We start from the raw sequence: 108,355 nt of genomic DNA on the forward strand, positions 1-108,355 counted from the left end.
TCCGCACAACCTGCCCAGAGATGAGCTGGACCTCTGACACAGTGTATTTTAGTCGGAAAAAATTTTTAGTCAACTGAAGACCAATATGTGAAATTGCGGATATACATTTCATTAATAATAACTGCAGTTCTCTCTTAGAATAAGTATGTGCACCGTTTGCTCTCGGGTTTTTACTGCTCCCCGTCTCTCCAAAACCTGAGCCCTGAACACTTACGGCCACCATGCGAAGGTCACCCTGCATGCCAGTGCGTTGATGGAGCGAACGGTCAGCAGGGAGACCCCACATGCCCTCCCTCCAGCAGGAGGCAAATGAAACAGCATGACTGCCAGTGGTACAGCAGAGAACGCGGTGACTAAAGCGATACATGGTTAGCACAACACTGGAACCAGTGCTGTCAGCCAGCCGCCGCTTTACAGCCATTCCGTACGTGCAGCCGAAGTTCAGCCAAGACAGTGGACGGGATGGAGAATCGGGCCCTGAACATGAAGCCAGAACGCTTTAGGATCAAGTCCTCTGATGGGCACTGCTGCTGAGCATGTAAGGAACATTTTTTAAATGAAAATAGCTGTGCATTTCTTTCTTGGGAAAAGTCTGAACACTGCTTACTTCTTCCAGGCTTGGTGTGGAGCTTTGTTGGAATCACTTTACAGCCTCCAGGAAATTTAAGCAGTGGGTGGATCAAAGGACTACCGAAAATATCATTTCAGATCATTATTGTGATAATTACATTATAGTTGAAATTTTAGATTAAAAAAATGTATATGTCATTGGTACAGTGCGTTCAACCAAGTTACTGTGCTACTGCATTTGTAGTCAAATTGCACCAAGCTGCTTTTCCCTGTGAGGAAAACAACAGAAATTAAACTGTCGTCTGAGTGCACGTCTTGCATAATCACCCGAATGGGCTTCCTTAAGATGCTAAAAATGGAGAAAAGGTTTTGGGTGCACCACCGTGGAGATCACATCATTCACGTGTTCGCGTTTGATCATAATGTCGGCGGTGCAAACTGTCAGCCGACGGAGGTTTACGGGTAGCTGCCCGAAGCGCAGTGAGTGGTGCGCCTCCCTTCGACAGCATGGACTCCGCTCATAGTCCCCACAGCGCACACTGAAAAGATAAGGATTCCCTTCTTTTTCCGCTCCTCCTGATGACTACAAAGCAGTCAAACAATCCTCTTGACATCCTGCTATTCTTCACCCTTCCCACCTCAGCCCCCAGCTCCAGCAGGCTTACTGTACATTTAATTGTATTAGCACTGTTAGATGACCTTGCACAACAACGCTAGAGGTCAGTTTCCCCTTTTGCAACACAAGACAAATATTGCAGAGAAAGTATTCAAGGAACCTGGAAGAATTTGAGGAAATTCAACGCTTTTTTAATATAAACTTTTTATTTGCAGTAAGTCTGTCATATGATTTGTTTCTCTTTAACGCATTTTTGGAAACTCATTTCTGCTGACGGAGTTAAAACAGCAGCTGAGAATGAGAGTCCAGGTGAATGAAGGGCTCATAAAGCTATCCTCTGTGAGTGATAACGGATGCAGCGCTAAACTATGTCAGAAGAGGTACCTCCCTTGGCAATGCCTAGAGCAGCATAACACTGGAGTCGGATAAATTTACAGAAAGGTTTCGAGTTAAATGACTTTTCTGGAAAAAAGAAGTGTCTTAAAACACATCTCTTTCAGACTCACTTCTCTCCACATGTCCTATCTATTTCGCAAATTTGCATCACATTTTCTGCAACCATTACCTTTGTATTTTCTATCAATTCCATATGCTGCTACTCATGTAATGCTGTTTTTAACATCATCTGTTTAACGTAAGGTAACGTATGCTGCTTTAAATGGTATAAACAGACATAAACAGACTGCACTTCAAGAATCGTGCATCTGCATCTATATCTCTCCATCTGTTGGTGAAATGCACTTTTGTGTTCTTTGATTTATATGTGACTGAAAAAAAGCATCTGCTAAACGGATAAATGTTAATATAAGTGTCCGTAAGAACAGATCCAGTACCGGGATTTAGAACTGCAGCTTTTTAATCCCTCTTCTAGTTCTTGCCTTTTCACTTCATTATGGGGGGGGTAGGGGAACCATAGACAAATTGTAACAAAAAAGTTGTATATGGGGCCCGAACAGCAACAGCTTATATTTCAAAACCAGATAAAAGAAAATCCAATTCAGCACACGAGTGAAAATAAACAGGAATCACACCATCCTTTTTAGCATTACAACCACTTGATGGCAAGCCTCTACCGGCGACCCAGCACAGCTGGCCCATTTATAGTGCCTCGGTCCTTTATTCCCTTGTTCAGGAGATGAGAGCCATCTGCACTTAATTGGGAGGAGGCTCTCATTCATCTGTGACGGGCCACGGGGGATCTGTGTGACCCTTCAGGCTGCCGCACCACCTCAGTGTGACAAAAAGACCCAAATCAAGTCAAAGGCTCAAAACCAGATTACAGCATTCAGGCAGCTGTACCTTTCCACTCATGCCATCATTGCATCTGCATGGTCTGACTGAGCGACACCACTTGCCCTTTCATCCCTTCGCATTTCCTAATTAAGATTTTTATCAGACTCAGCTCAAACCTCTTATGTGTCGGCGCACATCCAGTTCTGGAAGATGCAGCGGCTATGATCTGTACTGACTCCTCACTTCCAAATACGTGATTTCGGTTATGGAGAAATTTTACTCATATGAACTTGACTGTAGTTTTTGATCAGTTTTTAGCCATAATTTTGTGAGCAGTTTTGTTCTGGTGCCCCCGTGTATAATTCCACACCTCTGTCCCTTTGATTGGTCCAGGAGTGTGTTCAGCTGAGGAAGGACACAGGTTCTTTCTCCCTTTAATTGCTTGTGAGAGGAACGTGTGAAGTCTACCATATGGGCAGTTATTTACATTTTATTCTTACAGCTGTTTGCTGTCTATTAAAGTACACACACACACACATTTTCTGAACCGCTTGTCCCATATGGGGTCACGGGGAACCGGAGCCTACCCGGTAACACAGGGCGTAAGGCCGGAGGGGGAGGGGACACACCCAGGACGGGACGCCAGGCCGTCGCAAGGCACCCCAAGCGGGACTCGAACCCCAGACCCACCAGAGAGGAGGACTGTGGTCCAACCCACTGCACCACCGCACCCCCACTCTATTAAAGTATCCATGTACTTTTTGTACCATCACTACAGGTTTTCTGCTGTTTTATGCTCCTTATTTTGTTACTGAGAAGTCTTCTCTGAAGTAAGTGAACAATTATCACTGCAGTGTGGGGCATCATAGAATAAAAGCAATATCAGAAACAAACTGCAATGACTGTCTTGCTGCAGCAGTCAGTCCTGAAATACATAGCCAGGCAAATGTACTTGTATTTTTGTCAACAACAGGCCGAACCATTATTTGTAAATTCATACCAGAACACGAGGAAAACAGTTATTGCCGGCTTTTATGAAACCTTGGAAACCGGACTGATGTGCTTTTTCAAAGCCAATGCTGTGTTGTGATTAAGCTTCAAAAATCAAAGGATAAAGTACTATAATGCAACTTTTGAACTTTCATTGCTGCAATTCCAGATACTTCAGTCACATGCTGTTTACCAAATCAAAATAAACACACACACACACACACACACACACACACACACACACACACACACACACACACACACACACACACACATTTTCAGAACCGCTCGTCCCTTACGGGGTCACGGGGAACCGGAGCCTACCCGGCAACACAGGGCGTAAGGCCGGAGGGGGAAGGGGACACACCCAGGACGGGACGCCAGTCCGCCGCAAGGCACCCCAAGCGGGACTCGAACCCCAGACCCACCGGAGAGCAGGACTGCGGTCCAACCCACTGCGCCACCGCACCCCCGCTCAAAATAAACATCTCAAACAAATTGCAATATATGTGCCTTAATGTATAAAGATAAAATGAAAAGCTTTTTTCTTCCTATAAAATCCAGCAGAATCACAGTTCAAGGGGTATTAGAAGGATCTGGTATAATATATTAAATGCTTATTAAATGGGAATTTTTGTTGATTTGTTGAGCAATACTTACAGCAAGCCTACCTCTAAGGGATAGAAAACCATGTAAATTGCTGGGTATAGCAAGTCCGAAATTGCACCAATGGAAGAGTATAGACAATATTTGAATATCCCCTAAAATAATGGTGAAAACAATAAGTTCCCAAAACCATGAAATTTGTTTCACTATTTTCAGCCAAAAAGCTGTTTTCCTTATACCAAAAATGCACTTAATATAGCCACGATTACATAAAAAGAGGATGATTTTGTTCACATCTGATAATAGAGTGAAATGGTTTGCTATGTTTCTGCACATACTCACTGATTCCTTGAATAAAACTCTCTCATGAAGCATTTTGAAGAAATAGAAAATGCCTTTGGTTTTTTATCAATGATGGCACAAGAAAGCACTCATTGCCACAGATTTATTTGTAGAAATGATATTCATGTAAAGGGGCCAGTGTTATAGAGAAAATAAACTGCAGTGGTAGCGCATTGTATGAAGCAGAGAGAATGCTCACATTAACTGCAGCAGCGTAATGACAAGGCAGGGCTGGAGCTCATATTGATCCTGGGGAAAAGGGAACTGCCTCAGGGCCACGGGCAACAGCATGCACCCCCTCCCCCCCACACACACTCCCCAGCCTAACACGGAAAGTTCACGCTCCATCCCACGGAGCTCGGCTCAGCGGAAAAGCCTCCCTCCCAGTGGAGCTTGGCTGCCGATAGCACATCTGATACCGTTTACACTGTGCTTAAAAAAGCAACTATGAATGAACGGGATCCCAGCCACCCTGAGCTCAGGCTTCGTGGTTTGAGCCATGCAAGAGTCACAATTGCTGTACTCTTCAACAAACCCCCTGTCTTCACCAGGTCTGCCGTTCTAAGGAGGGCTCTTCTCTGGAAGCACAATTTGATGTGAAATTGTATATCGTGATAGTCGTCATCCTGCATGTCATCGATCAGTTGGCTAAATGATGGGCCACTTGCATCGACTGTCATGTGACAGAGACCGTGTCAGAGAGAAGAATATCCAACAGTTACACAACCTCAAGCAAAAAGTTCCCTGGCATAAGAAATTAACATAGGCATCTCACTGTAGTATCATATCCATCCATCATCAACAACCGCTTGTCCCAAACAGGGTCGTGGCAAACCGGAGCCTCACCCAGCAGCGCAAGGCACAAGGGCACACCCAGGGCACCCAAGCAGGGCTCGAGCCCCAGACCCGCCACACAGCAGATACTGGCTGAACCCACCGTGCCACCATGCCCACTGTAGTATCCTATGTAAACATTAATTGTCTGCAAAATGCAAGTGAAACCTAATATTTGGCAAGGTTCCCATTTTGCATGCAATTGCAACTACAAAATACCTCCATTGCAGCTATTTAACTATAAGAAGTGATTCAGGATTTGATCTCAAGATCTCCCCCTAACCCTAAATTCCTGCAATGCTATGAATTTGTCCTTAAAGCCTCATAAATAGCAGTGCCTTCAAGCCCAGCGTCCAATGTTGTGAATGATATCTGTGAGACTGATCTTTATTTATCAACTTGGTGGGGAACTGAAAAGTTCTATTTCGTATTTATTTTTCTGGAAAAGATCGAACTGCTACGCGCTATTAGTAGTGTTCTTGCTAAGGCTGCTACCCTGCAGTCTTGGAGGTTCTTAGATTGAATCCCTATTGTACCATTGTGCCCTTGATCAAGGTACTCCTACACTGATACAGTAAGAACACCCAGCTGTATAAATGATTAATTGTGACTCAGATAGATAGATAGATAGATAGATAGATAGATAGATAATCTCATTATAACTGATTTCACTCGTTTATCACAGGTTATTTGTCACTGGTTAACAATACAACAGTATTTATTTGACAAAAAAAGGTTACTCATAACGGATTAGTAACGGTGCTCTGTCTGACAGCAGCAGCGCCTCGCTCTGCTTGTTGTCAAGCCTCAAGAATACGTGGAGGACTTTAGGACCCCGCGGACGCCGCTGCCGAGGTTCAGGGAGTGGCGATCGTCTCGCTCAGCCCGCTACACTGACAGCTCGCCGGGGACTCGACCGCACACCCTCACCTTTTCCCCTTCGCTAGCGCTGCATGTGAAGCGGGACAGGTGCAATTCGCGTCCTTTTCGCCAGGAGCCCAGAACCCTGAGTTGCCTTGGATGGAGGTGCCGAACAGCACACCTGCCATTGCACGAGTTTAAATGTTGGGACCGTTGCTTTCGTGGATGAAGGAAACTATTTTTTTAAGTAGTTGCGTGCGAGCAGTTGCTCTCTTCGTTTCTTTCTGCCAGCGGTGCTTTTTGGCCTCTCTGTCTGTGCGTTAATCGTGCAGGAGCCGTCATTAATCACTGATTTATTTATTTATCTTTTTTTTCTTATTATTATCACTATATTATTTATTGGTTGTGGGCAGCCGCGGGACTCATGAATTCGGATGTTAATGCGTACCTGGGCAGGGAGAAGGCGGGCATCATGAGGAAGAGAGCGCTGCTGCTCAGGAAGGGATGCAGCTTCGAGATCACCAGGTGGGTCCTCGCCGCACCGTCGGCCGCACCTGAGCTCGGAGGCTGTGCGTGTGTTGCGCTGTGTGTGTGTGTGTGTGTGTGTGTGTGTGTGTGTGTGTGTGTGTGTGTGTGTGTGTGAGAGAGAGAAACACCTGGCTGCACCCAGCGCCGCTGCTGGGATCCCGGGTGCGCGGGCTTCTCTGCGGGAAAAGGGGCTTCGACCGCTCCGGGGGGCCTGGCTGGTGGGGGGATGCTGTCTGTCTGTCCTTCTCGACGCACTTCACACAAGCGATCGCTTATTATTATCCCCCTGCCACACCAACAACAGGCGCGTCCCCGCGACCCCTGCTTTTTATTATTATGTTTATGTTCCACGTCTTCTGGAGCGCTGCTGCTGCCGGACCCCCTACTAGTTCAGCCCGTTCTGCGCCGCGCGCTCTTTTATGTAAGTGCTGGAGACGCACCGGGCGGAGGAGCGCAACTTCCACAAGAGTCGCGTTTCGCCGGAGCTGCTGCTGCTGCTGCTGCTGCTGCTGGTGGATGCGGCAGTAATGATTCTACTAGATCCTGCCCGCCTGCCCGCCAGGCTGGTGCGCCTGAGCGAAGTGAGAAATGGTTTGCGAGGTGCCGGTGGCCCTCGGCCACGCGAAACGCCCCGCGCGAGGCAAGCGCGAGGCGTTCGTGGGTGTGGAGCCGCAGAAACGGCTGCCCGGGACTGTTTGAAGTGGGTGTGTGTGTGTTCTTGGTTTTTGTTTTTTTTTTTTCTTTTCTCCTGGACACCGAGGGCTCGGGTTCGGTTCGGTTCGGGGTGGGCTGCCGGAGAACGGCTGCAGTACCGCCGCAGAAACACTGACGCGTTACACACCCGTGTTCCTCAACAGCAGCAGCAGCCCCGCACGTCCCCAGCGAAATTATCCCCCTGCATTTACACAAACACACTTCAGGCTGGACAAATCACTGTGTATAGGCTGCTGTAAAAGAGCCTAAGGGCGGCTTGTGCGGTTTATTTATTATCTCTCTCCTCTGAGTCTGTATGTGTACTTGTGCTTTCCAATAATATATGAATAAATACTTAAACCATCTGTCTGGGTATTTAGTCACATGAATGCAGAGTCAACTTTCTTACCGCTCGGTCGTTGATATAAGTGTCATTAAATGTCGTTTTCATTTATTAATTTTATTGTTTCTCCATTATAAGTTGCACATCGCCAGATTGTTTTTTTTTTTAATGCACCGTATTCAGCCGCTAGATGGCAGCACAGCAGTGCGGTAATAGACTGGTACGTTTCTTACTGTTCGCATATCGCTGCTTTACTGCTAATATGGATGATAACTACAGTTCGCGTAACAGCAAATGTGATTGGTTTACCATCATTTTGTGACGGTTTCATTAAAAAAAAACACACACATTTCTGAAGTGGTGCTGCTTTCCTGTTTTAAAAGTATAATTTAGAAATGAATCATTGCATCCGTATTTGTGAACCCGTTGCTATAAACAAATAAACCAGAGTAAACCATGTGAGTGACAGTGATGTTACAATAAGAAGACTTCAGTACCGATGTCATGGGCTGCATTGTAGCACAGCAAGTAGCGCTGCTGGGTAGGGTGAGAGAACATGGGTTCGATCCCTGCTTAGTCTGTGTGGAGTTTGCATGTTCTCTCTCTCTGTCTGTGTGGGTTTCCCCTTGGTGCTCTGGTTTCCTCCCACAGTCTAAAGACATGCTGTTTTGATTCACCTTTAGTGTGTGAGTAATAGAGAGTGTGTTCCACTGCTGTATGGATGAGTGACCCATTGTAAGTAGTGTATTAGCAGTGTAAGTCACCTTGCTGAATAAGGTGTGTGGGCTGCTAACACTACATAAAGTTCATTGGAAGTCACTTTGGAGAAAAGCATCTGCTAAACGAATAAATGTAATATATTCTGTGTGACTGCTGCCTAAGAATAGCCCAAGGTTCTACATTCATCTGTCACTTTTCTTGGAAAGATTGTAATAATGTTAGATTTAGGGGGATGGTGCTAACAAGGCTTGCCGGATCACAAAAGTTAACGTTACAGTGCAGAAACAGTACATCTATTTTATAGCCGAGGAAAATAGGCTGTAGACATTATTTGGACCCATGTTGGTGTTTTGCATCTACTGTAAATGTCAGAGGCGATGCAAAATGTCACCTTCCATATATTTGCAGAATTATTAATGTCTCACAGAACTGTGTAAATTACTGATCTGTCCAACACTCTTATAAAGTCATTTATAAGAAGGTGGTTGTGTGTGTGACGCGTACTTGTACTCGCAGAGGGGTCTGCATGCTGACGTGTGCTCGCAAAAGGGCCGGCAATCTTTGTGTGTTTGATTGTACAGCGTAGGGGTCAGGGCTGTGATCGTATCACTAGGAGTTTTCAGCCCTGCTGGGGAAATCCGCTGCAACCTCTGGGCTTTAAAAATAGATGAGCAAAAGGCTTTGCATTCTGTTGGGATGGTGGGTGCAGTCGTGTTTGCACTTCTGTGATTACAGGTACAGTAATGCGCAGTGGGTTGGACCAGGTCCTGCTCTCCGGTGGGTCTGGGGTTCAAGTCCAGCTTGGGGTACCTTGCGGCGGACTGGCGTCCCGTCCTGGGTGTGTCACCTCCCCCTCCGGCCTTTCGCCCTGTGTTGCCAGGTTGGGCTCCGGCTTCCCGCGACCCTGTATGGGACAAGCGGTTCAAACAGTGTGTGTGTTTGTGTGTGTGTTGTCTATTCAATCTATTAGCTGTACAGTTGCGGGATGTTAATCTATTAGCTGTAAACATGCTGCTAAATCTAATTTTGTTACATATCCAGGTTTATAAATAAAAGTACTGCTGTACCTATGAAATAATGAAATGTGATTGTCTCCCCTAGAAAAAGTGGTCCAGTGGTCACATCATCCTGCCACTTTAAGTCATACTTTTATATGTGTGATGATGGCTTCACAGTGACTCCATCTGTCCCAGGATATAGGTTTTGCAGAGGCTGCAGAGGCTTATGACATGGGCTAGGATACGTCTTAAGCCAGCAAAGTCCAGATCACAGCCATTGAAGATAAGAAAACCTACTGATAAGTTCTGCTTTAGCATAGAGAGTGTACTGATTCCATCCTTTATGGAGAAGCCACCAAAGAGCTTTGGCATGTGGTTTTATAGCAGCTTGAGGGATTCAAGAAGAATGGTTGTGTAGGATGGTGTGGATATGCAGCAGGGAGCGTGGACAAAGTGGGAACAAGCTCTTGAATGCAAGCTCTCATGGGCAGAGCGATGGAGAGCAGAGCCCCACTGTATTAAGTTCTTTATCCAGAGAATTTAGAACGTGCTGCCTTGTCCGTTGGGGGCGTGTTCAGTGAACTCATGGTGAGTTCAGCCGCTGCCCGCTGTGTGGCGCGTCTGGGGTTTGAGCCCTGCTTGGGGTGCGTTGCAATGGACGGTGTCCCGTCTTGAGTGTGTCCTCTCCCCCTTCAGCCTTACGCCAGGCTTGTTGACGATGGATGGATGGATTGATGGATGCCTTGTCCATCCGACTTGTATAGTTTGGGAAAGTTTTTTCTCCGTTATTCCCATTATGTTCAAAGCATTGCTGGAGCATGTCTTCAGCAGCTCCCTAGAAGCACTAAGGCAGTGCTGCCATTGTTGGTGCCACAACCAGCTGCTCAAGGTGGTGGCAGAGTCCATCAGTGTGGGGAGAGTACACCATAGGGCCTGCCAACTAGCAAGGCAGGCCATAGAGATTGTCAAGGAAGGTAAAAGAGCAGAATCGGTACCCAGTGCCAGTTCAGGGCTCCTTGTGATGGCAGGAAATTGGCAGCTGATGTACTCAGGTAGGCCACAATCTTTTCCGGTAAGGACAAAGTGCCCTCAGTGTAACTTTCCATTATCCAGCCACTGTCACAGAGACATCTCTGATGCCAGACATTGCATTGCTCTCAGAAGCATCTATGCAAGTCATCTCATGACTTACAGTTCCTTGAGAAGAACAGATGGAAGAGGCTAATGAAAGAGACATGGCAAAGTGCATGGGACTGGGGGGACAGTGGTGCCCAGAAGGCTGCAGGACAAATCTTCAGGGACTTGGCAGGTAACTCTTTGTATTGGGCCTTTAGTATGTAGTGTAGCCAGAGGAGGAAGGCTGTAAGAGTTGTTACTGAGGCTGTGGAGAGGGCATCTCGTAGGTAGGTAAAGAAATAAGCTATGGGTTCAAAGTAGCGCTACTTAGATGTAGGCTGGGTCCTGACAAACCCTGGTTGGGTCAACTGAGCAACGGGGTCTGATGTTGAAAGACCTGAAACACCCCATGACCCCAGATTTCCTCGCTGATGATGTGTTCATGTGCACTGTAAGATGTGTAATATAAAAAAGTCATACTGTGAAATGTTTTGATTTCATTCTAGTGCATGTTTGGTGAATTTACTGTTTGGAAACTATTTCTAATGCGCATGAGGGCATGTGAAGAGAAGCCAGCTGAAGTCATATTTTGGAATCAGACGATGATGTCATCACCGGAGTTCAGGGTTCCGTTCAATATTTCACTCCTCCGTGCTTCGTACCCTGGCAAACATGCCCGCGGTGACTCAGTGTGGAGCTAGTCTCGCTCAAAAATTATTGTGGGCCCAGAAATCGAGCCACCTGCGCTTTGTACATTTGAGTGAGATCATCTAGGAAATTTTGGGTGAGGACACACCCAACCCTCTGCTGCTTTGTTGATGAGTTGCTTAGCTGATGGTTTCTATCCCAAGAGAGTTAAAATATCTGTGCCTTTTATGTAAGCTGGTGTTTCCCTGGTGCAGTTCAGAATGAGTATGTTGCTGCAGCTGTGGTGGTGAGCGGAGATCGAACGGACCTGCTGTGCAACCCTGAAGGTGGACCGCAGGACCAGTGATGAAATGTTCAGTGTGCACCCACTGCCGTGATAGTCAATGCTAATCTGATGTTAGATGACTAAAATTTCGACTGTATTTGGAGGCGCTGCCGTGGTAAACAAAAAGTGCTGTTACTGTAGCAAGTTTATGGTTGGGGGGGGGGTGGATATGAGTAAGAGGATGATGTGCTTTTATGAGCCCAGCAAAGTGTCTTAGCACAGCAGTTGGTTAAACATGTTTCTCTTTTTGTGAATTCAGTTTAAACTGTAATCCCGCATTCTGGGAGTGCATCCTAAAAGCTCCGTCTTTCCCGTTCCTTTGTGTGTCGTGCATTTCAAGGGCAACGCATGCGCAGCAGATCTCAGAGAAAACGTCCTTTAATTGGCAAGCACTGCCAATTAATTGAGGCGTGCGGCCAGGGCCTTCTCTCCGGCGGGTCAGAGGCTCGAGTCCCGCTTTGGGTGCCTTGTGATGGACTGGCGTCCCGTCCTGGGTGTGTCCCCTCCGGCCTCGCGCCCTGTGTTGCCGGGTAAGGCTCCGGCTCGCCGCGACCCTCCTTGGGGCAAGCGGCTTCGGACAACGCGCGTGTGCCAATTAATTATTCTTAAACTTAGTTTTCGAGGTACGTTCCAGCTCGAACTGCGTAACGGAAATGAAACCATCTTAATCTGTCCAAAAATGTCCCGCGCCTTTGTGCTCCATCTCATATCTTACCATTTTCACATGCAGATTATAGAACAAATTCGTCTTTTTTTTTTTTTTTTTGTTCTCCGCTTTAAAAGAGGGAGTTCCCAGGCCCCCGCCTGCATTCCACGTGAGTAACTATGGGCAGATAGTATTCTTCCGGGAGAGCTGGGGATTATCAGCCTTTGCAGACGCTGTTTGAAGTCCTGATCTCCTCCGGAGGCAGATTCAGCTGCGCTGTTAGCGCTCGTGTATTTGCAACTGTGAAGGAGAGAGAAATGAGAACGTTTATTTGTTTGAGTGCAAATCTCTATGTCGGTGTCTCTGCGCAGGCTGGTATTTCTCAGGACCGGGCTGTGTCCTTCTGATGTGTGTCATTCTGTTAGCGGCTGGCAGGTGCGTGTGTGTGTGTGTGTGTGTGTGTGTGTGTGTGTGTGTGTGTGTGTGTGTGTGTGTGTGGCTGTGTGTGCGCACATGGCTCCCCTCCGGTTCCATCTCCCACCCCAGTCTGACTGTGGACATCAAGGAGACGGTAATGTATGAAAACCTCACGTGTGACTAACAGAAAATCCCGGTGGTGAATAAGCGCACAACTTAGTAAAGGCTTAACGCAGGGGGGCGGCTGGCAGCGTAAAGATTACAGCGGTTGCCCTGGAATCAAAGAACCGGGGTCTGAGACGACGCTCCTGCTGCTTTGCCCTTGAGAAAGGTACTTAGGCTGATTTAGTAGTAAGAAACACACTGCCGTATAAATATTTAGAAGTAACCTAATATTGTAAGTTACCCTGGAGAAAAGCATCGGGTAAATGAATAATTAATACCTGTGCGGACACACGCTTCTGGATCTTTCAACACCTGCCATCTTTAACCTTTGTCTGCTATTGTCCAATCACGTGAAATCACACTTCTTGCTTTTTCCTGTGGTTTTGTTAATTATGAGTTTTTTTTGTTTTTGGTTGATCGCAATTATTACTAGTGTTGATGCTAGGCCAGCAATGTTTATTTCATGCGAAACTCACACATCGTCTAAACCGCCTGTCCCATATGGGGTCGCGGGGAGCCGGTGCCTAACCCAGCAACACAGGGCGAAGGGCTGGAGAGGGAGGGGACACACCCAGGATGGGACGCCAGTTAGGCACCCCAAGCGGGACTTGAACCCCAGACCCACCGGAGAGCAGGACCCGGTTCATCCCACTGTGCCCCCCTGCCCCCTGTTTATGCGAAACTGAAATTCACAATTTAGGCTAAAATCACAGCAGCCTCAGTGCTGTCTGAGACACGTATTCCTGAACATCGGAGAGACTTTCCAGCAATGTGTTGTCGTCTCCACGTGGGCCCCCAACGTTTCCCTGCTGCCAGTGGTCCTTGAGCCAGGAACTCAGATCAGACAAGCTGCTGGGAAAGTCAAGGCACAACAAGGACTCCCTCTGTCCATTCCTGCCAACAGCTGTGTGTTTAAACCACGGCAGCTTTCCCATTGCGTTGTGTGTCTAACCCAGAGCACTGCTTGTCTATATTTAAACAAGGCCAGCATGCCAGGTCACTCGTAGCCACGTACTTTGCTTAACCTTCATCTGTCTTGTCTTATTCAGTTCACATAAGGAACTAACACACACACACACACACACACACACACACACACACACACACACACACACACACACACACACACACACTGAAGCCGCTTGTCCCAAGTGGGGTCACAGTGAGCTGGAGCCTAATCCGGCAACACGGGGCACAAGGCTGGAGGGAGAGGGGACACACCCAGGATGGGACGCCAATCCATCACAAGGCACCCCAAGCGGGATTCAAACCCCAGCCTCGCCAGAGAGCAGAACCCAGCCAAACCTGCTGCACCACAGTGCCACCCACCAACTGAAGAAACAGTGTCAGAATAAGCAAGACCTGTAAGATCGCTGTCTTCTGCAAATAAGCAGGTCCTGCTGAAAATGGAATCTTTTCAGAAGGACCTTGCAGCCTTCTTTGGTCTTGAGTGATCACACTTCCCCTGAACAGTCTTGAGCACACAAAGGGTTAATGTCAAGTCAGAACCACAATACTCCTACGTTGTATTATTAAATCCATCCATTGCAAATAACCACATGGCTTTCGCAGGGTTAAGGTTGTCTGGAGCCCATCCTGGAAGTGAAGGGTGTGAGGCAGTGTACATGGGGACAGAGAGGGATGCCAGTACATCACTGGATAATCAACACACACACACACACGGCAATTTAGAGGCACCAGTTCACCTGAACTGCAGATCTCTGGGCTGTGGGAAGAAACCAGAGCTCCTGAAGGAAATCCACATGAATGCGCAAACTCCGCACAAACAATGCTCGATCCAAACCCACAGCCCAGGAGCTGTGAGGTGCCTGTGCTACCCTCTGTGCCACCGTACCACCCCACATTTTAATCAGTCCACAAAATGTAGAGATCTCATACGAAACCAGAGAGACTGCAGATTTAAAAAAAAAAAAAAAAAAAAAGAAATTATTTCACATCTAGTTATGTTTTCTTCTTATGTTTGTTTGGTATAAAATCAGTGTTTAAATGCATGTGTGCATGTTTTGGAGGAAAGAAAATTTGTGGAAAGCGAATATTTCTAATGATGCATTTAGTTAGGCTCTCCAGGAACAGGGCTGCTATTGTAAAGTGCAGAGAGCCTTTCATTGCTAGTATTGTTATTTTTGTATTACTGAATAGGACTGATGGAGGTTTTTATTTGCCTACTTTTTTTTTTTTTCTTTTTTTGCATAATCATTCACAGCTGTATGTTCTGCACAATGAAGTGCGCACGGCTAATTTGCTGCAGAAGAAAAAAAAAAAAGACGACATAAATACAAATAACAGAAAACCCTGCTTGATTACAGGCATACATAAACTTTATTCCGCTCTAACATCTGTTTCAATTTAAATGTTAAAGGCACACACTTATGTATTATAGTGAGCTAGAAATGGTGCCAGGAAAATAGGCCTGGGTACTTTTCTTGCTTAAGTGACCTGGACACTTCCCAGGGAGGAATGAGCATGTATTTATCTGACCAGCAATTAAAATGCCAGCGGTTAAAGATGTACCGCGAGCCAATTCCCCCGCCGGTGCCTTTCTTTTCAACTTCTGTGCAAACATCCAGCATTGCTTGTTTAAAGTCACCGCGGGGCCCTGGCGGAGGGGAGCCGGGTACAAAAATAAGATGAACTTTCCAAAGCGGACGGGGGAAGAACAGCATGAGGCCTCTGAATGTGTGAGTAGATGCCACAGAAAGTTGTGGTGTTACCATGAGCCATATGGCCTTTGACTGGCCTTCGCCATCAGGTGGGCCCCTGTCATAGCCACAATTCTCTGGTGACGGTTACATTTTTTATTCATTTAGCAGAGCTCTATGTAGTGTTTGTTATGAACCCACACACCGTATTCACCACGGTGACTTACACTGCTAGATACACTACTTACACTGGGTCACTCATCCATACATCAGTGGAACGCACACTCTTTGTCACTCACACACTATGGGTGAATCGCAACAGCGTGTCTTTGGAGTGTGGGAGGAAACCAGAGCACCCAGCGGAAACCCCCGCAGACGTAGGGAGAACACGCAAACTCCACACAGACCGAGTGGGGATCGAGCCCATGTCCTTTCGCACCACCCAGGTGCTCTGAGACAGCAGCGCTACTCGCTGTGCCATCGTGCCACCCCTAGATTACTTATTTCTAACACAGGAAAAAAAATGTACAGCAAGAGTGCATGAATTGAACATCACAGCATTTAGTGCTTAGTTTGAAACACGGCAGCATGCATGTGGTACATTGTTGTTCAGGTGCTGTCATCCTTTGATGTCGCGGCTCTCTGAATAATTAATTGCCCAAATCAAGAAAAATGCCATGCTTCCTGTTTTCTTGTCATTCCAACACTGCGGTGCCCTGCAGACTGAAAGCGCAAACTGAGGATGAAGGTAAAGAAATAGCTCTTTGACGAAACTTAGAGGCTTCATTTGAAATAGTGATGCTGTATCTCTGTACTGAAATGTTATTACAAACTCCACTGTCTGGGTATAAATTATGGGGCTGCTGATAACTTAAAAGGTGGAATTAATTCCACCTGCAGTAATCTGTGACGCAGAGCAGCACATTGCATTCACACAGCTCTTCACGTGTCCTGAGACAATATTCGGCACACTTTATATAATATATATAAAACTTTAGGAATAATTCTGGCCCACTGTTTGAGCTCAAGGATGGTGCAGTGGGTTGGACCGGGTCCTGCTCTCTGGTGGGTCTGGGGTTCAAGTCCCACTTGCGGTGCCTTGCGATGGACTGGCGTCCCCTCCTGGGTGTGTCCCCTCCCCCTCCAGCCTTACGCCCAGAGTTGCCGGGTTAGGCTCCGTGACCCCATATGGAACAAGCGGTTCAGAAAGTCTGTGTTTGAGCTCAAAACTATAGAATCAGAACTGGGCAGCATTTTGTTGAAGGCAGTGCCTTCCCAGTTCACAGGTTAAAAAGGTTTCATTATAATCCACCTCTAACAAACCAAGCAGCCCATAAGTATCGGCCTGTTATTTCCTTCTGTCCCTGTAAGAAAGGAAGCACACACAATAAGGGAATCATTTTTGTGATTTCCACCCCAAAATGACTTCTACTTTTGTCTATTTATACAGTTGGGTTAGGGTTCTGAAGCAAATTTGGGTTAAGTACCTTGCTGAAGGGTATTGCAGGCAAGACATGAGGCCTGAACTGGCAATCATTAGGTGTCCTTAACCACTGCTCTGCCCATGCCAGGACCTTCTACAGAAAGTCAGCTAACAGGACAAAAATGTGTCATAGTCAGAGCAGGAATATGCTATTCGAGTAGAGTGGTAATAAATAATGATAACAGAAGTGCTCTTTTATTACTTTCCCATGTAATGAATGCTGTACTGGTACAAGTGATGTCCGTATATGAGACTAGCCATCCATACAATTTCATTCTTCCAAATAATTAATTATCTAATAGCAATTCATAAGGAAATATTTACATTTCAGTTCTGCATGTCACATGCAATCTTAGTGCTGAATTTTCCCCACTGACGTTAAAGGTCAATCAGTGCTCATAGCGTTAGGCTTTTATCTGTTGTATATAATTCATTCCAACGCATTCAGCGCACGAAACAATCTATTTCAATTATCTTTGCGAAAATACTGAATTCAGTTTAAAACAGTGGGGGTGCTGGGGGTTTGGCTGGGTCCTGCTGTGTGGCAGGTCTGGGGTTTGAGTCCTGCTTGGGGTGCCTTGTGACAGACTGGTGTCCTGTCCTGGGTGTGTCCCCTCCCCCTCCAGCCTTGCGCCCTGTGTTGGTGTGTGTGTGTGTAGAAAGTCTGATATGGCACCATTTGTCATATCAGGTTATATGGAGACAGCTGACAGTGTAGTGGTTTGAACTTCTGCCTTTGGACCCAAAGGTTGTAGGTTTACTCCCCCTCTTTGCCTGTAGTACCCTTGAGCGAGGTACTTACTCTAAATTGCTCCAGTAAAATTACCCAGCTGTGCACATGGGTAAATAAGTGTAACCTCAACACTGTAAGTTGCTTTGGAGAAAAGCATCAGCTGAATGTAAATTTGCAGAGATTGATTTTAGTTCATACTGATAGAAAATGTACTATATAATCTATTTCTTTTGTAAAACAATGGTGGTTTAATAATTTGCACTTCTGTGTGACGGAGGAAGTGAATAAGAACTGAAGATGTGAAAGGCCCAAGCCGCTGTGAGGGTGAATTGCTCCATCTTTTGGACACGCACAGAGTGACACTCTGTACACGCTATGGCTGCAGAGGTCCAGGTCTTCGAGGGCATCTTTCCAGCGCTATATGTTCCTTATAAAACCTCCTAATTAATATTTATTGTGAGGACCGATGGGGAGCGTCGATGACAGGGAGTTTAAAGGCTAGAAAAGCAACCAGCAGGAGAAAACAATGAGGGACCTTGAAGGAACTGATCTGAAGCTGATCCTTGACCGGTGGAGAACTTCTCCATTATGGGTGCACCTCCTTTCTCACTACCATGGCAATCTGTGCGAAAGAGCCTCCTGGGGCCTCCTCCTGCAGCGCTTTACGTGTTCCGCGGTTGCGCGTGCGTGGCGGTCCACGTGTTACCTAATAATCTGATGCGTGTGCATGATGTTTTCTGCATAAGGCATGCCTGATCTCAGGACTTAAATTTCCAAAAGTCCTGTTGCGGCAGTAGCCCTGACTACCTGTTGCTCGGGACTGCTGCGTTCGCGTTGCGATTGCTCGCTCTGAAATTCAATAACCGCTTTCGTAGTACTTCATGCAAACCGATAGACCCAGTTGCAGGTTAGTATGCACAGATTTCATCTCCAGGAATGAAACAGACCTCAGTCAACAGTTAATTTCACACATGGCGGGTCTTCGGCGCACTTACTGGAGCCAGCTTTCAGCTCGCGAGTTTCCCAGAATTAGCCGTGAGAAATTGTTTCCTGTCTGATGATTATAATTGTTGAAAATTAGGTGCGTCGTGATTGCGAAACCATCCGTACTTAAAAGGAGCGAAAGTAATTTCCATCGATCCGTTCATTGATTATTGGGAGCTGTTATCTGCTTATCTTACTCAAGGCTGGGTTGATCCCGAGGTCGATCCTGGGAAGGGCAATTTAGAGCCACTAGTGTAATGAATTTGCCTGCACATCATGTCCATCAGCTGTGTAGAGACACCAAAGTGCTGGGAGAAAGAAAACCGTGCAAATAACTTGATTAATTTCCTTCGCCAGTGTGCAGCTGTGCATATTTATTTTATTTGCATAGAAAACGGCCATATTGTAAGTGATGGATTTCACAAGAGTGCCGCCTATTTGTCTCGCTGCCTCCTAGCGGTTTCCTACGGATTTACGGTACGGCATCTGCCGTTCGGCTCGGTGATTTTGTCCGCTTCAGTATCGCGCGTTCGTCATTTCACAGAAAAAGTAAAACCGAAGAGTGTTATCGCACAAATTTTGCGCGGAGCTTTTTCTGGCTGCGTTTTGCACTGGGCTCCCCCGTCGCCGTGGCTCCCGACGCCCCGCGAAGCTCGCTGATGTCCAGCAGGGGGCAGGACTGAGACGGACGCCGCGGCAAAAGCTCCTCCGTGTTGCAAGTGCGGTTCGAGAGCGGGGGACCACAAATCTAAGTAAATTGAGGTACTACAGGCTAGAGTGTGCTGTGTTCAAATCCCAGGTAAGTCGTTACGCTCCTAGACGGCGTGCTAGATTTGGAACGGCTGCGGTAAATACCCAGCCGCATCAATGTGTCCCCCAACGTCTAATATAAGGACTGTAATTCACTCTTTTGCGGTGAAGTACCGAAGCTCCCACGACCCCAGCCAGCCCCCCCAAGCCACCCCAGCCAGGGGTTGTGGGCCTCATTAAGATTCCGCCCTGAGCTCCACGTCTGGCGCGGCCAAATGCCAGCGTGCTATCAAGTGGGTCGCCGAAAATGTCATTACGTCAATGGACGCGACCGACGATGGCTTTTCATTAAACGTGGTCAGCTGGGCTAACCTTTGCCTCTAGCAAAAGGCATGCCGTGTTTCCATTTAAAATGTAACATAATTGCATTAGATTTTGAATAATTGAATAATTAAATTTTAAAGGTAACGTTCGGCTGCGGGCGAATCCCAGGGACCGTGCCTGGAAGGGTGAGTTCTGGCAGCCGAGGAAGAGAAGGGCCGCTCGCTGGACGAAGGCACTTCAGTTACTTATGAGGCAGCAGGTTTCTTGTTACATCCCTGCAGAGGATGCTGAGATCTCTCTAAGTACATTTACATGTATTTATTTAGCAGACGCTTTTCTCCAAAGCAGCATTCAACGAACTCTGTGTAGTGTTATCAGCCCACACACCTTATTCACCGTGGTGACTTACACTGCTAGATACACTACTTACAATGGGTCACTCATCCATACATCAGTGGAACACACACTGTCACTCACACACTACAGGGGAACCTGAATGGCTTCTCTTTGGACTGTGGGAGGAAACCAGAGCACCCAGGGGGAACCCACACAGACATGGGGAGAACATGCAAGCTCCACACAGACTGAGCAGGGGTCGAATCCACATCTTCTCACACCACTATTCTTACTCTGTGCATTTGCAGCATTATTTGTGTGTTATGATGTGTGCTGGTATTAGCTGGGTAGTTGGTGGCATAGTGAATCCCACCTCCTCCTGTGGTACCCTTTAACAAGGTACATACACACTGTTCAGGGTCACTTATAGTGTGTGAGTGGTACAGAGTGTGTTCCACTGATGGCAGCTCGCATTGAACCCGAAGGCTTGCGAGTACTGGTATAGACGTGGTTTTGCTGTATTTTGCACAGATTTTCTCACATGGAGTTATTTATTATGTCTTTCTAGTGTGAAATGCTTTTATTTGAATAGAACTGCTTACCTGTTGCCAGCCACCTGGGCTGGTCACAATACAGCGGAACGTAAACGAAAGTAGATCAGTGATCACGAAGACTGCGAAGAAAAAAAAAAGTGTCACCCTCCCGAGTCAATACTTGGCAGCAGTTACAGATGTGAGTGCCGACCAGCTTTGCTCCCTGGGGAAGTGCGATTTTTCACCCGTTCTTCTTGGCAAATTTTGCTAAAACTCTGTGAAGTTGGTTGTAGAGCACTGATGAGCAGTGATTTGCAAGATTTTGTAGCAGTAAGTGAAGGGGCATTCGCTTTCTTTGTATGAAGGCACTCGAGGGCAGCATTGACCCTGCGTACTGCCCTGGGGTAAGGTTCATTTTCATCTTTCTTTCAAGTATTCATCAAACCTGAGCACGTTCTCCTGCTTATTTTGCACAGACCTTGCTTCACCCGTGCTCTCCACACCCCTGACATGATTTTCGTTGAAGTTCTGCGAGTCGTGCTGCCACGGACATGCCTGATCGTACAGGTGCCTGGCTTTGGATGCTGCGGGTGGCGTTGCTGTTTGCTCTGTCTTACCAGAAAGGTCAGCTCATAATCTCCTCTTGGCTAATTGTTTGGCGTATTAATCCGATCCTTTGTTGCAAACCCAATGAATTGATTGATTTTTTTTTTTTTTTTTTTTTTTTTTTTTTTTTTTCTTCTTCTTCTTCCTCCTCCTCTCTTACCCCCACCCCCGATCATCCTTGTATAATACTGAGACATTACTGACTCATTCAACTGTTAAGTGTATGCCAAGTCACAAACCTTTTTTCCTGCCTGGGGTGTTTAAAAGCTTTTTATACCTATGTTCCTATCTATGCCATTACTGTATACAATTATGTTCTTTAGGCTTTGCTTTAAGTTCCTATGTGACTTTCAGTATTTGAAATCTGTTTTTAATAAATGTCTAGGGGGGACAGGTGCATGGTGGTGCAGCGGGTTTGGCCTGTGCCTGCTTTCTGGCAGGTCTGGGGTTCGAGTCCTGCTTGGGGTGCCTTGTGACAGACTGGCATCCCATCCTGGGGTGTATCCCCCTCCAGCCTTACGCCCTGTGTTGCTGGGTTAGGCTCTGGCTCGCTGCAACCCTGCTTGGGACAAGTGGCTTGTGTGCGTGTGTGCGTGTGTGCGTGTGTGTGTGTGTGTGTTTAATGAATGATTAATTTACTATTCATTTTTTTCTCTCTCTATCTGACATTGTGGAGCTGGCTGAGAAAATAATTTTTTTTTTTTTTTCCTCCCCAAGTTGGAATATTCAGAATTAGATTTCAAAGCAGCCAGGTATGAGAACTGTATGCTGAACACTTTTGCAAGGCATTGTATTGACAAAATTGTAAGAATTTTGTAATTATCATTAATTTACCATGTTATACTTACTAATTGCTTAATTACTGTTAACATAAATTTGAGTGCACTTGGGCAATGCTTGGGATTCCTTTCAATTCTTCTGCTATATATGCTCTTCCACATGGTCCTTGTTCGTGGTTATTATATTTCAGCAAATACATGATGGACTCAGTGTACATCAGTTTTAAGTAAGTCCAACATAATGCTCAGTGTTCTTCTGTACAGCTCTGACCAGAGTCTTCTCTCTGAAACACCACACTGAGTCCCTTGTGGGAATCTAGTAGTGATCGCTATTCTACTGTATATGCAAATCGATACCAACCTGCTCCTATGAGTCAGTTTTACAATCATTCGTTTGCCAATGTATTTGCAAAGAGTCGGAAATCGAGAACGAAGTGCATTTTTTATTTGTATGTTTTCATTCCGCACGCTTGATATTCGATATGGCTTTGCACAGTGTATACTGTATTTTCGCACCTGGCCAAATCGCTTTGGATCACAATCCTTCTGTGCCAAGCATCTCTGTCAGAGATCCTCTTCGGAATGCAAGGCTATAACTTGTTTACCTTGTCCAGGAGCGATGGGCGTAAGCATTGCCGTACGTCGGGGACAGCATTCGGACCATCTTACAGAACGAGGTCATTTTTACCGTGAGCTGCTGAAACAGAACCTGCATTCAGATCTGCACCTTTTCGGTGTCTGACAGCACACTCATAAAGTCGTGCGCTCGTCGTGTGCGTGTGGTATCACCCCAGAATGTTCAATCGACAAGCAGATTTAAAACTTACCTCTTGACATCTGGCAAATGCTAACACCTGGGATGAATCCGGTTCAACTTCTAGGGGATAGTATTGTTCACTGTAAGATTTACATACAATATTTTGGACTTTTTAGTGCGTAACACCTGTCCTGCTGACTGGCTTCCTACAGCCCATAGGAGTGAAGCGTTTTGAGTAGCAGGAGAACGACGGCAAAAATTTATGGGCTGCTATATCACAAACCATGTCTTGAAGCCCCAGAACAGAATGAAACTGTCAGTGGTGGAAAATTTTCCCAAATTTAAATGTAAGCGATCAAAACTGACACAGTAATAAACTATTTCTCTTGTTTATTTACTACCGCAAAGAATGGACGCATAAATGCGTGCGTAAGAAGGGGCCGCTTACGGCTTAAAATTATGAGCTGCTTATTATTAAATTCGTCAGAATTATTAGGTTTAAGAGGCTTTTGGTTAGGGTTTGAATCTGGCAGTCCGTGGAGTTTGCAAGCTCTCTCTGCGCTCATTTTGCGTTTCTTCCGGCTCCTCTGGTTTCCTTCCACAGTCCAAAAACATTTGTTTTACGTGATAGGGTGACACTAATATACTGTGTGTGCTTGATATCCCTATAAATGACTAGCTTCCTGTCCAGGCTATATACTGCCTTGCACGCTATACTTCTGGAATAGGCTCCAGACCACCCTTTGCATGTGATTAGCAGTTATTGACAGCAGATGGATCAATTTTCAATTATATCCATTTATATCCACTCATACTGCTGGATATTCCATACAGTGAGTGTCTTGCTCAAGTGTACAAGAGCAGGGGTGTGTTCTTAACCATTGTAATACTGATGTGATTACACCACCCCCCTCCACTCAACGGGGCCGTATTACTACATCTACATGGAAGCAAAAAGATTATGTCATAAGAAGCGATAGAGCCGCCACCAAGAAGCAACAAAAACCTTATTGACATGTTAGCAAGAGTTATGATGGTAGCATTTGGTTCTCCCTCAAATAAACTGCTCAGAACCTGTAGCCTAATGAAGCACAGCTGGATGGGTCTAATATAGCCACCTTGGCAGACGAAGGTTCCCTCATTTGCATTAAGAGTAACCTTTAAAAGAACAAACCGGCCTGCAGCGTGAAGGACGAATGGATAAATGAGGACTTATTTCATTAAGTGATGCAGCAAATGGTCTCAACGCAGGTTCTTCCACTCTGCGTCCCGCTCTAGAACAAGCCGAATGAAGGTCGCCTGACGTGAAACGATGCTTTGACAGCCACGGAGTGTACGTCCAATCCCCTAAATCCCAAATTGGTCCAGTTGTACTTCAGCAAAACCCACAACTCGTGCTACATTTCTAGACAAGGAGTGTAAACTTGAGGCTTTGTGGTTGCGTTTGGTCATTACAGTTCGATCCATATTGTGGTCTTCGTGGGAAGGGCAATAAAATAAGTTTTATTCATCGTAAAATGTGTACTTCATGTTGCTTTACTTCTTACATTACTTTTTAATGTTGTTCTGCAAATAAATGACATTTGTGCAGTATACTGCCTTATGGCAATCTGTGCAATACTTCTTATGCAGGAGGTTCATTATTGGGGGAAAAAAAACAAAGTAGAAAAAGTTCATATAAGTGGAAAATATTGACACCAACTTAAAATACTGAAAATCACAAATACCTATGTTTTGTATACATGTCACCAATAAACAGTTTCACAATATGGCAATTTATTCAAAAACAACCTAAATATTGTCTAAATATGATAGTGCACCTCCACTCTGCCAGTTCTGGTCCTTGAGCAGATTCCAGATATTAGACCTAATGCACATTGCTAGGTGAGATGATTCTCGCTCTTCAGATCATGCTTTATTCAGTATCGTTCGCTACCTGACATACCGCAGCTTACCCTGTTTTAATTCAGTTTGTTCAAACCACACACAAAGCCTTTGGCCGCTTCCCAGCCTGGCTACTCCATACAACAGCATAGGAAACAACCTCTTTTCCCCTGTCAATCATGAAGTGGCATCTTGCATAGAGCACATATCCCTTCAAATTGTTTCTGACTGTGCTAAGTACCGTCTACTTTGCCAAAGAGCTTCATGTGGAGGATGGAATATATAGGAAGGAGAACCTTGCATGGTGTAAATCCAGCCTTCTATGCACCAAATACATTCTGAATGCAATTACATGTTGCTGTTCATTTACTCTTTAAACAATATGTTTTCTCTTTCACTTTTGGTCAGCTTGGGATCTCTTCTGCAGTTGATTATATTGAAAGACTCAGTGATGACAGAACAAGAAACTTTTGTATCAGAAACACTGTTCAAAATGAGCATCGCCCTAGAGGGCTAAATACGACGTAGACGTTCGCACAGTGGAAGATGAGTGACGTGCACTCCAACGGTACTCTGAGGAATGGCACTTTGGGTTTTGTAAGCCCACATTATAGTTTTTGTAAGTTTCAAAGTGTCTTGTGTCCCATAAAATAGTAATTGATATCTCAAAGGCTCACATGTGTTTGTGTTTGAAATGAACACTTCAGGTCCTACAGAAACTTCTTGCTTTTCTGTCTCATACAACTGACCACAGTAAAAGATTTGGCACTGTTGATGTTTTGAGGCTTGATGAAAATCAGCTAAATTTACTCATTCACTATCTTTAATCACATGTCCAAGACTGGTTTGTGGCAGTTCAGAGCCCATTCCAGAAGCACAGGGCATAAGGCTCTGTATGGTACACCATGGATATGATGCCAGTCCATTGGAGGGTAGCCACATGCGCACAGTCACTCACTGCAGCCAGAATAGAATCACCAAACTATCGGAAATGGATCATTTTGGAGTGTGGGAAGAAACCAGAGCACATGGAGGAAACCCATACAAACAAAGGGAGAGCACGCAACTCCTTGGTGTTGTGAGGCAGCAGCAGTATCTGTTGCACCACTATCACCCAAGTTAGGTAGATTGTTTTCTAAAACTGATCTATTTTTCTTCAACAAAAGTTTTTTTTTTTTTTTTAATACTCATATCCCCAAATTTCCATTCATCTAAGTCGGGTATAAATGTAGCTAGACTGGTAAACTGTATGGAAAATATTACGAAATGTTAACCATCTACATTGTCTATCGTTATCTTTGGCCGTGTCTCTGATTTCATATTTTCATTATTATTGCCCATTACATTAAGGTAATATGGAAGTAGTAGACACTAAAGACTTTTTTTTTAATTACTTATTACTTGAAATCAACTAAAGGACAAAGATAGTGAGATTAATGAATTCAGAAGTACCATCTTTGCATCATCAGCAGGGAACAGAAAGCAACAGTAAAAACTGAATCCACCTAAGGTAGGTGGGTTTTACTGCTCTCATGTGGTAACAGTTAGTGGGTTTATGCTTTGTATTGTATACAATGCAATGCAATTGCAGTAGCCCAGCGAAAAAGACACATTTATTACAAAATACAAAAATCTTCAGTTTAGGAAGGAAAACTATTATGATCAGATCACTTGTAACACTAAGGATCAGTTTACAGAGGAGTGTTTTTTTGTCATGAAAAATAGATGACGTAAGTGATTGCCTTGGGAAAATATTGCTGAGCCTTATATGGCCCGGCGATGCTCCGACAAGTCGGCCTGAGCGAATTTCACGAGTTATCTCACACTGAGGGGGGCACAGTGACAGAGTGGGTTTGGCCCGTGCCTGCTCTCTGGTGGGTCTGGGGTTCGAGTCCTGGTTGGGATGCCTTACGACAGACTGACGTCCCGTCCTAGGTGTGTCCCCTCCCCCTCCAGCCCTACGCCCTCTGTTGCCGGGTTAGGCCCCGGCTTGCCGCCACCCTGCTTGGGACAAGCAGTTTCAGTCGATGTGTGTGATCTCGCATTAAGCGAGCGAGGAAGAGGTGTGCACAGGATGGGTGTTGCATGTGGTGTCAGTTTGAACAAAAAACGGAAACTAATTAATATCTGGCTGCCAATCTCACACTGGAAGATAACGATGGCCCCTGCACTCTAACCACAACCCTCCCCACCCCCATGTACACACACATATATATATATATATATATATATATTTATATATATACTCACCTAGGCACGCAGAGCACTGAAATACAGGCCTTTCTACTGCTCTTTAGCATCTCTGTTTATGCATAATTCAGTAGCCGGGACCTCAGCAACAGGAGTAGCTTTCAGTAGTGCGTTTTCCATAAGACGGAAGACAAACACCGAAGAAATGTACAGAATTCCTTCACAGGCATCAGTCCCTGTGTAGGAGATGACATAAAGTAGCTGTGCTAAGATAATAAAGAATTTAAAATACTTTTAAAAAAGGCAGCAACAGAGAAGTTTGCTGATGCCTTAACTATGGTACCTACAGTAAATAATGTATCGGGCATCTCTACCAGGTGTACAGCGGAAATTAAATGTGGTTTGAGCAGATTCAGGTGTAACATAAATTGGCCTAGTGTCCCTCCACATATCATTACAGAAATATTTTAGAAATATACAGTACAAATACAGGCATGATGGTAAATACAAATAAGACAAGGGAACACCAGCCACCGACCTCTGAGGCCGCGCTAACTGACACCGACGTTCGTCGGGTCGTAATATACAGCTCGAGATCCGTAGGATAAGGCGCAGATATATTCATTAATAGGCATGTAGATTCAGTGTAAAGATCCCTGGTACGGTTACTGCCGCTAGGACCACAGAGAACCTTCATTTATTATTTAAAAGAACTTAATAGGGCTCAGGCAGTGCAAAACTATACAGGTGTTGTGTAAGCTGCGTTGCCCTTCCTCTTGTAAATAAGAAACCCACTGTGAAGATGATTGCATTTGCCCCGTGGTGGTCTGCAGCTCACAGGCTGCTGTAGCTCAATCCCCTCGCGGAGACCCGCCGACCTTATCCCGTTTAGGAAGGTCCCAAACTTTGCGTCTTACGGGCAGCGGGCAGCATCTTGATCGGGTGTATCGAGCCGCAATGTGCCCGTCCGCTGTGTGAACCCCGAAGCAAAAGAGCTTTTTTGGTTTTTGTGGATTCGACTATAAGAATTTTTTTTGGGTGATATTTACAAGTGATGCAGACCGCTTAAGAGTCATATACATTGTGTGATATTCCCCAGAAACTGAATCCACCTTACTTTGGGCACCCAAACAGCATAATCCACCAAATAATTCAACAGGACTTCCCAGCAGTGCATGTGCATAAATTCCAACGGGCTGCAAGTACTTTTTTTCCTTTCTCCCCCCCCCCCCCCAGCTAGGGCTGTACCTGTTCCACACTGCGACTCTAGGCTGTGGGTGTCAGTATTATGTCGCGGACAATGTCAGTTGTTGCCATTCACCCAACAATGGGAAGCGCATGAGACGAAGAGAAAGGAGAGCGAACCTCCTCCTACAAGTGGCACGGGCTTTTTCTCGCGTGCTGTCCAACAACGGGTGCCTTCAGCTGGATAAATCGCTGCGCACCGTGTCCGTGATCCAGCGGTCTGCGAAGGGGCTGAGGACGGCCGCTCAGGAGCCGGAGACCGCGGTGCGGTGCGGTGCGTCGACGGGGGCTTTTTCCATGTGCCTCTGTCTGCTGGGGGGAGGGGGTGGAGGGGGGGGCTGGGCTGTCCCTGGGAGCGGCGGAGGAAACGCGAGTACCTGAGTACCTGACTGACAGGAGCAGCTGTAGCAGCAGCAGCATCAGCATCAGCAGCAGGAGGAGAGGGAGGAGGACCAGAAGCTAGCTGAGGATCAGCAGGAGGAGCGAGAGAGCGAACGGGCTCCCGGACGCAGCGCATCCGTGCCGCTGCCCACCCATCGCTTGCCCATTTGCGCCGCTCAGAGTCACAGTGCAAGAAGGGAAGCCGTCGGCAGTGACACCGTGCAGTAGAGGCAGCGATGCTCACGGTGCCTCGCTGAAAAATACACAAGCGCTGCTACAACTGCTACTACTACTGGGAGCGGTGGGGATAAAACGCATGGGGATATGTGCAGTGCGGATCCGGCTGCTACCAAACTGCTGAGTTTCACCCAACGGTAAATCAACATGTTACAGTATGTCGTCAGTGCGCGCGTTCGCGCTGCATAGCCGATGGAATGGAAATTGACACCATGTGATGTGTTAGGAAGAGGGAGGCATCCGCTATCTCGGGTTTCTTTTTTCTTTACGTTAACGTGGTCTTTCATTCATTTCTGGTCATTCGTGGCGTTGCACTTGTTTCGTGCCAGGGATGTGTGAAGCTTGCTTGGCTGTGTTACGGCGAACTTGTCTATGTGCGGTAAGACAGTGGATGACAGGTGTGTTTCCCGACCCCGGTGCAGTCATCATCAGTGCAGCACAGCTACGATGCTTTTTCTCTCTCTCTCTCTCTCTCTCTCTCTTACGGGTCCCAGTGATCATTGTCTCAGTGCGGATGCAGATTCGTGCGGTTTTACTCCAGATCCTCTGAAACATGGAATCATCAGTGTGCCCGGGCATGTAATGTTTTTTAAACCAGAAAATTCGAGCTGCAGTCTTGGGGGGGGAGTCTTCCGCAAAGTGGGATCACAATGATGTGCGGGAACTCCCGCAGGCTGCAGCCACAGTTTGCTGGGCAGAGATGCATCGGGCACGTAATTGCCTTCATTTGAAGGATACTGTCAGGAAACAGGCTGCTTGTTAAGGACCTGCTAGACTTTCTTTCAGTATTAGGCCACGTGAAGTGGAAATGTGATCATCACTGAGAACCTTTTGCCTTCCTTACTTTTGCAGCAGGCTTGTTTTGCTCCCTTACACAGGCTCCTGAACGCACATGGAAAAAACATTAATAATTTATTCTAATACTCTGTTCAAGGTAAGACCGGCGTCGCACGCCCTGGACTCAAGTGTCACTCAACCTTTTGTGAAGTCGTTTGCCTTTCAGATGGAAACCCGTCACGTACAGCAGTTAATTACCGCACTGCAACAAGATCTTTCTGGATAGATAAATGGATAATGTGCACCTGTTGGGAAGGAAGGCATTCCCAGAAGAAATGTCGTGTAAGAAAAGATCCCCAAATGACATTGTACGAAGATGAATGCAAAAGAGCCAAGAAGTGGTTTTTCAACCTGTGATCATAGGTGGTGCTGAATGGACAGCTCTTGACACGGGCGGCTTTGAGACAGCTTTTGACTGTCCCAATCATACCCCCATGCATTGCCATGGAGCACACCCAGCTTTACACATATCGTCGTCCGCAACTGATGAGCTTGTTTAATGGGTCCGACGGGTCGTTTGGTTCCCGAACCACATGAGTCAAATATTACAATTTAATCTCCTGAAAAATAACTGCGTGTAGATGAGGAGCAGTTGCCATTAGGCTATGATGTCATCTTTGCTGGTCAGTAATGGAGGGATGGAGATTGATTTTAAACTGCAGTTGCTAGGCAAGCTTTAGAATCCTTGAAGCTTGATTTCTTTTTAATGGCCATATACATGCTGGACATGTGAAGAATAAACAATGTAGCTGAGCGGCACACAGTTACAACATGTTGCACTGCAGATTATTATATTGGATTGGACTTTCATTGACCGCTCCTGGTTGGTTACATTAAATTGTCAATGTGTGATGTTTGGAAGGGGGTGCAAAGGATCAGAAAAAGGAGGGAAGCAAATAAAGAGAAGAAGTAAAAGGAAGAAACTGTGGTAGTTACTGGGAGGTTATTTCTTCATGTGTCTTGGGAAAACCTGTCCCCTGCTGCCCATGCGTTGTCAGGAAAGCAAGAGAGGAAGGTGTGAAAGACTTTTTCATCAGAGATTGCATGGGTCTTATCTGAGTTCCGTACACAGAGGTGCTCATCAGAAGGGCAAATGTGCAACTTCTGGCCTTTGCGTTTACAATATCGGCACTTTGGACTGTTACTATAACATAGTATAATATAAGACTGTGCCCTGTGTGCAACTCTGATACCACACGGGTTGACGACGGGAAGGGTGTTCACCCTGCAATCACAAATCTCCGCTGCTCTGAGCAGTAATGGATCAATAATAATAGCCTACACTCTGACTGATGTGGACAAAGGGGTGCACACACACACACACACACACACACACACACACACACACAAATTGACTTGTTTCCATTAGCCAAAGCTCGACAGCTGTAAACAGCACACATTTGTAAAGACACAAAGACAGTGTAAATGGTCTGTCTGAGGAACTGTAAAATGTAATGCATGCATTGTTGCAGACCAGGGTAGCCTTGTGTTACTCTGCTTTGCACACGAGAGAAGCAAAAAATCTTGGAAGCCGTGCATATTAGTGATAGCATTTTGTTTGTAATATGTCTATTTCAGTGTAGTAATGAGCGCAGAGCAGATGTTCTTGTTCTATCTGCACAAGAATAATTGAGACTAATGAAAGGGCATATTTGCTATGCTGCACTGGAGACTTCTTTTTTTTTTATGCCAAATAGCGTATTAAAATACATTATGGATCTTTACAGAGATACTCCAGAACTTTCCAGTTCGTGCCAGACCTCAGTTAATTTGGCGTGGAGGGTTTTATCTCATCAGAGTAGATACGTTTTCTAGGGGGGGTGTGATTAGGCAAGGGCTTGCTGGCCACCGAGACGTCCTCAGAACTAGAACCTCAAACACAATAAAGGAGACAGTTCTGGCTGGCAGACGCTGTCCGTCACAAAATGACTTCATGCCTAATTCAATCAGGGCCTCCGTCTCAGCTCGGCACTTGTCCAGGCCCGGCCGGACAGAGCGCAGCACCGTGATGTCAGGAGACAAGGAAGCGGCTGCGTGAAGTCTGTGTATGTGCGGCAGGGCTGGAGAACTTGAGTCAAAAGCACTTCCTTCAGCATTCACCGCTACCTTGCTCGCCTTCTCCACCCACTTCAGACCCTCGCAGTCCTCCGTGAGATGAGTTGTGGTGATGATCCGTTTGTTTTTCAGCTCCGCCTCCGAGGACCTGGGATGCAGGCGTGGCGAATTCAGCCGGAAGCATTATGGGTCCGTGGAGTTGGTGAGTCTGCCTTGTATTTTTTTCCCGCTGGCGCTTGACTTTGGTCTCCGGTAGACGTTTGTGCGGTAGGACGGATGAGGGCACGTTGTCTCCACTGGGTGTGGTGAGCCGTTTGTCCTCCAGCAGCAAGAGTCCAACGCTTTTCATTTTCAGCGGGACACAGTAAAGGTGTAAAGAACACAGAGAATGATATCATAAAGCAAGGTGTGAATTTCACACAGAACGGAACTATCTTTGACCGACTGAGTCACTTCAATGAAAATAAATGAACTAGCTGCAGCTCTGTGAAGATATGTGCAGCAGCACTGAAAAAAAGACAAGTTTTTCCTTTCGTTTTATGAAATGTGTTTGTAACTGTGGTCATTTTAACTGTGATGGGATTTTTTTTTTTTTTTTTTGGAAATACCAGGAATAAACGAAATACTTTTCTGGCCTTGGTGTGGTGAAACATACTGTCATTTTTCTTGTGGTAGGGTGTATGGGTGCAGAGAGAAAATGCAGTAAAACAGGCCATATAACGTTACTATTAGCTCTTTCTAAATTTTGCCAGTCCAAGTAAAGCCGTCATTTACAGATAAACTAAAATAAGCCACACCCAGCTGTCACTTCCTGAATAAAGCAGAGTGTGGCTTTGTTCACAAGCTATCACCTGAAAAATGAATGATTACCGCTCACCAAAAAAAAAAAAAACTACATAGCATGTATTGTTGTTTTCAGACACAAGATATACAGTAAGCCATAGGCAGCAGTCATAACCATAATGGAAAAAATGCTAGAGCTTAATGTTTGGTTAAGAATGAACTGAGACCATACCGTACTTCTGCAGTTAGTGTCAAATTATTCTTAAGTGCTTTACTGTTGACCGCCCTAATATATCTTAAAATAACGTGACGTGTGAAACCTTCGGTTAACGCATTAAAGTTCATAACCTATTTTTAGTATTGCGAAGTGCAAGGGCCAAGTAGCAGCTGTACATGCAACTTACTGTGCATCTAGTGAGCATTTGTTCCATTTCCCAAACATGTGGTACAACAGCACGCCAGCTCTGCGCAAGCCTTTCCCAGACTCGCCTTGACTGCCCTGCCGTTCCCTCCAAGATCAACAGCGAGTCCTCCCCTAGACCAGCCTTTAGTTCCGCTGAGCAGCACCGCTTTCAGGAAGCTTAATGCACCCTCCATCTGTACGAAAACTTCCAGCGCTGACTGGCAAGCACCTTCTCAACAGCCGCTATCCAGGAAGTGAAAGGAGCGCGGCAATCTGTAACGCACGGTCCGTCTTAAAGGTTCACGGAGAAAAGGAAAGCCAGCCGAGGTCTTGCGGTTCAGGTTTTGTTCCCGTTGTAATGTTTGACTTGACTTACGGTACTTTCCAGGTTATGTTTCCGATGGAGCCGAGTACTAGAGATGTGACTGTTGAAAGTAACGAGACGTACAGTCGAGCAGTCAAAGCTTAGTGATTCTTTCTTACTTTCTGCTGCATAACTGTCTGCTGGCCATTTATTTTGTTTTGTTTTTGAGTCAGGTCACTGCTTGTATAGTACTAGTACATAAGGTGCCGCTCTTTAATTCCGTCTCCTTCGTTGTACTCCAAATATGTGCACGCCCTACAAAGTAATATAGCAGGGCCAAATCCATGAATGCTGCAGGAGCTACCCAAGTGGACTGTCAGTGTGGGACGTTTCTTTATCTAGATGGGCATTAGAGCAACAGTTGATGAAAGAAATGAGAAAAGAATGCAAGTGTAGTTAATTGAGTTGGTCACACACATATTCTTCTTCGTAGCATGCATTTGCGAGCTGAATGCTAAATGGGAGTTGAAATGGTACCCTTCATGAAAGCGTGCATGTTGGGTGTTCTTGGACTAAGTCCAAACATGGCGTGATTATATTGCAAAACAGATTTGTGACAAATTTGCTGCTTTTTATTTGGAGTACTATTCCATAAATAGTTGCAAAGAGGTAAAAAGCAAAGTGGCTTTGCAAGTGCAACATTTTTTTTTTAAAGCCAGTATCCATATTTATATATAACATTAACTTAATAAACATTAATTTTATGTCTGCGAGTTTGATTTTACTTGAAGATGAAATTTTCCAGTAGTATCGTAATTAAAATGTGTGTGAGTGACAGAGGGAGTGTGTTCCACTGATGTATGGATGAGTGACCCAGTGTAAGTAGTGTATCTAGCAGTGTAAGTCACCACGGTGAATAAGGTGTGTGGGCTGATAACACTACACAGAGTTCATTGGAAGTCACTTTGGAGAAAAGTTTCAACTAAATAAATAAATGTAAATATGGATTTTACTGCACATACAGTAGCCATAAAATGCTTCTGTTTTTGTTCAGAACCAGTGATAGGCTGTATATGAAATGCAAGTAACTGAAGAGTAATTTGAATTAGTTATGGTATGCTTTAAGTTGGCATTTCTGCAATTTTTGCCAAGGGCGGAATAGACTAACCCAAGGGAAGTTAGCGTTCAGGTATTAACCATTTTCATGAAAATCCACCACAGTTCTGAAAATGTTTATTAGTACTGTTACTTTTGTTGTGAGCAATGAAAAAACTGTCCTTATATCAATGCTTTGCACATCATAGATGTGGCATATGTGAGTAAGAGCACTTAACAACAGATCTTTTCAGTCGTGCAGACATGAATGCGGGTCTTGTTAAGAAATCCATCAGCCCATCAGTCATTCTCTGGGCTCTTACTGTACAGACACAGTCACAGACTCGGCAACATGAGCTGTAAAGCAGGATCCATTGAGAACACCTCTGCTCCCTTTGCATCATAAAAGGCTGAGCCATGGGGTACAAAAGACCACAGGGCTCTCATTAAAGCAAAAGAAGATCCTTAAGAGGAAATTGAATTCACAAAATACACATAGGAATCAGAAAAATCAATATACAGTGCTAGAGCGTGATAAACGGCAGAGCTGCCGTGTCGTGGACTTCAGGGCGTTAGAATGCGGTGGTGGACACCCAGGGAGATCGCTCGCTGCTCAGCTTTAGCGGGGGCCGTCTTCCGTCCGCACCGCTCGCCTCTCCGTTTCCCACCTCCTAGCACGTCCCCAAAGTGCAGATCTGAAGGAGATTCGCTGAAGAGCAAATTGTTTTCGGGAGAGCGAGTCTCCTCTGTTTATCTTACATCAGTGCTTGCATGGATTTGTTTGTCGGTTTCTCTGTGGCCTGGTGCCATGCGCTGTGATGTGGGGGATGCCATATTTCAGTCTATTTATATATTTCTTTATTTTTCCAGCTACCATTTTTTTCTTCTCTCGGTAGCATTCAAATTTGGGCAAGGTATGGAGAAGGCTACTTAAAATTCACTTTTCAGTCATCCATCTTCTGATCAAAAGATTTTATTGCATCAAATTTAATTACATTTAAACTGTACTGGCATTAAATGATTCGGCGCTAGGAACTGAATAATACGGTCATTAAAGCTGATCCCTGTGCATTGAATCTGCTTGTTTCTCCAATTCACATGTAATAGCTGGCGGTTGTTTTCAGACTGGAAGTGAGTGGCGGAACCGGTTACTCTGATTGATTCGCGGGGGCGGTTTTATTAAGAAGCGCTTTCAGCCACGGCTTCATTTCCCACAGGGAGGGATTTTGCAGTTGTCGGATCTGAGCCTGGTGTGGAACATTGGTCTTGACGGAAGCATGGCTGCAACTACAGCCATTCGTGTTTTTTATTTTTTTTTTTGTTCCTCCTTCCCCTGTTTTGCTCTGACAGTGAAGCAACTTGTGTGTTCTGGCACTATCCATACTCTTATGAGATCTGAAATGGGAAAGATTAAGCCACACGGAACTGGCCGCTTCCTGGGATTGCTAGCGGATTCCTGAATGCTGCACTTGGTGGATGGAGAAGGCATTATTCTTACCGTTTCAACAAATGCATGTCCTATATAAGACCTTCTGTGCTATATATGTGTGCATCATGCATTAGAGTTGGAAATGCAGACATGGCTACAGTGGCAACTGGGTTTGAAAGCTCCAACTTTGACAGAATTACGTGAAGGCTACTGAAGAATGCATTACTTTCTCTGTTCACATCTGGTTTAGCTGCTTGCAGATTTTGAAAGAAATGTACTATAGTCTTTCTAGGGAGTCAGAATAGCATTTAGCTATCGTATCGTTCACTTTTTTTACCATTACTGCTAGTGGAACACTGTGCTAATCGTGAACAGTTTTCCGAGGCAGCTGTGATTGTTGACATCAGCAGTCGCACTACAGCGACTCTCTCACCTAAACAATTAGCGTACTGATAGTGAAAGGGCACGAATTCTAGAAAGAAGACTTGGACCTTAGTTTTGATGTGGCTGCGACACAGCACCGACTGTGCAACCCCTTGGTTTGCACCTTTAGCTGCGGAGAGTTCTGGGAATAAATTACATTTACATTTATTCATGTAGCTGACACTTTTGTCCAAAGTGACTTGCAGTGTCAAATTACTTACAATTATTTACCTATTTATGCTGCTGGGTAATTTTTGTTGGAGTAACTGACAGTAAGTACCTTGCTCAGTGGTACAACAGCTGGAAGTGGGATTCAAACCTGCAACCTTTGGGTCCAAGTGCAGTAGTTCTAAACACTATGCTAGCAGATTAAAAACCCAACTTGGAGTAAAAGGACAAGTACAAAGTTTATTAATAGAGAATGCTCATAAAATCAACCCTGAGTTGGTTAGGGAAACTCTGACTCCCTGTTCCCTTAAAACAATAGTTGGAATGCTGAAAGGTTAAAGAATAGCCCATACACGTGCGGTAAATCGAAATCCCAATGTGACAACCTTCAGGGCACAGCACAGTTCATCCAAGAAAGCAAATCGTGGAGCTACACAACAAAATTGTGATCCACTTACAAAAACGGTGTACAAGGGAACATGGCTCCATCTACTGATTTAACAAACCCAAAGCGACTTACAATGTTAATGTACATACAAATATTTCCCATTCATGCATCTGGGTAATTTTTCTTTGAGCATCTTAGGTTAAGTACCTTGCTCAAGGGTACTACAACCAGAGATGAAGCTTGAACCTGCAACCTTTGGGTCCAAAGAAAGCAGTTTCAACCGCTACTCAACAAGCTGCCAACCAAATACATAGTTAAGACAACACATAACAGGTGAATTTAAACCAGCTACTCGCATAAAACCGCACCTTTCCAGCAAAGCGACAGAGCTGGCAGGCTGATTATGAGGATGCTCCTCAAAGAACCAAACTTACTAAAACAGCATGAGGAGCCTCATTTAAAAAAAAACAGTATTCGTTTAAATCCCAGCTCTGCCTATCTGAAACACGCATTTATTAGTTATAAAAGAAGTAGAATCCTAAAGAACAGTGGTTAGCATTTGTTAATTTAGATTACACTTTTCTCCAAAGTGACTTACCACTATTTACACGGCTGGCTAATTTTACTAGAGCAATTTAATATAAGTACCTTGTTCAAGAGTACTACAACTGGAAGTGGGATTGAAACCTGCAGCCTTTGGGCCCTAACTCAGCTGCTCTAACCACTGCTTTACCAGCTATACCCCAGTCACACCTAGTTCTGTTCAGTTCAGTTCAGAGGACAAGATACAGTCTGTAAAAACACAGACACCACTGTACTGCAACAACCAGCAGAAACAGCCAACAGCATAACAATACAACATACCATCGTCACAAACCACTGAGTCCACAGATAAATTAAAAAAAAGGGAAAGCATACCACACAGACTGCAATTCCAGTCATCCGGCAAATCTCCAAATATCACACTGTACCCTGTAAAACAAACAATTCCGTAAATTATAAGCATAACAAGCCAAAATCGGCACGCTTGAGCACAAGGTTAAAATAATACGCAAACAAGTCAACTTACCCATAGAGTTTTGAAAGAATAACTTTAGTCCAGCACGCCATAAGAAAAATAAACTGTCAGAACCCAAGGTGTCCCGGACTACGCCTAACCCTAACCCTGATCCTTTTTATGAAGCTCAACGCTTCTACGCGAACCCATCGCCCCAGTCCCACAAGGTACATTGACCTTAGTCCTCAGTCCTCTACTTTAGTTCTCACATTAGGTCTGATGTCCATGATCGTCACACATTTTCTGTCCATTACCCGTGTTTTCTGAAGATATGACAAATAGAGCAACTTACAGTGCCAAGTATCCTCAGCATAAAAGGCATGATTTTCAGTTTCCTTTAGTTAGAAAAGGATACTGCTCTACATTACATCTAACACTTCTCTCCAAAGCAACTTACATTTTTTCATCCATTTATAAAGTTGGATAATTTGTACTATATCAGTCCAGGGTAAGTACCATCCTCAAGCATTTTACAGCGGGAGGTGGAGTTGAAATCTGTGTCCTCCTAGTGAAAGACAGCAGAGCTATCTACTACATGGCCTACTGCGCCCTAAGTATAGTTAGCCCAGTTGACACTTTCATCTAATTTTGTGAATCTGAATGGCCGCAAGATGAGGGCTCTGTGACTGTGAACACAATGGAATCTGAATTCACTTCAGGGACAGAGGCTGCTGAAATATTCACCCTGGAGAAAGAAAGAAAGAAATCCCTGTTGAATCAGTACGATGCTCAGTGTGGGAACTTGCCAAGTCTGGGTGCTACAAAACCCACTTATGCCCCTTGTAATGCCAAAAAAGGGTTCACCCCTCCTTCTCCAACTCCGCAGTATCTAGATCTGAAATAATAGGAACAATAGAAATGTCTTTCCTGCTTGGTGAAAAGCATGACAGCTGTCAAAGGCTTTATATTTAATTGCTTTTCCTCCAACAGTAGTTCCCAGTGCACACAAATCTTAAGATAAACAGAAAAAAAAGATGCACATTCCTCCAAAAACCAAAAAATGGTTTTATGAAATAACACAAAGACTAATATAAAAAGTAGTGTTATTTTAATTAATAAGCTGCATAATTCTGATTTTCCAAAGTAACAGGTATCATTTGTATTGTGAAGATATCTATGTTTATAAAAGTTGTCAAATGGCAAAGCACACAGCTCTAATCACTGAAAAAAGTGCAAAGCTGCTGGAAATCTCGTTAAATTAGGGGCCCTTACATTCTAAATATCATTTACATTTTACATTTACATTTATTTATTTAGCAGACACTTTCAGTAGTAAATAACTCATCTTTTGGGCCAAACTTGGTAAACCCAGTCTAGATGCATACTGACTACCAAGAATTCTTGTCTTTGACTGGCCAATTTAAATAAAGAATAGAAACATAATTTTTAGAAAATAGCTTCAAATATAACAGTGAAGTTATTCCTCTTCCTATGTGCTCTCACTCACTGTGATAGTGCAGTATCAATTACAACTGAAATGTTAAAATAATTTGTATATTTTTCACTGTCTACCTATATTATATTGTAATCATACTGTTAGGGTGATGACAGTTGTTATTTCTTTACATCCTTCATATTGTATATTACTTGTCCGTTGTGTTGGACCCTTCATAATACATCCCTGTTAGCCAATGCATCTATATTTGAGCACACAAGTAGAAATGTTATCAAATATTTAAGCACAGCTTCTGCATGGAACATTTGAACATATTTTAGTATTGTGACAATTGGAAAATAGTGGGTTACACTGGACATACGGGTCCAGATGCAAATAATATAACCAGGCACTGTATGCAATGCCTCCTAAGGCTTCTTTTTATCTTTCTGAACAAGCGAAAATGAAAGGACGTTGGAGCTGGTTCCCTTAATCAGGCTCAAATTTTGAAATCTATGGTCATCCCACACAACACTGTGATGTTCACAGCATGTTTGCCTTCTGTTTAGTCCTTAGTCTACAAGAGCAGACAAAACAGAAAATAATTTATAGTCAAATTTGAGTAAAACAGAAATTCAGATATAAAGAAGATATTGCTGTTAATTATGTGATGTTTTATCTTATTTGCATATTTATCGTACTCCCCCGTCTTCTTCAAGACTGCATGCTGACTTGCAACAAGACAGATACAATTAATTGGAAAACCCTTCTCTCCATTATTCTCAAGATGCACTCATGACTATTTGGGGACTCGTTCTATTATATACCGTAGGAAAACTGCTTTTAAATTTTAATATTGCGCTTCTGTCAAAACATGATGTTAAGCCAATGCCATGGGGAGTTAATGCCTAATAATCTTTCATTTTAAAGGTTAAACTTTTTTCACTTCACAAACACAAGTTTAAAGCTAAATTCAATTGGTAAGTTGAATAAATACATGACACGTGTGAAAAGCTATAAATATTCTACCTTGCTGCCTATCTAATGCTTGATTGAATTGTACTAATAAGGTATAAAGTAGGAAAATGAAAAACATCTTAAGAATTTGATTTTATTTTTATGGGGGAGGGGGCATGGTGGCGCAGTGGGTTGGACTGGGTCCTGCTCTCCGGTGGGTCTGGGGTTCAAGTCCCGCTTGGGGTGCCTTGCAACAGACTGGCGTCCCATCCTGGGTGTGTCCCCTCCCCCTCTGGCCTTACGCCCTGTGTTGCCGGGTAGGCTCCGGTTCCCCGCGACCCCGTATGGGACAAGCGGTTCAGAAAATGTGTGTGTTTTATAGTGGGAAATTATTATTAATGGTGTGTAGTATGCCTTGTCACAGTGGCCCAGAGCCTTGGGAGCCCTGGACGTAAAGCGTAAACTGTGGATGGGACTCCAGTCTCCAGCACAGGGAAATCAAACACATACCCGTTCACATACTATGGGCAGTTTGGAGTCATCTGAAACACTTTGGACTTTGCGGGGGATTGGAGCACCCTGAGAAAAGCAGCATGAACACAGGGAGAGCAAGAAAATTCTACACAGCTTAAACGAGGACTCGATTAACTCTGGTCCTTTCAACTTTATGCCATTGAACACACACACACACATCATCTGAAACCGCTTGTCCCATATGGGGTCGCAGGGATCCGGAGCCTAACCCAGCAACACGGGGCAAAGGGCCGGAGGGGGAGGGGACACACCCGGGACGGGACGCCAGTCCATCACAAGGCACCCCAAGCAGGACTCGAACCCTAGACCCACCAGAGAGCAGGACCCGGTCCAACCCAACACGCCACCGCGCCACCACACCCCCCTTATGCCATTGAATTTGAACAGGTTTTTTTCTCCATTCTAATATATGAATGGAACCTGCCAGATAAAAAGTGATACTGGGATTGGTTAATGTCATTTTTTGCACATAACATAAAATCTCAGCTGGGACGTGAAGCACCCCAGTCTGCGGGAAAGCGCTCTATCGGTTCTCAGTGAGAGGACTGGGCCACTGAGTGCTCTTGTAGCAGCGAGGTTAATGCTACCAGGCAGCCAGTTATTGTCTAATGACCTGGGCTTTAGCCAGCCTGACGTTCTGAATTAAAACAAACTACTCCACTCATAAAGCGACTCGAAAAGAACAACTCTCCCTTTCTCCACGGGAGGGAATATTTCCTTCTGACAGAAGAAAAAGGGGACCAGGAATCACGCACGAAGATCTCCTGCAAAACAGCTTTGCTGGAAACGAAAAGGGCAGCAATGCCGATGATAATGGCGGCGATAATGGCGACGACGATCACAATTGCGCGGATTGTAATAATAGTAGCTCAGGCGCGAGGCTCTTATTTGAGAGTTAGTGCCATCTGCTTCATACCCTGGGCTGCACGGGAGGCGTCGGGGAAGGCGGGCTGTGGGGCCGCTCCAGCCAATGGCTGCGCAGCTGAGCTCTGAAGTCACCAATGGGGAGAAAGCAAAAGAGTTCCGGCTTCAATTTGTGGGTCACTAGAACAGACCGCAGTCTGTCGCAGGATAATAACACGCACTCGTTCCCACTGAGGGCAATTTACAGTTACCAGTTCATCTGAAGCACACCTTTCGGCACCCGGCGGAGAGGCACGCGAACGTGGGAGAACATGCAAACTGCACACAGACTGAGCCGCATAACCCGCAGCCCAGAAGCACCGAGGGCACCTGCGAGACCCACTCTGAGTCTGTGGGCTCGTGCTGCCCCGCACGTGCCAAACGATGTTGTAACGTGTCATTGGGACCCCCGGTTCTGGTGAAGACGTCTCTGGCACTTTCTTTAATTTCTTTCAGAAAACTTAATGGTTCTCGGTTCTCAGACCAAGATCGCGACACTCGAGAGCCAGAGTGCGGCCGCAAGGCAATCGATACGACCGAACAACGCGCCCGACTGACAAAACAGCTCACGAGAACTACAAAAAAAAAGCAAGCCTTTGCTTTCACTTGCAGAGAAAACCTAATGAAGAAAAACAGCTTTGCTGAAAAATAACACCGAAAATTTGCCGTATGCAAAACATTATGTGGCCTTAGACTTGTTGTTAACCCCTAAAGGTGCTCATGGCATGCGCTTTTCCCACAAGAAAATAGTACAGTAATGTATAATGTAATGTATGTATAAAACACATACTGAATAAATGCTTTTTGCATTAAGTATTTTTTCCTAACTTGGGAATGATTACAGAAAGTGTGTTTGCCAAAAAGGATCTTCCCCACTCAATTGTACTTCCCAGCTCCTCAGAGCTTTTGGTCTTGGCGCATCTCTGCTTTCTTTGTGTTTACGCAGCTGCAGCAGATGGTTTCTTGATGCCTAAGGTCGTAAGAGACCGAATCATTAGTAAAAGTTGCCCTGATGGCCTGTAAATTTCTTGAATTCTTACATTTCGTTTTGGCACGCATACCCTAGTATTACTCTCCCTTCAGCGAATTGGTGAGTTTGTTATTATCGTTACGGGTGACAGTGGTGCCTCCCACCTCCAGGGCTTTGGGTTCTAACATGGGTTCCTTTGGGTGCTCTGGTTTCCTCCCATAAACCGAAAAAGTGTTTCAGGTTTGTCAGTATCTTTAAATTGCATGTGATATGTCAAATTGTCAGTGACTGTTTGCTTAGATGCCCTGTAATTGACTGGCATCCCATCTAGCGTGTACCCTGCTTCACACCCTATGTTTCTGAGATAGACTCTGAACTGCCACAAAGCACTAGTTAAAGGTAATGAATGTAAAGTGAATAAAATACATTTGTTTTATGCTGAAATCCACGATAATATAAAATATGAATAAAATATTTCTGTGTACACAATAAAATAATATATACCCGTATACACCTATTTTTGTATGCATGTATGCAGATGTATGTGTATTATAGACAGCTCAGGCATGTGACCGCGAACATAATAATCATTCCTTTGAAGGAAGGTAATCGGAATCAGATGAGACAAATCAGACATGAAGCAAATCAACAGATATTTGAGTTGGCAGTAATACCAATTATATTTAGGTGTTCTATTCATAACTCTGTTGTTGCATCCCACTCTACTCAAGGGCACTCTTGGGGGGGGTTACACTGTAAATAGTTGTCATTAGAATGCTTTTAAGATGGGTAATTAACATGGTTGTTCAACCAGTGAGTGGATTGTGTGACAGTACTGGGGTGAGCGCTGTCAGTGTGCTTCGCAAGACTGGCTTGAGGCTCCTGCCAAAAGAGCAAGTTCCTTGTGATGGAGCAGTTCCTCCACATAATATAGACTATAAAAGTTTGTGTTGTTTATAATATGGTAAAGTGAAGAGAATATTGCGGAATGTACGTAATGCTGTTACGTTAGAGAATATACAAACTGTAACTGCGGATATATCTAAGAGTGTGTTTTTCCGAGAAAGAATGCATGTCTTAATCTTGGGTTAAATGGAAGCAGAGACAAAGATGGAAAAAGAGCAGCTGCGGGAGTTTGAGTTGTACTATTAGGAGGAATCCGTCGAAAATGGATGATGTGAATGATATGAACCTGAGCTAAGTGAAGCAAGTATGAAGCTGTTTGTATTTTAAATTATTGAACTGCTATTCTGTTTATTTTGAATATACTTGTCTGTTACCTGCTCAGTGAAATTGCTGAGGCCGCAGTTTATTGTACATACTGTACTTACTTCAGCAGAAAAAACGGAAAAGAGGAGAAAGAACAACATAAAGAAGAGTGTCGCTGTTAAGACCATTGTTGTAGTTGTCTACTAGTGGTAGTCTTAAGTTTGTATATAGTCGTTGTTGCGACATTTGCTGGAAAAAATGTCCCAAGACGCCCAGCGGATGCCTGAAACCGCGGATAGTCCCAAACTCTATAATACATACTGTTTTTTGCTATACAGAAGAAAGCAGAAAACTAAGGATCAATGCCCAGGTCCTAAAAAGTACAGATTTTTTAAAAAAAAAAGTTTTTTTTATTAAAAAAAGGGGCTTACTGGAACACAAGCACTGCAATACCGCGACAGTCGATCTGATAACTGAGACGCTACTAAGTGACTAACGGGCGGGTAACGTATACAGCGAATACGCTGGACAAAGGGATGATTCACGTCCCGGGTGGGACCGCACGAGATTTCATGACGCTAATCAGAACGGCGCACAATTTAAAACTTATGAATTGTTTATATCTGTAATTTTCCGTTAAATATTTTCGGAAACCGGGTAACTGAACCCGCGGATAAGGGGGACTACTTGTCATCCAAAACTGATCATAACAGCATTATTCAAGGCACAAGGAAGGTACTTGGCTCAGCAGGTAGTGATGTTTGGACTCTTGGTTGTTGTCCACCTCTAACATCAACGCAGATGTAAGCTGTAGCATGTAATATTCAAGATTCTGGAATTCATAAGTCTGCTTCTAAAGAAAAAAAAAACAAATTCCTTGATGATAGGCAGAAAAATAAAATACTGTATGTACTGTCTGTCAAATTGCTTAATTTTGCTCTGAGTAATAAAGGAAGGCTCATGAGATCATGGTATTTGCACCCAACAGTAAAATTTAATGCAGTGCTGCCTGGCTTATCATGTAGTTTCGAGTTTGCTCATTCTCCTTGGTTCTTATAATACTGACGGTCATTTACTTTTGCATTAAATACTTTTGGATCTTTGCATCATGCCAGAATTTTCTCATGCAGGTCAGGTCTTGGGTATAGCAGTAAATTTCAAACAACATTGTTAATGAACAATGTCTTATATTACATTTATTTATTTAGTAGATGCTTTTCTCCAAAGCAGCTTCTAATGAACTCTATGTAGTGTTATCAGCCCACATACCTTATTCACCAAGGTGACTTACACTGCTAAATACACTACTGACAATGGGTCACACATTCATACATCAGTGGATGACACTCTGTCTTTCTGTCACTCACACACTATGGATGAACCTGAACAGCATGTTTTTGGACTGTGGGAGGAAACCAGAGCACTGAGGGGCAACCCACACAGACATGGGGAGAACATGCAAGCTCCACACAGACTGAGCAGGGGTCAAATTCACATCCTCTAACACCACTGGTGGTGTGAGACAGCAGCACTACTTGCTGTGCCACTATGCCCTCTTGCTTTATTAATGGATGTGCTGACATTCAATGAGCAGTTATAGATAGCTAATGACAATGTTAGGCTAGTTTGTGTACACACACAGTCTGAACCACTTGTCCCATATGGGGTCACAGGGAGCCAGAGCCTAACCCAGCAACACATGGCGAAGGGCTGGAGGGGGGGGGACACACCCAGAGAGGACACCAGTTCGTCACAAGGCACCCCAAGCGGGACTTGAACCCCAGACCCACTGGCAAGGAGGACCCGGTTCAACCCACTGCCTACTGCGCTACTGCACTACCACCACCCCCAAGTTTGTATAGCTTACCACAAACTTATTTTTCTTTATGGCTAGGCTTCTAGTTATCTTTTTTCTGCTGTAATTCATCCACCATAGGAGAAGCCTGTAAAGAGACAGGTTTGTATCAGTTAAAAGAGGATTAATGGTATTGTGGTATTGAATTCAATCTTGGTTATAGATTTCAAATACTTTACACGTGGCATTTTATGACAGGTGAATTGGAACAGTGTTGGCTTCTTTGGTAATATATCTACCTGTATCTTATAGCTCTTTAACAATTGAATTAGAGGGGCAATTTAGGGATGCTTTGGATCTTAGTTCCAGGAAATGCAATTATTCTGTTTCAGCAATAAATCTTATAGTTTGACACATCTGAAGAGTTGTTGCAGGCAAAGGACAGCAGTAAGTCTTAATTTCTTTTCCTCCTGGTTGGAAATGTGGCAAATCCATCACAGAACTCCTTCATGAAACTGCTTTGTAACATTTTTTTTTTCCTCCAATACCACGAAACCAAGTGACACCATCCAATATTTTAAACTTGTTATCCCATCCAGTGTTTTTAACTTGTTGCAGAACTGAGTCAATATCATTTAAAAATGTAGAGTCAATAGAAGAAAAGAAGGCAGCTTATTCAGATTTTTTAAAAATTAAAAAAATATATAGAAATAAATTCATATTTCATTTTGGTAAGAGTCTCAAGATTTCATTCCCACTGAATATTGTGCTGACAATAATGAATGCTGCTTTGTTGTTGTACACATCATTAGAAAACATTTTTGTAGCAACACCTGTCAGTGGCTGCGCAGTTAATATTCTTCTCTTTTGCAAAACCGTGTCACACTGCCTAAGATCCCATAGTTCTGTCCATCAAGCATGCTTCTTGTTTTCCCCCATTATTGTGAAATAGCTGTATCATTTATTTGTATAAAGGTCAAGTTGTTCCTTTCAGCTGATCAGTTGTATTGGGGACAAATGCAGGGGTTTTAAAAGCTGATACTTTAAAAAATGAATAGATAGACAAATTAAAAATCATTTGGAAAGTTATAGGGAGGTGTGCTGGTGCAGTGGGTTTGGCTGGCATCTGCTTTCCAGTGGGTCTAGGGTTCAAGTCCCGCTTTAAGTGCCTTGCAATGGACTGGTGTCCCGTCCTGGGTGTGTCCCCTCCAGCCCTGCTCCCTGAGGTGCTGGGTTAGGCTTCGATTTGCCACAACTGGTTGTAGACATTGTGTGTGTTGGAACAAGTAATTTTTTTGTTCGGTACCCAAGGGATGTATCACTGAGCTGTTTATACTCTATATGTCTACACAACTGAACATAGAAAATTCAGTTGTTGCTCTCAGCTTTTGCTCTGAACAGTTAATGAAAAACATTGTTACATTATAAGAAATTTAAGTTCAAACTTTGAGTGATATAAATTGTGCAGAGTATGTTTAAAATTTGAGGCATGAAATCTTCGTGTTGTAATATGAAAATATTGTCAAAAATGTAAGGCATAGAAAAGAGCAAATGTTATGTTGAAAAATCGACAGGGGGTTGCTTTTTCGGCACCTGCTTTTCTGTTCCGCAAATAATATCTGCCAATAACCGCAGCTCCCAGCCACTTCCTTGGCACAAATAATGTCTGATTGTCGCATCTCTTCCATGCGTATCACATAACAAGCTCAAAATGACTCGAGCTCCCGGTGTTTCTGCTGCCCGCGCTCGAAGACTCGTGACTTCGCATGAGCAGGCCCCTGTTCCTTTTCGGATGAGATCAATTATCTATCTGCAGTCACAATAACATTGATTTATTCTTCAGTCTTCTCTTCATCCACCGCCCCCCCCGAGCCCCCACCACACACACGCTGGCCCCAGGGGAAATTACACATCATTTTACCAGTGCACCATCTCATTTGTGCCTGGAAAACATATTGCTTGCATCTTTCTTAAATTCAGAATATTAGATGTTTTAGTGCAGATGTTTGCCAAACACAAAACATCCTTTTTACAAATCTGTCCCGAGAACTGTGTGTCTCTACATAGCCTGGTTTTCTCCCGCCTTCCAGACATGTTTAATTTGCCTCTATTGTAAGACTGGGCGACTCAATGTTCTATGTCTGTGCGTGCGTGGGAGCGAGCGAACGTGCGAACACGTTGTTCCCGTCCTTACTCCCTACGGTCCTCAATATCGACCCTGGAATGCCACAGCCATGACTGAACGAGGGGTTAGTGAAAACGGGTGGGCAGGTGTGCAGAGCGAGAGAAGGATTTGCAGACTTGTACGTTGGAGGTTCGCAGCATCGGTCGGTAGTTTCATCTTTCAGGGAGCATTGGATTGAGGGATCATGCTGGACCAACTGTCAGCATTGTACGAAGCAAATTAGTTTTGCTATCTACTTGTTTTCTAAATCTAAATCATGTTTCTTTATTGGCTAAATGTTTAACCATAATTAATTTCAGGCACATCCTTATTGGCCAGCCTCATTTAAGTATCTCCCAGACCACACCACCCGATGCATTACGCTGATTTCGTTCTTCTTAAATTGGTGAACTTGTCTGACTTTCGTCACAGTACGTGTACCCATGCATCTAAGAAGGACATAAATATATTCATCTACTCTCTGACATTCTGGCCCAGCAGTACAACAGTTATAATGGAATCAGAAATGAAAATGGAAAAAAATAATTCTTCAGATCTTTTCATTTTTGGGTTTTTGATGCTGACAAGCATCTAACAGCTCGGGGAAGTCTTTGTTTAGGCAATTCTTTATGGTGTCCAAGCCTCTCCAGATCTTTAGCTCTGAACGCCAGGGGTGGAAATGGCCTGGCATTATGGTAATTTTCTACAGCACAGTTCACGAAAACGCATTATATGATGTGACCCATCAAAATGCACCCAACTGAAGGAAAAATACAGTCAGAGAAAGGATGAAAAGCATTGTACTTGGAAAAAAAACTCTGCATTGCTTGCAAATTACAAAGAAACATACTTAGTTTTATGCCTGTAATGTTGCAAGGGTAATATTACATTTGTCTGTCATTTTTATCCAGCGCAACGGACAATATTAAGCTCCCTGCAATTATTTACTCATTTACTGTATACATCTGGGTAATATTTCCTGGAGCAATTCAGGGTAATTACCTTGCTCAAGGGTACTACAGCTGGAGGTGGGAGTGAAACCTGTGACCTTCAAATCCAAAGGCAGCAGCTCTAACCACTACGCTAAATAATTTTGAAAATTAAACGAGTGGGAAAATGTCAGAACAAGAAAGACCATCTGGAAATGCAGTTTTCAGCAGAGACTGTAGCTAAATGCAGCATTCAGTCCAGAGGATGAATTGTTACAGGGACAAGGGCACGTGGCATTCCGGAAAATGTTATGGGTCTTCCTGTGTCTTCACACATCGTTTGGTACTTTGGTAAGCACCAAGGCAGCTGCAGACTCACTGACTCTCACCTACCCTCCCAACAGCCGAAACATGCAGTCAGACCCTTGAAAATAGAGTAATTACCACCGTTACTCTTATGTGAAGCATTTTCCAGGGCTGAAAAGGAAGCACACGTCCAGAGGAGCGGCCGAAGCAGCTCCTGGGAACTGCGGGTCCCAGTGGATTTACCCTGTAGCTCCGTATTGTCAGTTTGCGACGTCATCAACCAGAGCCCTCTTTCCGGTCCGGTCCCAGTTTCTCCACCCGGTGTTTATTCAGGTCTTGCCATTTTTGTTGCTGTAATGAATCGCTCTTGTGTTTTGGGTGTAAATAAACAAAAGGACTAATGATATCACGTATTTCATCAAATTCTTTTCGATTTTTTTTTTTTTTTTTTTTTTTTTTTAGTGTTCAGACACTGTGGGGCACATATAGCTTGTTAAATCATGTTTTTATGTAGTGGTTTAGAAACCTACTTGGAATGACTGCTAAGAAGATTAACAGGAATGAAAAAAATGTTTATAGCCAGTATCAACAGATGAGAAACCCATGCGCTAATGAGAACGTCTTCCTTTCGTGGCAATGGTTCAAATGTCCCATCAAGTATGGTCGGTTTTTTTTTTTTTGTTGTTTTTCATTATAGAAAGACTTGTTTAACAAAATATCCTTTTAGAAGTGCTTAATATTGTTTATGCAAATACCAGTGGGTTCAGTGGTACATATAAAGTGGGTGAAATGCAGAATATTAATTTTGTGGAACAAGTTCAGAGAACAGAGTTCTGTATTCTTAGACATTCAGCTTAGATGTTTCCTACACTTTATGGACCTCTCCGGTGGCTGTAGATGTGTCGCATCATGGTGTGCTGTTCCACAGTCATTTGGCCAGTGGTGATCTGCTCTCTCTAGATGTCTTCACACATAAACACACAAGCTGACACAGACAAGGGCTTCAGTTTAACATGCAGTATCTCAGTTATGTGGTCAGAATTCTTACACATAGTATACACATACAAAAATAGACATAGTGTAGCTGATATAATGAACTGCCTTGCTGCATCTTCTTTGTACAGTCTTATGAATGTAACATGTGCCTGAAAAACCCTCCTTAAGGTGTATTCTCATAACCCGAAGATGTAATTACCATTGGTTTCAAAATTGACGCCCATCTATACTAAAATGTTGCCAAATCTCATTAAATGGGCACATAATTAAACATTAGTTATCATAACACAAACATAACAAGCCAGTTTCCCTTAATTAATCACTCTATAATATTGTAACCATCTGTATTACGGTGTGTTTGGGCGGGAAGATTTGTTTATTGTAAATAGTTGAATTGTGGGTAAAAAGTAATAGAGGGTTCAACCACTAGGGCGATTTACGGGGAAACTAATGGGGTGACTGTGTTTGGGAGGGGAGAGAAAGACTGGGGGTGCTAAGTAGGCTGGGAAGGTTGGCTTGAAGTGCAGGTCCTTGAGAAAAGAGGGTCTTCAGACCAAGAGCATTATTTCTCTGTGTGCCGGTGTTCAAATAGATGTTAAAAGCAAATGCTGCCTGTGCGTCTTTCTTTGCCCCATCCAAGCCCAAAAGGCCACAATGTTGTATTGTTGTCTTCCTGCCCTTGTTCAGCTCTTTTGCAGTCAGTGTGGTGGGTTTGATCCAATTCTGTGCAGAAGTTGCATGTTCTCCCCGTGTTCCTGTGTGTTTCCTCCTACAGTCCAAAGACATGTTTCAGATGGATTGGTCACTTTGAATTGTTTCTAGCAGGTGTGTGTGTGTGTATGTGTTACATTGATTTGTTGTATTTCTGGGTGAATGACTGTTGGGATTGCGACGGACTGGCGTCCCGTCCTGGGTGTGTCCCGTCCTGGGTGTGTCCCCTCTCCCTCCAGCCTTACCCCCTGTGTTGCCGGGTAGGCTCCGGTTCCCCGCGACCCTGTATGGGGCAAGCGGTTCAGAAAATGTGTGTGTGTGACTGTTGGGACTTCAGTGTGTCTTGCAATATATTTTGAAATGCAGAATTGTATAGAGGACATACTGTATGCTTGTCACTAACAGGAAACTAAACATCATCTGCAGTCGTGGATCAGAGGTGACATTTGATTTCTACTTTCATAATTGTATGCATGTTATATTTTCATCATCCTTGCTCACCTGCTTAATTAACTAACATAAATCATTGACATTTCTGTTAGTTAAAAAGTACATCTGAATTGAGCTTTTTTTCCCTGGATTTCACTGCAGTGGTTTTGGGCACAAAGAGTTAGTGGCACACATGACCAGTTACGCTATTGGAGCGAGGAGCCGAGACCAGTGAACACACAGCCGTCCAGAGGTTGTCCTGTGCAGTATCTCTGAGCTATAGGTGGCAGGCGAGGAGCTCCTTGTACCTGCAGCAACGACTGCATAGTGTCAGTGAATTCACTGAATGGTTGCACTTCTATGAAGGGAAACACTCTTGTTATGCACGGAGCAGAGTGCCTTCCCGCCACACGGGAACACGCACACCTGTTCCTTTCACATACATCATTGTGTGCTTCCTGAAATTAAAGTGCACTACTTTCCCAGCAGTCAAGTGCGACTGGAAACCCATCCCCGGTTTTGCTGCGAAGTAGCCTGACATTATACCATACATGTTAATTTCATACAAAGGAGTGTGTCAAAAAAAGAGGGGATGGGGGGGAAAGCTTTGGGGTCTTTGAAAATGAATCCTATAGAAAATAGAATCTCTTCTAAAATTTCTTCCCCACACATCAGGTGTGAGAATGAAAGGCAACAGCATTCAGTCACCTGTTGACCATGAAAGCTCTCCACTGTAATGTCTTTACCAGACTCCTATCTTTGGCAACCGACCTTGTTTTTACCTCTCGCGCAGAAACCGCGGCAAATGTGCCGTAATGCATGACCTCTTACCTCAAAGATTGCCTGTTGAAAGGAATTTAAGGGGCCTTCTTGTCTGCCTGGTCAGGATTCTGTATCGCGCAATGACAAAAACTATTAAACGAAACACTGAGTAGGCCTTGAGACAACTGTACTTTGTCTTTTGGGACGTCTCAATAAGCCGCCCCACAGATTCCCATGTCCGTCTCTCATCTGGATTTAGACAATGAGTGCAAAAGTGTACCAAGTTCCTCACCATCTCACAACCCACCGTCATGCCTCCGGCGGCGCTTGCAGTCACAACTATTGACGTATCCAAATGAAAACAGGTCTTCAGGAAGTCCTGCTGAGTATGATTCATCTTCTGTTCTTTTTTTATAAAACAGTTTTCTGCATTGCACATTTGCCAAATCTTAACAAACAGCAATGTTTTTTTAAAAAAAATTTCAGCCTATTGTATCCACACTATTATTTAAAGAAGATGTCTTAACCATAAGACATGGTTGGGTCCTGCTCTCTGGTGGGTCTGGGGTTTGAGTCCTGTTTGGGGTGCCTTGTGACGGACTGGCGTCCCATCCTGGGTGTGTCCCCTCCCCCTCCAGCCTTATGCCCCGTGTTGCTGGGTTATGCTCCCATGAGCCGCGACCCTGCTTGGGACAAGCTGTTTCAGACTGTGTGTGTGTGTGTGTGTCTTAACCCTGAATTGTTTCAAATATTAAGTGGATCCCACATGTGCTGTGAATTCATCTCACAAACTATACTGTTTTCATATGGTGTAGTCATTGTAATCCCAGCACACAAAACTGCAGTGAGACGACACACGCACTGTGCCACTTCACATGGAGAATCTGTGTCTCTTGTACACTTTGTCTTTGATTCACCATCACCTAGTGGCTTGTACTGAAATACTAGTATCTGGGTGTGAGTGATGCTACCACTGAGCAAGAATGAGTCTTATCGCAGCAAGTCTGACTGAATGAAGAAGGATACAGAACGCACAGACAGCTGTGAGTACATACTTAGGTACGTTTTTTTCTACATTTCTCAAACCACTATTTCAATCACTTAGAATGGTCTGTGTATCTTTGCAATTTTCTCATTTCTCAAGGTTTTATTAAATCATTTCTGTTTAGCAGACCTTTTAACTGGAAAAAGTATATATAAACCTTGGATACTTTGCGGTAGCCTTGAGAAGAATGGATCTCAAAACCGAGTTTCAAATTATTAAAAAAACAGTCATTTCCCATTTACTGTCGGGGCCAGGGACCGATGAGCTGCTGGTAACCAGTTGGGTTAAATGCCCCATCGTATGATGTCTTTTGACTCGTGCTGTTTTATTTGAACGCAATAAATAGTTATTTTACTAAAAATTTGTTCAAATAACACTGTTACATGAAAGAATAAGCTCCGGAGCTACAAAATTAACTGAAAAGGCCTAAAATATACCTTCTATGTGATGTATGTCGCTTTGGAGAAAAGCGTCTGCTAAATGTTATAAATGTAAATGTGAAATATTTGTGGCACACAGGAGTCTGGAGACACACACCATTATGGGATGCGGGTGCAACCACAGTATTAAACTGACTGAGCAAGAATAGGGCTGTCATACTGTGGAGGTGGGACTGCTGCTGATGTGGTTATTGGCAAAAGTTTCTTTTTTGCATTTTCTTACATTTGTAGCACTATTTGTTTTGTGTTTTTAATAAAACACTGTACCCCTTACCTTCCCAGGCCTGGCAATTCCCCAAATCCCCCATGCCTCCGTATTTCTAAAAAATGCGTAACTTTTTTTTACCTTTGTCTCTGATGTCTTATGATGCAGAACATGCACAATACACTTAAACATAAAATGTTAATAATAAAGCATACATGTATATATTTATTTTGAAAATAATTTCTGTATGTTCTTACATCATCCCCCACCAAAAGCAGTATTATAAACCTTCTTTATTACAAGTTACAGTTGGTACACATAATAATGTACTGTGTTTAAGCTCTTTATTTACAGATAATAAATGTTAATATGTAGTCATCATACACTTATGAGCAATGTATGTGCGTAAGCTGCGTCTCCTGATTAGAGGCAAATATTGTTGGCAGGTTGAGCAGATTCAGTCAAAGACGAGATTTAATGATGTGAAAAATGTACTTGTGAGCTCGGTCCCTAAAGCGGGTATTGATGAAAATGGCCCAAACATGGCAGTTATAAATGTTCACCATCTTTAACCTTGCATGGAATTAAGCGTGTAGTGACTGGACAAGAGTCACTGGGCACAAACCCATGATTGTACGTATTCATTGTGGTAGATACCAAATGTCAAATTAAAGTTTTCAGGAGGCTTTTTGAAAAAATTCTAAAATGCCGCTAGTGTAAAATAAGATTTCACTCAGTCAAGACTACATTTTCTTTTGAAATACATTTGGATATTTTTAGCGGAGCAGCTCAGGTTAGGTACCTTGCCAGGGACTTGAACCACCAACTTTGAGGTTATAAAGGCCGACACAGACCAGTAGGCTCCTCTCCTACAGGGCCTGATAATAATAGTGCAGCAGCCACTTAGAGAATATTTTGTCTTTCATTTGTTTTGGCAAAAATTAATGTTGCTAAAAATCTTCACAGTTGAAGAGAGCATACATTTTTAAAGTTTTACAGTATACTCAGGTTGATGTTAGCCTCTACTTTTCGGTGGAAAAATGCAGAGATTCTCTTTTCAATAACAAAATAAAAACTGCAAAAAGGCAAACTAACTTTTAAACACTTGTCAACATGGTTATAAACGTAACAGCTTTTCCCCTACAGTATGCAAATGTATGAACTGTGGTGAGTAATATGTTCTCTACAAGCAGTATAACCAAGAATAATCTTCTCATTTTCAGTCAATATTCAGACTGATTACATTTTTGGTACTATGAGAAAGGGTTTTTGAAAGAAAAACTAAGCTAAAAATATGAAGATCCTCCTTTCAACTGATGATGATACCCTGTATCATTTCAGAGAAAATTAAGACAAAATTATTTCCTTATACTCTATAGGTCATCCTACATTCTGTTAAGAGCTTCATTACAGTGTTACCTTTAAGGTAAATTTTGTAATTAAAGGACAACGCAACTAAATCGTAAAATTACCATCTTTTAAAGTGCATGTATTTCAGAAAGTAATGAAAAGTGCTAATAATATACCTTTAATTGTCCAGAAGACAAATCACTTCTGTTACAAATATATGGATATCTGTTGACCAGAGCTGACACAAACTGAAGTTTGGGCTATGGTAAGAGGATCAGAACCATTTTGCACATTTTCTAAAATAATCCTAGTACATTTTCTTGACATAAGTTGTAAATAAAAGGAAAATAAAAGAAAGAGGACAATTCATTGTGTGTCAAAGGATAATAATGGACACGAGTTAAGAGTTAAACAAAACACACCTATGAAGTGAACACGAATTGGGTAACACCCAGTTAATCTTAAATCCACTTTTTAATATTTTTATTATATTTTTTACATTAAAAATGTATTTTTTTATTATGTGGATTATGCAGTAGTGCCCTGTGGCCCTGATAATAAAATGCAACTATTTTTGGGTGCTATTCTAATTAACTGCAATTTAATCAAAGCTAGTATCTGTTCTCACGTATAATCTTGCCCCAGAATATGCACAGTTCTTGATTTAAAAAAAAAAAGTGACTTTAACCTTTTCATATAAGAATTTATCAGTGTTTGAATGTTTTTAACCGGTTTTAGTTCATATAATTGAAATCTTGTATATAATTCTCAGCATGTACTGTATACTAAATATGCACTCAAGTTCATTACAAATCATATAAGCATATTTTGATTTGTCATTATATATCCTCCAATAGGCTCAAGGTTTTGACTAATTTAAAGAAAAATGTGTTTTTTTTTTTTTTGTTTTTTTTTTTTTAACGTTCTCCGGAGAGGGATCTAATCCATATATTCAGTAGGGCAGCGAGGCGGAAAGAGTTGCGGTATTCTAGAGAATACAGTTTCCATATTTTCTATCAATTTATACATCATGGTGATGTTTTGTAACATAATACTTGTGATTTTCTAGTCTTTATAATTGTTCTTTCATTTAGTTGATGCCGCTCACCACTGCAATTTACAATGTGAGGTTAGAACACTAACTTAGTAACATTATTTACTCATTTATTTATGTACCTGGGTGATTTTTTACTGTGTCAGTTAAGGATAAGTACCTTGCTCAGGGCTACTGCAACAGAAATGAGGACTCAAACATGGGTCCTTTGCGCTACCCAGTATGCAGCTGCCTGATGTTGACCCTCAGCTGCCTGTGGTGTCCCTCAGTCTTCTACAAGTTCTACTACCGTCTCAATAATCCCAGCAGAGTGCAAAAGTACTGGTTGAAACCATCTGAAAAGAATACTCTCTTTTCAGGAGCACACAGTATACACTGAAAAACACTCAGAATACCGGAGTGGTTTTATTTAAGTCTACATGCACAATAATGACGAGGTGGCGGCAAAAAGACTCTTAGGACGAGCTGTGATCGAATGCCTTTCAAAGAACAGCAGCGGCGCGTTCCTTTTTTCAGCCGTCTTAAGAGCAATAAATACGAAGCACATGGGCTGTTGTGCCACAAACAAAGAGATGCAAGAGCTCCTTAGAGCCTAGTGCAACCCGCTAGATGGCCTGGCAACAGAGGAAGAAATTACTAAATGCTGAGTGTTTTAACATTATTTCTTCTGAATCTCTCCCTATGCTATTGTCACGCAGACCCCTAGCTGACAGGACATTAATTGGAGGGAAAATATAACCTTTCACTGTTTACAAGGCAACCGGGGGTCATAGATTTCCAAGAGCCTCAGAAGGGTGACAACAACAAAGCCTGCCACAGCAGTACACCACCAGTGTACATCTGCTTTGTTTACCGCGTTTCTTTGTAATGGAATATTTCTTCGCCGTACCAATGGTGTGTTTCTGCAGATATTTATGAATTTACAGGTAATTAATTTGTTTCCCCAGTGTTTACCCTAACTGGTTCCCTTCAAGATCTGAATGAGACTTGGTTATTGGTTGTTACACTCATACTCTCCTGCAAAAAAGAAAAAAATACTCATGACATCACTCCTGAGGAAGAGGTCCAGTGATCTACTTGTGAATGTGGCAATTGCTGTCAGTGACCCTGCAAACCCGATATAATTATCTCAGCAAATCACAATTCATGACAATGAGAACAGCACACATACTCAGTAAGAATCAAATATTTTGGTTCCCATTTTCAGTTATTATATTTAAATATCTTGGTGGCGCAATGGGTTGGACGGGCTCCTGCCCTCCGGTGGGTCTGGGGTTCAAATCCCGCTTGGGGTGCCTTGTGACGGACTGGCGTCCCATCCTGGGTGTGTCCCCTCCCTCTCCAGCCTTATGCCCTGAGTTGCTGGGTTAGGTTCTGGTTCCCCGCGACCCCGTATGGGACAAGCGGTTTGGAAAATGTGTGTGTATGTGTGTGTTGGTTTTACATGTGAAGTGTGCCTTATCCCTCTTATTCTTTGCATTGTACTATATGAATTTTTGCACATCTTATCGCTGATAAAAAATGCGATATTCCTTTGGTACTGCTAGAGTGGGGTCATATAATTAACCTGCGATTATTTACAGCTCAGAACGAATTAAATTATGCATTCAAAGATTTTTATTAACATTGGAGTTTAATTGCATCTTTCACAATTCTGGGTAGTGAAGTGGGGTCACAATATTTCGGCATATTAACATACTCAAGTTCACCAGTCCTGGCATCATCCACCAGTGACTTGTACATTTCCTTTGTTTCCACTACTCAGTCAAAGTTCTCCCCTCATATGGTCCCCTCCACTGGCTATTCCAAGCTGCCAATGCTCATCTGCTGCCATAATTTCTCCACATATTTCTCCAGTTTGCACTGTGGCCTATATAAAAAGAATTCAAATATATACACAGCAATTTTATATATACATACATATATCGACATAAATGCACAGAGTATAAATTACAGTGAGAATATGTATTTATAGTATATAAATTGAAAAGTATATATGAATGCCCATGTATATATACACATGCATAGGTATGCATATTTAAGTAGCACTTTTGTTGGTATTTGGCAATACAGAGAAAACCTTTGAGAATAGGAGTAGGGGAGAAGTCTCTGTGTTGTTGCCTAGCAACCTGCAGTATGTACCGGCCTGGAGGTGGGACGTCACGTTTCCGCGGTGAATGTGCGCCATTGAAAAGAGATTACATCGCGTTACAGGCAGATGACTGTTGTGTTTACTGCCGAGGGAGCCACTTCAAAGGGAAAGCTTCATTTTCTCTTTTGCAAAGGAATTGCATCGCAGCTGCTCTTCCATTGTTCCTGAAGAGTCATCATATAAACAAGCAGGGCTTTATACAGTAGTACAGAAAGGCAGAAGCCACACAAAATAACAAAGCAGATGAAGAAAACCAAAATATCAGGATTTTCAGTTTTCTATCTAACTCCTGAAACAGGGGGTCTGCTTTTGGGAAAGGATGGATTTTTCCATATTATTAATTGAAAGCGATATTGTGCTGAGGCTGTGCTGCTTATTTATTTTCAGATGATTAGAAGTAAGCTCTTACTCATGAATGTTGCTTAATTCCTCATTCACAATAAAAAAAAAACTTTGACCCAGAAGTATAAGTTCTCTGTGGCAGTCATTTACTTCACTTTTTAATTTTTTTTTTTTTTTACAAATGTGTATATTTATTCACAGAAATGTCATATATTTCAGTGCTGCACTTTTGGGGAACGCAACGAAGGTTCATAGTCGAGGTGGTTATAAAGATACTACTGCTCATTTACTGTAACTGGACTGAAAGCAGATGAATAAAAGTTATGGAGAGCAGGGGAGGAGGAGAAAGAGATTTAAAAAATGTGCAGCAGAGTAGAGGAATGTCTATCTATCTATCTATCTATCTATCTATCTATGTCTGTCTGACTGTCATCTGTGTCTGTCAGTTTAGAATTATGAAAATTATTAACAGTACTAAATGTTTTGCAACAGAAGCGGTGGTTTTTAATCAGTAATTAGTGTTGTGAGTTGAATGCAAATGAATGGTAACCCTGATATTGGTTTATAACCTCTCTGGAAAACAAAGGTCTTGCTTGGGTCGAACTGATAAAAATTACATTTCAGTGTTCCTTTATTGTTTTACAACATCTCAACTATCTATTCCCCAACTGTAAAATTAAATTAATGCTTTAACTGATATTCCAAACTTCTTTGGTGCACCTTTAAAATGTATGCAAAAACCATGTGAACTGAATCACCAAATCATCTTATATTACAACTGCAAGATTTCTTTTATAATAGCCATAACAGTTTACAGTTTTTTCAAACTCAAAAACCATCTCAACAAATCCTAACATACAGAATTTTCTGTATAATATTCATCATTATAATATCTGAGACTTCCAAGAAGTAGCCCCACATCACGACAAAGTTTCATGGACAAAGTATGAAATTTTAGAACGTTTTCGTGTGAAGGACTCATTTTGGTTCGCTACGTCTATAAACGGTAGATTATTAAGTTTGCACTTGTGTGGTATTTATTTCCGTTTTATTTGAGCCAGCTATTTTTGTCTGAATGTATTCCTACAGAGATATACAGGTCCATCTAGGCATGAATGCCATAAAATAAGGGCCTTTAAAGCCAATGGAACAGGCGCACTCACTGGCACCGCGCAGTTTACTCGACATCATCCGTCTGTTTGCCGCCAGCCCACGCCACCTGCCAGTGACATGCTTGTAACTCGCTCTTTCCTCCCTGCAGCTCATCTCAAGTGATGCAGATGGAGCCATACAGAGAGCTGGTCGATTCCGTGTCGAGAACGGGTCCTCTGATGAGGTCAGTGCGAAGGAAACCCTATAAATTTCTGCTCAGTTGTTTTGCTGTTTATGTAATGATTTTATCCAAAGCACTTTACTGTTTTACCATAGGACTTCGGGGCTGGAGAAAGTCCAGTTCATTTCTTTGCTCAGGTGTACTGTATCAGGGTCCATGCTGGAACTTGGTCCAACAACTTAATCCAGCTGGCTTCAGGTTATAATTATCCAGTTACTATGTCACCTGATGCTTCTCATTCCATGAGCAAGGAAATGTATGTGCTGCAATTCATACACCTGAAATTATGGGCAGCAGTTTCTGTATTAATTTTATTTACCGTGGCCTGTTTCATTTTGCATAAAACAGGCTCACTTCAGTGCTACAGCACCCATGATTTATGTACTCCTGTACCCCAACAAACAAACACAGTTGGGGCCAGAACTCTGTCATAACTCAAATTGTTCGTAAGTCCAGCCACCAAAACTCAACCTATGAAAGACTGGTAATACATCTTAATACCTCAGTTTATTCATGGATTAGGTTCTTTAACAACTGTGCAATACACACACACACACACATTTTCCAAACCACTCGTCCCATACGGGGTCACGGGGAACCGGAGCCAACCCGGCAACACAGGGCGTAAGGCCGGAGGAGGAGGGGACACACCCAGGACAGGACGCCAGTCCGTCACAAGGCACCCCAAAGGGGACTCGAACCCCAGACCCACTGGAGAGCAGGACCCGGTCCAACCCACTGCGCCACTGCGCCCCTGACTGTGCAATAATAACTGATAATTAAATGAGAAAAAGTACAACTTCAAAATTCCTCAGCTCCACAGCTATTTAGTGTGTTGTGTTTTGCATTTACATGGTGCTTCAGATGCCGGAGAACAACAGAAATGAAGTAGAGAAAAGAGAATGAGCTCAAGCGTAATGGAGGGATTGCACAGGGAGAACAAATTAAGAAGTGTTTGACCTTATATAACGATTGTCTCTCCTTTGCCACTGAGAACAACAGAACTGGCCATGAGGATATAAGCAGTTCATCACATAAACTTTTGTCAACATCTAACTATCTATTAGTTTCCAAGAAAAAGTGTAATAATAGATGTGAACCTCTATTTAGTCAATAGGTTATTTCTGTAGAGGTTCTGGGCATATCTGTAATAAATAAAAAAATACACTGACTGAAAGTCATCTGTGAAGCTCTTACCTTCCCTTCCCGTCCCTCCTGCTCTGAGTTTCTCTTCTCTGTGCATTTTCCTGCCCACTAATTATGGATAGCAGAAATGCAGCAAATTTTTCACTATGCAACAGTAAAATTTTTGAAATGTCGCCACTTAAAAGACATGTCTTTGGACCGTGGAAGGAAAGTCATCAAACACAAGGAGAAAATGTGTCATTATTATAGCAACCTCAATAGCAAGCTACTGACAATTGGAGAAGTGTTTTTTAGCAGAATATTTTTACTGGACCCGTTCAGGGTTGGCAGCCCTGGTACAGGTCTGGTGCTGCGAAACAGCTAGTCAGATCATTCGTACACCTGTGCCATGGCTTCTCATCATTACAGTTTTCAACTCAGAGAGCTTTATAATCCTAAACCAAGACCACGTTCAATGATGTTCTCCTCAACATCAGAGAAGCTTCACAGAAATCACCTGGAAGGAACTGTGCGCTTTCCAATGCCTGGATCACCAGGGCTTTGATCTCCGAACAGCTCTTTCCCCGCAAAAAGAGTCAACAACAGCAAAGGATGAAAGGAATAGGAGAATGTCATGAGGTGGTGGGGTTGGCGCAGGTGGGAGTTGGCACATGTCAGTGAGAAAGCATCCTTCTTGCTGTCAGGACTGGTCTTCACAGGTGCGTCTAGCTGTTGCTCCACCCAAGAGAGGAGAAGCAAAACAAACAAGACACTTTGAACTTATAAATATTTTAGATGCTGTCCATCCTTCAGAAATGCTCTGGAGTCTCAGCTCCTCTGTAAACACCTCAGGGCTTGTTTCTCAGAATGAGTGTAAAGTAGGAAGTGTCAGCTTAGTATGTACACTGTTGTATCATGGGGTTAAATGCCCTGTGCACAGTTTTCTTCATTGCCTCAACTCCTGGCAGTCGCCATGACAACCATGAACATGTTTTTTTTTTTTTTTTTTTTTTTTTTACAGTTGCAGCTCTGCTCCCCACTCAAAGATCTCTTGTCATTTTCCAGCCTCAGAGCCCTCTGGCCATAGAGTGACAGCTTTGTTGCATTATATTTAAACCGCCGTACACAGTTAGCACAAAAACAGGTTTCTGAATGCTTTCCATGCCATAGAGGGGCACACGCTGAACTGTGCTAGATGATGCTGAGTGGGTTTTGAGGAAAAGTATCACAAAGTACACCTCACCGACCTCCTGACTGCAGACAGGGTCCAGTGAGGGGCATGGATAGGATACAGACCCTATCAAGTGTAAGTAGGTGGGATGAATATGGATGGGGTCAACTGACACAGGATTCTGGGAGGCAGCACGTTCATCGTTCAGATCTGCCCCTTAACAAGGTGTGACTGACAGTCTGACTGCGTCTGACTTGCGGCTGTTTGCCAGCTGGGAAGCTTTGTGACGTTCGAACCATCGGCATGGAGAACCACAAAGTGCTGGAGCTGTTAGTGACAATGCGTTCATGTGCTGAAAGTCATCAGTAACAATATCCTTCATGTGCTATAGCCGTTCTTAATTTTGTTTCCACAAATAATGTTCTTCGTATCAAATTCCCGAATAAAACTTTAAGCATTTTTCAGTTATCATGACTCTACGGTTACTCTCCATTTGAATGTAAGTGTCAAAATGCACAAATACATCGGGTTCAACTTTTCAAACTTTTATAACTTCCTTGAGGCACAGAGGCAGAGAAAATAGCAGTGATTCCATTTTGGGTTTATAGTGTCACGGTACCGTGAAAGGATTGATGGCATCTGGCTGAAACTGCCGTTGTGACATTCTGCACCGAGCAGCGGCAATGCAGGAAAACAGCTACCCGCGGAAGCGGAGCCTGAAGCACAGTCTTCCCTGAGGTTACGAGCAGAATGCGGCATCAATCAGGCGGTCCGGTGCTCTCGGTGGAAGGCGCCGTGGAGGCCGCCAGTTTAAACTGACGGCGAGCGCCACTTCAAAGCGCCCGTGTCTGCCTGCGGGCGTGTGGAGTGGAGGGGCCGTCACTGCAGTGGTACTGCGTGCCTCCCCAACTGCTGACTCACTCCAGTGCTGGCACACTCCTGCCCAGGCATCCAAAGCGACACCCTGGAGTGCTGTGGCTCTCGTCCCGCATGCTGATCAGAGCCCCTCTCCTTAGCTGCCCATCCCCCAGGGAGGGGGGGATCTGCACTGAGCCGGGCTCTGCCTCTCTCAGTGCTGTAAGTCACTGCATAATAGGGTGGCTGTCAGAGAGTTGTCTCTGCGGCTGATTTGTTCTTGTAGTTATTGATAAGGTGTTAAACCGTCCATCAAGCCGACGGCCCGATTTACCAGCAGTTTCCATTTACCGACCTGACACAGCAGGTAGGGGACTTTTGGGCGTGCAAAGGGAGTGGTCAGGAAAATGCTGTGCTCGAACTTGTATGAATCTGTATGAAACTGTATGAAACTGAAATGCTGTAGGACTGTACAGTAACTCTTTGTTTAAATCTAAGCATTGAAATAGACAAAAACACTGCAGAGGGATGCATCATAAACCGAGTGGGTACGTAAATGCTTTCAGAGCAAACCCTCTCAATGAACAGCCATCCATCCGATTTTGGTAACAGCTTGTCCTGAGCAAGGTCGCGGTGAATCGACACCTATCCCAGAAGCATGAGGCTCAAGGCTGAGAGGGGTACACCCTGGACGGGACACCCATCTCTCAGTGAACATGTCAAAGAAAAATAATTCATACATGCGAAAAGACACAAAAAACAATGGCTCAAACTGAAGTCATGTCCTGTAGATATAATCAATCATTATCCGGTTAATTAAAATAATTGACCTTTGCAGTGAATCTTATTATTATCTCCATAGAAAAGTAAATATGTATGTTTGTTACCAAATATAGAAGTGGGGGAATGCACTACATTTTAGACTACAGTTTGAAAGAGACATTACAGTGGCTGGTAGTTGCTGGACCTCTGATGGAGTCATATAGCTCAGGCCAAATTTGACTCTGAACCTGTCTACTTAGAGTCTTAGGCTGAAAAGCTAGGCTCTGTTCTACAGAAAAATTGTTTATAATCAAATAATAAGAAAAATTTTGAAAATTAAATCTTAACCCTTACTACAGTGGGTCAAAAGCAATAAACCTGAAGAAGTGATGTGCCAGTATCTGTGGCTTCAAAATATAGGTTAACCCAGTTAATCAAGAATAAAGTCTGATTTGGCAAAATAGAAATAATTTCAGTCTGTGTGAATCTGTCACTTGTGACCAAGCTGCTGATTGACGTGGCTCCTCAAGGGAGGGGTGGTGGGAGGCTACTACCATGTTGGATGTCTGCTGCCTGCTGGGCGCCTACGCTAAAATCTGTGATGCTCCTCGAGTTTGACAATTAGCCACTGGCTGTCAGGAGGGGTGGAACAGGGGTGCAAGAAAGATCCCGCCACATATGGGGAGACATAATGTTTCCTGGCACATATTTGGGAGGTGCAAAAACAATGAGGGAGGGGGAATACATTTAAGGCTTCTCACAGATCGGGACTCTGGGAAGGAATTGATTTTGAGACATTAAGTATGCACCATTCTGCATAATGCAATAAATTTACAGCGCCAGACACAGCAATACAGTTAAGGCCTTGACTGCTGACCATAGTCTCTAGAATGTGACTGGCTGCCCTGTCTAGAGTTTGCCTGAGTTGTGTCAACGTCCCGCTGTATAAAAGGATAAACTAAAGTCAAATTACAGGTGGCACAGTTGGGTAATACTGGTGCCTCATAACTCCAGGGCCATGGTAAATTGCTGTTATCCTGCATGGATTATTTAGTTCCTGTGTCTAGCATGTGCTTCTGGGACAGGCTGTGGACCACCTTGACCCTACAGTGGACATGTGGTTACATGTTGGCTAAGCATAAGAAATACTGCAAAATAACCAAAGACTAAAGAAATTATTTAACCTCGTTTTAAATAGATTGCCAAACTGTTTCTAGATTACAAGGCTTATTCCATCCATACGTCCCCTGCTGTTTCTTTCTTGCTGCTTTTCATAAAAGCCATACAAGTCCCCTTCACTCAAGATGAAATGAGTGACAGCAGTACACTTAAAGATAGGGAAATCTTTCAGCATTGGAGAATTAGGCCATCAAAAGCCATCAGAACAAACATAACAAAACCTCAAGTTCCAAAGAGCCCTCGCTGTTCAATCATTTTTTCCAAACCGAAAGACTGTGCTTAAATTCAGGCATGCAAAACAATAGTCAGTCGGTTTAAAAGCAAAAGAGACTGAAGGAAAACCGAACTCAGCGCAAACTAATGCTATTCAGAGGTCGATATAATCACCCGTTCCTCCCATATATGATGCTTTTCTAAGTCCTTCAGCACACAAGCTTAAAGTTGCCTTGGATGAAAGTATCAGTTTAACAAAGTAACAAAAACACAAGACGTATCTTAAAACACAGGTCTGGGCAGAAATGTGTCCAACTGTACAGTGTACTGGACACAAACCCACACGAAGCGAAATAAAGACGTAACCTGCACGGCGGTATCGATTCATGGTCACGTGATGACCGTAGAGAGGGGTTTCTATTAAACCGTTCACCTGCATTGTTTTCGCGGACTACCTTCTTCTACACATGCCTTCGGATTGCGGGAGGAGATTGATGTGAACATGGGAATGACATTCAGACTCTGCACAAGGGAGCTGGGTTCAAACTCAAACGCGAAACAAAACCCTGGAATGTTCAAGACATCAACATTACCTGCTGCACCACCATGCTGCTGTCAGAAAGAGGCAAGATACACGCAGACACAATAACACGTCCAGGGCTGAGCGCGCTCTGAACCCGCTGCCTGTTCACCCTAAACCTGCTTATTGGAGAGACACGCCGGCGCTGCGGGTTCGAGCAAACTTGACTTCTCAGGGATCCGTTCTACCGCCGCTTCTTTGGGAGACCGTAAAGCCTCGTGTCCAGGAGGCTGTGCGGATTCAGAAACAGCCCACGTTGTCAGGCAGAGGCAAAACTGCCTGTAATCTCCAGGGCTCACAAAGCGCCGTGCCGCTAACGAGAGATAAATGCTCGTCCTAATAGCGCTTGCAGGTGTGCCTTCCATTCTGGCCGATAGGCTGGTGCACATCACCGGCACACTGTGTTCAGCAGTAATACGCAGTGATACACAACATTCCGTTCTCTGCGCTAAGATAATATCCACATCTGCAGAAAATGTGTTTTTGGAAAGAATGTGCAGAGTAGAGATAAATGCTCTTTCATAATACCTTTTTGCTACATATGCAGCACCTTTTTTTCGAGAAGAAGCTGTTTCATTTCGCCCTGACATCAACTTCTGCTCAATTTTTTAAATGATAACCAAATCCAGTATATAATGGCTATTTAGCATCAATGAGCTCTGGGCATCTTCCTGGCATCTTCCTGACTCTTGTAACCTTGACTTCATTTTGTTCTGGGCTTCATTAAGAATTAATAGGAATTAATTGCTTTGCATATGCTTGTGATCCAAAAGGAATTAAAATACTAGGCCCAGACTTTTGTCCCTCAGATTTAGTAAATTATAAATAGTTGGCCACTTAAACTAATCACAAGAACTGAACATTGATAAGAGGTACACAATGCAGCTCAAAACAAATTAAGTTTCAAATTATAGGGATAATTTCTAAACCTTTTTGACAACAAAGTTATCTGATGTTATCACAAGCTTATTTAAGTTGTTGAGCTCATTTAAGACCTAAAACATTTTTTTGTTGTTTGGAACTATTGGAGGTCTTTTGTTTTGTACCCTTTCAGTTTCATTTAATTTCTTTATACTTTATGGGTTGCTGGCTTTTCTGGGGAACAATAATGTGTAGCTGCACTGTATTCTCCAGGATCAGCTTAGCTCAATCAGCCAAGGGACCAAATATCAATTTGTGCACCTTGATTCCTTCACCACAGTACTGAGTAGTATGACATGACCTGCATTGGGTTCAAATCTGGTATGGTACTGGGGAGGACATTCAAAAATCAATATTGATTGTACTGTTTTAAAGCTATGAGGGGTGCGGTGGCGTAGCGGGTTTGGCCTCTGCCTGCTTTCTGGTGGGTCTGGGGTTTGAGTCCCGCTTGCGGTGCCTTGCTATGGACCAATGTCCTGTCCTGGGTGTGTCCCCTCCCCCTCAGGCCTTGTCTTGCCGGGTTATGCTCCGGCTCACCGTGACCCTGCTTGGGACGAGTGGTGTGTGTCTGTGTGTGTGTTTCAAAGTTCTCTGGAGCTGTATGTCTCACTGAACATCATTGAAAAACTGACTCTTTGAAATCACGAATGGGATTCTAACAGTTTTAATGACAGCTCACAAATGGAAGAATGATTCTCCTGTACCACAGAAAAAGCCATGTGCTGCAATAATTTGATTTTTTTCTTTTGTCTTTGTAGACCACAGACTATACTCCAGGAACCTGGAGAAGGACAGATGTTCATCTGGAAAACCCAGAGTATCACACCAGATGGTTCTTCAAGTACTTTCTGGGAAAAGGTGAGCTCATCCTATCTTCACATCTTCCCCTCTTTAGACAGGGTACACTGTGTAATCCACTTGAACAATAGCAATTTAGAGCCATCAGTTGACCTCGACAGATGTGAACCCTCAGTTCCGAAACGATGAGACCGCTGTGCTGTTTCACCGTGCTGTACATCAACAGTGGTGCTTATTTTCGTTCATGGACACTTCTGCATAAAGCTCAAATGACATTCTGTGGTGATCATGTGACCCTGAATCAGATCCACTGTGCCTGACTGTGTGAACATATGAATGTTTTTTGGACAATAGATAGAGATACTTTAGGTTCCACTTCTCAGTCCCAGTGTGCCAGGACTTTTTTTTTTCTCAGATCTGCAGAGGCAAGAGAAATCCCTAGAAAAATCAATGAAATAAAGCAGTATATCTCAAGATTGGCTTTAAGTTGCTAACCTTGTAAAGGAAGTGGTTATTTTACTACTCACCTCGGTTTTCGCAGTCTTGTCTTTAGTGTAATAGTTCCTTTAAGAAACTAAGGATTTTCAAAAATTCTTATTATGAAAAAATCACCCTGAAAAGGTAATATCTTACATTTACATTTAATCATTTAGCAGAGGCTTTCCTCCCATAACATTGTCACTCAACAAATTACTCCGAGCCCTGTCCGTAAAGACTGCTGTTTATAAATTTTACTCTCAAATTATATTAATGGGCTTGTCATAAAGAAGACAATAAGACAGGAAGACTAGACCTACATTAGACCTCTCTGTGTTGATCATTGACAGTCAGGCGATGGTGCTGTCAGACACAGAGTTCTGATGTTTCTCAGAGTTACATCCATCTAAGAACATGCAATCAATTTCTTGATTAGTTTAATGGTCATTGAGGTTTTCTGGAGCAGCAGACTAGTACTGTGCTTTTTCCAGCGAACATCACACAACATGCCTTGTCATTTCTGTTTAACATAGGCAGCCAGGGACATTAGAGGGTACAACTTAGTGTTTTTCCAGTTGCAAGGCCATCATTTAACAGGACAAATAGTAGATAACTGTTATCTTTCAGTTTTTGTAAGAACTGAAAGTCTGCAGGTTACAGGTCCCACTTTATGTCTTTACATCTTACCAAAGATCAACAAAAAGGAAGAATATTACTGTACATAGCATGATGCCTCAATGAGTTAAAGGTGAACAGTCACAGTTTCAGAAGGTGATTTTGTTCAAACAAAGACTTATAAGGGAAAAGAATAAGAAGACAAAGTCCCGTAATAAAGACCACAACTGCCCATTGCATAATGATTCCATATGTGCTGCAAACTCTTCCCAACAAGCAGCCCAACAACTGGCATAAAAAATTGCTTTATCTCTGCATTTCTACCTTGAACCACAAGAGATCATAACAGCCAAACAAAAGCACACCGGCAACTGAGTGAGTACTATGTATCATAAGTTTAGTTTTTGTCTACTGGGGCTTTCGGGGGTTTTCAAATTATACTTCTCTGCAAAATTATATGCAGAGCCAATTTGCATTGCGTTGCATTCCCTGTCATAATGTATGCAGAAAGCGTGGTACTGGAGTAGAAGACTGTGGACTTCAAGAACTGTGTGTCTGTACCTCTAGCTTTGGTGAAATGCATGTTTGCTTGCTCTGAGTTATATGTCACTTTGGAGGAAAGTATCTGCTAAACGAATAAATGTAAATATAAATATCCACAGATGAGCCGGAGATCCTACAGATATTACCTCTCCGAGATAACAGTATTAAAATTTGACTGGCTCTGCTAACAATAATCTTGTCAACATGGCAATAGATCAGCTGACATGGAGTTTAATGATGAAGGTCATTAAAAATGCATTATCCTCCTCCTATCCTCCAGCTGCACGGTGTATTCCGAGAGCACCGAAAGTGGGGTGGGGGGAGGCACATTAAGTCAAGTTAATTGACAAAATCAGGATGAATACCTCTTATTCAGAGAGCAGGGGTACAAAGTCTTGATTTTAATTGGATTCGGGACTTTTCTTTCTTTTAGGTTGAATGCATTTCCGTGTCAGCTGAACAAAGGGTTGCTGAAATTCTTCAGAGAGCTCAGACAGGCCCCTGAACCATACCAACATGCTTGAGGGAATTATGTGGTTGGACTTGGCCACAGTGATACTCACTTGTCTGCACAAAGGATTTTCCCGTGAAGATTGTTTTTATCCGGAGATATGCCTATAACATTTTCCGAAAGTGTCTCCTTTGTGCAGTGGCGCAGTGGGTTGGACCGGGTCCTGCTCTCTGGTGGGTCTGGGGTTTGAGTCCTGCTTGGGGTGCCTTGCGATGGACTGGTGTCCCGTCCTGGGTGTGTCCCCTCCCCTCCCAGCCTTGTGCCCTGTGTTGCTGGGTTAGGCTCTGGCTCCTCGCGACCCTGTATGAAACAAGCAGTTTCAGACAGTATGTGTGGGTTTCCTTCATACTGAAACAGTATTACATGTATTATCATCACTGTCTTCCCTTATGAAAACCATATGTAATTGTAACTTGAATGCACTTCTATATTTTCATATTATCTGATGATACACACTGGCTCCTCATGTTACATGGAATTACAAAAGTTTATTTTCTTTCCTTACCTATATATTATGTTTTCTTTTGGGGTTATGTAGTCAGCCAACAGATAGTCAGTAAATTGCACCCAAGCAGTATATAGTGTGAGACCACAATAACTCATCTCATTTCCACAGTGTTTACTGCTTTGTTTATCAGCGATGGCGTTCATGGTGATGAACATTGCACATGTTTATGGGGTGCATCGATTTGATCGAATAAAAGCAAAGCAATGCATCGATTTGAATCGTTTAAAGATCTAATTTCATTTGCTATTAAATTTCAAATTTAATGTGGGTTGAAGAAAATAAGCATTTTTTTGGTGTTGTAGATACACCTGAGACTGTTAGAGAAGATAGATTGTTATTAATGCTTTTATTGATTGTGACTTTGTTGTGAAAGTGACTTTGGATTTACAAACACGTGAAGTTGTGATTATACTTCTGGTCTCAGGTGTGTTTGAAGGGTGAAGAACCAATGTATTGTTTGGCAGGAGTATAACCTTTCTGAACAGCTCTCATCCATATAAAGGTCATTATTATTGTTTCACTGTTTCATTTATGTTGGGGTGCAGTGGTGCAGTGGGTTGGACTGGGTCCTGCTCTCCGGTAGGTCTGGGGTTTGAGTCCTGCTTGGGGTGCCTTGTGGTGGACTGGCATCCTGTCCTGGGTGTGTCCCCTCCCCCTCTGGCCTTATACCCTGTGTTGCTGGGTAGGCTCCTGTGACCCTGTATGAGATGAGTGGTTCTGAAAGTGTGTGTTTCATTTATACTTTGTGCTCCGCAGTACATCAGAACTACGTGGGAACAGATGCAGAGAAGAATCCCTTCTACCTGTCTGTGGTTCTCTCGGATCAGAACAACCAACGGGTGCCCCAGTACCGGGCCATATTGTGGAGGAAGACGGTGAGTCATTTTTGTATCTTCAAGGAGAAATACAGCGTGTGAGAGTGTCTGTGCACACACACACATCTGCCAAATGCATAAATATAAACAACTGAGAATGCTTGCAAACACCAGAATTGTTCACCCTCCAGCCCAGATCCTGGACAGACCAGACTTATTTGTAAATATTCAAATAATACAAAACAATTAAAACAGAATAGAGCTCCTTTCTAAATTGCCTAACTAACTACATAAACGTTATTGTCTGGCTTTACCTAGATGTGCAGAAAACTATTTTTGTACTTTTTTTAAAAACTTGAGAAATTGTGCCATAGATTCATAAACCGTCTGTCGATTATTGTCTGGCTTGGGAAATAAATCAGAATGGCCGAGATACTGACCGCTGATCCAATGCTTAATTAAGCACTTTCCAGTCTCCGTGTTTTTCGGTTTATAGACAAAACATTGTGCTTCAGTGAACAGATACCAAAATTAAAAATTTAAATTCCATCATAATCCTGGATCCATAAAGTCATTAACCATTATCTGAACACTCAACATTTAACTAAACCGAAGTGATAACCTTTAGAAAGACTGAGCCGAATAAGACTGATATGTTATCTGGAAATGTTATAATATTTTTGTTGTATTCTGTGGTCCTTTTTTCCCCTTGTCCAGTCCTGCTCCAGAACAGTGTTCCCTGGGCTGTAATTACTTTAGTGTCTGTTCAGCAGGATGCTTGACTCAGAGGGAACAGGCCTTCCTATAGAAAGTGCTGACACAGAGGCACACAGAAAGGCTGGAAATCCTTTTCATGCATACATTATTGTCTGTATGTGTGTGTGTGTGTGTGTGTGTTTCTGCGGGTGTGCTTGTGGACCGCTTTCCGACTGTGCTCTCTGCTGGTGTGATGTGTGCGCCCATATGTGCTTGTACGCTTTCACTTTATTCATTTATATTTTATTCTCCGTTTCGCTAAATATCCAAGTAGGGAATCCAGGGAAAGGAAGGGGGGCGATTCAAGGAAAGAAAACATAATATTCCCTCAGCTTCCAGTATGAAAAGCCTGTAGGTAGCAGGGATGTAAATAAGAGTAGGAATAAAAAGCTGACTGCCCTGTTGCTGTAAGATAAAATGAAAGGAGGGATATTGTTGCTTGAGGTCCTGATGGTGCAGCACAAAGTACGCACTCATTTCAAATTCATCTGCAGTATCTCTGTGTTTTTTCCATGCTATGACAAGTTATGACGAACAGTATTTGCAAATGTGACGTTGTTGTATCCAATACGTATTTGTATTGTATTCATTTTAAATGTCAGATGCAACTTTAGATAGAGAATAAAGATGTGAACTTGAATGTCTGTTTTCTGGATTTTTTTTCTGGATTTAGTTGTCGGTCTCCACGAAACTAAACTCGGGTGCAGCATTACTTTGTCTTTCTTCGGCTTTAAGGATTGTTTATGTCAAATTTGGTGCATTTCAATGAGCCAGTTATAGCAAAACGTCGTCATTGTGATTCAGGTCTTCCAGACAGACGATTCCACAACCTTCCTGTGGTATTTTGAATGTGTCTCTTTCACCTTGAGAGTGTGCAACAGAATAAAAAGTACCTGCAGGATATTACATTATCATTCAAACACTCTTTTTTTTTGGCTAATATGTCTTGCTTCAAGATCTGCTTTTTAAAGCTTTTTCATTACACAAAAAATTTTTTAATGGGCATCCAGGTATCAGTTTTACTCTGAGGTGTTAAAACTGAAAGCTTAATTATGTCACCATAAAAGCAATGAAATCACTATCAGTTACATCACTCGTTTGGAATGTGTAAATACGAAAGATGAGAGTTGTATACCTTTGCTTCATCATCTGATTTGAACTAAACTACATGGATGGGAGGTCCTATCAGCAGTTTATACAGATAATTAAATCTTTATATAAAGAGTGTGTGCTTTTAAAAATCACTGTAACAAATTAAGGAGACCTTGAAGCTCTTTCAAGAATAGCATTCTCTAATTTAAATAATTTATATCTGCTGCTGTCTGTCCCTTCAGTTTGGATGCTGTCTTGAAATTCTTTCTATTACTCAGAAAAAAGTGAACATTTTAATCAGGATGTATCAGCGTGAACCATGGAAGAATGTCACAGTCCTTGACTGAGCGCTTGGACATTGCACAGTGTGAGAAACTCCTGTCTTGTATGTGAGCAAACTGAACGTGAAAGGTAAGCATGTGTTTTCAGCCAAGAAAGTACATAATGAGAAAATAGATGAGAATACCAGGGCATCTGTTACTCGAGTGTGGTATTAGAAGTAGTGTGGCACCAGTTTAGAGACCACATGGGGTGTCATCTCTGGTGCGATCTGGATGGTGCTTCAGTGACAAAAGCTGTGGAGATTCCTAGTGCCGCAGTGCTGAAATGAGTCTGGAGAAAAGAAGTAAGCGGCATTGCTGTTGAAGAGCCAAGATGAGCAGAGAGGCTTTCGCTGGAAGACTGCAGCAACACAGAGGAGTGCCATGCTGGAAAGTACATTATCTACAGAGTTCTTCTGCTGCTGGATTCCAGGCCGGCTTGTTCCGTGGAACCCCGTACTACACCGTTCCGAAGTCAAGCGCTCCAACATGCATGCGCTGTGCACTTCTTATTGGTGCAGTATAACATGGTATGACAGTTAGCAGCTCTACCATGTTCCTCACGTAGTAGTTAACCATTCTTTACTCAAGAAATTTAAGGCAGGGGGCTGTGATACGTTGCAATGACGATATTTCTATTTGTTCCTACGTTCACCTGCCAAACATTAGTGTGCCTTCAAGTAATGTCTTCTTTCTCCTTTCCGCAGGGAAGCCAAAAGATCTGCCTCCCTTATAGTCCAACAAAAACACTATCTGTAAAGTCCATATTAAGGTACGTGTTTCTCAGCACGTTTCTCATTTGTGTATATAGATCTGGGTTAGGTCTGGGGTTCGAGTCCCGCTCGGGGTGCCTTGCGACGGACCGGCGTCCAGTCCTGGGTGTGTCCCCTCCCCCTCTGGCCTTATGCCCTATGTTGCCGGGTTAGGCTTCGGCTCAGACTGTGGTTTCAGACTGTGTATGTGTGTATTTTGCTTTATCATTTATTTTTGCTGTGTAAAATAGCAGAGTGGATGACTACTGCAGTATATAAGAGAACTGGTCTCTGCATGTGCACCTAGGTTACTGACGCTCTTTGTGCATTGACACCTGTCGCGACGCCATTTAAGTTGTTGTACCGTCGGTAGAGTCATCCAGTGCACTCGGGCACCTTTCCACATGCCTCAGTATGAACAACCAGCCCTTGAGCTTTGAGAGCGTTCAGCGGTCAGAAAGACACTAGAGTGAGCTGCGACTGAGCCGCAGGCAATGTCAAGGGCTGACTCACCCGATGGAAGCTTCACTTTAAAATGTCTGTCCCCAGCATTGCCTCGTCTCTCACCCTGCTTCCGTGTGACAGAAAGTCTCTCGCTTTTCTTCGCAGTGCTATGAACCTTGACCGATTCGAGAAAGCCCCAAGGGAAATACTCAACCCAGACATTCAGAAGGTGAGAAGCAACCGGCCTCCAATGAATATAGTTATCTGCCTGCCGTTAATGGAACAGAGTGTTCATTTTATGCTCAGAAAAATGCTATCTGTGTGTCAACGTGTACTTTTCCTCTTTTCCAGATGTTCGTTTTATTTTCGGAAAGCTGTGATTATGTCACTGATTTTGATCGCACAAATTACTGAAGGAACAAACTGATGAGCAGTTGAAATACTGTACCTGCCAAATCAATGTGGTGATTGTTGAATTCCTTTGCAGGACCTGCTGGTGTTAGAGGAGCAAGAGGTGAGCTTTCCCGATTTCCTTAAACCGCCATCTAAGAAACAAATTTTACGGTGGTTGTTAGCAATGTAGCACCTGTTTCAAGCAGGTATGTATCGAAAATCCTCTCCTGTCTAAGGAGAGTAATTCATTTTTGTCTTAAATCAAATTCATTCATAGCTTTTGAAAAAAAACCACTGTTTCACTGCCTACTGTATCCTCTAAAGAAACTTTTCCATCTGCAAGACTGGGCCAGACTGGCTTGGAGAAGAGAGAGGCAAGAGGGCAGTTTTCCAAAAACAAGATCAGGGGCAGCTTGTAACATTGGGGGCAGCTGATGCACTAAAAGCTTTACTTTAAAGGGGCTTCCCAAGTTCAGTGGTGAAATATAAAATAAAGTCAATCCAGTTGCCGCTTCAGGGACATTTTCATGGAATTGCACCCTCACTGTTGTTTCAAGGTAACAGTGGAAACCCCATCCTAACATTGATTTTAGCCATTATTTAAACAATAGTCATAATAAAATAAAGGTGTGACATCGATTAGTACATTTCTGTATGATGTTTTTCCACATTTAACCCTTGCAAAAAAGCAAATTATAGTGACTGTCATATCTTGTGGATTAAGTGCTTTCTTTAAATTAGCTGAACTTCCGTTACATTTAGTATTTAATACCAGTGAAACCGAAGCTGACACCTCTACACGTTTAAACTTGTTCATTTTTTTTACTTTAAACTTATTAGTAGTTCATTATTAGCTCTTTATATCATGTGACTCCTCCATTTGCATCATTTTCTGTAAGTAGTATCGCACTGTCTTTGTAGGGGTCTGTGAACTTCAAATTTGGTGTTCTGTATGCCAAAGATGGGCAACTGACAGATGACGAGATGTTTAGCAATGGTGAGTGATACAGATGGTTTTCTAATTTTAGAAGATGCTAAGTTACTGCGGTAGAACACTCAGTGTTAGCAAAAACAACTAATATTTTGCAGCACCTTAACTAAAATGTTGTGAAATTAGTCGTAATAACAGTAGCTTTTTCTGGATGATTCTTGGATTCAGTCGTTAATGACTTGGAGCTCATAATAAACCAGTGTGTTTCGATTGTTTCTTTTCACCACCCTGCACAGAAACCGGAAGTGAAAACTTCAACAAGTTCTTGAACCTTCTGGGAGACACCATCATACTGCAAGGCTGGGCAGGCTACAGAGGAGGCCTCGACACGAAAAGTGAGAGCCTTTTTCCTCCCAGCGCTGTGAATGTCACTGTTGACGCATCAAAGTCAACAAAGACCCATATATAGAGGCTTCATTTCACAGCAATTCCCATGTGCTTTGCTTGTAGATGACACTACAGGAATAAATTCCATATACACCGTGTACCAGGGTCATGAGCTCATGTTCCACGTGTCCACCATGTTGCCATACTCCAAGGATAACAAGCAGCAGGTGAGTGTGTGGTTTCCCACAATTCCCGGCTGCACAGATAGGCCAACCAGCATATTTAGTTGAATAGCATGATTCCAGTAAAACAGGCTTCATGCTGTATTTTCCTGCATGTGCTGTTTCCCTCATTGTTATTGCGCTGCTATGCTGGCAGTTTCTCCTCGGTTGTACAACTAGATACTGTTGTAACATAAGTTAAATACACACACACCGTCTGAAACCGCTTGTCCCAAGCGGGGTCGCGGCGAACCGGAGCCTAACCCGGCAACGCAGGGCACAAAACTGGAGGGGGAGGGAACACACCCATAACGGGATGCCAGTCCGTCATAGGGCACCCCAAGCAGCAGTCGAACCCCGGACCCACCGGAGAGCAGGACCCGGCCAAACCCGCTGCTCCGCTGCTCCACCGCACCCCCCTACAAGTTAAATAGCTTTCTCAGATATACATAATTGGGGCCCTGGTAAGGTTCAGGTTACAAACTCGTGTCGTCGACCATGTTCATCTCCATTGACCATGGTTACTAGTCTGCTGTTGAAGGGCACTCCGGGTCAGTAATACCGTCCAGGGTCGCTTACAAGAGCTTTTATATTTGAGTATCTTGAGCAGGTTTCGTATCAGCTGAAATTTCACTGTATTTTTACAATTTTGTCCAGTACCGAAGTTGTGGGATCCTTTCATTCTAATATCATCTGATTAATAAAAAAGGTGATAGACTTGTCAAAGGACCTGTTCTCAGTGTATTTGTTGCGGGAGAGTACGAATTTATTGCATTCACCTTGTTTCAGTGAGGTGAATGTTCTCTGCAATCATGACAAAAATATATATATTCCCATCATAAAGATCGCTCAGCAACAAACTAGTCAATTATATTGGCAGGCACTATGTATCTAATAAATGAATACATGTAATACACACACTGTCTGAAGCCACTTATCCCATGCGGGGGTCACGAGGAGCCGGAGCTTCACCCGGCAACACAGGGTGTAAGGCTGGAGGGGTCACACTCAAGACGGGATACCAGTCTGTTGCAACGCACCCCAAGTGGGACTCGAACCCCAGACCCCCCGGAGAGCAGGACCTGGTCCAACCCACTCTGCCACCGCACCCCCCATATATGTACTAAAATGTTTTAATTCCCAGTATATACAGGTTATGGGATTATTTGTGTCAGTTCTGAGGAAAAAAGACAAGATTTTGGTTTGTATTTCTAGTTGTTTACTGTTGTTTAAATGTTTGTGTGCACAGGTAGAGAGGAAGAGACACATTGGAAATGACATTGTCACAATAGTGTTCCAGGAAGGGGATGATGCTTCTCCGTCCTTCAAGCCATCCATGATCCGCTCCCATTTCACACGTATCCTTTGTGCAAAATGAGCCCTGGGCATAGGGTGCAAAGTGCAAGTGGAATCTGGAAGATAACTGACTGGTCAAGTTTTCTTGTGTAAAAATGTTTAGTATTAATTGTACTGAGTTCTCAACTTATGTACATGGTGAGAACAGCAGCTCTATCCCTCTGTTGTCTGTAAGTCATATTAACACATTATCTTCAGCAAGCAATGAGTAAAAAGGTAATCACGTATCTCTAATAATAGTATCAACCGGCAAACCATTTGCGTCAAAAGCACAGGTGACCTAAGGATTTCCCAACCCTACAGTAAATGGTCCCTTCTTCTTATCATTATGAGTGCATAATATGTTCGGTTAGTAAACAGCACTGCTAACCCTAACTACCGAATCGTGGCAACAGCTTGGCTGGGAAAGCTGGGAACGCTGGGACTCCTGGCAGCTGCCATCTATAGGGATGTGGTTGAATGGACCGTTGTTTCTCAGTATTCAGTACAGGACATAGGACATATGGCCACATGTATCCAGTTAGGCATGCAGCCAGTTGTTTGCATCTCTGAGAGTTTCTAAGATGAAAGTTATAAAAAAAGAGTAACTCTAAAAGGCTGTATAATTTGTCCTTAACGCGGACCCAAGATATTTTTGCCTTAGTTAGATATAACAGCCAGAACGACAGTTACAGGTAGGTACATCCGTGTCCGATGGGTGTTGTGCATCACTCCTGGGGAGTTCGCCATGCTTTCAGTGTGATTGTGCTTTGACATGGGACAGGTTGAAGATCTTCTCCGAGGAGAGCGTCCCACTTTTTGGACCCCCCCTTCCTTCCCCACCAGTGTTTACAGACCATCAAGAATTCAGGGACTTTTTGTTAGTTAAATGTAAGTTCCTCTGTGCTTAAAACTGCAGCCAAACTTAACAAATCCATAAGATTTAATGATAAATGACGTGAATCATCCTCATTACAGTCAATGAGTGCGATCATACAATGATCAATGAGTTGACTAAACATTGCCTCATCAGATTAATTGTTTTTCTTCCCTCCACAGTAATCAATGGAGAAAAGGCCACTCTAGAGACACCCACATTTGCACAGAAGCGCCAGAGGACTCTGGACATGCTGATTCGATCGCTGTATCAGGACCTCATTCCGGACCTCCACAAGGTAGACACTGAACTCCTTGTCCTCTGAGCCTGAGCCATGATCAACAACACTCATTTTACTGAGGACCAAATGAAAGGCTGATCTTAAGCTCCTTCCTTGCAGGATAATGGGTGTCTCTTTTCACTCATCATCTCACACACACATTGTCTGAACTTCTTGGCCCATACGGGGTTGCCAGAGCCTAACCTGGCAACACAGGGCGTAAGACTAGAGGGGGAGGGGACACATCCAGGACAGGACACCGGTCCACTGCAAGGCACCCCAAGCAGGACTCAAACCCCAGACCCACCAGAGATCAGGACCCAGTTCAACCCACTGCACTACTGCACCACCACACCCTGCACTCATCATCACTCCAGTCCTTAAGGCTTGCCTTTTGTACTTCTGTGATTGACAAAAAATAATCACTTTTTTTTATTATTATTAATTATCGGTACCATTGTTGGAAAGTGGTGAATCTGTATAAAAAAATTCAGCGAAAAACTAGGGAGGAAGTGGCAAAGTGCTTTCTAGTGTGTGGGTTTTGCCTAGCTTGTGACCGGAAGTGGAGAAGCAGGCCGAATCAGACAGTGCTGTTGCTCACAGCTCTACTTCTCCCTTTTCCTCTGTATTTTGCAGCATCTCTCTATGCTCCCCGGTCTTCCCCGCTGTTGTGCTGAGGGTCTCTCCTGTTTCTGCCAATCTCCACTTCCAGGTTCCCTTTTCTCCGCAGAACATGCTCAACCGACGGTCCTTCAGCGATGTGCTGCCCGAGTCCCCCAAATCTGCCCGCAAGAAGGAGGAGGCACGGCAGGCTGAGTTCGTCAGAATAGGGCAGGTAGGCTGCACGTACCTGCCTTGATTACTACGGTGTACTGTACGAAGAACAAGCCCTTTCTTTTGCTGCTCTTTCTCCTTGATTTTTACCGCAGTTTTACAGCTCTCCTATTTCTTCATGATTCTTGGATATCCGGAACACCTCCACACCTGCCAGAAATCAGACAACTTGTGTTGTTCCCTCCTCAGACTCACACCTTTCCTCCTTCAAATTTGTATTTCACAGTTGGACTTAGCGGTTTGGTCCAGGGACCCCTTTTCTGTTTCTTTCTGTACTCTCACTCACTGACTAGATGCAGCTCAACATTCAGGGGCTGAAAGACATTTTTGACTATTTAATCTTTTTTTTACTCTAACGATGCTTTTATTGTAATGCCATGCTAAAAAGTTTTTAATAAGGGCAACTCTCATAGGCTGTAAGACGTGCTCTTTTTCAACTGTGCGCAGGCACTGAAACTGAAGACTATCGTGAGAGGAGATGCTCCCACCAGCCTGGTCACCACAGGGTTGTGTAGAAAGGAGGTGAGTCGACATCACCGAGACTGACCTTTTCCAGTTCTGACGGCCGACACCGGTGGGTTTCATTGTAGCGGTAATGACATTTGGAATGCAGTACTGCCACTGTTCCTTGGCATGTCACCCTAGGTTAATGTAGTGTCTCTGCAGGTGACTATGTCATGTGCATCAGCCGTATTTAAATCACAGTTATTAGAGAACATGTGAAGCTTTTCGCTCTTACTGGAACTTTGCTAGATATGATTATAAAAGAACTCTGCAGCTTTTCCAGTGTAGTTTGAATTTGTGACTTATGGTGTTCGTGTGATGTATTGAGCTGTATGCGTGTTTTAACAGATTTCCGTTCTTTTGATGGGGCGTTCTTGTTAGTTTACTTGTATATAGTGCTTTATGAGTGGGGATCGCCCCAGTATAGTTTTTCTCACTATATCGTCCAGAGATAAGTGTTAATAAAACCATTGTTTTTGTGCTGTATTGAACTGTGGCTCTCTATAAGTAAAAGCTCCTTAGCTTAATATATGTTTCTCACATTCCACTGCAGTGGAACTCCTTGTTTTTCACCTTTTTGATATTCAAGTTTCATTATGCACGTAGTTGTTTTTCTTGAATTGTAGTCCTTTTTCTAGCTTTCTTCCATGTGTCTAAGCATTGTCTTATATAAGGCTTGGTTGCAAATCTTTGGTTCACTGTTGCAAAGCACTTAAAACAGTTGTTGGGGATGTGTGGAATGTGGAATGGAATGGATCATTGCACTTTTCCTTTAATCTCTGCTGTAAACACTTCAGTCAGGTTCACAGTTTCAGAGAATGCTTTCACTGTTAAAATCTGTTTGCAAATGACATGCATTTAGCTTCCTAACATTTGAACAGTTGCCTTTGAACAAAAAATACATTCTCCTGTCTGTGGCTGAGAGCGTTGGAAATCCTTAAGAGATCCTCCTCAACTCTTCTCAGATACAGAACTTTATGTGACATTGCTGTGAATGCTGCAGGAGTAAACAACGAAACAGTAACCATAAGCACAGTGTTGCGAAATACCACATGATTATCATAAGCAGTATTAATAAAAAAGCAGTGCTATAAAAATATGAAAACCAACAGGTGGAAGGAAAAAAATGCTACTGAAAGCAAAGTACACCAAGAGTATTTGAATTTTGGAAACTCATTTTAGGTATGGACCCAGAGATGTTATTGTCTTTTAAGGGCACTTTCACACTGTGATTTAAATGTGGCATTAGACCTGCTTTTTGTTGAATCCACACTTTTTCTTTTTCCTCCTTAAAGAAGTGCTTCCACCTCACATCACTATCTTGATTTTTGTCTTGTAGCCCTGGGAGTCCCAATCCTTCTACAACAGTTTCCCATACGAGATTGTCTGCAGTGACTCGTGGGGTCAGTCCCTCCTCGTCGCCACGGACACCATGGGAGTAATGCTGTTGGATGGTGAGTGGAACGTGTCCATATCCATAGATATTGGATCTTTGCTATACAGGGCATTATCCACTGAGAAATGCGCTTGTCAAGCCTGACATTCAAGTTATTGATGGTTTTTTTTTTATTTCAGGTATGGATCCAGCTGTTCCAAACCCTGGTGAGAATATTTTGGCTTTCTAAGCATCTCTGACTGTTTTATTACCAGATGAGAAGCTGAAATGTGCTACTTGTGTGTGTGGATTTTACTACTTATTTTCGATTTCTGAACACCATTGCAATTCCTGTGACTGCATCTATTTTTATTTAGGATGTTCAGAAGCACAGGTAACAGCAACGTGCTCACAATGCAAATAGGTCCTGGATTTATCTGGCTGGAAAAGTAGCCTCTCTGTGGTATTGCTGACTTCCAGCTTCGGTATAGCTGCAGATGTGCACAGATGTGCATTCTAACAATGGAAAAGTGTCAAAAATTAAGAAAATTTTGGGTTAGTTGTATTTTTCATTGTAGAGCTGTCATTACGAAATTAAACATATGTTCCTTTTTTCATTTCCTATGTGAAGGTTTTATGTATATTAATTTTAGCTAGAAAACAAATGCTTCAGAGTCAGACAGAGACAGCTGGTAACATAATGGTTAGCTTTACTGACTTTGGTTACCAAAGGTTGCAGATTTGAGCCCCATTTCTGGCTGTAGTACCCCTGAGCAAGGTACCTACCCTAAACTGCTCCAGTAAAATTACCCAGCTGTATAAATGGGTGGATAATTGTAAGCTTGTAACTGTAATAATTGTAACCTTAACATTGTAAGTTGCTTTGGAGAAAAGTGTCAGCTTAATGATATAATGAATAAATGTAAATCAGTGCAGACTCCATTCACATTGACAGTAAAACCTGTACAGTCTCCTTAATTAGAATTTTTCAGCTGTTTGCAAACTGTTGAAGAGAAAACCGTCGTTCCATGCGTTGTAAAGCATCAAGTTGTCTTCCTCCCACAGATACTCAACCTCTCCCTGTGCAGGTCTTTGATAAGACAATGGTAGTGAAACAGATGCATGTTCTTGAACCTCAGGACCTTCTAATTGCTAGGGCTGACAAAGGTAAGGACCATGAACTTCTCTTACCTAGGACATCACTGTTTAGTATTTCCTTCCCTTCTGTGAAGATTACAGTACCCTCATCCAGACCATGTTCCCCAGCATTGCCATGCAATGGTCTGCGACTGGAATTTAATAATAAGCAATCACTTCTTTATACATTTGCACATAAATTTCACTTTTTCCATTCACCTTCTATGACTGTGCGTATGCTTTCATCTCCTCATTCTCCAGCTCACAGTTGTAACCAAACCAACTTAGTGAAATTATCATTACAAGACTGTGAAAAGTATGACTGAACTGTAACCAAACACATTTTACTTTATTATTTCAGTGAGAAAGTAAGGTAAACATAGCAAACCATTAGCACAAGTCAAACATGAAATGTAATATAACTTACTGGAAATACTTAACAGATTTTGTTAGTATTTCTCAGGTATTCATTTTCAAAATTATTATTTTTTTTACTGAAGTCATTCACCGCTGTTGCAGTACTCTACAGTATCCCCTAAAAATCTGATTAGTTGTTTACTGATACGACTCTGTGCTCGTTTTCATAGGCTACACACACTTTCAGAACCGCTGGTCCCATACGGGGTCACGGGGAACCGGAGCCTACCCGGTAATACAGGGTGTAAGGCCGGAGGGGGAAGGGGACACACCCAGGACGGGACGCCAGTCCGTCGCAAGGCACCCCAAGCGGGACTCGAACCCCAGACCTACTAGAGAGCAGGACTGCGGCCCAACCCACTGCGCCACCGCACCTCCATAGGCTATATATTATCACCTAAAGTTGTGCTGAATAAAGTTTACCCTTTGAAAACTCATATTCATTAGCATTCATAAAGAAGGCAAGATAGGCACCGTTATCAGTTTTAATAGATTGCAAATCCTGTTACAAATAGCTGAAAAATATGTAAATCACCCTATTCCAGTATCGGGCAAAGGCCTGGCACATTGGTAGTCACGGAAACTGAGGTCACAGGGGGCTAAGTCATCCAAGCACATAACCTGAGCAAGCTTCAGCATCAGTAATATTCTGTCAGTGAGCCAAATGGTTGGCAGATGTGCCCCCCGACTCAGCTACTTCCTTGAGCAGCCGTGGTGCTCCTTACTCAGAACAGAAAGGTACCCCAATGTGAGTTTCTATCCAAGGTCAAGTATCAGAGCACATCCACCTGAAGGCTTTAAGAGTTTTGAAAAGCATATGTTTTGACAGTATGTATGGGTACTTTGCTCCATCACAGCTTTGGACAGAGAGAACAAATAAAATCTGCAGTAGAGATTATTTTATTTTTGAATGCTGCGGTCCACATTTAGTTATGAAAGCAGCATTTAAGGCTTGATCGCTTTATGACTTAGAGGCACACGTGAATCTAGGGCTGTGGTGCACGCTTAGCTGTGGCCGGTGGCTTCCCAGCATCCCATCCACTACCATAGCTGTGCATCTGAGCTTTTCAGTTCAAATGAAGCAGTTTCAACATACATAGCCATGGGCCCCTCAGGACACTTACAACTTTGGTGTTACTACAAGGCAATTCGACCTTGTAGTCCAGCTACGGTAGAGGTCAATATGCCAATCAGTTTGTGTAGGTCAGTAAGCATTATCTTCAAAAGTGTATTATGTGTATTCAAATTCATGGTAAAATTGCACTTTTGACAGAAAGAGCAGGAGAAAAAAATATTGACGTCTGCAATTCTCCTGCCCTCCGGGATAGATACTTCACTCTGCATTTGTTATTGCTCCATTGAGCTCATTGATCCTTCCACTGAAACAGTAGGGAGGCGGTGACCTGCTGAACGTTTCCTGTAGACAGGCCTATGTCCCACCGTGAGGATGGATAAACACTCCACCCTTCACCCAGAATTACCCTCACCTCCCACCCATCTTATGGGTTCCTTCTGCCCCACATTGTGCAGAGCCAGTTTGTCACTCAACGCCTGCCCCCAGTTCACCTCTCCAATTAAGCACCTGCACATCGATGTACAGCAGAAGTCACACCTGGGGCCCTTCGAGAGTGATCAGATAGAAAAAACTATCCTTATAATCGTACATCATACATCAATCCTTCAAACATTTTCCAGTAGAGTCACTTTGCCGAGACGGAGTCGTGGACAGCAGGAGACACCTGTGTGAAACATGGATGGTTGGTCTTTAAACTGATAACATACCTTTATGAAGTGCAGGAACTTCACTGACTGATTTGGTTTCCATATAATGTTTTACAACAGGATGAACATGGGTAATTTTGCCCCATAAATAATGTTATGAATGTAAGAAAAATGCAGTCAACAGATCTTGCTTTGCAGGAGGGTGCGTTGGCACAGTGAGTTTAGTCGGCTCAGACTCTCTGGCTGGTCTGGGGTGCGAGACCTGCTTGGGGTGCCTTGCGACGGACTAGTGTCCCGCCCTGGGTGTGTCCCCTCCCCCTTCAGCCTTGCACCCTATGTTGCCGGGTTAGGCTCCGACTCGCTGCGACCCTGCTCGGGATAAGCGGTTTCCGTTACTCTGTGTCTGTGTGTGTGTGTGTGTGAGAGAGAGAGAGAGCGAGATCTTGCTCTGACTTTCATGACTAACCAAAAAATCTCAGTGTGAGTGTTCCACTATGGCTCTGGATTCATACAGTATACAACAAATTAGAATCACCCACTTTTTGTAAATTGGATGTTCCAACGTTCAGAAAGGAATACATTTCAAAGATATTTCATGAATCCTGTTTTTCCACGGGACGCTTCTTTAGTGATGTTTAACATATTAAAAAAGACCTAGGTAATAATCTAATTCAGCACTGAAAAGTAGTCCTTCCATTATATGTTGTTACAGCCAGCAAGCAGAGCGAAGAACGACACGGGATAGTGGGTTCAAAGCGTACTTTATGTTGCTAAGCAAACAGCAGTGCACTGATCCTGCTGTGAAAACCTATCCAAAAGTTGACCTACTGCCCCTCTCTGCAGGAAAAGATGCCCGCATCTACGTCTACAGACTGAGCTCCCTTAAAAGGGGTTTGGAAGAGAGGCAACTCATCCGTTCCAAGTGCGACAGCAGAGAGAACAAACTTGAAAAAACAAAAGGTGGGTTGGTGCCCCTCTTGTATTTGTCTGCTAAGGTGCTCTTATAACCAGTTTACATGCATGTTGTTTTGCCTTATTCTGTGCAGTATGTTATGACACCAAATCATTATGGCATAATTTTTATCATTTCGGGTCAAACCCATGACACCTTGGCTAATACTTTTGTGTCTCTAGCAAATGAAATCACAGTAATTTTATTCTTAAAGGAATATCTGCATCTGTGTTTGTCAATGATTATAGAAATTCTACTTCTCACTTTCAGTGACAGAGTGCACAGTAAAAAGCTGTTAAAAGTGGCCACACACAGGCACAAACTGATGTATCGCACTCATCGTTGTGCTTTGTGCGATTTAAGTATTGCAGTACTTTTACATAATGGATAAATTAAATAACGAGGATGTACACAATGTATCCTGTGATAGACTGGCATCCTGTCCAGGGTGTACCCCTCTCAGCCTTGTGCCTACTGCGTTCACTGTGACCCTGCTCAGGTCAACCAGTTCGTTAAAATAAAGCACACACACACACACACACACACACACACGTATTTTCGGAACCGCTGGTCCCATACGGGGTCACGGGGAACCGGAGCCTACCCGGCAACACAGGGCATAAGGCCGGAGGGGGAGGGGACACACCCAGGATGGGATGCCAGTCCGTCGCAAGGCACCCCAAGCGGGACTCGAACCCCAGACCCACCGGAGAGCAGGACCGCACCCCCATAATTAAAATAAAGCAGCCCTATACAAATAAATTGAATTGAACTGAATTGAATGGATGGATGGATGGATGGATCATTATTTTCAGTTTAGTTGGTTCAGACTTTACTGGCAAAAAATAATGTAAAACAATGTTATTTAAATTTAATGGGTGATAAAATAGTTTTGGAGTGGTTCTGCTGTCAAAAGTTACGTTTCAGGCAACCTTTATGTCAGAGATGGGCTGCAGTCATTCAGGCTTGGCCTTTCTCGTCAACTGCTCAACAAAAGTCCTGAAGGTTGCTCTTAGGCTGGAGAGCTGTCTTCCATGGAACGTACAGTAGGATTCTAGTAGAAGTAGTAGGAGAGCTCTGGGTAGAACAGACAAACACACATACCCTAAAAGTGTGCTATACTGAGCTCAGCTGAAACAGGGAGATTGATTCCCCACACCCACAATGGTCAGCCGTCGGGGCAGCCGATCTGCGGGAGCCCTGGGTGGGCCTGCCAACTCATTGAGATGGACAACAGGCTGCCAAGCCACAGCATCGATCACTCTGAGCTGTTCTCCTGGTGGCCTCGATCACCAGGCCGCGATCCAGCCGCTCTCTGCTCCTGTAGACTTCTCCCTTCCACTTGCCAACTTTGCTCCAGAATCCTCACAGTGTTTCCCTGCAAGTCCAGATGTTCATGCTTTCAGTCATCTTCTTGCCGCTATTGAGTCTCTCTCTTTTTTCAGTCGCAGCCCACCGACACAGAGACAAACCCATTCCGCAAATCCAATTCCTTGAGACGAGTGCCCAACATTTTCTGTGTTTCCTCATGTATTTTTCAGTCCCTTTGGTCTCTCGGTATATCCAGGGCTAATTTCAGGTGTTTGTTCATTCCCAGTGTGTCCGTGTTTCTCTTAGTTGTGCCCTGAGCTCACATCTCTGAGCCTTTCTCTGAATGTCAGTGTTTGTACAGTGAAAATCCAGTAACAACATGTTCACACACGTCAGTGCAGGTGTTCAGGCAGGTACAATATTGCCAAAGCTGGGTCGGTCAACTCCCTGATGTGGCGCTGTGTTATCGGGTGCAAGTGAATGAGTGGTCCTTGGGGAGTGGAGAGAGTTAAATTTGAGCAAGAGGAGGAATAAATCTTAATGTGGAAGATGAAAGGACAGGCGCAGCACGTGATTTACGGAGGGGAGGCTATAAAAAGCAAATGAATGACTCGAGAGAGAGCGACAGAGAGGCTCTCCGTTACCGAAGAATCCTAGAAACGTTCTGGGGTACTCGCATACTCTGAAAGAGTAATTTGAAGTACTGAGCAAGTTATGGCGCAAGACCATCACATCCACAAACAGAAAACACCGTTCCTCCCAGCGTAAAACTGCACAGCCATGTGAGGTGCTTGCAGTAAACTGGAAATGGCCTCAGAAAACAAGGGCAGCAAATGCAACAAATGTTCTGAATGCAACAAAGACCCTTTGCGAAGAGCTATCGGTTGTGCATATTTCTGCTACAAACAAGAACGCTTTCCCTCTGCAGGCTGCCATTTGTATTCCATTAACACTCACCACGGTGCGGAGCTGCGCATCGTGGCAGCCATCCGCAACAAGCTTCTCCTCATCACTCGGAAACCGCTGCGGCCGGACTGCCTGTGCGCCGTCACCATGGTGACCGGCCCCCCCGATTCACCCGTGGAGGAGTTCCAGTACATAAGGGTAAAAGAGCACTGTGGCACTGCCTTTTCCACCCCTCAGTTAGATCCCCCTGAACTTGCAAGAATTAACCCATCACCACCTATATTCTGTCACTGATGCCAATTCTCATTAGCATAACAAGAGGCGTGTAAAACCCACCCTGGCATCCTGCATCTTGCCAAATAAGGTAACTCAGAGGCACCAAAAAGTGCAGTGTGTACAGCAGCCACACTTGGACTCACAGGACCCAGGTTTGAATCCCACTGCTGCTGTAATACCCCTCGAGCAAGGTAGTTACCCTGGGTTGCCACAGTAAAAAAAAAAAATACCCAACTGTATAAATGGGTAAATCATTTTAAAGTCACTTTGGAAAAAAAGTGTCAGTTAAATTAATAAATGTAATTGATTTTGCATCAGCTGAATCAATGTAATGTAAATTACTCCAATAGTACTACTGGCTTTCATAGCATAACGACCGTAATTAATTCCTGAAGACCGTAAAGTGATGTTCTTGCTCATAAAGTGAATTTTCATTAAAATAACATTTCATTGCTACTAATTTAAATGGAAAAACTAGATAATGCTTTAGTATGTCACAAAAGGGTCACCCATTTTTTCTCCAGACATACAAAATTCCTACCCTTTTTTTTTTAAACATGGAGCAAATTTAATTCAGGTCTGCTCACCTTTAAAACCAGGCTTAAGACTCACATGATTAAAATTGTTCATCCATGAAACATTTTCATATTTCTTTTTCCCTGTCCTTATCATGATAAATCTTAGAATTATTTTTTTTCTTTTTATTTTGTGTGTTTTTAATTTATGTTTATTGTCGAGTCTTAACACTATCAGGGTAGAATACATCTTAAGTATTGACAAAACCTTTCGTTAAACTGAAAGAGGGGGATTTCAGATAGGCTCTTAAGAAACCCCATGAAAAGAAAATGATTCACCAAGAAAAAATAAAATTCCATTTGTATATGCAAAAAACCTCAGTGTCATCAGCACCCACTCCTCTACTGTTCCTGTTCCTCTGTTGTCAGGAGATCTGTCTGTGCGACCCGCCGGTGGTCATGGCGCTGGTAGATGGGCCGACAGGGGAAAACGACAATATGATCTGTGTGGCCTACAAGCATCAGTTCGACCTCATCAATGAGAGCACGGGAGAGGCCTACCGACTGCACCACGTGGATGCCAGCAGGGTCAGTTCTCCTCATGCCATAGCCGCCACTTGCCTGCACAGACAAAGAGCAGGCAAAGCATGGCAGCCATACAACAATTGCTTATGTCACCCTGCCAGATGTTCCTGCTGTTCACGTCAAATATATTAGCAAAACTGCAATGGACATATGGATCCTAAAATAAGATATTATTCAAAACATCTATTTCCTATGAAAGTATAAAATACCAAATAATTTTTACCTGGTTGAATATTTTATGAAAAAAATGCATGTTTATTTGTATAACTTAATTTTTATCAAGAGCATTAAAGCAGTGTCTTTGGCCATGCACATCTATTATTCCAGGTAAACTTTGTAGCAGCCATTGATGTGTACGAAGACGGTGAAGCTGGTCTTTTGTTGTGCTACAATTGTGAGTATTTACAGCCTTTATGATTATTCCCTTATTTAGCTGATGCCTTTGTCCACTGTATACATAGAAAAATATATATTATCTATATATTTATTATATTATAATGATAAATATTAGCTATATTAAAATTAAAGTAATATATATTATATATTACTTTATATTATAATTTATAGTATTTTTTTATGTAATAATACATATTATTATGATAAATATATCATTGCTTTATATATATATATATATAAAACAATGATGGCAGTCCAGTATAGAAGTACTCTGCTAATACTTTTCTCAAAAGATGATTATTTCTATTGTTTTTTTGCAGCAATGACCCCACAAGTTCACAATGAATTGAATATTTGAATTATCTGTGTGCTTTATTTTAGGGATACTGACATGTTTTGTTTATATTCCGCAGATATCTGTTACTATAAGAAAGTGTGTCCATTCAATGGAGTGACACCAATGATTCAGTCCAACACTTCAGATTTTCACTTCAGCTGGAACCAGATGCCTAATTCCATTGGTATGCAATTATAAATTACCTATCTTGTTATGTAACAACACATTTGCATACTGTTCCGCACAAGAAAAACTGACTAAGGTTTCTTGTTTGGCCATTCTTATTTTTGCGTTTTTTTGAAAAATCAGAATTTTTGTCAAAAGTAGGGCCTCTGTAAGTACGGCAATGTCCTTTGCCAAAGCTATGCCCGGTAAAGTTATGGTGTAATGGGCAGCAAAGAAGGTTGCTGGTTCAAGTCCATCTGAAGAACTGTTGATCAGGGTGCTCAACCTGAATTGCACCACTATAATCCAGCATTATGAAGGTATAAAAGTGTATAAAAGCCCAAAACATACTCATTCAAGGGGGTGGTGCAGTGGGTTTAGTTGGGGCCTGTTGTGTGGTGGGTCTGGGGTTTGAGGCCTGCTTGGGGTGCCCTGAAGTGGACTGGTGTCCTGCCCTGGGTGTGTGCCTGGCCCCATGCACCAGGTCAGGCTCTAGCCTGCTGTGGGCCAAGCAGTTGTAGACTGTGTGTGTGTGTGTGTGTGTGTGTGAGTGTGTGAGAGTTACTCAAACATATGACCTGACACAGTGTACTCTGTTTTGCTGCTTGTCATGTCTAAAAAAGAATCAAAAAATGCAGTGGGTTGTTTCAGAAGAAAAGGAATGCTCTAATGAGAATGTCCAGTTAATCAGCTAGGATGCAATAACATTTCATCCCAATATGGTTTTATACTCGAAGAGTGAGCAGATTGTGTACTCTGTAGAATCAACGGTGCTGTTTGAGGATGCTGTTGGGGAGGCACTTCAATGGAAAATGTTAAAGTATGTAGATTTGGTGGCAAAAGGAAGGGACTGTGGGTGGCTGGCACATATTAGACCAATTGAAGCTGGCATTAGGGGGTTTGTGGCTAAATCAGCTACATGACTCCTGGTGGAATTCGGTATGCTCATTAAGTTTGACATTAAAGAATCTGTCTGGGGCTGCTGAGAAGGCTAGTCAGTAACTGTGGATGAGAAGGGAGCAGTTTAGTTGGGGCTCCAGGTCAGAGAGCAATTTCTATTGTTTTATTAAGGTAGCCAGGAGACTTGTGGTTAGTGGGGGGAGTGTAGATCGGCTTTTTGGTACTATGTAGGGAGGTGTGATGTTGGTTTTGGTTACAATGGTTTGAGTTACGGTGATTAGTGCAATTGGTGGGTTTGCTCTGGTTGGAGGGTGTCTGGCTTGTATGTGGAGGGGGTGGGTCTATGGCGCTAGACCTCATTGTTGAGCCTTTCTGACGTGCTGTGTGCCTCACTCAGTGAAACACCGACAAAGAGAGATACTCCCTTGATAACCTCAATGAAATACTAATTCTGCCACCATGTGGGTCGATGTGGTGTTTGTGGAGGAAATCAAGCCTCTTAGTGCTGAGTCGTGGAGATTTATGATGTCATTGTCTCATGTTTTCTCCGGGGCTTTATGAACAAGGTGGTGAAGTCTATGGAACTGGGCCTAGTGTGCAGCCCTTGACATAAGCGCACAGAATGTATCGTCTTGTATGTTGAATGTGTTTTTTTTCCAGAATTACCAGTGGGACTTTTTATTTGTCGAAATGTAAATTAATTTCCATTAAATCTGTAAGTTTACTGTTTAAAAATTACTATTTCTTTTGATTTTTGTATTTCTGCTCTGCTAAATCCAAACATGTAACTTGCTGCACTAACCACAATTTTTAAGGCTGAGCACAATACCTGAATGCTGTTTTTGCTTCGGGTTTCCAGTGTGCGCATTCCCCTACATCTTGGCATTCACGACAGACTCCATTGAAATCCGTCTGGTGGTGAACGGAAACCTGGTGTACACTGCCGTGGTGCCGGGGCTACAGCTGACCGCATCACGGGTGAGAGAGCCCGCAAACACGGGCCAGCCGCATCTCTGCAGCGCGGAAGAACACCAGTCACTGCTGCAGCATCCAACACCACCCAGTCTCTCATGACTGCAGCACCCACTGCAGGAACACTCAGTCCGTCTGCCTTCACCGCGGCATCTGTCTCTGCATCTCGTCACCGCAGCACCTAGTAATGCCCGTCTTCCTCATACGACCGCAGTACACTCAAATAATACCCTGCTCCTCATTAGGAAACTCCGCCATGAAGGTGCAAGACTAAATGTCTGCAGTAACTGAAAACAATTCAGCTGTGACAGTTTTGCCTGATTTTAGTGTATTTCAACCTTTCCCTCCCCCTCTTGTTCCCTCTTTTGTTCCCTCTCGCTGCAGTCTGACATCTACTTTGTGTCTTCTGCACCTCTGAACGCAGCCTCCAACTGCAGCTCCAGGGACACCAGCTCTCAAAGTTCCCCGCAGACACCGACTGCTTACGAGATGCCCGTCTTCCCGTCGCCGCTGGGAGACGGTAAGCTCCCCCCCCCCGGCCGAAAGGATCAGAAAGGACGTACGTCCACAGGGCTTGCCCTGTTCGGCCTTTGAGAGGCTGCAGCGGTTCCAGCTTCAGTGCATTTGCAGTGTGTCTTTTCCAAGGAGGTGCTTGATGAGGAGGCGGAAAAAGTGGTTCTTAGAGAGGAACACCCGACTGTTAGTCTCTGAAAAGCGGTGCGCTCCTCAGAGGTACAAAGGAGCTGGAAGAATAAAGGTATTGCGGAGTTCAGTGACAGTCTGCTTGCTGGAAACAGAAGAAGAAGGAGACCGAGAGAGGCTGAATTTATTGTTGAAGATGAAACGGCTGTAACGTTGCACAGTCATGCTGTTCGGCTCACGGCGGAGCTGCCATGCCGCACCGCTTATATTTGTTCTGAATAAACTTTGGCCTCATGCAGAAGAGAATGGGACAACGATATGTATGAGAACATCGGTTTTAAAATGCCTCTCAGAACCTTGGAGGAATCTACAGTGTGTGCTGTAACCCTGGGCCCTCCTCAGGTAGGGAAACTGGTTGAGAGGCATGCGATGCTATTTCATAAATGGCAAAGGAAGAGGAGCTTTGCACCTATCGGAGAGCCAGAATGAAGTCTGCTGTGCCTTCAGAGTTCCTACAAGTAAGACTGCATTCCCCCCGGATTTGCCCTTTCCAGAGCTCATGGGGTGCAACTCCCCTTCACCGACTAGGAGCATACGGCCTTGTAATTAAAGCCTCGTTGAGTCATTAGGTGCCAGCTGCTGGTTAGTGACAGGTTTGCAGCGAATGAGGGTGGGGATGGAGGGAGAACGTGACACTTAGGTAGTAAACAAACAGGGTCATCTGGGGGGAATGCGTGCGTGTTGGTGGGGTGCCTCTATTTCTCGTAGAGAGTCAATGGTTGAGCGACAAAAGAAGCTGAAATCTCAGACTTCTTCCAAGGACACAGCACCTAAACCATCTTGTAGGTAATTAAATGCTCACACACGCTCATACAAACTGCAGATTATTCAGAGGTTTTAAGACGAACACACACATTTTCAACAACCTGAATGGGTAGAGTGGGGGTGCGCGGGCGCACTGGTGCAGCGGGCTTGACTGGGTCCCGCTCTCTGGTGGGTCTGGGGTTCAAGTCCCACTTGGGGTGCCTTGTGATGGACTGGCGTCCTGTCCTGGCTGTGTCCCCTTCCCCTCCAGCCTTGTGCCCTGTGTTGCCAGATTAGGCTCTTGTTCGCCTTGACCCCACTTGGGACAAGTGGTTTCAGCCTGTGTGGGTAGAAGCATATTTTGGTGAATTAGTAGGAATACACAGCGATGCTCTAGTGGGTGTTACTGCTACAATAAGGTAATAGAAGAGGTCCCGACTGTACTTGCTGAAGAAGCCCGTTCCTGTTTCTATTCAAGACAATGGGTTGTGTTTCTGTAACCATATAACCTGGTCCAAGATATAGTGACCCTTCCACCACAAATTAAGAGCAGGGTTGTAAAAGAAGTGGAATGAAAATGGGTTTGTAAGCAGAGCTCAAGTTCTAGGTGATGTGCTTGCACTCATGGGGCAGTAGAAGATAATGTTGTGTCCCTCACATGTAGGCAATGTACCTGATTCTAAAGGTTAATCCTTTAAAGGAGTTCTGAATTTTAAATGCAGGTAACTGATAAAATCAATAAATCAATGTCAGCACAAAGGCTTTAAGGTCATGCCTTGGGCTCAGCAAAGCAGAAGCGGAAATGAACGGAGACTCCTAAAAGTGATCGATCCAGAGCGCTTTGTCCCAGTGCAGCCGAAGCCTCTTAAAAACGGAGAGCTTGTCCTCTGAGCTCCCAGGGGGTGCACCCTTTGCACGAAGGTTGTTCCCAGACCTTGAGTGCCGTAAATCAGGAATTCACTTTACGGGGAATTTTTTATGTACACATTAATTTCATCTCGTGGAACAACCTGTAGCTACAACATATATCTCTACTTTATAATAAAAGCATGCACGCATTTTACGTTTAGCTGACGTTTTTCTCCAAATCAGCTTACAATGTTAAGCTACCTATAGTTATTTACCCATTTATATAGCTGGGTACTTTCATGGAGAAAATGAAGAGAAATACCTTACTCAAGGGTACTACATCTGGAGGTGGGTTTCAAACCTGCAACCTTTGGGATTAAAGGCAGCAGCTCTTAACCACTACGCTACCAATTGCCCCATAGGTCCATGTATCTTGAGTGCCTCCATTATGAACTTCTCAGTTGTATCTTCCATCATGTTCTGGTCCAACACAGAGCAGTGATTTATCTTCTTTACCTCCCATGCTATGTCCTCATACTATGGTTTGACGAGAAGACAGAGCTGTAAAGAGGCTCAGGTGTAACCCACTGGTGGTTCAGCACACATCTGTGGGCCTCACGTATGCTGGACACACACACACTTGATGGAATGTCTCAAAACATTAACCCTAGAGAGGAGGCACACTTAACGGAGGTGCACCATTAAATCAGAGGTGCACCTTCAGAATGCGCATCAAGGTGTGCATCTCACCTCCAGCCCGAGTGCTTAAAGAACGCGAGCTGAGTGACTCCAACCCGGTTACAGGATATGTAGAGGTGCAGTAGGTAATGAATGCTACAATAAGCAATTGACCATTCAAAGCCCCTCTAAGTGTTAATACACTAGGATGCTCCATTTAGTAGGGTACTTAAACACTGTAGAAATTTTTCATAGGCAAGGTGTCGAGGTCAACCTAGCTAAGAGAGAACGCCTGTTGCCTGAAAGCCGGGGTGAGACATTTCTGATGCACATGAGGACTTCATCTTCACTGAAAATCCAGCTATTTAAATGGCCAACAGGATGTGTAAACAGTAAAATACAAGTTCTCGTGGATCAGCTAAGCAGCTTGTTAGCGGAGGATCAAATAAGAAAAAGCAGCAGAGAAAAGACCCCGAAGTTCCTGCATTCGTTGTTTATTCTTCCCTGTATATTTCATGTGTCATAAATGCACTGTTTGTTGTTGTTTTCTTTTAAATATCAGATTCTATTAGGATCCCCTATGGAAGCAAGCTATCCCTGTACATGTCTAAAGAAGCTGAAGGTATTTAAGTGTTCTCCCAACTCTTCAGTACACACTGCTACCGCCTCATTAACATCCTCATTGTTAGGGCGCATTCCTCCTTTCATTCGGATGCATTATGTGAGTATTAAACACCCTCATTTGCCTCATGTCACACGATGGTTTTCAGTAGCTCCACTGATGGAAAGGTGTGTATTGAGAACATGGAGATCAGGGGTGGTGGGGTGGAAGTTGGGGGAACGGAAGCTTCTGGCACAGCATGAACTCAGTACTTTTGTCACTGGCCCCCTCTCTTCTTTGCTGATGGTCCAAGCAGAGGCAACGCAAACTGAGCGAGGAGGCAGTAACAAAGCAGAATATTTTTTCAGCTACTTGTTCCTGTAGTGTATGTGGAACATGAAGGTGTCTGTTGGTGTCATTAAACCATTCCTTATATTATGAATATGACACATTCATAATATAATATGATACTGGGTTCCAGTGTAAGTAATGTGTCTTGTCAGTTTCAAAGTTCATTAATTGATTCAATGGCATTAAATGAAAACAAAGACTATATATAATCGGCATACTTTTCATTGCCATGTGCATAAATCAATCTTTAATATTACATCTTACTTGCAGTCAAATTCTTTATTCTTGGTTTCTCTTTCATCTTGTCTTTGGATTCTTCACTATTTGTCTCTGAAAATCAACGATAATGTATCTATAACAGGAGTGTCTCTGTGTGACAATGTACAATTTCTCCTATTATGATTCTATAATCAAGTTGGTGGTACAAATGTAACAATGTATGTAACGCAATAATGTCTTCCCAGTATCATATTTTCATACTGGAATGGATGTGTGTGCGTCTATATGTATATGTATATATCTATATACATATATATATATATATATTAGGTAATTGCATGTTTGTTGCACTTGATGCTCTTTCTGTGTAATTTTATTTGGATTTATGACCTACAGCCTGTTATATACAAAGTATTGGTTGTGTGTCTGGTTTCCTTCATGGCATATTGGCTTTATTTCACCTTTGGCCTTTTGACATTTTGCACTGAGCTTTGCGCAGTGCAGCCTTGCAAAGATTTACCCTCTTGTTTGTATTAGTAACCCTCCTCCCCTGACAGTCCTGAGAATCAGAGGAGTCTTGTCAGCACCTCCTGGTGGCCATAATAGACTTCATGTTTTGGCCAAATTCTTTGTCGCATCAGGCTGTGAGTGACTTACAAAGTACTGTCAAGACAGTTCAGTTAATGAGTGAGGAGTCATGAAGAGAATCACAAGTTAAAACGACAAATGAAGTCATTTTTCAACATTGCTTCTTTTGTCCGAAAGGAAAATTTCAGCATCTGCTGCAGGGTTTTCTGTCCCCACTGTTGTGTCCATCTATAATGATATCCGATATCATCTCCGCTCTGTAAAGAGTATTGTCTGATGTATGAATTCTTGATTCATGTATGTCAGACTTTGCATGGTTTTTTTCTTCTTCTTCTTTTATTATTATTATTATTATTATTAATTGGTTAAGGACATACGGTATTGTGAATCTCTATAAACTGAAATGATGTGATACTTTTCAAGTTTTTGAGCATGTATTTCAGAGTAAATTTATGTAAGTATTATCAGATTTATAAAATTTTAAAAACCTGAATTGTCACTGGAGACAATAATTTTTCCAGAGAGAAACGGTAGAAACTAAACCTGGCAGCTATATGAGGGACATTACTGTACTCGACGGTGTAATTGTAGTACAATGAACATATTCAGTTTTTAAATGAACTGTATAATTTTCCCGTTTTATCTTTATTATTGAAAAACCCAAGATTCCAAAATTAGTCTTCTCTGATTTTAAAATCATTTTGAGGAACAGAATTTTTGGGATTTTGATTTGGTATTTCTTTTAATTAACTCAATTACAACTGTTGTTCTGTTAGTTCTTTTAAAGACTAAATATGGGAAGTATTACTTAATTATACACTAAAGCCATATTTCCAAATATGTACTAAAAACCTGTGCAAGTGAAACCCCCAAAAAACACATCAGTTATGCTATTCATGAGGGAGGCAGACTGTAAGGTACACAGAAACATAGTCATAAATTCCATTCCATTCCATTCCATCTTCCTCCGCTATCCGGGGCCGGGTCGCGGGGGCAGCAGTCCAAGCAGAGTCCTCCAGACTTCCCTCTCCCCGCACACCTCCTCCAGTTCCTCTGGGGAAACCCCAAGGTGTTCCCAGGCCAGCCGGGAGACATAGTCTCTCCAACATGTCCTGGGTCTGCCCCGAGGCCTCCTCCCAGTGGGACATGCCCGGAACACCTCACCAGGGAGGCGTCCAGGAGGCATCCGGAACAGATGCCCGAGCCACCTCAACTGGCTCCTGTCGATGCGGAGGAGCAGCGGCTCTACTCTGAGCTCCTCCCGGGTGACTGAGCTCCTCACCCTGTCCCTAAGGGTGCGCCCAGCCACCCTGCAGAGGAAACTCATTTCTGCCGCTTGTATCCGCGATCTCATTCTTTCGGTCATGATCCAGAGTTCATGACCATAGGTGAGGGTAGGAATGTAGATTGACCGGTAAATTGAGAGCTTCGCCTTACGACTCAGCTCCTTCTTCAAAACAACAGACTGGTACAATGACCGCATTACTGCGGACGTCGCACCGATCCGTCCGTCAACCTGCCGTTCCATTTTTCCCTCACTCGTGAACAAGACCCTGAGATACTTAAACTCCTCCACTTTAGGGAGCAACTCCCCCCTAACCCAGAGGGGGCAATCCACCTTTTTCCGACTGAGAACCATGGCCTCGGATTTGGAGGTGCTGATTCTCATCCCCGCCGCTTTGCACTCGGCTGCAAACCTCCCCAGTGCACGCTGCAAGTCTTGATTCAATGAAGCCAACAGGACCACATCGTCTGCAAAAAGCAGAGAGGAGATCCTGCGGCCACCAAAACAGACACCCTCCGTTCCCTGGCTGCACCTAGAAATTCTGTCCATGAAGATAATGAACAGAATCGGTGACGAAGGGCAGCCCTGGCGGAGTCCAACATGCACCGGGAACAGGTCTGACTTACTGCCGGCAATGCGAACCAAGCTCCTGCTCCGGTCATACAGGGAACGAACAGCCCGTAGCAGCGAGCCCCAAACCCCATAATCCCGAAGCACCCCCCACAGGATGCCACGAGGGACACGGTCGAATGCCTTCTCCAGGTCCACAAAACACATATGGACTGGTTGGGCAAACTCCCATGAAGCCTCCAACACCCTAGTGAGGGTATAGAGCTGGTCCAGTGTTCCACGGACAGGACGAAAACCGCATTGCTCCTCCTGAATCCGAGGTTCGACTCTCGGTCAGATTCTCCTCTCCAGTACCCCGGCATAGACTTTCCCAGGGAGGCTAAGGAGTGTGATCCCCCTATAGTTGGAACACAATCTCCGGTCCCCCTTCTTAAAAAGAGGGACCACCACCCCGGTCTGCCAGTCCAGAGGCACCGTTCCCGAGCTCCACGCAATGCTGCAGAGGCATGTCAGCCAAGACAGCCCCACAACATCTAGAGACTTGAGAAACTCGGGGCGGATCTCATCCACCCCCGGAGCCTTGCCACCGAGGAGTTTTTTGACTACCTCAGCAACTTCAGCTAGGGTAATGGACGAGTCCCCCTCCAAGTCCCTAGCCTCAGCTTCCTCTACGGAAGGCGTGTCGGAGGGATTGAGGAGATCCTCAAAGTACTCCTTCCACCGCCCGAGAACATCCTCAGCTGAGGTCAGCAGCGCACCACTTCCACTGTAAACAGTGTTTGTGGAACACCGCTTCCCCCTCCTGAGTCGCCGGACGGTTTGCCAGAATCTCTTTGAGGCCGACCGAAAGTCTTCCTCCATGGCCTCGCCAAACTCCTCCCAAGCCCGAGTTTTTGCCGCGGCGACTGCCAGAGCCACGTTCCGTCTGGCCCGTCGGTACCCGTCAGCTGCTTCATGAGTCCCATGAGCCAGCCAGGCCCGATTGAAATCCTTCTTCATCTTAACGGCATCCCTTACCTCCAGTGTCCACCACTGTGTTCGGGGATTGTCACCTCGACAGGCGCCGGAGACTTTATGGCCGCAGCTCCGAACCGCCGCCCCGACAATGGAGGTGTGGAACATAGTCCATTTGGACTCAATGTCCCCAGTCTCCCTCGGGACCTGGTTGAAGCTCTGTCGGAGGTGGGAGTTAAAGACCTCTCTGACAGGGGCCTCCGCCAAACGTTCCCAACAGACCCTCACTATGCGTTTGGGCCTGCCAGGTCTGTCCAGCTTTTTCCCCCGCCATCGAATCCAACTCATCACCAGGTGGTGATCAGTTGACAGCTCAGCCCCTCTCTTCACCCGAGTGTCCAAGACATATGGCCGAAGATCAGAAGAAACGACTACAAAGTCGATCATCGACCTCCGACCTAGGGTGTCCTGGTGCCAAGTGCACTGATGGACACCCTTATGCATGAACATGGTGTTCGTTATGGACAAACCGTGACTAGCACAGAAATCCAATAACAACTCACCGCTCGGGTTCAGATCACGGAGGCCGTTCCTCCCAATCACACCACTCCAGGTGTCACTGTCGCTGCCCACGTGGGCGTTAAAGTCCCCCAGTAGAACGACAGAGTCCCCAGTGGGAGCGCTTTCCTGCACGCCCCCCAGGGACTCCAAAAAGGCCGGGTACTCTACACTGCCGCTAGGCGCATAAGCAGAAACGACAGTGAGAGACCGTTCCCTGACCCGAAGGCGCAGGGAGATGACCCTCTCATTCACCAGGGTAGACTCCAACACACGGCGGCTGAACTGGGCTGCTATTAATAAGCCCACACCCGCCCGCCGCCTCTCACCCTGGGCAACGCCAGAATAGTGGAGAGTCTACCCCTGGTCGAAAAGAGTGGTTCCAGAACCCAAGCTGTGAGTGGAAGTGAGCCTGACTATATCTAGACGGTATCTCTCAACCTCCCACACCAGCTCAGGCTCCTTTCCCGCCAGTGAGGTGACATTCCAAGTCCCAAAAACCAGAGTTGGCGCCCGAGGTTTGGGTCGGCCAGGCACTCGGCCCCGACCACCGCCCAAATCACAACGCACTAGCCCCTTACGGTCTCTCCGGCAGGTGGTGAGCCCACCGAAGAGTGGCTCCATGTCATGGCTTCGGGCTGAGCCCGGCCAGGCCCCGTAGGCATAGACCTGGCCACCAGGCGCTCGCACGCGAGCCCCCCCCCCAAGGCCTGGCTCCAGGGTGGGGCCTCGGTGACCCCATACTGGGCGGGGTAAACGAAAGCCTTGGTCTAATTGTCATCATAAGGGGCTTTTGAACCGCACTTTGTCTCGTCTGTCATCCAGGACCTGTTTGCCATGGGAGACCCTACCAGGGGCATATAGCCCCAGGCAACATAGCTCCTGGAATCATTCAGGCACTCAAACCCCTCTACCATGGTAAGGTGGTGGTTCAAGAAGGGGTAATCATAAATGTAAACTCGTAATTTTACTCATTTAATTTTAGGGAAGATTTTTTTTTTTATCTGACTCTTTACTTTGTTTTACAATAATTATTTATTAATGCTTTGCCTTTTTTGTTGGAATGACACAACTTGAACATTAACATAAAGAAAACAGTTTTTCTCTGGGATTGGACTTTGAATTAGGTTTCAGAAGTTAAAATCACGCTACAATGTGCTGCCAGGGTCTTTAATTTTTAACGTCTAGCAAGAAAGACCAGTGTTCTTCACCACCTCTTCATTTCTTGTTTCTCCATCTCTCTTCACCTCACTCTCTTGCTGTGCACCTTTGTCACTGTGGCATCCAGGCCTTACTTATTCCGCTGTCTGTCTTTTTTCGAAAGGTGAGGTGCAGTCCAAACACATCTTCAAAATCCCCCTCAGCAACCTGGTGGGCCGCAGCATTGAGAGACCGCTCAAGTCACCGCTGGTCAACAAGGTGATGACCGCACCGGCGCCCAGTGTGGTCGCACCCTCACCCCTCACTCCGGCGTCGCACTCCCTCTCGCTGTCGCGCATGGAGATCAAGGAGATCGCCAGTCGAACACGCAAGGAGCTGCTGGGTGAGAACATGCATTGAACAGACCCTGTACCTACCACAAATGTGCCTCATGACTTTCTCGTTATAAATCTAAACACGTCACCTGCACAGATAATGTCCACGTCACTCACTTTTACCTGTCCTTCACCAGGCCTTACCGAGGAGCCGAGCAGCAAGTCGGAGAACACAGGGAAGCAGAGGAAGATGAGCAAGAAGCTGGTGGAGGACGAGCCAAAGACGAGGGCATTAAGATCGACCAGCAGCGACAGGTGAGAGGCGCCACATCTACTAGAAATCGAAATATAAGACGTGGTACCGCATTACTGAAAAGAAGAAATATTAGAATGTACTCTGTTTTATGGGATCACCAGAAGTTAATGAGGGTTATGGCACTGACCGTGTTTAGTACACACAACACACACACACTGGCTGAAGCCGCTTGTCCCAATCGGGGTCACGGTGAACCGGAGCCTAACCTGCCAACGCAGGACATAAGGCTGATGGGGGGGGGGGACACACAACCAGGACGGGACGCCACTCCATCGCAAGGCACCCCAAGCGGGACGCAAACCCCAGGCCCACCAGAGAGCAGGACCCAGTCAAAGCCGCTGTGCCACTGCTCCCCCAACCCCTGTTTAGTAATTAGTTCTATTTTAACAGCATCACATGGTGATTGTGTGCTTTAAATTTATATTTCTTTCTCTAGTCATCACCTTACCCAACACAACTCACATGGCAGCATGTTGAAGCGCATGTTACAAAATCCAGATGCCTTCTGGCCAAACACTGCACAGATGAGTGCTGTAAGGTAACGCTGCTGTAAAATAATGTAAAGGAGGCACTGACTGCACGTGACTAAATCGTGTGGGGTTATCTCAAAACGTGAAATTGAAATAATGAAAGACATGTGCAGAGTGATATAAGTCGAAAGACAAAATCAGTCCAATGCAAACTCTTCCAAATGGCTCCATGAGCCCAGGAGCCCCTTCACGAATGCAGACCTCATCCTGACCTTCACGTGTTGCCTCACTCTGCATATTCCCCCTCGGCCAGAAAGAAAAAACACGGGAAGGCTGAACATTTGACTCTGGAAATGTCGTCCCTGCCATTTAGATGAGGGTTTCATTTAGGGGTAGAAGTCTGGTATTTGAGTGTCTCCCTTTGTCTCATGAGTACAGTGGATCCAGAGGACTGGGTCATTGCCAAAGGTGAACACTCCAACACCATGTTTGCGCTTCAGCGTAACCGTAGCACCTGGAGTTGCACTTGGACGTATGAATTAACCCTTGCTCTTCCAGCACATAACCGTACACTGGATGCATCTTGCAAATGCCTTCATCCCTCAAGGATTTTCACTAATAACTACAGAGTCGTAACAAAAGCGCAACAACTGGTACTCTAGAGGTCCAAAACTAATACTTTTAGTATTAGCAAGTCATGTAACCACTCATTTACTATGTCTGACATTTTGCTGAACAAATAAAGTCCTTATGAGTACTCAAGTAACAGTTCATAATAATTTAGTTTCTTGAGTTTCTTGGTTGCTTCTTAATTGATGCTGCCCTCAGTGCTCCTTTCTCGCCAAGCTGGTCCGAGTACTGTGTCACTGCGACCGCGGGAGGATGATGGGAACGTTAATGGTGTCCCTGCAGGGTGGGCTCGGAGTTGGCAGACACGGACTCAGATGCCGCACGACACTGCTCGTCCAGCTCGGAAGCGGAGGCGGAGCGTGTGGAGATGCGGGCGGAGGTGCGCGAGGAGAGCCCTCCGCTCACCAGCCCCTTCGCCCTCACGTCCTCTTTCGAAGAGGAGGTCCTGGACTTGAAATGAAGACAATCCGGACAGCACTTCTGCATTCCTCCCTTCAGTATGCCTGCTCGTACTGCTCAAACATGCAACCTCCCGATGCGTTTGCCACACCGGTCAAACCATCAGGGGTTTGGTTGTAACCAGAGCTCACCAGTGAAATGATTGAAGGCAGTGGTACACTTTGTGCTACATGTAAAAAATGACAAAAATTCTAAAGTAGTTATTAATTTTCTAGATGAATATGGCTTAACGCTTTGCAATATATTACATGGTAAAGTATAGAGAATTATTTGTAGTACACTATATATACATATATATGTGTGTGTGTGCATACATATATATATTTAAATACATTCATGCATAAATACATATTATATATTATTTCCGGCCCTCCTTATGTTTCTGTGCTATACGTGTCATTCAAAAGGGAAGCTAAAGGTGCCATTTTCCATCTGTTCTTCTGAACTTTCTACATTCCACTGCCCATTTTACCAACTGTTTGTTGAAAGTTGAATATACACTTTATGGTGATCAAAACACTTAGTGTTTCATAGTAGAAATCATATAATCAATAAACCTTTCCACACCAAAAAAAAAAGTATATATATATATACAGTATATATATTTATTCCTTGACTGAGAAAAAAAAAATGCTTACACTAAAAACTAAGCCTTTTTAACTTGATAAGCCAGAGATGTTATTACACTAAAACACTGAGGAATTCAGTAAGGTCTCATAAACCTGAATGTGATATCTCAGTGGGGTGTAAAACCTGCATGTGATATCAAAGCTATTCTGGCATTGTTTTTCTTGGCTTGGGATATCTCAAACCAAAGGATTTACTGCCATCTCCCATCCACACAGTTTTTTTCTTTAATTCCCACATTCATGTTTGACACAGAAGTGGAAAAGGGCTGATGTCTTAATGTGTGTGAGATGTTCTGCTCAGGTGGGAGGTCTCTTCTCAGTGTGCAGAAGTGTTGCATCAAAAAGGCCCACTTCATGAGGACTTCGCCGTGCTTTTCCTCTTTGGCTTACTGAGGCTGTGCTGTACAACCGGCTTTTAGAAAATTGCTGTAAAAGACCGAGAGGATGGCAAATGTTTTCAGTACTACGTACCGTGGTAAGAGGCTTGAGCCACTGAAATGACATTAAATATGTCTATGTGGTGAAGTAGTGGGTAGTTTCAGTGGCTTATTCTTACAGATGTGACTTCAGGATGGCACCTTTTAAAAAAAAAGCAGTATTAACACAAAATGATATGCCTTGTGGGAGAACATGAAGAGGCGGTCTGGTCCAGATGCCGTTTTGGACGTGTGACAGCCTGCGCTCTCTTGCGGCATTCCTTCAGCATTGTCGCCTCTCGTGTGTAGTGCATGGTTATGTTCTGTCCCCTTCCTCTCCCTCTTTGTTTACTTGTCTCAATGTGAACTCTTCAACACTATGAGCCTTGAGAAAAAGGGGAAATGGGAATATTTTTGCAAATATATGTATTTGTTATTTATTAGAATTATTACTGAGTGTTGGTGAGTGGGAGAACATGTGATGGTTGAAGTTTGTAATACCAGTACAACAGTTTGAATGTTTTCTTTTAATTTAGTCGGTCCCATTTTGTTTTACTGGCCCCTTGACGTTTAGCAGTGGTTTTGTATCTAAATAAATATTTACTGTTTAGACTGTTGCTGAACCTCTGTGATATTAAAATGAATCAAAAATTATAAAAAAAACACCAAGTGTCTTAAAATATATTGTATTGCCATTGTTTTTAATGCCAAGTACTACTTGTAAATGTTTGTGTTTCAAATGTGGCCTCAAAAGAATCTGAATTATTAGTATTAGTATTATTATTATTTCTATCATTTGAACAATTTTAAGTGCTGTTGACCACTGCTGTGAAAGTATTTAATTTTGTTCACTGAAATGAAATAAATATTTATGAAATTTGATCCAACTTTTCTTCAATATATTGTTGGAAGAATTACGCTTGACTTTGGACTTCCCAGTAAATTAAGGCAGAAAGATCGAAGAAACGATAGAAGGTAACTCAGTGCTACCTTCCACTGGAAGGACCCTCGTTTGAATCCCTTTCCTGCTGTAGTATTCTTGGTCTAGGTATTTACCCTGAATTGCTCCAGCAAAAAGTACTCGGTTGTATGAATGGGTAAATCACGGTAAGTGTCATAAGTTCTTTTGGAGAAATAACATATTTACATGTGAGCTAAAAACAGTGATAGATAATGTTCTGACTTGAGGCCTCATGTTCTGGATACTCAAGTGTAAAAGGGTTCTGTTTGCTGAGATCATTAAGGATGGCTTTTGGACATCCTTGGAAAGGATCTTAAGATATTTGGTATTATGGCCCTCAAGCCATTCTTAGAAAGGCTGACTTAACTTCAGTCCTGATATCAACTGGGGATATCACCGGGAGGTTTCAAGAGCATTTTGAGGAACTCCTGAACTTACTGAGCTGGCCCTCATTCCAGGTAGCACCACAAGCTTTCGAAGGGCACATCCTGGGAGGATGCCCCAGGCTCTTCCCAGGAAACACTGGAGAGATTATATCTCCAGTTTTGCCTGGGAATGCTATAGGATCCCCTAGGAGCAGTTGGTGTTTGATGACATGGAAACGGAAATTCGGTCTGCTCTGCTTGGCCGGTCTGCCACTGCAATCATCCGAAGAATAACTGATAGGACTATGGATAGATAGATGGAGGATCCTTGTATGTAGAGATGACAATGTTGTATATCAATAAAGTATTTTTTGCATTTTGCATTGCTTGCTTCAGAGTCACCCAATGTGGTGAGATCCAAAACTGACAAAGTTCTTCACGCACTGAAGCCAGCTCGACCCTGCTCTGTCTTAAATTAACATTGCCTAAAATAAATTAACGTAGGATTCACACATGAAATACAGGCTCACGACTTCTAATTGAACATCTCCTAGTTAAAAAGTCTTCTTACCTTAAATCAGGATGACAGCAGAGGTCAAAATAAGCTTAAGCTCAGTCTTTTCCTAACACAAAAACTGCTTGATGAGTTTTCACAACCTCCACTTTGTAAATCTGTTTGGAAGAGTCTGCTAAACCCTTTCAACCCTTGGGTGCCCCATCGAGCCCAAAATGCATAATTGTAAATTAGTAGAGAAAAATGTTGTTTGGTTCTTGGGTGTCTGCTACTTAACATTTTCCATTCCACAATCCACTCAAGAACTTTGCATTGATAGACTTTGATAAATTCAGACATCGACATATGACAGGGACTCAATGTATCTGTTGGATTTAATTTTGATTAGACCACAAAACCTTTAACCTGTCATAATTTTACACAACAATAAACCAGTTTTTACTATTCATTAATGGAGGGTTCAACAAACCAAGGTCCAGCATCATTCTCACTCCACCCTCAGGCACAAAAAAAGACATGCTGTTATCTCTGCAAGGTTCAAGGAATGCTATCCACTCACTCCCTCACCTACCTTCCATAACTGCTTGTCTAAGTCAATAAATAGTAATTATACAAAGCATGATCTTAACAAGCCTGAATAATCAAAAATCTTCATACAGACATTATTTATAGCCTGTAATGAAACCACAGACTGTTGATTGCCATGCCTGGAGCTTTGTTGCAGTTGTTCATGGACAATCTGCTTGGCTCCAATTACGGGCTGGATGGAGGTCATCCATGTTAAACAAGTAGATGATGCCTGCAGATCTCATATAACTTCAAAGTAGATAGAGCTGTGTCCATTAAAAGGGCTCACCACTGCACCAGCTGTTTCTTAACATTAGGTTGTGAATTGTTCATAGGATGCAGATGATACATTTGAAATTTTCCTTTCCACGGTTTCCAAGATTTTTGGTCAGACCACCGAGCTAATCGGTCTTTGTCACAGTGGCATTATCTCCTCAGCTGACATTGTCTGCTGTTTTCAAACCTTAAACTGGCGAAAAACAGCAAGTTTTTAATTAAGTAGATGTACATAGTGGGGCCTGTTAGCCTCGAGGGCCCCTTAGCTCCTCAACACAGAGCGGTCAAGTGCTGTGTGGCCTTAGAATCATCACATCTGATAAATTAATTCTACAGTGTAGCTGTAATTTATACACACACACATTTTCCAAACCGCTTGTCCCATACAGGGTCACGGGGAACCGGAGCCTACCCGGCAACATAGGGCGTAAGGCCGGAGGGGGAAGTGACACACCCAGGACGGGACACCAGTCTGTTGCAAGGCACCCCAAGCGGGACTCGAACCCCAGACCCACTGGAGAGCAGGACCCGGTCCAACCCACTGCACCACCGCGCCCCCCTGTAATTTATAATTGATTCTTATTTGTTCTTATTTGTCATTTATTTTGTTTTGGTATCCTTGGAATATACCTGTCAGGTGTTTAGATATTGTGTGTCTGAATTGCCCTGCAGTGATGAGTACAAATTTTGTCCTATCCTGTCCTATCCTATCCTGTCCTGCTCCGGAACCAAGAAAAAGCCCGGAGATGAATGCCAATGCGAGACACTTGAGGATGTCTCTGCTTAAGCGTTTGCTCTCTGGCCTGCAGTGGTGTCAAAAGTGTTGCTCTGCTTCCCCCTATAGACATCTCAACCAAACCACAAGCAACGTCTGCTTCAGCTCAGCATTTCTGTAATCCATAGTGTCGTTATACAACACGTGGAGGTCACTATACATTTCTTTTGATAAATGCAGTCATGGTCCTAAATTACTTATTTCATCTTTGTTTAACACTCAAGGTTAGTTTGATTAGTTTTGCCTATCCTTGGACAAAGGTCCAAAGGAATAGAAGGGTGTTCAGTGTTTCATTCCAAGCTGCTTGGATTCTTCTCCTAAGCCCCTTCCTTAGCTTTCTGAAAGCTCATTTGATGTAAAGACAAATGCTTGTGCATTTATTTTTTCTGTAAATCAAAGGATAGAATACATGGCAATATTCTTTCAGAATGCCCAAAATTCATAGCTACTCTGTAATAACTACTGTAATGGTTAAAATTACAAATGATCTCACAATATCTCACTCTTAAGAGAGAATCTGAAAGAAGAAGGAGGGGAAAGAGTAATGCCATTACACATAGATTTTGATACTACAAAAAAATTACTTAGTGGAGTTTTATCAAAGCTAAATTTCAGGAATTTTCTTGCATTCATTTAGTGGAAATAATTTCTAATATGTAGGATATTTGCAGAGACTGAAGTCAGACCTACTGAATGTAAGATTTCCCTTAAGGGAGCATAACAAGTGATGAAAATTACAGGGCCAATTTACAGAGCCCAGGGGGACACCTTGAGTAATGACTGCACATAGCCTTGTAACAAG

General features: G+C 43.6%; 1 protein-coding gene across 5 annotated transcripts; it reads left to right on the plus strand.

Annotated features, from left to right (window-relative positions):
• Positions 1 to 6,097: 6,097 nt before the first annotated feature.
• garnl3 (GTPase activating Rap/RanGAP domain like 3) lies at positions 6,098 to 103,613 on the plus strand. 5 transcript variants are annotated; one of them, XM_018740469.2, is made up of 31 exons: positions 6,098 to 6,577; positions 31,558 to 31,627; positions 59,365 to 59,439; positions 67,001 to 67,100; positions 70,451 to 70,569; positions 73,385 to 73,449; positions 74,039 to 74,102; positions 74,361 to 74,387; positions 75,188 to 75,263; positions 75,494 to 75,592; positions 75,708 to 75,811; positions 77,055 to 77,163; positions 77,790 to 77,835; positions 77,925 to 78,031; positions 78,200 to 78,315; positions 79,010 to 79,132; positions 79,579 to 79,653; positions 80,975 to 81,089; positions 81,211 to 81,237; positions 82,076 to 82,177; positions 85,130 to 85,246; positions 87,478 to 87,653; positions 88,676 to 88,834; positions 89,159 to 89,225; positions 89,641 to 89,748; positions 91,489 to 91,607; positions 91,986 to 92,121; positions 95,137 to 95,196; positions 101,025 to 101,243; positions 101,373 to 101,490; positions 102,874 to 103,613. In XM_018740469.2, the coding sequence occupies exons 1-31, from the start codon at positions 6,477 to 6,479 to the stop codon at positions 103,049 to 103,051; spliced, it is 3,177 nt and encodes a 1,058-aa protein (XP_018595985.1). In that variant the 5' UTR covers positions 6,098 to 6,476; the 3' UTR covers positions 103,052 to 103,613. The 5 variants fall into 5 exon arrangements, with proteins under 5 accessions (XP_018595985.1, XP_018595986.1, XP_018595988.1 ...); XM_018740470.2 differs by having other exon boundaries at positions 79,028 to 79,132; XM_018740471.2 differs by lacking the exon at positions 6,098 to 6,577 and adding an exon at positions 28,610 to 28,670.
• The last annotated feature ends 4,742 nt before the right edge of the window (positions 103,614 to 108,355 follow it).

Source organism: Scleropages formosus, chromosome 6 (assembly GCF_900964775.1).
Source record: "Scleropages formosus chromosome 6, fSclFor1.1, whole genome shotgun sequence".
Lineage (NCBI taxonomy): Eukaryota > Metazoa > Chordata > Actinopteri > Osteoglossiformes > Osteoglossidae > Scleropages > Scleropages formosus.

What these genes read in the sequence shown, in the direction of transcription:
- garnl3 (XM_018740469.2), top strand. Translation starts at nt 6,477, where the DNA reads ATGAATTCGGATGTTAATGCGTACCTGGGCAGGGAGAAGGCGGGCATC. An exon ending in TGGTGTTAGAGGAGCAAGAG is followed by an intron (nt 74,388 to 75,187) that starts GTGAGCTTTCCC and finishes CTGTCTTTGTAG; the next exon opens with GGGTCTGTGAACTTCAAATT. An exon ending in AATTGCTAGGGCTGACAAAG is followed by an intron (nt 82,178 to 85,129) that starts GTAAGGACCATG and finishes CCCTCTCTGCAG; the next exon opens with GAAAAGATGCCCGCATCTAC.